The sequence below is a fragment of the Pituophis catenifer genome, unplaced genomic scaffold, assembly GCF_029215685.1.
Source record: "Pituophis catenifer annectens isolate HBS135680 unplaced genomic scaffold, rPitCat1.0.hap2 SCAF_8, whole genome shotgun sequence".
Lineage (NCBI taxonomy): Eukaryota > Metazoa > Chordata > Lepidosauria > Squamata > Colubridae > Pituophis > Pituophis catenifer.
In genome coordinates this window covers 53274269-53418447 of record NW_027256888.1, presented here as the reverse complement: position 1 = coordinate 53418447, position 144179 = coordinate 53274269, and the positions used below count along the sequence as shown (strand labels likewise).

At 37.1% G+C, this 144179-nt stretch overlaps 2 protein-coding genes across 4 annotated transcripts in view; one reads left to right on the top strand and one right to left on the bottom strand.

The window, feature by feature from the left end:
- The first annotated feature begins 58290 nt into the window (after positions 1 to 58290).
- Positions 58291 to 133735, top strand: FREM3 (FRAS1 related extracellular matrix 3). Its single transcript, XM_070948513.1, has 24 exons — positions 58291 to 63469; positions 64516 to 64605; positions 80892 to 81038; positions 86403 to 86633; positions 86779 to 86904; positions 95828 to 96079; positions 104007 to 104156; positions 104633 to 104842; positions 106448 to 106645; positions 107592 to 107756; positions 109122 to 109304; positions 109480 to 109610; positions 110499 to 110657; positions 114507 to 114810; positions 116236 to 116367; positions 120519 to 120850; positions 124962 to 125154; positions 125572 to 125676; positions 126392 to 126519; positions 128939 to 129073; positions 130547 to 130673; positions 132633 to 132820; positions 132912 to 133058; positions 133214 to 133735. Exons 1-24 carry the CDS (start codon positions 58291 to 58293, stop codon positions 133733 to 133735), a joined length of 9534 nt encoding a protein of 3177 aa, XP_070804614.1.
- A 6717-nt stretch (positions 133736 to 140452) lies between these two features.
- The window catches only part of SMARCA5 (SNF2 related chromatin remodeling ATPase 5), a 29377-nt gene continuing 25650 nt past the window's right edge, over positions 140453 to 144179 (bottom strand). For 2 of the 3 annotated variants that reach the window (XM_070949089.1, XM_070949090.1), the window contains 2 exons: positions 141140 to 141250; positions 140453 to 140741 (listed from right to left, as the gene is read on the bottom strand). In XM_070949089.1, coding sequence (XP_070805190.1) covers positions 140676 to 140741; positions 141140 to 141250 — 177 coding nt within the window. In that variant the 3' untranslated portion in view covers positions 140453 to 140675. Of the gene's footprint in view, positions 140742 to 141133; positions 141251 to 144179 lie in introns of all 3 variants that reach the window. The other variant, XM_070949088.1, reaches the window with a different exon arrangement.

The following is a 144179-nucleotide window of genomic DNA, read 5'->3' as shown; positions in this document are numbered from 1 at the left end:
TTGATTTTTGGAGAGATTAGAAATTAGCAACTGGACATCTGAAGGCCATGAGCCAGCTGACACTTCTAAATCTCATAATGGACATAGCTGCCTATTTACTATGGTTCCTTCTCCATTCTGATCCAAGAACTTTTTGTTCTGTTATTGCCTTTCCATATTTATGTCATGGTTCAACCATCAGAGAGGAATAGTAAATAATGCTTTGGAACTGTGCAGTCCAGATTCAAGTCTCCTATTAGGCATGAAGCTTTATGTATGGCTTGAAGTAGTCAGTGTCCCCTTCACTTTATAAACCACATAGTGTTGGAATGCCTTTGAAGAGGAGCACTGAACATAATATGGATAAATTGGCCTGTTCAAAGCAGTCTACCACGCTTGGTTGTTTCTTAATTCTAAAATATTGTTGTTACAAATTTATTTTATGGACCAAAGTTGGTGCTTATTTGGTAGACTCTGATTTAAGGATGAGAAATCCAAAAGTATCAGAGTCTGTTCTACAGATTGCTAAAGGCATCCTGCATTATAAGGATCAGGAGAGGTGGTGGAGGATGAACTGTAGAGCCGTGGTGGTGCAGTGGTTACAATGCAGTACTGCAGACTACTTCTGCTGACAGCCGGCTGCCTGCAATTTGGCAGATCGAATCTCACCAGGCTCAAGGTTGACTCAGCCTTCCATCCTTCCGAGGTTGGTAAACCAGATGGACCCAGATGGTTGGGGGCAATATGCCGGCTCTGTAAACTGCTTAGAGAGAGTTGTAAAATCACTGTGAAGCAATATATAAGTCTAAGTGCTATTGCTATTGCTGCAGGGAAAAGTCACAACCCATTTTTGCACTTATTTTAAATCTTAAACCCTAAATTTGGAATGCTGTTTTAGTCAGGCATGCACTCATAAAATAAACCTCCACTAAAGGCATTCAAATGCTGGGTGCATATTTCATGCAAAGCCATCACATAGCTTGTTAGATTTGATGACTGCATGACACATGAACCCAACCATTGTGGGCTATATAGCATGGAATGATTTGTGAGTCAGACCACTGTTAGGAAAACATGGTTCAATGTGATGTGTCAAACCTCTCAATGCCTGCTAAAAATAACACAGTGAAATTCAGAGCTGAATTTGTATTTGAATTCTTTCTTATCTCAACCCAAGACAAATTCTTGTCACTATCACCTAGCCCTGATAATTGCTTAGTTCTTATACTGTACTCTGTAGTGCTCTCTATATATCAGTGATGGCTAACCTTTTCCGGACCGAAGGCCCAAAGAGCGCACATGTCGCCCGAATGCACGTGCATGTGCCCAAATGCATGTGTGTGCTCCCAAACCCCCAAAATGCACATGCACCCCACAATGCACATGTGCACATGCTCTGCACATGTGCCCCACCCCTGCAATGTGACCCCCTCTCCCACATGCAACCCACCCCCTGCACATGCACGGCAGAGATCCAAAGACCAGCTGGCCAGCGGGAGGTGCGCGCACATGCATGGCGGAGCTGAACTGGAGCAACAGCTCGCATGCCATCAGAGAGGGCGCTGTGTGCCACCTCTGGCACATGTGCCATAGGTTCACCATCACAGCTATATATCAACAATTGAATGGCAAGATATATTAGCAAATATAACAAGTTTGTGGTGAAAACTTAACAATTCAAATCCTAACCAAGGATTTAAGAATGCTAAGGTGGCATCTAAGAATATAGGCATCTCCAAACAAGTTGGTTTTAGTAGAATATGGGTGTTCAGGTCTGTTGTATTACCATACAATTCAATATTTCCCAAGCCCCAGAATCATATGACGGTAGTGCCTCATTGGGAAGTTATTATGAATACAATACTATTCTGTTATGTCTATTCTATTCTATTCTTAAGAACAGACCAGGACAGAACAGAACAGAATACTTTATTGGCCAAGAGTGATTAGATACACAAGGAATTTGTCTCTGGTGCAGAAGCTCTCGGTGTATGAATTATATAAGATATCATACAAGATTTTCTCTAGATTTACTTCTAGAGAAGTCAGCATACAATTACAGCCTACTGTATAACAATTCTTCCCTTGTGGTATCCCTTAGATATGTTGGCATACTAAGACCCAGAATTCCCACCATATTGAGGAAGGCTGTCCTCTAATACTTATAACCCTTCCTTTCATTTTTAATTGACCAAATTTTTCAAACTCTCAGCATATCTTTTCCCTGCAGTCACACTACTCAATAGCTGGACCAGCTCAACTAGCCAGGTGTTGGCCTCTCCTGGCCTCATTCCTGTTCAGCATGCTTTCCCTCACTTAATGACTTTGGAGTTTTTGGCAATGTTTATGTGTTGCACACTGCAGCCTACAGCAGTGCATTTATTTACATCTTTCAGACGACTCATATAACAGATCCCTAAAGCCCGTTGCTTTCCATTTTTCTCATCATATGCCAGGGAAAACTGACAATCCTGCGTCATTGTGTATTTATAGCATCATAAATAATGCACTGATGTGAAGTGTTTTAAGTGTAGCAACACAACTCAGTGACTGTTCAGCAATGTGGTACTTTAAACAAAGTTGTGAAAATAAATATCACATCATCTGCAGTTATTTTTTCATATTCCAAGGATAATATTCCTTGCACACCACACACCAGCATTTTTTTTTATTTTTGCATAATCTTCTTTTTTAATTCCCTGGGCAATGTACCTCAAAGTGAAATGAAGTTCAAAGTCAAAGGGATACAGCTTTAATGAAAGCAAGCATGAATGCAAACTCTGTAAGATCATGTGCCTGAATGTCGCTTAAAGATTTAAAGGTTTTATGTTTAGTTCAATGGATTTATGTCACAAAGCAATTCTTAATAACAATTTTAGGAATAATTTTCACTTAATAGATTGAGTTTTTCTCTTTTATCTTATATTGCCTTTTCCTTTTCTAAAAAAAAAAAAGTATTTGAAGAAGAAACTATTTGCATTCATGCTAGTTTTTATTAAATCTGACTCTCTTGAGTTTGAGCTGTGGTGGTGCAGTGGTCAGAATGCAGTATTGCAGGCTAATTCTGCCGACTGCCAGCAGTGCGATTCTCACCACCTCAAGGTTGACTCAGCTTTCCATCCTTCCAAGGTCAGTAAAATGAGGACCCAGATTGTTGGGCGAAATATGCTGACTCTTTAAACCACTTAGAGAGAGCTGTAAAACGTATATAAGTCTAAGTGCTATTGCTATAGCACAGTAGTAGAACTCCAATATAAGAGATTTCTGGAAGACTACAGCTACTTCACTTTTCAGTCTGAAAACTAAAATTTTCAGGGAGATCATTTATGGTATTCGCATACTTATTCTTGTATTAGTAGATCACAATATATTACTTTCATCTATACAAATGTCTTTCTAGCTGTAATACTGATATCAGATGTATTTGTACACATTCTTAAACTTGGAAGGGAGGATGAGATCTTTTTTATTAGAGCTCTGCAAAGTATTGAGAAGAGGTACTCATCAAAGTGTGAGAATATAAATCATGTACATCTCTTGGACTTGTTAAATTCACTGTCTCTCTTACAAAGCTCATGCAGCAGCTTCAGAGGGTCCTTCCAGTTGTCTCCCCATAGGGTATATATGCACAGCCACTTTCCTACTGCTAGGAGCAGCTTTTGGGAACCAGCCCAAAGCTTTACAAAAGGCAAGGCTGCTTTAACAATTTGAAGATACTTCCTCCCTTTATGCTTTTTTGTTTTACTGTTCTGTATATACCTATTTATTGTGTTCTTTTTCCATCCACTATATTTTATAGAGATACATTGACACTATATAATAGTCTGTGGATAAGTTTCATTCAAAGCTTAGCAGTGAGATATTTCTAATCCTCTACTATTCTAACTCACACACCAGAGGTGGGTTTCAGCAGGTTCTGACCAGTTCTGGAGAACCGGTAGTGAAAATTTTGAGTAGTTCGGAGAACCGGTAGTAAAAATTCTGACTGGGTCCACCCCATCTATTCTCTGCCTCCCAAGTCCCAGCTGATTGAGAGAAATGGGGATTTTGCAGTAACTTTTCCCTGGATTGGGGAGGGAATGGACATTTTATAGTTTCCTTCCCCTGCCATGCCCATCAAGCCACACCTACCAAGCCATGTCACACCCACCAAGCCACACCCACAGAACCAGTAGTAAAAATTTTTAAAACCCACCACTATCACACACACACATACACATCTGCTCCAAGACACAGATTCAAAAAGGAAAATTCCCTCTGAAATTCTTGGATCGGGGTGCTGGAATTTGCACTAAAATGGACCTGTTTTGTGATTCCCACCCACCTACCCACAACATATTAGACTTGAAGGAGTTAAACTATTAAACCAACAATGGGTATGTAGCATAGTACATTACATTTTTTAAAAAATAAACATTGGAAATAGAGAACATAGGACACGATTAAGAATATATTAAACGACTGTTCCTGAACTCAGTGTGTGTGTGTTCCCTGTGCTGGTAGCCATTCCTTTAGCATTTCAAAATGTTTTTCACCTTACCCTGATGTAACAGTAATGGTAACCATTCTTATTCAAAGAACTACTCTACTTATGATCTAAAAGCCTCCAATAATGAAAAAAACAATAAAAACTTACTGACCTAGGGTAAAAATACAACTGAACGGTGTACTTTTTGGAAGAAAAATAGGAAATGCCAGAACCACAAATTCAAACTGATCTTTTATGGATTTCTATGAGAAAAACTACAAACTCATCTGTTTTTAAAATGTATCAAACCATGATTAACTTTGTGAAATGAAAATAAATTTACTTTTCCATTTACTGCTTAGTAGTAGTCTGCGTATTTGGATACAAAGAAAAGATTGATCCAGCACCTGTTTTTAACGTGAATTCTGAAATTAGACTTTAGTATCAGAAGGCATGTAAATAAAATTAACTTTTATACGAAATAAAAAGTAACTTAGAAATAAACAAGTTAAGGTGGATAGATTTCTAATATGAAGAGACTTTGAAATAAGAAGTAGAAGTTGCATATGATGGGTTCATTTAGATGCTTTCAAGGTATGTAACAAGAAAAAATTAGATTAAATTACAAACAAAGATGATCAAATTATGAAAATCAGGTTGAGTTGAAACATACTGAAGCATAAATCTGCTCTGTGTCTGTCAGGGATACAACTTATCTGTGCCTTACACAGACACACATATAAAACTGAAGTATGACATATAGTTTTACTCTACCTCTTTCCAATATTTCAGTGAATGTGGATGTTTGCTGCTCAATAGCAAAAAGGTACAGCAACAATGTATAACATTGCAATTTTTAGGACTGTGTAAACTAATACTAAAATATTAATAATAACTAATACTTGATTAACTGTTTTTACAAATGCAAAATCCATACTTGTTGAAAAATAAACAACCTTTGCCTGAATATTACAAAAAAGAAATTAGACATTATTTAAGTCTTGCTTTAAAGCAAAGGTTAGACTAAAAGACCAATAATCTTACATTACTGATTTTTCTGTTATTATCTCATTTTCCTTTTAAGTATCTTAAATCCATGAGGATATATTGATAAAGAAATGAACAAACGTGTTTTTAAAAACTGGCCTCGTTTCAAAGCATCACTAATGAAGATATCTCTCTGCATTTTCATTCAGAAGCAGTTGACTAGCCTTTTCATTTGAAATTATAAAATAGAAACAACCCATAACAACAATCCCCAGTTCAAGAATGTTAGGAAAGGAGACCAGGAATATCACATTCAAACAGCTATTGCTGTGGGAGAAAAGTTATTTCATGTTTCAACTGAATATTGGAATCTTGTTAACTTAGGAAAAACAAAAGAGTAACGAAATAACCAAGTCATATAAAGTATGTAGATGGTTTATATTGTATATTTGCATGTGTGTGTGCATGCAATAATATATAAGCATAAAACATATTCTTGATTGTGATGTATAGAACCATTTAGTCCTGACTGACTGAATGTCCATCTAGTTGCCCAACTGATGTAACTAAGAGTTTACTGTGGATTTGCATGAACCTCATCTGTATAAACACAAGCCCAGTTTGCTTTATACACAAAGGGATTGCTTATTGAATTAGGCTCTTCTGGTGGCACAGAATAAATGAATGTTTTCTTCAAGTGGATTTTCATCCTTTTTTATGATTAAAAGAAATCAGAATACGTAACTGGGAGATAACTTTTTTAATCCCATCATTATTTTTATAAATAACTCAAGGCAGCTAACATACCCAATACTTCTTCCACCTCGTATTTTCCACACAACAACTGTAAGATGACTTGAGCTGAGAGAAAATGACTGGCCCAAAGTCATTCAGCCAGATTTCATGGCTAAGGCAGGACTGGTTTCTACCCAGGTGCCTAAAAGATGGAATTGTTTCCAGTAATAACATTTTTAATAAGGTTACATGTTGTCATGTGCTCATTCAATTCATTTTCATCTTTTTGCACAGAGGACTTGAAGAAATCTCAATGTTCTTGTATGTTCTCTTTTCACACAAAATAGGAATTGATTAGTAGGGAGTCATTTCTGTATTTCAAATCCCATCACTTCCTTTAAAAGACTATGTGTTTCTGCTAAGTTGTCTGTCATAGCATTCAAAATGCAAAGGCATCTGAGATCAGCTAAATAGCTTTTGATAGTATGCTTGCATTCAATTTTTATCTCTTCACACATTTAACACTCGGAATAAATGACTTGGACTGTCGACTGTCTCCAATTCTGGAGTCTCAGAGACTTTCCAGTAACAGTGTGGATTGAAGTGACAGAGAAAAATGCTCTTGCCTCAACACATTTTTGTTTTCATTATTTAATAGTATCTGGAGTTTTGGCGACCTCTGGTGCTAAACAGAAAGAATTTTCACTTTAATTCTTCATGACTGACATTTTTAATCAGGTTTCCCGAACAACTGAGCTTTGAGCCTGGAAATCAGAGTCGTTAGGTCAGTGGTTAGTGGCCTGTGCTGTGGTGCCGAGAGATTTGGGTCTAGGACCTAAGTAAACCAGGTGGCCTGAGGCAAATCCCTGATGTGGTTATAAAAGTGATGGTCTGATACAAGTCACTTCAACTGTAATTCCTACATCTCTCACACAAATGTCAGTTAGTCACCTCTGAGGCTCACTCCCTGGAATAAAGAGCCTTTAGCCTGGAATATACATGTGACTTTTAGATATGGTTAAGAAAATTTTTGTGGTTGGCATTAGTAGACTATGAGGTGGTAATGAATGTGTGTCTGTGCAAGAAGAGAATGATTGATGTAGCCCTGAGAAAATATATTATTAGGGAAGGATACAAATTCAGATTTGAGGGCGAGAAGACGTTTCCTAGGAGGACATAAAAACTTTAATAAGAGCAAAGGTCATTTGGAATACATGTTTTAAGGAGAAGGGCAGGTTTATAAATATGCCATACAGTACTACCAAGGATCTGTTTAACAGATCCTTAGTGTTTTGATCCAGTGAATTAGTAAAAGAGATATAATTTGTGCTGAAGAATATTCACATATACCTAAAATTATTTTTTTCCCAAAGGAGAGAAAACTATGTGCTATCAAAACAAATCAGAGATGTTAAATATGAATATATTCTACATTCATAAAATACATTATTTGTTCCAGAAAGAGTACTTTAGTTCCACAAACTCAAATTAATTGGAAACTGTTGCAATATTTTCAGGATCAGACTCAATAAATTTAGCAAGAGTTAAAGATTTAAATATATCTTCTTTTATTTACATTAGGCATTCTATATTCACTGAATATTCACAGATAGAAGCAAGGAAGTGGGTGCATACAGCTCCTTATATATACAATGGGTGGAGCTAGATATGGGAGTGGTGAATTATGAATACATTAAGAAGTGAAGAATAAGTTAACCCCTGATACCCCGTTCATATACTATTTACACATTAGAGAATAAGGCATTTACATCTGACAGAAACAATTATTGAAAACTTCAGTGTAGTATTTTAGTTATCTAAGGATTGTTATTAAGAAATACGGCAAATATTTGGAGAAGCAAAATATTTATTTCCATACAAAGTGTTTTTCTTCCTTTCCACTCTGCACTATCCTGTTTCCAGGCTCTGCATTCTTGGATTAAAATGAAACACTTTGGATCCAGACCTAGCTATATTTCTATTCTCTGATGACGCTAACTGGCATTTAGTGAAATGAAATTTAGAGTAATTTCTTCATCATGTGAAAGACATTTTTAAAATTCTTTTTTTCCCTTTTTGTTTCAGAATAGTACATTTACAAATATGTCCTTGTCAAAGTTTCATGGCACTATTTAAGAAGGAAAGTGACAACCATTAAGTGTTTGTGAAAAGAATGTGAATTAATCACAAACATGTACCATTTGTAGATTTTAAAATGCTGCCCTGTGATATTCTTTTCCCCTTGAATTCTCTGCACCAAATATAATGTCATTTTTATTTGGCAATAGATATAGACACGTGTTCTGGTAAGAGTTAGCTATATAATTTCCCTTCAAACACACCAACCAGAACCTATCTCTAAGAGTCCTCAGAGAGTGGGCGGCATAGAAATATGACAAATAAATAAATAAATAAATAAATAAATAATTTGCTAATAGTTCTATATTTTTATTGCATTACCCTCTATGTCAGGGGTCAGCAACCTTAAACAGTCAAAGAGCTACAAAGGTCCTAACCAGAAGTCCCCATTCAGTTCTGGAGCCGACTGGAAGTCCGGTTCCCCCACCATTGAGTCTCCTCCTAGTACGGCATCCTTCTTCCTCTGCCAACTGAAAATCTGGTTCCCCCAGCATACAGTCTCTTCCTGTGCAGCATCCTTTTTCCTCTACCTGTCCTAACAGAAAGCCCTATCAATTGTGGAGCCGACTGGCAACAGGGAGCCGCAGCAGAGGAATGAAAGAGCCACATGTGGCTCCAAAGCTGTGGGTTGCTGACCCCTGCTCTATGTGAATCACAAGAGCAGGTGCAGAAAAACAGAAATATTGGTTATATGGCAAAATCATTTCTCCACCTCTTCAATAAGTAGTATTAACTTCAGTTAGGTGTCATTTTAGCTGTGTCAATCAATTTTACTTCAAAAGGAAATAAATTTGGGGGGGACACCCAGAGAGTATTTTTGACAAGATTTTTAATGTCTTTAATTTGACTTGGAACCCTGAAATCTTTTTAAAACTAGCTTCATGGTAAAACAGTGTGATAGGATTTCTGACAGGATTTTGGGCAAGGACTGGGGAGAACCAGATTCAAGTCCACTCTTAGGCATGGAAATTTACTACAATAAGTGAGTTTAGTTCTCTCATTCAGCCTTAGCTGACTTAATTCCAGGTTTGCTCTTGTGGGGACAAAATGAAGGGAAATTCCCATGCAACCTGCCTTGAGCTCTTGGTGGAAATTCATAATATGGATCTAAGCTATAAGGAGAACTTGTGTCCTTCAGTCAAACTATATGATTAAATGTTTTATACACGCATGCTTTAAAATATAATTCTTTATAGCATGTCTACTTAGAATAGAGATGAGTTGGTGTTGGCTGTTATCCAGAATATTCTGTTCCCCTTGCTTCTAATTATTCATCTTTTCATCAGCTTTGCCTTGCAGTCCTCCTTCTTGCTTGTCCTTCACCACCACCAGTACTCCAACAGAACTACTGCATCCAAAACCATGTAAATAGAGATTTCATTCTCTGATGACGCTAACTGGCATTAAACACATTCCCAAGTGTCAACAGGCATGATGGAGAGAAATGTCCACATTTAAAAAATAGTAATCACTGGTTGCAAAACAACTGGCAGACATTATCCTGACCTTTTTGCTACTTCATTTGTCATTCCTTTAGTTCAATGCCTGAACTTCCATGACTACTGCAGACAAAAGTACACCTAGAACCTTTCTTATTTGCTTCAGCATAGGACAATTATTAAATTTAGAAACCATCTGCAAAAGGTGAGTTAGAAATTTCTACCAAGCAACTTGATATTTAGAATGTTATCATTGCATTTCTATACAAATTGTCCTTTATACACTAAACCAGGGGTCTTCAAATTTGGCAGCTTTAAGACTTGTGGACTTCAACTCCTAGAATTCTCCAGCCAGCTATGCTGGTCCACAAGTCTTAAAGCTGCCAAGTTTGAAGACCTCTGCACTAAACATCTCTCTTTGGGTTTTGAATATTCTACTTCTGGGATTAATGCAATAGTAGTTCAAGTTTATGATTATTGTCAAGACAAGGCAAGGCATAAGGAGGAGTAGGGAACATCCTGATGCATTGTTGCTTTGGTGCAGTGGTGGGTTGCTCCCGGTTCGCACCAGTTCTGGAGAACCGGTAGTAAAAATCTCTCACCGTTTGGAGAACCGGTAGTAGTTGCTGGCTGGTCACGCCCCTGAACAGGTTCCCCGGCCACCATGTTCATCACCGCCATGTTCTTTGCACGTGCACATCCTATTGCCTTGCAAGTCCAATGGAATGTGCATGCGCAAAAAACATGGCGACAACAGCAGATCCTTTTTGGCAGCCTGCAAAGAAAGTGGTTGGCAAAAAAGCCTTTTCGGAGGCTTTCTGGTGGGCGAGTTGGCCACGCCCACTCAGTCACATGACCACCAAGCCATGCCCACCAAATAAGCCACGCCCACAAAACCGGTAGTAAAAAATGTTGCAACCGACCCCTGCTTTGGTGCCTTCCATTGCAGCCATTTTACGAAAGGGGAAGCCTTCACTAGACTGCAGACATTTTGTGATAAAGCCCACAACATGCTTTCAAACTTCCAATTTATTTCAAGTTATATCTGCAACCATTTAAGAATCAGGGAAGAACTCTCTAGAACAAAAATCTTTATTTAATTGAGGTTGCTTCTAATATTTCACTTAATTAGCCCATTCAGTTCTGTTCTGATTCTGTTGCACTGACTCACAGTCTAGAAGTTTTCCGATCTACCAGTGTGATTCATCAAGTTGCCCTTTCTGTCTCCTGACTCAACTCTTTCATATCAACCTATGGGCTGTATCTCCCAATTACCAAAAATGACAGGCTTTTGGTTTATTCTTCTAGAAGATAACAAGGTGACAGAAAAGGGATTCCTTGTCTTTTCCCATAACTTACAGCCCAGCCATTCAATTCTTGTCCTTCTGGAAGCAGAGTGCCTTACCACTTCATTCCAGTTTTAAATTCCAGTCAGGTCATTTCCTTTGATCTATTTTGAACAGCAGAAGCCTCCAAAAAGTCAAAGGGAAAGACCATATTTATTATTAGCAATTATGAGCAACTAAAGGAAAGTTATGTTGGAAAAGTTATTTTAAAATTCTTTTCTCTGCCCACTATTGTATGACATTTTATCATATAAAAATAACAGCCATATTGTGCAATTTTTATGAAATCCAAACATATCTAAGCTAGTAGTAGATTTTTCTTCGGTCATTCATTAAAATATTATGAGTCAATGACATTTTCAAATGTTTTCAGTATCTTGGGAGGACTAGTTGTATTCATGTTCCAGAATGCAAAATTCATATTTTCCATATGTAGTTTTTTTTTTTCGGGGGGGGGGGAGGGGTTGGGTGTTTTTTTTCCTTGAACCACTTTCAACTATGGCATTAAAATTATGTTAAAAGCAGTGGTGAAATCCAGCAGGTTCTGACAGGTTTTGGAGAACCAGTAGCGGAAATTTTGAGTAGTTCGGAGAACTGGCAAATACCACCTCTTGCTGGCCCCAGAGTGGGGTGGGAATGGAGATTTTGCAATTTCCTTCCCCTGCCATGCCCACCAAGCCATACCACGCCCACCAAGCCATGCCCACAGAACCAGTAGTAAAAAAAATTGGATTTCACCACTGGTTAAAAGGGTATATATTTTTCTCAGCATTGTATAATAAACTACCAATCCTGGTATAGAAAAGTTTCAAGTTTTATATCTAAGTAATTATTCAGAATAAGGCTAATTTGGTAACTATTTATTTCTATAGTGTGAAGCAAAATTCAGATGAAGCATGCAACATTGGTAGTATTTGACAAAAGCTCACTGTGCTCCACAAATTGACCATATTACAGTGATTTTTTAAAAATGGAAAATTCTAGACTGACTTTATTAAGTCAAACAGTATGTTGGATCCAGTTTAACAATATGTGTTAAATTCAATTCAAACAGTACAATCCTGTGTGACGGAAATACTGAAGTTGTCATTATACTTAGAATAAGTATATTCTATATACTTATATATAAGTGTGTGTGTGTGTGTTTGCGTGTGTATGTGTCAGGGGTGGATTCTACTTACCTTTACTACCAGTTTGCAATTGGGCTGCGTGTGTGCGCGTGTGCTGTGCATGCGCAGAAGCTTTCTGCTGACGTCAGAGTCAGTGGGCAGAGCCTCCCACCAGTTTTATTACCGGTTCTATAGAACCAGTGCAAACCGGGGGCAACCCACCACTGGTGGGTGGGTGTGTATAAAAATTATATAACCAGAGGTTGTGGGTGTTCCATCACGGGAGATTTTCAAGAAGAGGCTGGACAGCCATTTGTCCAGTATAGGGTCTCCTGCTTGAATGGCGGGTTGGAATAGAAGACCTCTAAGGTCCTTCCAACTGTATAATTATGTGTTCTATGTTTTAAGTATTAAAATTAAAACATATTTATGAATTCAGTAATTTAAAAAGATATACACTACATATAATTAAATCTGGATCTAATCCATTTAGTTCTGTTTTGATTCTGTTGCACCAAGTTAAAGTATGTACATGTGTCTATATTTCTTTCTATTGTGTCCTCTGAACTTGGTTGTTTATTTGCAGACATTTGCTTATCCAACTAAGTAATATCTTCAGTTTGAATGAGTATGAAGTTTGCTCACTGGTTATACAAAGGAGCTTGCCATGCAGTTTTGGTGAAGGTGTGGTTTTCCTGGTAGTTCTTTCATTAAGATATTATTTTCTGTTTGATAGATTTTCTGGTGTTAATCTCTTTATCTGGGTATTGGCTGCTGGAGAGAATATTTTCTGACATTTTTGACATTTTCGTTCCTTCTTAGCTTTCTTATTGTCTCTTTTGAATAGTGTGTAAATATGACTTGTCTCTATGTATCTGTTGGTGGCTGATTTGTCTAAATGCCAACTTACAAGAATTCTCTAACATTTTTGGGTTTAATTTGGTCAAATATGCTAACAGTTTCCTAGCAGAAGCTGTGCTTGGGTCAGTCCATGTATTATGAATTAAGAGTTTTCATCATGACTAATGACTATTGTTGGTTTTCATGGATACTAGTTGGTATTCATGATGCTAGTTGGTGTTCAGGAAGAAAAGCACAACTTCACCAAAACTGGCAGGATAAGCTAATGTATACCAACAGGCAGCAAACCCCATATTCACTTACACTGATGATGATACTTAGTGAGTAATAAAATATCTGCAAACAATCAAGGTCTGAGAACACCAAAGACTCCAAATTCAACCCTGATCTACATATATGCTCTTCTTTTGGAATATTTCTTTCTCTTTGTTCAGGCTAATATTTCACATTAATCCTTTATCTGCAAATGATATTACAGATTCATTCCAAATTTCTGGAGTGAGGATGGGATAAAGATAAAATTCCTCAACTCATCACTTATCCTAAAATATGCTTGATTTTTCTTTTTCTTTTCTTTTTTTTTTGCAAAAAGTTTTTTTTTATTTTTTTTCCAAACAAATTACATCTTTTTGGAAGAGAGCTTTGATCCAGTCATCAATTTGTTCAATTTTTTGTCATCTTCAACAAAATTTTATAGATTCTATTTTGACATAACATTTATTTCTTATTCTTAAATCACATATCTCAACTAATACCATCTTAGAAAAAGTTTACTCATATTTACTTAATCAAAACAGTTACCCTTCTATTAACCCACCTTAAATCTTAATTCAATTAATACCTAATAATACATTTCACAATTCTTACCCTAAATCCTCACTATTAACAATACAATTCAAACATGTTTATATTTCAAAAATTATTTTCATTTCTATAACTTCCTTACATTTATTTATTACTTCATGTAATGCTAATTAAATCTTTATTTCATTATTACTTTATCAAATTTAAATCTTATCTCTAATATTGAAAATATAGCAATTTAACATTTAAACATAGTTCTTAATTCAAATAATGCTACATAATGCAATTTCCCAATTATTTCCCTAAATTCTATCTATTTAACCATACCATTTATATAAACACCAATTAAATAATTCTTGTTTGTAAATCATAATCATATATTATTTCAATTTTCTTTTCTATTTTGCTTGGTTTTTCAATTGCGTTGATAGCAGCAGCATTTAAACCAAGGATAGGTAATCATTAACCTGAAAATAAAAATAAATACAATTCTTAAATATACTATATTATATACAGTAATTATACTATATATATATTTTCTGAGGTTTTTTCGTGGGTGTTTGTAGGTCTTTGGTTATTCGGGTTTTCTCCTGCGTAAAATTGGAAGTGTCTTGGCGACATTTCGACGAAGTCTATTCGTCATCTTCAGGCTGGTGTTTTCGGCTTCGTGCTTCTAGGAGCAATGTGTGATCGCAGCTGTTTCTTCCTTTTAACTCAAATAATTGTTACTATTTACTGGGAGCATTATAAAACAGCATCATTAGAACAAGAAACTCTTGAAAGAGAATTATAAAGCTGAAATCAATACAAAGATGGCCAACGGTGTAAATCAAGATTTAAGGATGATGTGAAGTGTCAAGTTGTTCAGTTAACCCCCAAAAGATCCAGGCATAGATGCCAGCCATCTATGTGCACAAGAAAGAAAGAGAAGGGACTTTTCCAAATGACTTCTTGACACCTGCCTGGCATGAAACCTGCAGGATAGTTAACATCAGGAAAACTGGAAACAATGGCAGATATCTGCAAGGGGCTCTGTACAAGGGCCAGTGAAGGAAAACGAATGACAACATTAAAAGAGGTATATGTTTTATTTTTAATTCTCAATAAACTTTATCCCAATAATTAAACGTATTTAAATTCCCACTGATAAGTCAAAACTGTCAGATAAAAGAGGAAAAGATACATGAAATATTTGTAATTTATGTAGTTTGTACTTTATAGTTCCCAAAACATATCAAAAGATGACACTTCCACATATAAGACTTGCCATTATTCACTAGGAATCATTGCATGTATAATTGGAGTTTTACTCAACCCTGCAAAGCAAATAAAGAATTTAAACTAAATTTAAAATTGTTGTTATGCAAGATGCAAAAGCATCAATATGGAACAAAATGTGACAAATTAAGTTCCTCCCAATGAAAAACATGGGCCAATTCTCCAAAGGAAAAACACCAGAGGGCACTGTTTACTAGTGATTGCCCCTTTTAGTAGGAACTTATATTATCAGCTTTTTTAAGGTAAAAAATGGATTTTGATTTCAGATATCTAACAACAAAACACTTGTTTATAACAAATTCTCAGTGAATCAAAAGCGTATTGCTTGACTTTCCTGTTAATATTCTATTAAAATATTAAAGTATTATAAGATGTTTCCTCTTGTATAATATTCTTTAAAACCAGAGTTGGGCTGAACGTAGGTAAAAGTCCACCTTGACCCTGTTAATTATTACTGAATCTATCTTACTCTGATCTTGCAAGTTGCTTCTTAATCAAGAATAGATACAAAAAAATATCTAAGAATATGGTTTTTTGTTCCTTAATTACTAGGGTTGCCAGGTGTCCACTATTTGAGCGGACAGTCCACTTTTTTCACATTATGTTCACTATTTTTTTTCACAAAATAGTGGACTTTTTTTTATTCAAAAGTTTTATGATGAAATGGTACGTAATCTAAAGCTGTACTGTCTAAGAGAATAAGGATAGGAGAATCGCGTTTTGTCTTTTTTTTCATAAGTTAGAAAGAGACAAAGATCGAATGCTCATTGCAATAATCACATTTTACACAACAGCGCAAAAAACGCATTAAAGCAGTTATCTTTTGATATCGAAAATGTAGTGCTGAAGGTTTTTGTCAAATTTTCGACTTCTGCAAAGAAACGAGAGGAGTTGAAATCATTTGTTGAGTTTTGCGAGTCAGAATTCCATGAAGTTTTGCGCCATTTTCCAACACGTTGGTTAAGTTTGTTTAAAGCGGTCGAAAGACTTCTTTTAAACTGGATACCTCTAAAATCGTATTTTATTTCTCTTGGATCTGATGAGTGCCATAAGGTTATCTGGAACCTTATTTCGGATCAGGAAAATGAACTCGCAAAGGACGATGAACCAACAATTTCAGAATTGTATTTATATTTCACGCACTTCTTCATGTCAATAATGCAAGACACCCTACTGAAGCTGGAAAGCAAGAAAATTCTTGCATGTGATCTTCACATTATCATGTGTAAGCTGCGTGATTCTTTGCAAAAAAAAATATGATGAGCAGTTTTTTGGAATGAAAGTTTTATTTGCCTTACGTAAAAAACATTTGCCTGAGAATGCCGTGCAAAAGTTCAAGAAAGAAGCCATCAACGTGTATCAAAGAGCCATTGCATACCTAGAAAAGTGGTATAATTTCACTGATTCAGTATATGAGACGCTAAGTTGTTTCAATCTAATTGATCGCAATAATCCTCCAACTTTAGAAGAAATGACGAACATCTGGTTATTATCACCATGGCGAGAAGAACTTCCACCCAACACTCTCTTCGATGAAATTTCTGCCTTAGAAGAAGTTTATGTTCATCTGCAGGGCGATTCATCCCTTGATAAGTGGACGTACTTTTTCAAGAAAGAGCCAGCTCCAAGTTTACTGAAACTGTTCCAGTATTGTGCATCAATTCTGGTATCAAATGCAAACGTTGAACGAATTTTCAGCATCATGGGAAATTTGTGGACTGACGAACGTAACCGACTGCTTGTACCATCAGTTCGAAGTGAACTTTGTATATTTTTTAATATTTCTCAATGTTGTACTGAAATTAAAGAATTATTCCTTAAACACAAAGAATTGATCAAAGCTGCGCAGTCAAATAAAAAATACACACGACAGCAAAGTAAAATGTAATTTAATATTTTACATATTATTATATTTGATGTTTTGAATTTTAAGTAAAGTTTTGAAGTGATTATTTTAATACGTGTTAAAATGTTTGTAAGAAAATATATAATTTAATTGTAAAAATTGTTTTTATTTTTTTACTACTTAACACACACACACCCCGCTTGTCCGCTATTTTTTGGAAGCAGACCTGGCAACCCTATTAATTACTAAAGGATTCAGTTGATTGAAATGACTCCTTTTCCACACTGCAACCTTCAGTGGCTTTCAATCAACTAGAAACAAAGCGTGCTTAAAATGACCTGTTCTGGATTTCTATCCCTTCATTTGCTTTGATTTGATGTCATGAGACATGTTTAGCATTATCCTGGACTGGTGAATTCCTCTAATATTCTCAGATAACGTTCCTTTATAAGTAATAGCAATTGCACTTAGATTTATACACCGCTCCATAAAGCTTTAAAACACTCTCTGAGCAGTTTACAGGGTCATCATATTACCCGCCAATAATCTGGGTCCTCATTTTACCAACCTGGGAAGGATGGAAGGCTGAGTCAATCTTGAGCCCATCAGGATCAAACTCCAGGCAGTGAGCAGAGTTTGCCTGTAATGCTGCATTTTAACAACTGCACCACCAGGGATCCTTCCTTCCTTCCTTCCTTCCTTCCTTCCTTCCTTCCTTCCTTCCTTCCTTCCTTCCTTCCTTCCTTCCACTGCCCCACTAGGGCTTATCTCCAATGAGGAAATTGGGGGGGGGGGAAGGTGCACTATCAATTTGTTTTCTCTGATATAGGATTTTAAAAATTGAAATATATTATCCTATTGATGTGGTGGACGTCAAAATTCATTCAGAGAGATTTCTGCATGTTTTTAGCATTTCAAGGTGGCTGAAATGAAGATGGAATCAGGGTCCACAAGGAAACCAGGGACATTCAGAGTGATAAAAACAGCCACCCCAGCATTGCAATCAAAGGCCCATCCTTTTTCTACATGCATTGTGACAATACACATATCCCCAAAGAAATGTGGTGTTTTTGTTGTTGTTGTTGTTGTTTTGCCCTTCTGCCAAAACCTGATTATTACTGGATACTGATTATCAATAGTCAGCTATGAATGGATTTGCAAACATTGAGGAATAGAAACAGTGGCGGTTCCCTTATAATCCCTTGATAGATGGTTTAGTATAAAACAAAAGTAATATAAAGATTGTAATACATTAAATAGTAGCTGTTCATTCATGTGAAACTAAAACAACTCCCATACTTTGGTCATTATACACATTTCTCCTTATACTATTTTGTTGTTGTTAGGGTTTCCTGCTTTTTATTGAAGTGGTAACATCTCTATTTCAAACAAACCATTTCAAACTTCAAGGTGGAGGGCCTGTAAAATTGTATGCAGTTCTATGCCAACACTTCCTTCTACGTGGACACCTGTAAATACCAGGTTATAACTCTTCTCTATAACTCAGAATAACATTTGATAACATGAACCATACCTGTAGTTTTAAAGTGGGAAGACTCCGGGCATACAATTTTAGTGAAAATGAGACCCAATATTTCAAGCAAGAAAGGTAAGTCAGTAAAGACTATATTGGAAGGGGGGGAAAGTGCTGTCAGTATTACTTACAAGTGCTTACCTTACTGAGCTATTAAGAGTTAACTTGGATAGGATGGTAGGACTAAAAAGAAGGGAGAAATTATGAATGTAGTTGGTGGATAAATTAATGAGTGTCCCTGGGCACTTCCTTCATCTATACTTTAGTTAGCATACCTATAATGAAAAAGAAAGGAAGTTGCATATCTAGAAATTGTTTAAAATTGAGACAAGGAAAAAATGGGAGGAGTGAGGAAACAAACTAAAGGATTTGAATCAACAAGGAAGACAAGCATGGCATTCACCTGCCAAATTTATTTGCATTTCCTTCCTTTGGCTACGTTTCTGTAGGTTTCTGTAGGTTTCTCCAATATTTTGTTGGAATCATAGTCCAGGAAGTATTCAGGAATGCCCATTACTGTTTATTATTATGCCTTTTGACTACAAAGAGCATTGATACAATTCTTAATCTCACCCTGAGCTTCCTGAACATCCGGCAAGAAAAAGAACTCTTCACACCTTCATGCCTCATATCCCCAAACAGTTCACGGAAAGTACTATTGCCTTCGTAGTGGAGGATGCAATTGATCAAAGCCCCACTCCTTTTTAATAAGCACTCATTAAAACTACATTGTAGCTATCAACAGAAAAGTCACCAGTGTTTCCAAGATGAAATAAGAAATTGCAACTCAGTGTTAGAGCCTTTGCTTCCCATGAAAATTTGTCTTGGCAATTTTAAGAGTGTGGATTTCAACTCCCAGAATTCCCCAGCCAGAGTGGTAAAGCCCATTCATCTTAAAGTTGCTGAGGTTGAAAAGCATTAAGCTGTGTACGGCCTGTTTCTACAGAAGGCAGTTTGTCATGTTGTTATTCTTGACAAATAAATAGTTAAAATGCTATGAAAACATTACAGGAATTGAATCATTCCAGCAGGTTTAAACATAAATATGTCTCAAAATATAAACCCTTGTTAATTCATTCATTCATTCTTCTATTTGTCTTTTTATTTAACTTTTAATCCATTATAATCAATGATATAAAACTATGTTTTATCGTACATTAAATAAGGACCCCAGACATTGTTGTACCAACGTAAGTTTTGCCAAGAATTGTTGGAAAATTATTGTGGATAATTTCCAGATTAATTTATATGTGGCATCCTCCCAGTGAGTTTCTATATTCAGATCATCAAAATGAGACAAAAACCTGGCAAAAATAGGAAGAAAGGAAGAAACATAAACAGCAGGAAAGAGTTTGGCAAGAAAACAGTCATTTGGTTGAGATGGGGAGATTATAGTAATTAAATAAATGAATGAATATTGTAAATCATATCTATCCTGTATCATCTTTCCAAAGCCACTGGAAACAGCACTGTGTGTAATTAGTGTGATTGTGCAATTTGTGTCACTGTTCATGTTCTGCCTTCCCATTCTTTTTTTAATCAATAAAAATTTGGGGTAAAGAACTGAGATGCATCAAAGGAATATTTGCATTGTAAATGAATGTAAATGCTTCCATATTTCACATGTCTCTTTCCAAAAGCATATTCTGGATTTTCTCAGTCTTCAGAGATGTTGGATGAATGTTACATTGTTTTCTATCACGTCACAAAGAATATTATTATTTTCCATTAATATAATTTTAAGATCTTTTACAGAACATGACAATAAATTGTCATATTGATACAGAAACCAGAGGGGGCTACAAGAGAAAGGAATGTTGATGCAGATCTAAGGATTCTCTAAAATGATAATAGACTTGTCCAGGAATGGAGCTTCCCTCTTTATCTTGCTTATTATCCTGCCTCTGCTTCTCCTTCTTATTTGTTTTGGATTCTCTGATAATGAATCTTGCTTTGCTTTCATCTACTCTTCCAAGGTGTATATAATAAATGATTTTGTGCCTTTTTAATGAGTAGTTTTATCTTGTTTACTAGAGCTATGAAAACTCATAAAAAGATTAGATTAGAAATCTGTCTTTCATAGGGAGGCTTTTTTAAAAAAAATCAAATATGTGTATTTGAAAAAAGATATAAAGAAAATCATCTATAAACTGTAATATTAAATTTGTAATATCAGTCACCAAGACTTCCATTCTAAACATATCATTGGAAATACATTTCTTTGGAGACATGTTTAAAAGTTAATATAATTGCTTATTCAATGCATCTCCAGATTAATGTTGCCGTCCCAGAAAGTCTAAAAATTGTTTATTCCCATTCTATGTTTTAAATACGACTTCAGTCAATTTAGTTAAACATACTACATTTCCTTCCAAATGATTACTTCTGAAGAATACAGTCAAGAAATTTTGCTGCTAATGGCAAAATAACAAGATGGCATACCTATTAGCCTTAAAAGAGCATTGAGAACATTAGCACTGTAGTCCTGTTTTAATTGTAGTTATTTTTAATTGTGACTGGTTTTTAAAGTATTGTATGTCACACAGAGTCACTTTCATGTGAGATACACAGCTATAGAAATATGATAAATAAATAAATTAGTGGAGCATTAAAAAACCTGGGGAAAGGACCCCCAAAAGATTTCCATCCTTATTCTAGTTTCAGGCAAACAAATTTCTCTTACTGCTATTTTCTCCTCTTATTCTTGTTCCAAAATTCCTTCCCTTTTTAAAATTGCAGCATATTTTAGCTCTACTTGCCTTCATATTCATATTGTAAATGGTTCTTTCTGAAGTATTGGAGTCAGTGCCGTAGACTCACATATTGAAGGCCCCACAGAAATTATGGTTCAGCACTTGAAACTGCATAGAAATTATCAGATAAAGTAATAGTTTGTCATTCAAAGTAGAAAATTAATCATTTAAAATACATGCTCCATAAATTATCTTAATGTATGTAGTCACTTACAAAAGCCACTTATGTAGCCATTGACAAAAACATGGTGACAAATTACATAGTCCTAATGTAGAACTTAGAAGAAGTGGGAAGTAGAACAGTGGTAAGGTGCTCAAACCAATAGTCTATCCTAGAACTTCTCCAAAGACACTGATTATATAAAGAAAGGGACCATATACAGTGGTGGGTTGCCCCCAGTTCACACCGGTTCTATAGAACTGATAGTAAAACGGGCAGGAGGCTCTGCCCACCAATCCTGATGTCATAAAAATGCTTCTGCGCGAGCGAAGCAAGCGCACGTGGCCCCATTGCGAACCGGTAGTAAAGGTAAGTAGAACCCACCTCTGACCATATATGATTTTCACACAGTTTTCTTAAAATTCAAAAAATCTTTCCTGGTTCCAATTAGCAATTTGGCTGACCAGATTTCAACTCAAATGCTAATACTTAGAACAACTGACACTTCGGAGAGACGCTTTTCATATATATGAAAATACATACGCATTCTTTTAGTTATACAAGGGGAACTTTTTTATCTAAGGAGCTTCTGGTAGAAAATTAAAATAATATTATCAGGCAGGGATGTCATGGAAGTACCTTGAAATAAACACCCATAATATCCTAAAGGGATATTCCTAGAGTGCAAGCAGTGACTTGTTTTTAGAAACAACAGCAGGCCTGGAAGAATTTCAGCAGTGGTTCTTGCTGCTGCAGCTCGCAGGATTACTTTAGAGATGAAGTCATAAATCCATTAACTTGTAAATGTCATCAGTTAAACTCACATGGAAACAGTGATTGGTGGATTCCCTTTTTCCACAAAGAAGCAATAAGGCAATTCTTGGCATGTGCTTCCATAAACTTTATCTATTTATGAACATTCTTTCTTAACTGTAATTCTGTCATAAGTATACTAATCACACATACTAATGTGCTTAGCATCTGCTGACTAGTGCTGAAAATTATCCTGAAAATTTCATTTTACCATTAAAGCCTAGGAATGTTGGGTTTCCTGGGGAAATAGCAATAGCATTTAGGTTTATATACTGCCTGCACTCTCTGTGTAATTTACAATGTAAGTATTATTTGCATATTGACCCCAACAATCTGGGTCTTTGTGCTCCTTTATTTATTTACAAATTATATCTGGCTTTGAGATGAACACGATGGTTAGCAAAATGCTACAAGTTGAGCAAAATTAAGTAAAAATAAAATCTATCTTGTCAAGAATTGTATTTATTTATTTATTAAATTTCTATAGCTGCCCATCTCACATGACTCTAGGCTATATACATTAAAACAAATAAACAATATAAAATATAATACATGTTTTAAAAATTAAACCAGTTAAAGCACAAATACAAATATGGCTGAGGGAAAATGAAGTTATAGCCCACACACAGTGTAACCACCTGGTAGGCTCACTATTTCCTAGGAAAATGCCGGCACCAAATGGTATTTCAGATGATGATCCTTTACTGTATTGTCTATGGAGATTCTCAGTCATTGAGGGCATGGTTGTCTCAAAGGTGCTTTTTCAAAATGCAACTGGACTGTATCACAACTGATGAAGTTTCTTGGATGAAAAGCTAAACATCTTCTTCCTCAAGGAAAAAAGAGTCGTTACCTTTTGAAAAAGCACCTTTGATACTTTTACTGTATTCTAGGTGACCACATCTAGAATATTGCATCCAGTTTTGGTCACCACACTATAAAAAAGATGTTGAGACTCTAGAAAAAGTGCAGAGAAGAGCAATCAGGATGATTGGGGGACTGGCGACTAAAACATATGAAGAACCGCTACAAGAATTGGGCATGGCTAGTCTAGTGAAGAAAAGGACCTGGGAAGACATGATAGCAGTGTTCCAATATTTGAGGGGCTGTCACAGAGAGAAGGGGGTCAACCTGTTTTCCAAAGCACCTGAAGGCCAGACAAGGAATAATGGATGGAAACTGATCAAGGAGAAATTCAACCTAGAAATAAGGAGGGATTTTCTGACAGTGAGAACAATCAATCAATGGAACAGCTTGCCTTCGGAAGTTGTGGGAGCTTCATTACTGGAGACCTTCAAGAAGAGACTAGCCTGCATTGGTCAGTAATGGTATAGGGTCTCCTGCTTGGGCAGGGGGTTGGACTAGATGACCTACAAGATCCCTTCCAACTCTGTTAATCTGTATCTGTATCTACTGTATTGTAATACAAATATTACTTCATAAAGACAAGTGAAATATTTGTAGATTGCCCTCAAAGATGCAGCAGAAGTTAAGAATGTAGTGAAGAATCATTGATATCACACAAGACTACGTGTCCTTTTTGAGTCAGTGGGCACATTTTGAATGTAGATGCTGTAGCATGCAGTGAATTCTCTTTCAGGGCGTGCTGCTCAGGAATGTGTTTGCAAATGTAAAAGACTGTTTTTAAATGCATGAACAAAAAAAAAAAGCATGCATTTGATAAATTAAAAGGAGAATAAGATGAACCCAAATTTATGCTTCTCTATCTCCAGGGAGTCAAGTTATTCTTAGCTGATGTTCATAAATAGTGCCGATTTTATTTTAGGAATTTAGCCCAACTTTCAAGAGCCACTATTTTTGAGCATAGAAATCTGACCCAAGACTTTACACATGAACTTTTCATGGAGCACATAAACCTTCCAGAATTAGCTTCTACACACTTTCAGTATTTTCTTTCTCTCTCTCTTTGTAAGAATTTTTCTGCTTGTGCTCCCTGGAACCCAAATGACAAGAAAGCATAGCAAACCAAGATCAGAAAGTGCAGCACATGTTTCAGGTAAGCCCTGAACCTCCCCAAAAGAGCCACAAATAGTGTCTGTTATTTATTTATCCAAGTATATTTTTATACTGACTGGGTGTAAGAAACATTGTTAGCAAAGAATCACAAATCCATCCATTGTTTCATTTCCTGAAGGACAGATATTTGCTTCGTCACAGAGTCAGCCAGATGTGCAGACTGGATTTGGCATTTTTATCTGCCTATCACATCCTTCTCAAGGACCTGCAATAGGCAGATGTGGATTTTCGTTGCAGAATGTAAGCTGTTACGAATCAAGCTGCCTTTTGGAATTGACAGGTGAATTTGTCAATTATTTCTTTGTTTTTTTCAAAGACAATCAAGCTATAAACCTAAAACCTGGCTACCTAGCAGCAAAGAGTGTATCTCCGTGATTTGCAAAACAGAAATCACCCAGATATAGCTGCTGCCTAACTGTAAAGGAAATAGAGTCCAAGGTGAGAATATGAATGAAGGAGAGGTATAAAAGATACGCTCAGCTATGAGGTGGTTTCATAGAATTGTTCCAAAATGACCTACTGACCACTAAGTGGCAGCAGAGAGTTAAGAGTTTTGTATTGTTACCTCATAGCATCTAGTAGTCATGCCATCTAGAGTAGTTATGCCATTTCATCAGTCAGAGAAAAAAAGATGTGACTATATGTTGAGGCCATATCTATGCCAGTTACATTCTATGACTGAGTAAACTTTTTAAACAATATTTCATGAGGAGGTTCCAATGTGGAGCTAGGACTACCTTGATAGCCTCAGCTCCTGGGAATAGAGTTCCCCACTACAGAAACTCAACAGCAAAGTTCTTTGAATTACATTTTCCATTTACATGAGTAAAATATTGGTCGTTTTGAAGGACCAGTGGACTAATCCATGGGGGGCTGGGAGAAGAAGGATCGTAGAAGTTAGGATTCTAGTTTCCTTTGCATTCAAAAGGGAATGGTCCTACAGCAGAACTGCTGGGCCAATAGCAGCTTTGCAAACTGCCCATCTCACCTGCCTCCACCTTCATGTGCCATAGATTGACTGGATGGAGGGGGGGGTCTTCCATTTTTTCCAGGAGAGAGATGCTACTGTCTTGCCAGGACATCTTGGACAAGCTTTAGTCTGCCTTAACAATAGGCTGCCTAAAAGACAAAGGCTCCAAATGATATGTGAAAAGTCTTCACACTGAAGACTCTTTGGATCATCCTTAAGATGTCCATCCAGTTTTGGTCATCACATTACAAAAAGATGTTGAGACTTTTGAAAAAGTGCAGAGAAGGGTAACTAAGATGATTAAAGGCCTAGAGACTAAAACATATAAAGAACAGTTGCATGAACTGGATATGGCTAGTCTAAAGAAAAGAAGGACTATGGGTGACATGATAGCACTATTCCAGTATTTGAGGAGCTCCCATAAAGAAGAAGGGTCAACTTATTTTTCAAAGAACTAAAAGGCAAGACAAGAAGCAATGGATGGAAACTAATCAAGGAGAGAAGCATCCTGGAATTAAGGACAAATGTCTTAACAGTGTAAACCAGTAAAACAGCTTGCCATTAGAAGTTGTGGGTGCTTCACCACTAGAAGCTTTAAAGAAGAGACTGGACAGCCACTTGTCTGAAATGGTATAGGGCAGTGATGGCTAACCTTTTTTCCTCGGGTGCCAAAAGCGCGTGCCCACACCTATAATGCAATGCCCCCCTATGCACGCTCCGCCCATTTCCAGACTTCAGGTAAGCCCATTTTTCGCCCTCCCAGAGCTTCCGCGCCAGCCCTGTACTTACCTGGCATCCAAAACAGGCCGTGTAGAGACTCCTGGGAGGGGAGGAATGGCATGGGCATGCACGCATGTCTCCTGCATGTGTGGCAGCAACCCGAAAAGCAGCTGGCTGACGGGAGACATGTGCACATGCACAGTGGAGCTGATCTAGGGCAACGGCTCGCGTGCCCGCAGAAATGGCTTCGCGTGCCACTTTGGGCGTACCATCACAGGTATAGGGTTTCCTGCTTCAAGAGGGGGTTGGACTAGATGACCTCCAAGGTCCCTCCAAGGTCCCTTCCAGCTCTGTTCTGATTGATGTTCTTCAAAATAAATACAGGCCGTCTGCTGTTTGAACTGGATAAGCACAGGGAGGCAATGGACATTTCTAAGCCATCAATGTTTAAATACGCACACACAATTTCTTACAAAGCAGTTTTTAATATATATATATAAAAGAAACCATTATCTATTTTTCAAAAATGTCTAAAGTTGTCAACTCTACCAGTTTTCAATCATTTTTTCCATTTTTCTCTTCCAGGACAGCTATAAGAGAATACAAATAATATTGTCCAAGCAGTGTCCTACCTCCTGAGCTACCCCAAGCCATGAAGTAACTCCACGTCCATCTGTCCGTCCCCCGACACAGGGATTAAAAGAGGAAAAAGTGACAGGTTTCATGCTACCATAGAGGACCAGTTCGAGAAACTGAAAAATTCTAGTATATTATATTAGTAATATTATAATATATATTCCTCCATTATATTGGAAATAAACTATAGGAAAAAACAAAATTAAGAACCAGACATTGAATCTTTGTAGAGCATGGAGAGAGAGAGAAATGGCTGGCTTCAGTTGATAGACCAGGAACTGATTTCTCACCAAGGCAGAGGTGGGCTTCAGCAGGTTCTGACCAGTTCTGGAGAACTGGTAGCGGAAATTTTGAGTAGTTTGGAGAACCGGTAGTAAAAATTCTGACTGGCCCCGCCCCATCTATTCTCTGCCTCCCAAGTCCCAGCTGATCAGGAGAAAATGGGGCTTTTGCAGTAACCTTCCCTGGATTGGGGAGGGAATGGAGATTTTACAGTATCCTTCCCCTGGAGTGGGGTGGGAATGGAGATTTTACAGTATCCTTCCCCTGCCATGCCCACCAAGCCACGCCCACCAAGCCACACCCACAGAACCGGCAGTAAAAAAAATTTGAAACCCACCACTGCACCAAGGGGAAAACCAACTTCTCACAAGGTCAGCAGGATCCCAACAATTCAAGAAAACACCCATCATGCTCTGCTTTCAAACAAATTGGAAAAGAATCAGCCATAAATGTGTTCAACTAAATCCAGAATGCAGCAAAACACTTGTGTGTTTTGCTAATCTATAAATATCCAAAGGCAGGCAATGTTTAGCTAAGTGAAACTATTTCATGATATAAATGTGAAAACTAAATTCTCAGTGATAATATGCATCATCTTTTATCCTTCAAACTTTCAAACTATGTTAATGACATGGGAGTTATAGGGTATGTATAATAAACACAGCTCATAAAAGAATTACTGGCTTTGGAGAAAACATAAAAGCAAAATTCCGGCATCATTAGCATGAATACTGGCTGCTTCTTTTAATCAGAGGCTAGATTTACATTCTTGCCAATTAAATGACAGTCCTTTGCTCTGCAACATAGTTGTTTCTGGCATATTGCATTTTTTACTTTAGAGAGGTAAAAGTAATAAATATTGATAAGCAATCATATTAACTGTATTTTATTTAGTTTATAAGCTAATTAAATGAAGTAAATTAATACTCTGTAATGTATAAATTAAAAAAGATATGGCAAAAGAGAGCAAGGAATAATTAAAAGAGGCAAGAACAACAAAGATATTGTGGTGGAAATTTTAAAAATGGGAATAGTAAACAAGTTAAAATAATGACATCCTGCACAGTGAATGTAATTAAGACTAACAGTGATGAAATTATTTGGAACTAATCTGAAAAGGGAGAAAATTCTGGAAGGAGTATTGTAGACACTGTGTATGAGAATAATAAAAATACCTAAAATGAATGCTCATGCTCAAAATGCTTTAAATGGTCTAAAAAAATTAATAATGATAAAAGGGAGTCATAACATCCTCATGATACAAGAAGGCTCTATTGACGAGTAGATTAGTGCAGTTGTATTTGATAGAGAAATTGGAGTATATTATACATAAATGGCAAAAACAAAACAAAACCAGAAAGTACAAGAACAAATTGGTGATAAATGATTGTAAAACCAATTACAAAAATGAATGATCAATATGAAAGTACATTGAGGTGCCTCAAATATATACAGGAAATAAAATCTAAATTGGAAAAGCAACATTTGGAAGAATTAATGGTTGAGAGAAAGAGGAGGACACAAAAATTTGTGGTTAGATGGAGTTGCTGATACCCTCAAAAACAGAGATGAAAATTTTTAAAAGCAAGAGGCAAGGTATGAACTGGCAATGGACATGGTATGAGCAAGAATGATGTGCAAGAATAGAAATCTGAGGAACAGAGCAGAATGATCTTGGTGTAAACAGAATCCTGTTACATTTCCTTTTCTTTAATCACTTATCTTTAATTACTTTTCCTTCCTTTTCTTACTCACTTCTCTGCTCTGCCTAATATTGTTTCATAGTAGTTAGCCTGATAGGTATATCTGACATTTGCATTGTTTTACAAAGCAATCCTTGTTTTTCAACCATTCATTTGGTGACTGTTTGAAGTTACAATGGCACTGAAAAAAATGGTTTACAACTGGTATTTGCACTTATGACCCGCATTTCCATAGTCAGGTGATCAAACTTCAGGTGCCTTGTAAATGCAGGCAAGTATTTGCACTGGTTGCAGTGATCTTCCTAGCCTGCTCCCGACAAATAAAATCAATGGAGCAAGCTCAGATTTGCTTAACAACGGCATAATTCACTTAACAACTGCAGTGAATGACAGAAAAAGTTGTAAAATTGGATGTAATTCCCTTTTATAGTATCCTTCCCCTGCCACACCCACCAAGCCACACCCACCATGCCACACCCACAGAATCAGTAGTAAAAAAATTTGAAATCCACCACTGAGGCGTACTGATTGGGTTCATACAATGCCCAATGGCTCAGCATGATGTGTGAAGCAGTGATGGACAACCTGGGATCCTTCAGATAGTTTGGACAACTGCTATTAGTCCCAGGCAATTCAGCAAATGGAGAGGATTTGTAGTTTCCAGTATCTGGAGACATAAGGTGGCCAAACTCTGGTATAAATACAGCCACTGATTGAATAAACTGAAGGAATCTGGAAATCCAAAAGTCCTGTCTTGGAAATAAGCTCAATTTAACAAAAAAGAACTAATTGCTAAGTAAACACAAAGAGGATTGTACTACGATAGTGTGATGGTAAACTTTTCTTACATTTATTTAAACTGAGCATGAAATGCTGGCATAATTAGAATATTCTAAGCTTCCTCTTTTTATTAAAAGCCAATTAAAAGATTGCCATTTCAGTTTGCTATTAAAAGGGCAAAAGCTAAAAAGATTAGTAATGCACTTCAATAAACTCCACCAATTAAATAGCTCTTTCCTGATTATTGCTAACAGGAAACTTCTCTTCTGAATACTTAGAGTGATGTTATCATATTATAGCACAATAAGGGCTAACAATGCATTTCACTCAGCTTCTTTGACCTTTGGAGACCTGAGGGAACTAACATACTGGGAGTTCATTAAGTCACGATTAAAGGGGAAAAGCTCACTTCACTAGACAATTCTTGAACTGAAGGCAGTTTGTTGAACAAACATTCTTGGTAAATAGCCCTTTTTTCCAAGTTTCTGTCATTAATGGAACAAATCGCCCTTGGTTTCTTTCCAGATTTGGGGAAAGAATAATGTTCCTTCATTCAAACACATTAATTATTTCTTCTATGTAAAACAAAATAAATTTTCTCTCTTTAAAAGAAAAATCTAACATGGACTCCAGCCTTCAAAGTTTATATACAGTAATAAATCTGTCAGCCCTTGACCTGGTTTATGTTTTTAAAATAGCTGGAATATTTTTTAAAAAGTTGTATCTATAGTTCTTACTCTATGTATAACCATTGAAAAGTAGAGTTGGTAGGGATAGAAAATAATATTTTTAAAATATTAAGGATATAACTGCAGTTTGAACTGAAATTGTGTTTCAAGAATTGGAAAAGTACACCTTTTCCATATTTATTTGGGTATTTGTTTAAAAAGTGATCTTCTAAGAGTTGTAGAAGGCATAGTATTAGAGGGAACAGGACTGATTTTTCAAATAATTTGTTTTATTTGTATATATGTGGGCCATGGATATTAAATGCAAAATCAGTACATTAAGCTTTCTATAGGATTACATGTCTGCTTTAATCCTTTTAAAGATTATAAATTATATAATATGTGATTTTTCTATATTATTAAACCCATAAAAAGCACTACTAAAAACAGATGTTTTTCTACCAAATTTTATCTGAAGAAACTTTCAAAGCTCCAGAGGCTGCAAAAATCGAGTGTGGCAATAAATGATATTGATTTGCAATCAATATCATTAGATTCCAGTATGACTGTCGAAGCAGATGGGGATGTATACACACATACATTTCTATTCCTTGTGTTTGTACACAAATCATACCTGTCAAGGAGACTTACAATTCAGTAACAAGATACGTAAATAAATCTCCAATTTTTTAAGGTTCCAAAAGCAGCTGTTATAATTCGTTACATTTTCTTCATTAAATAGATGCTAGAAGCTTCCTTCTTTTACTACCCCAAAAATAACTAAATATATCATTAATATAATTTCTATATTTAAGTTTGAAATGTTTATGTTATTTCCAAAATATTCAAAATGTCTTATAAAGTAGAACAAATACAATATATAGACATTTTAAATCCAATGCATAAGCATTCAATATATTTAAAAAATATTTTTTAAACAAAAAATAACTTTAAAGCAGAAATGTCAAATTCTATGTGCATAAAACTGTAAGAACAACTGTTCTTTTTCCCACCAGGTTTGTGAGTTCCAAGGTTTCTAATACTTTAGTCCGATTGTGACCCCTTAGTATAAATTAGTAACTGACCTCTGGTCCAGAGGCCTGAAGGCAAAAATGCTTTGCTTTAGTTCTTGTGAAAATGGTACCGATTTATACAGAGTGCTATTTAAAAGATGCACACATTATTCTCATCAATCCTTTTCTCCTCTTTAAATGCAATCAAAATAAAAGTATCATGAAATGAGTTAAATGACTTCAAAAATAAAACAGAAATAAAATACTCCCAATCTGATCTTAGGATAAACTTTAACTCACTTATTTGGTCTTTGTTTTCAAAAGTCATTTTATTCCTAATGTTATACATTTCCAGGGTCCGAAGAACCATGCTTTTAAAACAGAACATACGGCTGTTGATTGGAAGGTTAATCACTTTATCTTTACTGCACCTATTTTCTTTGAACAAGAAAAAGAAAGCCTGGCACTTTCTTAATGCTTCATAATTATATGTCTGGAGGCTTTGCAAGTTAATAATGTGGAGGAAAACGAAAAGGTGTATCCTGACTCTGAGTTCAGGATGCAACCGGGTCATGACACAGATAGCCATGGAATGAGGATGCAGAAGCACCCCATTCTTCCACATGCCCAAACGTGCTTATTTCTTTCAGCACAAAGCAAGGACAATTGCCAGACCAGCTGCTGCTTCACAGAATAGCCCCATAATGTATTTCCTGAAAACAATTGAACCTTGCATTTAGAAACCCTAATCTGAATATCAAAGCAGAGAATTGGATCAGAAGCATTGGATCAGAGAATTGGATCAGAGAATTGGATCAAATGCTGCCTAACATTTCTTAAGTATTTACTACATTTACTCTTGCAAAAATGCAGTATTGTGTATTAGTTTCATCAGAACAAACAGATAGCTAAAATGCAGGGAAATTTAAGGGCATGGTTGAATCTGAAAAAAAACCCACACAAAATAAACCTGAGATCAATGGAGAAGATATGAAACTATTCAATTATCAGCCATTATTTAAATATAATAAAGCACTGGTTTATTTTTACAAGATAGATACATACATATCAAAGCCTAAATAATTCAGATGCACAAAATATAAAGTTTAATCTTAAATTTACTCCTTATCCATTAATTTAAACAATTGATCATATTTACCTTACTATACTTTAGCTTGGATATCTAAAGGTAAAGGTTCCACTCGCACATATATGCTATTCGTTTTTCCTTATTTTTTTAAATTGCCTCAGACAAATTATTACAGCTACAAATATTTTGCATTTCAAGAAATTGAATTTAAATTATTACCATCAAATCTAGCCCAGTTTAATTAATTTATTGAATAAGCTGTTGAATTTCAACATAGGTTTGTTTCATACATTATAGTTGGAGAGAAATTATCTGGGCCACCCTCCTGGATATTCATACGGTCATCCAAGCCTTATCTTTACACCATCCCCCACTTCGTTCCTTGCATTTATCATCAGTTTATGGGAACACAGAGATAAGTGAAAGCAAGCATCTCTGGAGAAAATGTTGATTTGCCCTGAAGGAAAGTGATCTGTGATATCCTGGTCTAGCTAGCAAATCAAACATTACTTAGGAACTGTACTCATTTCCTAATACCCTGGTGGAATTATAAAGATGCAATCTGCTTTTTCTAAACAACATTTTTGTATGGATCGATTACATGAGCTAATTTCTGGAAAATAAAAGTTGAATTCTATCGATTTCTGTTCTGACACTTTAGTTTGTTGAAAAAACTTTGATCGTGTTCAGAATACAATTTTCAAGTCAGCTGTGAATCTACTTAATTGTAGAACCATTTAGTTTGCTAATCAGAATTTTACAGTATCCTTTGTCAAATTCTTCATATTTTATATACAATTTTCCCTAAATATAATAAATTATCTAATTAAAAATGAAATGATTTTGTTCTGTCAAAATTTGTTATGGACAAATCCATATGGATATCTGGTAACTGTTAAATTGTCCATTAGATGGTTAGCACTTCCTAGAAAATTTCTCTCCTTAATAATGACTACAAACTCTTTACATCTATTTAAGTCTTTAGAAAGACTTAAACAATTTTACAGGATTATATACATGAAAACCAAAGTGGTTTCTTACCTAAAAGAACATTATCTAAAAGATAATGTTAAGAGTAATTTTGAATATAATTGAATATTTACAATAATGTAGCGACAGACAGGTTGCATTAATCTTTCTGGATGAATGAAAAAGCGACTGACAACTTGAACTGGACCTTTATGTTTAAAGTAATGGAAAAGATGGATTTTGGATTGGGCTTTATACAGGGTCTGAAGTCCATCTATATACATTCCAGAAAACTTGTATCATGGTGAATGGAGATTTTACAAAATCATGTGTATATGGTGGAAGTATAAAAGAAGATTTTTGGCTGATAAAGTGCCACTTTGGTTATCATCTCATGAACCACTACATAGAACAGAGATAATATCGGAATGTAAATGGATGACATATCGAGACTTATTGATATTTGAAAAAGAAGGATTTAAGATAAAGATGAGAGAATAATCAATAAGTGAAGAATTTGCTTGTGATTGGTTTAATTATTATAGATTTTTTGAAAGATTTAAATCTGATTTTTTTTTCATAGGAATTAACTGAATATTAATTTATGTTCTGGACATGATCACTTGATTTCTACAATATATAAAATGTTGATCAAGATGAATCTAGAAGATGAATATGTTAAAGAATGTATGGTAAAATAGGGGAAAAAATAGGTATAATATAATGCTAGATAAATGGGAGAATGTATGGCTGAATGGACTAAAATTTACATTAAATTATAGTTTGAAAGAAAACTTTTATAAAATGATGCACTGTTGGTACTTGACCCCAGACAGAATAGCAAAAATATATAATTTCTTATAAGTGCTGGAAATGTTGTACAAATCCAGGTTCATTTTATCATATATGGTGCTCTTCCAAAAATGTGAAAACATACTGGATAAATATAACAATGACAATGCAAAAATATTTAACATACAAATATTAATGAAACCTGAAGCTTTTCTTTTAGGTATGATGAACAAGCCAATTTAAAAATAATCTGGGATGTTATTCATTCACATGGTGACGGCTGTGAGGACTGTACTTGCCAAACACTGGAAAGAAAAAGAGATGCTGACTGTTGAATTTTGAAATTGACTGAATTAGCAGAAATGGCGAAATTAGCTGCTTTGATTAGACTAATGCACTAGACAGTTTTATAGGAGACTGGAAACTGGATTTTCTATGCACTAAATATAATAACAGATGGTTGTTACATATATAAAAGAAGAAGAAAAAACAGTCAACAGATTAATTAGAGAGAGAGAGAGAGAGAGACTGTATATAAAAGGGGAGGAGAATTTACTGCTTTTTTCTCTCTCTCAGAATCCAGCCAGGATGGATCCTACATGTTAAATGTTTAATTTAATTGATCACTTTTTTCTCTTTTTTAGAATATACATTTTCTAAACAAAAAAACAAACAAATCTTATTTGCTGTTGACTTTCTTCCCTGTTACTTTCTTGTCTGTTTTCTTTCCTCAAATATGGCTTTGATTCAGCTTCATTTATTTTTCATTTACCATTCAAGTGATTGTCTGTAATCTGCTCTAACAGATAACATATCATTAGTATTAATTGCCACAGTATGCATAGATTTTATTTTTATTTTATTTTATTTATTTTATTTTGAATTTGTATACCGCCCTTCTCCCTGAGGACTCAGGGCGGTGAACAGCCAAGTAAAAACATCAAGTACAAATATTAAAATACAGTTAAAATATACATATATAAATTTGGCCCCATTAATTAAAAACAATAAACAAAACACTTAAAAACACTTAAAAAATTAGGCCAGCCCGGCTTGCTGGAAAAGGAAGGTTTTAAGGGCACGGCGGAAGGCACCGAGGTCTTGGATTCTCCTTATCTCTGGAGGCAATTGATTCCAGAGGGTAGGTGCCCCCACAGAGAAGGCCCTCCCCCTGGGGGTCACCAGCCTGCACTGTTTGGCTGATGGCACCCTGAGGAGGCCCTCTCTGTGGGAGCGCACGGGTCGATGGGAGATTGTCGGTGGCAGCAGGCGGTCTCGAAGATAGCTAGGCCCTATGCCATGGAGCGCTTTAAAGGTGATAACCAACACCTTGAAGCGCACCCGGAAGACCACTGGGAGCCAGTGCAGCTCGCACAGGAGCGGTGTTACATGGGAGCGCCAGGCTGCTCCCGTCACTACCCGCGCTGCTGCATTCTGGACCAGTTGGAGCCTCCGGGTGCTCCTCAAGGGGAGCCCCATGTAGAGAGCGTTGCAGTAGTTAAGGCGAGAGGTGACGAGGGCATGAGTGACTGTGCACAGGGAATCCCGATCAAGAAAGGGCCGCAACTGGCGGATCAGGCGAACCTGACAAAAGGTCCCCCTGGTTACAGCCGTCAGATGTTCCTCCAAGGACAGCTGCCTATCCAGGAGGACTCCCAGATTGCGAGCCCTCTCTGTGGGGGCCAACGACTCGCCCCCAATAGTCAGTGATGGAGTCAACTGACTATATCGGGATGCCGGGAGCCACAGCCACTCAGTCTTGGAAGGGTTGAGCCTGAGCCTGTTCCTCCCCATCCAGATCCGCACAGCCTCCAGGCACTGGGACATCACTTCAAGGGCATCGTTGGGGTGGCCTGGGGTGGAGATGTACAGCTGGGTGTCATCAGCGTACTGGTGGTATCTCACCCCAAAGCCACGGATGATCTCGCCCAGCGGCTTCACATAAATGTTGAACAGGAGGGGCGAGAGGACCGACCCCTGAGGCACTCCACATATAAGAGGCCTTGAGGTCGACCTCTGCCCACCTGCCAACACGAACTGCGACCGGTCGGAGAGAAAGGAGGAGAACCACCGTAATACGGTGCCCCCCATCCCCAACTCTTCCAGCCGGTGCAGCATGATACCATGGTCGATGGTATCAAAAGCCGCTGAGAGGTCTAACAGGACCAGAACAGAGGAACAACCCCTGTCCCGAGCCCTCCAGAGATCATCAACCAACGCGACCAATGCCGTTTCCGTGCTGTGTCCAGGCCTGAAACCCGACTGGAACGGATCTAGATAGGATGTTTCCTCCAAGAATTGTGGAAACTGTCGCGCGACCACACTCTCAACAACCTTCGCCAGGAAGCGAAGGTTGGAGACAGGACGATAGTTGGCCAATATTGCCGGATCCAGGGACGGCTTCTTGAGGAGAGGCCTCACCACCGCTTCTTTCAAGGCGGCGGGGAAGTAACCCTCACTCAACGAAGCGTTGACAACACCCTGGAGCCAGCCTCGTGTAACCTCCCGGGAGGCCAGTACCAACCAGGAGGGACACGGGTCCAGTAAACATGTGGCCGCACTAAGTCTCCCCAAAATCCTGTCCACATCATCCGGAGTCACAGCATCAAACTCCTCCCAGGTAACATTCTCAAGACTATTCCTCGTCACCCTGCCCTGATCTACCCAGTCAGAGTCCAAATCCCCCCGGATCTGAGCGATTTTGTCATACAGGTATTGTCCGAAATCTTCCGCCCTGCCTTCCAAGGGATCCTCCCGCGCTCCCGGATGGAGCAGGGAGCGGGTTACCCTGAACAGGGCGGCCGGACGATTCCCTGATGACGCAATAGAGGCGGAAAAGTAGTTAAACTTTGCCGTCTTTATCGCCACTAGGTAGGTCTTAATATGCGACCTTACCAGTGTTCGGTCAGATTCAGCGAGACTGGCCCTCCAACCACTCTCTAGGCGTCTTTTCCGGCGTTTCATCTCCCTCAGCTCCTTGGTGAACCAAGGAGCCGCGAGGGATCGACACCGGGTCAGAGGCCGCAAAGGCACGACTCGATCCAAGGCCCCACCAGCCGCCCGATCCCAGGCAGCTACCAGGTCCTCGGCCGAGTCGTGTGCCAGATCTTCAGGAATTGGCCCAAGCTCCGTCTGGAACCTATCAGGATCCATCAGGCGCCTGGGGCGGATCCATCTAATTGGGTCCGCCTCCCTGCGGCGGGGTGTAGCGGTTCGAAGGTCCAGACAAAGGAGTGAGTGATCTGACCATGACAAGGGTTTCATGTCTATATCCCCTATAATAAGACCACTCAACCACTGGCCAGAGACAAAAATCAGGTCCAGCGTGTGTCCCCCCCTGTGAGTGGGGCCATGAACTAACTGGGTCAGGTCCATGGCCGTCATGGAAGCCATGAACTCCCGAGCCATCTCTGACGTTTCACCAACGGACGGCAGATTGAAATCACCCATGACCATAAGCCTGGGTGTATCAACTGCCACCGTGGCTATCACGTCGAGTAGCTCGGGCAGGGCCGTTGCCACGCGGCAGGGAGCCAGGTACGTAAGCAGCAAGCCCATCTGAACCCCATGACCCCATCTCACAAAGAGGGACTCACACCCGGCAATCTGTGGCACAGTGGTCTCCCTCGGACCCAGACCTTCGTTAATAATAACCGCCACCCCCCCGCCCCTCCCCTGGGCCCTCGGCTGATGGAATGCTCTGAAGCCTGGTGGACACATCTCAACCAGAGGGACCCCTCCCTCCGGGCCCAACCAGGTCTCCGTAATACCCGCCAGGTCCGCTCCCCCCTCTTGAATAAGATCGTAAATGAGGGGGCCCTTATTTACCACGGACCTGGCGTTGCACAGCATCAGCCGGAGGCCCAGGTCCTGAGTATCTGAGCCACCTAGTATCCGAGGGGAGCCTTGAGGACCGGGGCGTGCAATCGCTCTCAAGTAGCGAGTGCGCACCCCCGGCACAAGATAAGGTCCTCTGCTCCCGCCATATCTGCCCCTCCCATCCACCGTGCTGATGACATCCCCAATCCCTCGTCCTGCGCCCTCCAGACCGTTACCCTGTGCCAGGCTGGGCCCTGACCTAGGTGGATTACCCCCCCCATCCCCTTTGGTCGCCCTCCCAGTTCCCCTTAAAAGATTATTAAAAACCCTAATTAAAAAACCCCTCAATCCCCGCTTTAAAACATGCCACCTCTCGGGGCTCCAAAGCCCGTCCTTAAGGTAGGCCTTCGATAGAGTGGAAGGCCATCGCCGCGAGAAGGGGGCATCTTGCAGCGCAAGCAAATCTGCCGAGGTATAAGCCATACAAGTATGATGAGATGGAAAAGGGGAACCTTGGATGTCAGCGAAATTTAAAGATAGTCATTGAGGTGAGAGATGGCAAAAGAGGCTGGCCAGGATGAAGCTGGGGCCCCTTCACTCTCTCACAGTGATGGGGCGACCAGATCAGATGGTTGCAGTGCAGGCGGATGGCCACAGCCGTTCTCTCACCGCGGCTGGATGTAAAAGGCCAACAATAGTCACTTTCTCCCTGCAGATGGAGCAGCAGTCCTTGACCTGGACTCTCAGCTTCTCCCTCCAGCCTGCAATCTCTCCTCCCCCGAGCCAAGGCCTAAAGGTGGAAATCGGGCGGCAGGAATAAACTAGCCAGCAGCAGAAGGAGATAGAGAACAAACATAAAAATCCAGGAGGGTGATAATAAAGTCCCAGAGTCAGTAGTGATGGAAAAATGGGCCGACCTAATAGAGAGTCCAGGTAGCAACGGGGGGGAGGCCATTTTCATAGGGGGGGGGGCGAATCCAAGGGGGAAACCAGATGGTAATTGGAATCCCCCTCTATCACTCTCTGAATATATTAATCTATATTCACAAAAATCTGAGTTTAACGAAACTGAACCGAAAACAAGATTTGTCTTTGATAATGCACTATATACGATTAACTGTATCTGTACAAATGCATTTAAACTTCATCGACCGTGTGATTAAATTCATACAATACGGTAAGTAAAAAAATCAAATATAACATTGTGCTCTAGAACATTTTCTCTTTTGCTGTTCTGCTGCTCAGTCCTTAGACTTAGTGTTACTGTATATGTCTTTTATTTCCTTATTTTGCCAATTACAAAAATTAAGAGATTTTTTAACTTTATTTATTTATTTATTTAATCTAATTTTTATGCCGCCCTTCTCCCGAAGAACTCAGGGCGGTGCACAGCCAAGATAAAACAAACACATATATAAAATTTAAAAGCCATTTTAAAACATATTAAATAATTTGGCCCCGACAACTTATTCTTTTCAGATTTTTTTTGAAAAAGTTAAAAATATATTTAAAATACATTTTATTTGGAGAATTTTTGGACAGGTGATCTCCTTTTTATGTATCTCCCCAGAAGATACACACTATTTATGTAATTATTTATGTAATTAATAAGTTTTATCCCTAATTCATAATAATCTAATCCTGTAAATTGACATTTTAGTAAAAAGTAGAATCTATTGTAAATGTTACTTTTGCTGTCCTTAAAAACCAAACAAGAATGGATACCTGGGAATTTTGGCACATATGGAAGACTTTTCACAAGCTAGGCAAAAGTCAACTTCAAATCCCAACTCAATATTTTTCCTATTTTGAAGAATTCAACTAAGAAGAATTAAAAATTGTCAGTTGTAACATAAAACAAAACAAAACTTAAAACTTGACTAAAACTTACCAGACCTATGGTTAACAGGAACTTTTATGTAGATAATTCCCAGATTCTTGGAGATAAAGCAAAGAATTGGGGGGATGAAAATTATTTCCAAGATGGGAAAGTCATTCTGACCAATCATAGTCTTGGATTACTTGATCATTGTATCTTTCAGTTGATTCCTACAGTAATTATTTAGCATAAAAGTAATCACAAAAATATCAGCCTAGTTCAGCGTTTCTCAATCTCAGCAACTTTAAAAGATGTGGACTTCAACTCCCAGCATTCTACTGAGACTTGAAGTTCACATGTCTGTTGAGGTGAGCAACATTGGCCAAATATATTGATTCAGGCACTGCTTGAACTCTGGATGTCTGGGCCTGGCTGCCCCCATTCCCTATTTAGAGGAATTCTCTTGCAAGTGAAAAAGAAAAATGGGATTTGTCACAATGCTGTTTTGCCAAGTTGTGATATTTCTTTGAGTATTCTTTCCAATACATGAATATTGGGCAAGCTACATTATGGCTACAATTTTTTTTATTTGATATCTAAATATAAAAAGAACAAATAATAAAATTAAGTGATGATATCTTCAATCAGTTTTATTTTGCGTATGAAGTAGCAAAATTTAGCCACTGTAATAAAGTCAAGAATGCCTAAAAGTAAAAAAATCCAAAAAACCTAGAAGTAAAATTGACCATAATGACTGGAAAATTTCCTTAAATTTGGGGCTATTAACTCCAGTGTAAATACTATTAATTTTCAACACAGCAATGTGTATTGTCCTAAGCTGCATTGCAAATGAGGCCTACTTTTTTCTAAGCACTAGTCCAGCTTAGCCTTTTCAATAAAGAATGGGAACCATTGTTGCTATGTTTGTATTAGCCACTGTTGCTCCTGTTGTTCATTGCTCCTCACTTTTCAAGAACTTGAATCACTGATAAGAATTGAGTTAAATTAGATGAAGCTTGGGATGCTGATGTTCACAAAGATGCTTTTGTTTAGAAACTCTACTTCTATTATGAATGAATGATCATTACCATCATAGGTTGATCAGGGCCACATTCCTGAAAGGATTAATTTAGTTTGTATCAGGATTTCATTCTTAGTATTATGGAAGTACCATTTTATATGTATATACACATGCTCACCAATTGTATCTTCAAACAATTTTCATCAAAGGGCATCCTTTGAAAGCTGAAATAGTGCATTTGCAATGATCACTTAAGTAATATGGGGTGAGTTTTTTTATTGGTACTACATTTTATTGGTACCTCTCTTAAGGAGGCGGTGGTTCGACCGCTCCTCAAAAAGCCTTCCCTGGATAACTATCGTCCTGTCTCCAACCTTCGCTTCATTGTGAAGGTTGTTGAGACTGTGGTGGCGCAACAGCTTCCACAGTTCCTGGAGGAAACGGAATACTTAGACCCATACCAATCGGGCTTCCGACATGGGCACAGCATGGAAACAGCATTGGTCGCTCTGGTGAATGATCTCTGGCGGGCTCGGGATGGTGGTTGTTCCTCCATCCTGGTCCTACTTGACCTCTCAGCGGCTTTTGATACCATCGACCATGGTATCCTACTGCAGGGAGTATCCTACTGTGGGGTTGGGAGTGGGAGGTACTGTTTTACAGTGGTTCTCCTCCTACCTCTCAGGTCACTTGCAGTTTGTATGGACGGGGGGGGCAGAGGTCCATCCCGAGGCCCCTAAATTGTCGGTTCTCTCACCCCTGCTCTTTAACATCTATATGAAGCCGCAGGGTGAGATCATTTGTGGCTTCGGGGTGAGATATCATCAATATACTGATGATACCCAGTTATACATCTCCACCCCAGACCACCCCAGAGATGCCCTTTCCGTGATGTCCCATTGCCTGGAGGCGGTGCGGGCCTGGATGGGTAGAAACAGACTCAGACTCAACCCCTCCAAGACTGAGTGGCTGTGGATGCCGGCATCTCGGGTTTCAGAGGCCGCATCACTTTTGATGGGTGGGGAAAAACCTGCCCCCGTTGATAGGGCTCACAACTTGGTTGTCCTCCTGGATGCTCGGCTGTCTCTAGAAGACCACCTGACAGCCGTGACTAGGGGGCCTTCGCACAGATTTGCCTGGTGCGCCAGTTGCGCCTTTTCCTAGACCAAGATGACCTTCGCACTGTCACTCATGCCCTGGTTACTTCCCACTTGGATTACTGCAATTCCCTCTACATGAGCCTGCCCCTGAGATGCACCCGGAGACTCCAGCTGATCCAGAATGCAGCCGCACAGGTTGTTACGGGAGCCCCTCATTACTCCCATATAACACCTCTCCTGCGTGAGCTGCACTGGTTACCAGTGGTTCTCTGGGTCTGCTTCACCTATGAGGTTCTCACCTATAAGGCCCTACATGACTTAGGTCCGGGATATTTGCAGGACCTTCTCCTGCCTGCCTCCCACCGTCCTGTTCGCTCACATAGGGCTGCTCTCCTCAGGGTTCCAACGGCGAGCCAATGTCATCTGGCAGCGCCCAGGGGTAGGGCGTTCTCTGTAGGTGCTCCCACCCTCTGGAATGAGTTGCCTACCAAGCTCCAGATGGCTCTTGATCTCCGCTCCTTCCGTCGGGACCCGAAGACTTGGCTGTTCAAACAAATAGGCTGACTCTGATTCTGGGTTTTATTATTTATTATTTATTAGTTATTTTGGTTTAAAATGGGATTTTGTTGTACATGTTTTTTTTGTTTTTTTTTTAATTTGATTTATATGCGCCCTTCTCCGGAGACTCAGGGCGGCTTACAATGCATTAAGCAATAGCCTTCATACTTTTGTATATTTATACAAAGTCAGCTTATTGCCCCCACAAACTGGGTCCTCAATTTACCTACCTTAGAAAGGATGGAAGGCTGAGTCAACCTTTTAACTTGTGTTCGCCGCCCTGAGTCTTTCTGGAGAAGGGTGGCATATAAATACATGAATTTATTGTTCCCAGCTTTTGTAGAAATTAATATATGTGGACCCTGGCATTATGGTGTGTGTGTGTGTGTGTGTGTGTGTGTGTGTGTGTGTGTGTATATATATATATATATATATATATATATATATATATATATATATATATACTTATTCAGTTCTAATTGTTACATTTGTCCCATATAACTTTGTTCAACAAAAAGTTTTCAGAGTGAAAAAGATTAACATTCCAAATAACAGTTACTTGACAAAAGAACTTATTTCAGTTAGACTGCTATAAACCACTTAGTATATAACATTTTATTTCAATAAATCTTTCAAATCTTTCCAAGTTTTATTCTACTGAATATGATAAATTATGCCACCTGCAAGATCATCAAGGCACTTGGAAAGATAAAAGGAATGCATGAAAACATCACCACTTTACTGCTTAACTTTTGAACCACCTGTTCTTTTTCATAAACTAATAAATTCTATAAAAATTTACCTCAATCTGATGGAGATCTTATTTGGATATTTTATTTATATCTTATATTGCCTTTCCATAAATATCACCATACTATTGTAAGTATAATTTTAATAACAATAAAATGAATAAAGTAAAAAAAAAACTAATTGAGAACTAAATTATTTCAAAGCAACTAAACCACCAAGGAACAATGTAACAACAGTGGAGATTTCAAATTATCTCTTAATATACGAATTCTGGGTTCTACCATGAAAATGGTAAATAAATAGGTTTAGTAAGCAGATAATCTCAGACTCTCTTACTGAATACATAACAGCTAACAGCACTTCCATTTGAAAAGAAGGAAAACAATTTCATGAAATAATTTTTTTTTTAAATAAAAGTGTTATTATTGCCTTATAATTTTTGTTTCATTTATGCTGGTCAACAGTGCCATGATCCATCTTTTTTCACTAGTACAACAGGTAAGGAAACCAAGCAAAATATGACTTCTGACTTCAAACTTCTGGTCTCAGCAATGTACTGCACCAACATCACTAGGGAATCTTTATGAATGGATGGTAAAAAAAATAAAAAATATTAATATTATAAATATTGCAATCTTGTCAGACTGTAAATACCATAGATAAAACATCACATGAAATACTGTTTAAGCAACTGTTTAGAACCTAGTTGAAGAGGGAGGGAGGGAGGGAGGGAGGGAGGGAGGGAGGGAGGAAGGAAGGAAGGAAGGAAGGAAGGAAGGAAGGAAGGAAGGAAGGAAGGAAGGAAGGAAGGAAGGACGGACGGACCTGTTAAGCATGGCAGACCACTAAAATTCACTGAAATTAATCTACTCCAGTCTGGAATAACAGGAAAGAAACATTTGAATTATATTGGGAAGTCACTTGAAAAAGGTTGCATACAGGGTCAAATGATTTCTACAGGACTCCAATAGAAGGGCTTCTAAAGATAATAATAAAATAAAATGAGAAGAACACCTTTCTTCTCTTTTTTTCTCCATACAGTGTCCTGTGTTTCTGCTCATGGACCCTCTGGATCCAAATGTATCTCTTATACAGTATTAACAGTATATCAGACTTGGTAGAGACTTTGGAGGTCTTCTAGTCCACCTCCCTGCTTAAACAGGAGAAACCTATACTATTCCAGACAAATGCTTGTCCTCTCTCTTCTTAAAAATCATCAGTGATGGAGCAGCCACAACTTCTGGAGGCATTTTTCTGATTGTTTTTTCTCACTGTCAAGAAATTTCTCCTTAGTTCTAGGTTGGTTCTCTTCTTGATTAGTTTCCATCCATTGCTTCTTGTCCCATATCCAGGTGTTTTGGAGAATAGGTCAGGCCCCTTCTCTCTGTGGCAGTCCCTCAAATATTGGAAGACTGCTCTCAAGTCACTACAGTCCTTCTCTTTGTTAGACTAGATACACCTGCACCCATCCTGTAACCATTCATCATGTTTTATTCTCAAATCCTCTAATCATCTTTGTGGCTTTTTCTAGAGTCTCGACATCTTTTTTGAATCATGGTAACCAAAACTGCATGCAAGTATTCCAACTAGCATAAAGAAAAACCAAGGATACAGGATCTATAAGGAATATTAATAGTTGTTTAAGTCTTTCCTGATACGATAAAGCAATGTGACATATTTTCTGGATAATTATTTTTTTCCTGTGTAGTGAGTTTTGGAGTAATATATCTTTGCATATCACAATGCCTTGACAAGATGGTGGAAGAGTTTATGAGGTTAATTATAAATCACTTTGACAAGAGGCACCACCGATGCCATTGAATCTAAATTCCTGGAAAAATAGCTCTGTATAAAATCTTTTTTTTCTTGTACTATATTATTGAAATATATTATTGAAAAAGCAGGTAAAGAATTCAACACAGAAAATCTTTGTATATGAAGCACACTGCCTAGAAATTCATGAAATATGAATCCAAGGCAGTGTATTCAGCTATACTGTATGACATTCATCCAGCAAAGTTGCCAAATATCTTTCCAATTAAAGAGTCCATATCAGGCATAATGGTGAGTAGGAAAACGATCACCATGTGTAATGTAAATTCCAATTATAAGCATACCCTATAATTAAGGCTTATCCAGCTGCTGCTATATCTAAATAGTTTCCAATGTGTGATTTGGAAGAGATAAATAGAGAAAGTGTGTTTGATCTCTACAGCAAAGCATGACAAGAGAAAGTGAGATTACAGAAGCCTGGAATAGGAAAAGCAAAATGTATATAATTACATTTTAGTCGCATTACCCTTCCAAGTTCAGATATCCAAGACAGAATTTCTGATGGAAACACTTGTTTACATCATTCTGAATATCATATAAAATACAAGTTATTTGCAAACTAAAACAAATTGACCATAACAATCCAGCAAAGGATAAGAGAGAAAGCAAAATGGAATCAGAAAATGACTTTTAAAGTATTATATGGTGGTTTGAATTTAGCACTTGAACACAGAATCCTTTTTGCAGGTTTTTTGGGGGAGGGATTTTCACAGTCTATTCATTTTACGAAAGAGAATATGTTATAAATAATCTCTTGTGATAAGACTAAAATGTAAACTTTTTCCAGATCTGGTTGCTTATATTCTTATCCTGGATTATTTTCAAATAATAGTACAAAATGTGTACTGATTTGATCAGAGTTATAAGAAGACACTAGTGTATAATACATAACACAGAAGACAAAGATGCTTTTGAAATGGTACAAAGTGCTGAGGTAAATCTGCTAAAAGGATAGGTTTACAGAAATTTTTGATATGTATTGACAAATTGGTTGCTAGTTTCCTGGAAGTGAGATCTGATAAGGAATCAAGAAACTTTAAACGTTGGGGTGCCTCTTGCTGATTAGTAAAGCAAACCTTGGTTTATGTAAATATAAGACTGGCAACAAGGAAAAAAAAAGGCGGGACTTTACAAATTTAACCAAAGAACGGTGGACTGCTGTTTTTGGATACTAGATTTTTGACCTTTTAGAATTTAATTCAATATACAGGTAAATACTACAGTTCAGTTGTATGCTGGGAATTAAATCACATTCAGTTTTCTTCTTCTGTTTTGGATATTGCTTCTATAGACACCTTGCTTTGAGAATGGCTTTTAGAAAGTAAATCAAATCTTTCATGTGTAAAAAATAGCCAGTATAAAGTTTTAATTCATTAAAAAAAATATGAATATTTTCTGATGCAGAATAAAAATAAAAAAGGGATTGCAGCAAAACTTAGTTGTTATTTAATCTGCCAATCTATTGAGCCAAATTTTGATAAAACAAAAGTTTGTAGAAAAGACACCTTTTTGATTGATATTAGCAAGGTGCCTTTGGAGCATTATGCTATCCAAATTATTGATTGATATCTTCAAAATATTGAAGTTCCTGGAATATTATTTTAAATACAATGCTACTTGATACGCCACTGGTTAATCCACATTAATTCAATGGGTTTTATATCCAAAGAAGTCTGCAAAGAAATGCAACTTTTGTTTTAAAAAGTAAATCCCAGCTTTTTCTAAATTTAAATGAAGATCAAAAGATAATTAACAAAAACATTTCCATATTTCAAGATTAAAGTTTTCATGAAAACAAACTAATAATCTTCCTCTGTATATTCTTTAAAATAAAAAGCCAGTGTTTTTAAAAATGTAAGTTTAATTATGTTTTAGTTATTTATCTTTTAAACTAATCTCAAAATCTATAATTCAATAGCTTTTTCATTCTAAACCAAATTTAGAGCTAGAGAAGTTGTCACAGAACAACAAATATAACTGGGATGGACAACCTGGTATATTATTTCGTGATCATTGTGTCATTGTTTTTAGTTGTTGGTCATCCAGAATCACATTCACTGAGATGGCCAGCCATATTAAATAAGTAAAGAAGCCATAGTTTACAAACCAGTGACTTCGTTTCGTTAATCCCAAAACAAACCATTCTGTGCCTCTGCAAAGTATATAAACACCCATACTGTATATTTATAATTTGTGTTTGGGGAAATGGTATGTGAAAACATTTTTGGCCTTTGTCCATTTCATAAGTAATGTATATCTTTTTATTATTATTTGAATTTAGTTAAATAAAAAAGAAATAATAGTCACCGAAAACCAAGTGTGCTTCATTCCAAGGACTCCTAAATCCATTCTCTGTGAATTCTGTTGTCTAGGCTGTCTCAGAACGTTCCACCTCATAGACTGCAAATTGAAATACTACAGGAATATTATTGGTGACTCCAGTTCAAAAATGGACAATTGTCTATGTCTGTCTATGTCTGGTAGAGAAGCCTGAATCCTAGAGAAATGCTGTATTATTATGTGTCAGTCATAATAGTAAATTCTGTTATTCAGTATACAACAGCTTCTCATCTTATATCTGTTGCATGTTTTATTAAGGTATTTTTTTTTCCTTTCAGTCAATAGGAAAACTGACATATGTTGGAAGGAAAATTCATTTGGTTTAGTTCCAAGCTGGGAGAAAGACGCTGGAAATAACATGGAGGATGATTGGAAAGATTCTGCTTATTGGGGGCTGCTTTCTGCCTCTAAAAACATGTTTCTCCATTTCTCCTTTGGGAAAAATAATATTCTGTCTTTTTAAATATTTCCCAAAATATTTCATTCTTCGGGGTGCAGGGCTTCCCACACATATCTAACATGCATGTTGCTTTATATATATTTTTATCAATGTTTGATATCTATGGCAAACTTAAGTATAGAACATTACAAATTTTATTTATTTATTTTTATCCCACTTTTATTATTTTTACAAATAAGGCCCCTGTGAGTTGGATTGGGCTGAGAGAGATTGATTGGTCCAAAGTCACCCAGCTGGCTGTCATGGCTAAACCAGGACTAGAAGTCTTTAACCAAATTGGCTCTCCATTCAGAAAGCCTTAGATTAAGATGGCACCACATATTAAGACAAACATAAGCACTTCCTTGGCAAAACTTTTACGCAGACTTTCTTAAATCATGCTAAGTAATGTGATCTATTTTGTTATGATAAAAAGGCAAGGAATATTATAGTAGATATGCACGCAATCAATATTTCGTGAGAGGAAACTTATGGCAAATCAGGCTAATATTAACTGCTTTTATTCTGCCATCATACATTAAGATAGCAAAATAGTTTGTGAGGATAAATCATATTCTCAAAAAGAGTATTTCTTTTTGAAAATATGATTTTAAAAATTTCTGTCTTAACCTTCTATTATAATGTACTTTAAATCATAGCCTCATTTTATCGATCTGCAAAACAGGAAAAAGGCAAGGAATATTATAGTAGATATGTACGCAATCAATATTTCGTGAGAAGAAATTTATGGCAAATCAGGCTGACATTAACTGCTTTTATTCTGCCATCATACATTAAGATGGCAAAATAGTTTGTGAGGATAAATCATATTCTCAAAGAGTATTTCTTTTTGAAAATATGATTTTAAAAATTTCTGTCTTAACCTTCTATTATTATGTACTTTAAATCATAGCCTCATTTTATTGATCTGCAAAACAGGAAAAGTTATTATCAACTAATGCATAAGGTTGTTTCTATATCATCCTTTCCTAATAAAATCTTAGGATCCCGTGCATTTTAATACATTTCTTATATCCTGGAGCCATAAAAATGAATGAAATAAATATGGTGCAACACACTCAGTTTATCAAAGGAAGCTTCCCTTTCCCTCCCCCCCAACACTTTATTTTAGCAACAAAGAAATTGGAGAGCTGAGAAAAATACACTCCATGTGCATCTAAAATTAGAGAGGGTGGGGCAGCAGGCAAGCATGATAGGGAGCCAACTAAATCCTCACTATATTTAACCTACAGTAGGTAGGAGCTATATTCTCAATTATCTGTGACAGAGCAAGGGCAAACAGAGTAAGACCAGCATCTGGTTTCATAGGACTTTAGCAAACATATCACTGAGATAATGTAATACAGTGCTTGGCAAGAATCTGTAGCATGCTGCTGAAGGCCAACAGGACCACGTGTAAAGCCCGATAAAAATAAAAGCACTGAGGCTGAGAGCTGCCAGAAGAGAATATGAAAAGGACAAGCTTTCATTTGCTGTGTTATCTTTCCAAGATTCTCCATCTCTCTTGCTTCCAGACAGGAAGAAATAGCACTGGGATTAAAAGGATGGTAACATATCAAACAGCTGCAAGCAAGCATCCTGGTGTATTGTTCAAAGCACACGGACATTACTTTTTATCATCTGTTGTATATAATTTTATTCTTTTCCATGATAGCTATTCTTTGCTTGTTGGGATAACAAAGTTTCCTATTATTTCTTGAAAAGCACCATGAACTAATTAGAATCATCTCCTTTAGAATCTGTCTGTGAACTGTTCTGCAATTTTCTTTTCCAATCTCACCCCCGCCAGAAATGGGCACTGGATTGGGTACAAGTGACCAAGCCTCTAAAATGGTAATTATCAGATTCTGGAACAGCTTGCTAAGAGAGCAATTTTACTTTTAATTATTCATTTTAGGGTGAGTTTCAAGAGCACTGTTACTGGCATTTTTTAAAAATTCTTCTCATAGTGTATTTTTAAATGACTGTTGTTTTTTAAAATATTTATTTTTGAACTATCGAGGTCATAGTGCCTCAAGAAAAGCCAATTTAAAATGAGGAGGGGGTGATGAGCAGGAGCTTTATATCCACCACCAAATGTTTGCTTTGAGGGGGAGGTATGCTTCTTCCTTCCAAAAGTAATTCACTTGCTTTTTCCCCTCACATGCACATAAACGCAATAAACAAATTGAAGATATTCTTAACAATAATAGAATGCTCCAAGCTCTCGTGAGAAGTTTCTTTTCTACTGTTAATCCATAAGGAATGGAATTGGAATTTTAGAGAGAATGTGAGATCCAATGGATACAAAAGAGTGTAAGAGGAAGGAAGCAAGGAACAAATTTCAAAGGAAAGGAACTTGCACAAAGTCTACACACTTGGCTCCAAAGAATGTTGTTTTAATGAATCAATCATTTATTGAGTTAATGTGAATTCAGTTAGCATTTATCTACCAATTAGCATTTCTCAACTCAGCACTGTCCATCTATAAACATTATTTTAGTGTAAGAGCTTTGATATACTCATTTTAAATATGTGTGCATATGTGTGTATACATATATGTGTGTATAAATTGTCATTATGAGCAATTCTGTATTTGTAGTTTTTCTTATCTTCTTTGGCCAAAGCATTTCTGCACCTTTTTTATCTTCCCATCATATTAATAGGTAACTAAGTTCCACGGTTGTTAAAAATAATCATTCATTTTGGGGAGGATCATTGCACTTAATATGGAATGTAGCTCCTATTGCAACTGTCTAGTCATCGTACTGTTTTAATCAGTTGTAAGGCAATTTACATGCCTGAAGCTTAAATGAAACTGATTAGATGAAGGAGGAGAACTGATGCTCTACTGATCAAAGGTGTGGAGATACTTGGACAAATCGGTACTGATTCTCCATAATGGAATGTAGAATTCCTTATGGACCAAACATTTATAAAGGGAGCATTCTCTCTTATACATTGTATTATACGTTCTTGCTTTGTGAGAAATCTTCAGTTTGTTTGGTTAAAAGCTTACAATCAAACAAAACGTGTGTTTTCATACAGCTAAATACTGGGTTGTACATCTCAGAACAAAGAATGCAGATATGCCTGGAAGAAAGACGACTCCCTTCTTGGAAAGCAGCCAGTGGAAAAAGGAGGTGGTTGAGGTCTTTTTTTTTTTTTTTTGATAATTAGCACTTTATGGAATCTCAGCGTATTATTCCAGTAAAGATGCTTATTTCAGTGTGATAATGTATAAAGCGAACTTTTCTTAGCAGAATTGCCCTTTCAAGCATCTTAGCAATAGAACTGAAGACCTCAGACCATTATGCTGTTGAAATACACTCAGACGATTTGTTTAGCTTATGCTAATAAAATATAAATGTATGAAGTGGACATTTCACTAATCAGAGAGCAACAGTAGTTTTAATTTATGACTCAGTATAAAATCTTCAATAATTCCCAATTTCCACCATCTCCCTTCCTCTTTTGGTTCCGCAACCCAACAAGACAGACATAGACTTCAGAGGATAATTAGAACTGCAGAAAAAACAATTGCTACCAACCTGTCTTCCATTGAGGACCTGTATACTGCACGAGTCAAAAAGAGGGCTGTGAAAATATTTACAGACCCCTCGCATCCTGGACATAAACTGTTTCAACTCCTACCCTCAAAAAAACGCTATAGAGCACTGCACACCAGAACAACTAGACACAAAAACAGTTTTTCCCCGAATGCCATCACTCTGCTAAACAAATAATTCCCTCAACATTGTCGAACTATTTACTAAGTCTGCACTACTATTAATCTTCTCATAGTTCCCATCACGCATCTCTTTCCACTGATGACTGTATAACTTTGCTGATTGTATCCTTACAATTTTTATTGATATTGTTTCCTGATTGCTTATTTGTACCCTATGACTATCATCAAGTGTTGTACCTTATGATTCTTGATGAATGTATCTTTTCTTTTATGTACACTGAGAGCATATGCACCAAGACAGAATCCTTGTGTGTCCAATCACACTTGGCCAATAAAAAATTCTATTCTATTCTATTCCATTTACAGTTGCAAAATAAGATTGGGAGCAGAAGTCCCTAAATTATTTTATTATGTGAAAATTTAAAAAGAATTTTGAGACGGCACAGTACGGTCATCATTGCCTTAAGATTTAAATAGTTGGATCATTTCTCCAAATCAGTTATATCCACACAATTCTGGTTAGCTTAAAACTTTTTTTTTTAATTAATCTTTATCAGTTAAGGTTACCTCTGCAGCGACCAGCTTATCAGTATTTGGGAAATTAAATCATAGTCCTAATCCTATATAATTCTATAGGACATCTTTGAATTTTAGGATTCCAGTCTGAAAGTAATTTTCTTATGTTGATTAAGATACAGTTTCTGTAAAATAAGACATAGGACCCTCTAGCCACATAGCATTTCATAAAACATCCTTAAATCTTTTCCACTGAGAACAACCAAGATTAAAAACTGTAAAATTAGCTTTTTTGCTGAGCTTCCTCTCATTAAATATTGATTGTATACATAATTACTATACTATTCCTTGCCTTTTTATCAATAACAGGGTAGATCACATTACTTAGTATGATTTAAGTAATACTCCATAAAAGTTTTGCCATATAAGGAAGTGGTTATGTTTAGAGATCTAGAGATAATTTATCCCACACACTAACAACAATTTGGCCTAAATGTGACTTTGAAATTCGGAGCTAACATGTCAGTACACCACCTTGGAATTAATTGGAAGCAGGCCAGCCAAAATTACCTTCTAAATACCAGGAGAATTGCATAATGTAAATATACTATATGCTAATCATATCATATCATTTTAAGTATCTGTTATACTGTATTAAAGAGTAGTTGTGTGTACTTCAACATGCTATAAACTGTTATATTTTAGTATCTCGTACTATATATTATAGTTGCATGAATGATTTTTTGTTGTTCTTACTCAGTGGGTTTAAGGTTTTAATCTGATCAATTTGCTAATATAGACTATAGTGAAGATTTCCCATTGCTAACACCACCAACAAACCAATGATCCATTTATCGTAGATCATCATGTAACGGGAAAGAACATAGGATTCCCTTGGTTTTGAAGATTACACTTTCTATAGCTACGACTTGCAGACAAAAAACAGGCTGTGAATTCTACTGCCATGTTCTAATTCTTTGCCACTTGCCATTGTGTATGTCTGGATTGACCTTTCATATCTGTGGTGTCTTTCAAATAATGCTTTCTTGTATGTAAATTGCAGGCATGGGAATGAGTCCAACCGTTTAATAGAACAGCTTAAAAAAGGGCTGCATTATCTTTATGTAAGATATACCATTGAATTTATGATCTGCCTCCCACAAATAAAGAGGCTCCTTCTATCCATGCACTGCTTCTAATCCTATCAGCATTTTACTGGAAAAACAGAAATTGATATAACTTTCCAATGCCCGTTTTACTGTTCTGTATTCTTGCCCCATTCCTCTGGAGAACTGTTAGACCTGCAGAACGCCACTGGAGTTGACAGTCAGAATTGCAGAAATAATTCAGTCAGTCAGATGCCAAGTAATCAAATGACATCTTTCCTACTTCTGGCAGTACTGTATCTCTAACTGAATTCCATTGGTGGAAGAAACACTCCCATTGTTGAAGGAAAACCAAGAATCAATCTTTTTTTTGTACAATTTTATTTTGTATTTATGATCGCTGCTTTAGTGCTGAATGTTTCAAAAAGCATTATATTTCAATTATAGGTAGCCCTTGACTTACAACATTCATTTAGTGACGATTCAAGTTATACCAGCATGGGAAAAAAGTGACATGACCATTTTTCACAGTTAAGATCATTGCAACATCCCCATGGTCATGTGATCATGCTTGGCAACTAACTCATATTTATGATGGTTGCAATGTCCTAGGGTCATATGTGATCACCTTTTGCAACATTCTGGCAAGCAAAGTCAATTGAGAAGCCAGATTCACTTAACAACCATGTTGCTAACTTGAGAGAGAAGACAAAAAGAAATAGAAACCCAGACGACATTTGTGTAAATAGAAAAGGGGAGAGGGGGGGGAAAAGGAAAAAATGTTACTATATAAATGTACAATCATGATGATATATGTATAATTGGTAAAATAGAAAAGAAATGGAAAAGAAAGCATATATTAATAGAAAATCGGGGCTGCTCAGATATCAATAGGGGAAATATTGGACAACAAAGGAGAAAGACTGGAGAGAGGAGCAGAGGGTAAGATAGGAGGAGGGAAGGAGAGAGAGGAACAGAAGAAAGGGAAAAGGAGAGAAAGAAAGGGAGGGGAAAAAGAGTAGGAGAGAAGGTTAGAAAGGGAGGGAAGAAGGGAGAAGGAGGGGAAAGAAGGGGAAGGAGAGAAGAGGAAGGAGAGGAGCAAAGAAGAAAGTAGAAAAGGATAGAAGAAGGCAGGGAAGGTAAAGAGAGAAGAAGAAGAAGAAGGATTGTTGTAAAATAAGGGAGAAGAACGGGTAGAAGAGCAACCCCGAATATAATTTTAAAAATCTTTTTTTTCTTTAGAAAATATATGTATATGTGTGAGTAATTATGAATAAGATAATGTACATTTACAATAAGTTTAGAAGAAATAAAATAAAAAACTTTTTTCAAAAAAAAACATGTTGCTAACTTAACAAATATAGTGATTTACATAAGAAATGTGGCAAGAAAGATCATAAAACTCACTTAACAGATGTCTCACTTATCAACAGAACTATTGGGCTCAATTATGCTGGTAAGTCAATGACTATCTGTAATTGCATGCATTTATTATCTATTCAAAGACAAGTATATGATTACAAATTACATGAAAAAAACCAATTTCATTATATAACCTGAATTTCCTTAAGATTAAATTAGCTTCAGTCTCATAAAAATCTTCCTGCAATTTGTCCAAGTTAAATAAAGATTTCAAATATCTGCTTATACAGTAAATATCTCAATACATTTATAGTCATTTCAATCGGTCATCTTGATGCCTGTTTTTGATGAGACTGTGAATAAAGGATCATAGTGTGACGGGATGGTGCATTACCATAAATCAGGTTTTGTGAAAGACCTTTCTGTTCACATGGCCCGCCGTTTGTAATTACCATGGTAATCTACTCTGAAATATCAGCTCTTAGATACATCAAAGGGACAACGCAAAAGACTACTCAACTTACTCACCACCTAAAGGTTAATTTGTGTACAACACAGTTTTCATAGTCAAAGTAATATTTACTAAGGTAATAGAAATCAATTTCACATTAACTGGAAATGGAAGGGAATAAACTCATTCATACATACATATATATTACATATATTATTCATGCTTGGCTAAAAATATAACCCACAATGTTTTTACTGTTGTTAGAAAACTTGGCTTGTCAGAGAAAACTATAATCATAATCTTGCTACTTTTTCAAGCATACTTTTAAAAATACAATCAAAATCCAACATACAATGCATTGCTAAAACTATAGTAATTCTCCAAAATTTCAGATCAAGGATAATTTTCAAATATACATCTTTCAGTATCTTGTTCAAATAATAGTGGTGATTTATTAAGAAACGTGCTTTGGAATGCTGAAGTTAATTCATGCTGATTGGCAATCCCTATAAATAAGTATTTATATAATAAGTAAGCCATTCTTTTGTTGTATTTTAAGTTAATAACCCTTCAAGAGATTGCCTGGATAAGCAACAAGAAAAACAATTATTGTAAGTATTTAAATGTTTTGAAAATTGTCTTCAGAAAAAAAATTAGCAATATGACAGAATAGTATAGTTGTAACAGGGATTTCACGGGATAATCAGTAAATAAAACTAACATAAATGAGCACTAGGTGAGAATTTTAATTTCTCTGCTGCTGAATTACTTAATGCAAAGTCATACAAATGAGAAATGGAAAGGACATTGAAATAAATACAAATGTGTTCAGTAATTTATTTGATACAGCTGACCAGCATCCTAGTTGGTTATGTTTCCTTCATCCCAGTTGATTAGATTTCATCACATGTCATTTAGGTGCAAAATCTCATAAGATTTTGGTAATTCTTATGAGATCTTTAATGGGCAAGGATGGCCTTTTTAGCCCACTTTAGGGGCTTTAGGAGAGGCTCAGTGCAAATCAGGTGCATTCCCTTGGCAAAGACTTAATGCACCCATTTTAATAAAGCAGCAAATATGCCATGAAAAATGAGTATTTTTTGAGCATTTGTGTTTTTCAGGAGGCAAAATTGTGGGCCAAATGCATTATGCCTTTGACTTCTATGAATGACATAGTATGCAGTGACCCTTTGGAGGTGTAGGGTTGTTATATTGGATTATCTGAGTAGTATATACAGTTCAAAATTATGAGACACAGGGGAACCTTATACAGCAACTGCAGGGCATATATTGCAGGGCTATCTTATTACACAAAGCATATAAAAACTCTGGACCTCCATTCAGAAATTTCATTTCTAACCTTTCAGTTGTTGCTTTATTAAACTGAGACATTAAGTTTGCAATTTCTCATTTTTTATTTGGTATTACTAGATGCAAAGAGCTTAGCAGACAACACAGACATGTCGTAAAAGTGTCTAGAAATCTTTGCAAAAGTATAAATTAAATGGGCAAGGATTGCCCATTCAAGTTTTTAAAATCTCTTAAGAGCAATGTTCAAGCTTAACATCTGAAGCTCTTAATTTCTCTCAGAATTTGAAAAGCATTATAATGGAAGATGGGAAGCAACTGCTAGAAGTGGTAAAAAGGGATAGTGAGGGCACAAAATATAAAAATACAGGGAAGCTGGAAGTACCATGGAAGCAAATTTCAAGGTTGGTTGGACTTTGGATGGTAGATGAGCCTGTTTTGTGATGAATATGTATGTTGTTGTCGCTGATATTATTGTTAAACATCAGTACTGGGTGGATCATGTGTTGCTTTGCATATTTTCTTTACTTTTCTGATTTTTATTATTGTTGTGCACTAAATGAATTGTAAGAGGTTTGTGTTAGTTCATGAATTTATAAATTAACTCTATGGCCTGAGGAATGTACTTTTATTCCCATATAGTCTTCTGGTTTGTAAAAAACTTTTGAGACTTTAAACATATGTTCTGACAAATGCAATAGTACAGGGCACCTAAATTTCTTTGTATAGAGTCTAACAGGGCTTATTCCCAAGTCAGTCTGCACATGATTGTAAAGTTAGATAATTTACATACTAGCAGTTCACAGACCATGCAAGATATATATAAATATCTGACTTACAGATTCTGCACCAGTGCAAAATGTATAATTAGCAAAATCTAAAGTTTGCAGGAGTCCTGAACTTCCTCTCTAAAGCTGTACTTCCCACCCTTGCTTTAGTCAGACCACTTTATTTGCTTCACAATCCAGAGGACCTGTATACAAGCTTGGGTCAGTAAAGTGCACCTGGCAGCCTGGCATATGTGATTCCTCTCAAAAGAGGAATCTGTCAGTTCCCAACATTAAAGCATAACATATGCCAGGCTGCCAGGTGCACTTTACTGACCCAAGCTTGTATACAGGTCCTTTTTTTTTTTTTTTTTTGCTTTAATTTATATGCTGCCCTTCTCCGGAGACTCAGGGCGGCTTACAATGTGTTAAGGTCCTCTGGATTGTGAAGCAAATAAAGTGGTCTGACTAAAGCAAGGATGTTTTTGTTTTTATCAGAATTGTCAGACTCTTATGAATTTGGCAAATATGTTGTTTTGGTATTCCCTCCCCCTCCCCCACCCCCTTTAACGTTGATCAGAATGAGTGGATTTGACAATCACCAGAGATTCTGATTGCTAAATCGGGTCTAGGAAAGAAACTGATTGATTATCCTGGCAGCCTAACACATATTCCCCAATCTATAACTGCACAATAATTACCAGGAATTCTGGTTTAAGAATTCCTGTCTGATATAACGGAAGAAAAAGTTGGGTCCACCAAACGCATCGGTTGTCTTCCCGGATGCCACACAACACACTCTGCCTGAATCAGAACCCAACCTAAGCTGAACACATCCCTAATAACTTCCAAGAGGAGAGAGAGCTGTGTTGCAGCAGCAGCAAAGCGTCTCGGGAGAAGGGCAAGATAACACTTTTACCGCCTTTGCTGGACCGGCTCATCGTTCCTCTCTCTCACCTGCGGGAGGAAAGGCAGCGATCTGCAAGCGACAGAAACCCAGCGGCACTAGCCCTGCTCTTTCGCGCCTTAATAAAAAATCGGTGCCCCGGAGGCAAAGATCGCTGGAAATGGAACCGTCGCCTTCGCTGCCGATGAGATCCTAAGCTTCGGAGTGAAAAACTCTGCTTTCCTTGCAAGCGAGGTCGGTGGAAGGTCGTTCCCCCCCCCCCCCCGGCGTCTTTCGGGGGCTGCTCGCTCAGCGAATGGAGGCTTCCCCGCCGCTTCGGGCGGCGGAGAAACTAAGCCTCGGTTCCTGGGTGGGCCGGGAAGGGGGAGGCAGTTCCTGGGCGGCGCGAGGGGCTGCCAGCTCCCACCCCCCTTCTCCTCCCCTTGAGTACCTGCAGCAGGCAGTGGCCGAGTCCCAGAGAGCCCCGCTCCGGAGCAGCACAGAAGCCCGGCTCCTGCACCTTGTCGTCCGCCCTGCCGTCCCCGGGTCCCAAAGTCCGTCGGAACTCGCGCTCACCGCCCGAGAAAGAGAGAGAGGCAGCACTAGAGGCGGCATGGCCGAACCGCCCAGGCACCTTCGCCGCCGTCGGGCGCCGTTCGGGGCGGCGCTGCTCCTGCTCTCTATTCTGGCTGCGCTCGGGACCACCCAGCCGGACTCAGCCGGGCAGCCGCTTCTCCTTCAGTCGGCGGAACCGGACGGGGGCGCCGCGGGGATCTTGGTGGCCAACCGCGGGGTGCGCGTGCCTTTCGGCCGCTCCGTCTCTCTGGACCCCGCCCGGGACCTGGTGATCCGCGTGCAGCCGGGCGACAAGTGCATCGTGACCGTCTTGGAGAGCGGGCCGCCGCCTGCGCCTCACCGCCCGGGGGCGCTCTCGCCGCAACGCTTCCCCTGCGATTTCGGTCCCGGAGAGGTGACTTACACCCACTACGGGTCTCGCAGCCCCGGCCGCGACCGCCTCAGCCTCCAGCTCCGCTACGACTCGCCCAGCCGCACGTTCGTGGTGCCTTTCGCGCTGGAGGCCGAGGTGCTGTCGCAGCAGCTGCGCCTCCTCAGCCGCAACCTGCCGCTCGCCGTGGAGAAGCTGCGGGGCCTCAGCCAGCCCCTGGACGCCAAAGTCCTGGCCTTCGCCGAGGAGGGAGAAGCCGGGCGTCGCCACTGCCGCCTCACCGCCCTCCCTCACCCGTCCAGCAGCGGCAACCACCTGCCTTCCTACGGGCGTTTGATCGACGCCCACGGGCGCCCCCTGTCGCCGGGCTACAGCAACGACTGCCGCCGCTTCCTCAGCGAAGGCATCCGCTACCAGCACACGGCTCCCACGCCCTCCCCCAACCGCGACCACATCCCCATGCGGGTGGAAGTACTAGAGGACAGCGGATCTCCCGAGAGCCTAAGCCAGCAGGAATACTTTCAGGTGGTGGTTCGGATCCGGGATGGGGTTGAGAACACTCCCCCCAAGCCCAGCTTTGTGGCTTTGCTCATGATGGAGGTGGACCAGTTTGTGCTTACCGCCATCACCCCTGACATGTTGGCAGCGGAAGACTTGGAGACCCCGTCAGATCTGCTGCTATTTAATCTCACCTCTCCCTGGCTCAGTGTTGGAGGGCAAGATGCAACCACTGGTTACTTGATAAGTACGGATGATCCTAGTCGCCCACTCACTTCTTTCACTCAGCGGGAGTTGAGGGAGCTGAAGATTGCCTACCAGCCTCCTACAGTGGACTCAGACCATGAGCATATCTTCCAGTTTGAGTTGGAGGTGTTGGACCCTGAGGGTGCCTCTTCAGACCCCTTTGCCTTCATGGTGGTGGTGAAACCTATGAACACTTTGGCTCCGGTGGCTGTCTTTAATCGCATTGCCGGCCCTCAGATGATGCTTTTTGAAGGCCAGTCAAGGCCGCTTTCTGACAATCTTGTAATCAGTGATGAGGACAACTTAGGGGAAGTGAAGATTTGGGTTACAAGAGGTCTAAAACATGGTGAACTGAGAGTTTTGAATGCATCTCCTGGTCGTCATTTTTTTACTGCAGCAGAGTTGGAAGCTGGACAGGTGATCTACCAGCATGATGGCAGTGAGCACAGTTTCAGTGATAACATTATCTTTCGCATGGAGGATGGACAACACCAGGTGGAGTTTTTTTATCCAATTACAATTGCCCCTGATGATGATCAACCACCACTCCTTAATGCCAACACTGGCTTGGTCCTAAGTGAGCACCAGGTAGTGCAGATCTCACCCTTTGTTCTCAGTGCTACTGATATAGACTCTGATGACTCCACTATTCGATTTCTGCTTAAGGAGGTTAAAAAGTCTTCAGGTGTACCTGTCTGGAAACATTTTGGTGAGTTTCTGTTGCGTCAGGAAGAGGTTCCATCATCCAATGAAAAAGAGGAAGATATGGAAGAAGATCATAGTGATCCATCCTCCTGGCACTTTATAGTGAGTGAGGGTATATATGAGAAGGTAGTGACTGAATGGCTGCAAGAGGATATCCTGGATGGAAAGTTGTTCTACAGGCATATTGGACCTCATAGCACCAATGTAGTGATGGACCAGTTTGTATTTTATCTCCAAGATGATAATGACCCTCCAAATCAATCTGAAGAAAAGGTGTTTATTATCAAGATACAGCCAGTAGATAACCTATCTCCAGAACTATGCCCAGGGACAACTTTACAAATGACTGTCCTCGAATACCAAGTGACACATTTCAAGAAGCATTATCTGTGTTATACTGATTTGGACACAGATGACAGAGAGCTGAAATATACAGTGCTTACATCACCAACTGATATTGACGAAAATCACCCTGTCTTGGCAGGTGAAATTGTATTGACTGACAGTCCTCTGGTGCCTATTACCCATTTCACTCAAGCACAGATAAATCATCATAAAGTGGCCTATAGACCACCAGACCAAGAACTTGGCATTACTCCAAGAGTAGTACAATTCACTTACAGTGTAGAAGATGCAGTTGGTAATTCTGTGCTAGGCATTTTCACTTTCTTCTTGCAGCCAGTGAATAATCAGCCTCCACAAATAACCAATGCTGGTTTCACAGTGTTTGAGGGGCACAGCTTCTTTCTCACCACCACGCAGCTAGATGCTACTGATAAAGATACAGACACTGACCGAATTGTCTTCACTTTAACTGAAATACCTCAGCATGGCCACCTGCGCTACCTTGAGGAAGGATTGATGGTACAGGGTGAATCTTTTTTGCTAGATGACATTACTAATGGTCGCATATCCTATCAACATAATGGTGATGAGTACAGAAGTGATTCCTTTCAGTTAGAAGTAAGTGATGAAGTTCATCAAGTACCAATCACGGTTAAAATTGCTGTTCAACCAGTTGATGATGAACGTCCCAGCATCATGGTCCCTAGTAGTAATGGACTTTTGGGGGCCTTTATTGATGTTCTGGAAAATAGTGTTACTGAAATAACCACTTCTCTTATCCAGGGAACAGATGAGGATACTGATGAACTGGCATTAACTTTTATTGTAGAGGACCCCCCTAAGCTGGGTAGTATTTTAGTGGATGGAGTACCCTCAAAAAGATTCACTCAAGAGGATCTCATAAGCGGAACAGTCGTTTATGCTCACAATAGTGGAGAAATTGGATTGAAGAAGCAGACTGATTCTTTCAATCTTACTATTTCAGATCGGGCCAGTGAGTGGGTGGTGAGAGGAAGCACAATAGAAGGAGTGCGTGTGACTGTAACTCTTTTGCCAGTGGACAACATTGCTCCTGAAGTTATGTTGGGAGAAGAACCATTCACTGTTCAAGAAGGAGGAAAGAATGTGCTAAGGCTAGAACTGCTGGATGTGGAAGACATTGATACTCCCAGAGATGATATTCTCTGTACCATTCTAACACAGTCAACTGCTGGTTACCTAGAGAATATCTCTCCAGCACCAGGATCTGAAAAATCCAGAGCTGGGATTCCCATCAGTGCATTTTCCATCAAAGATATTCGTGTTGGTCATGTCAACTATGTTCAGAGCATCCATAAGGGGATAGAACCTTTAGAAGACAGATTGTCATTCCAGTGCTCTGATGGTATCAACTTTTCACCACCTCAGTTCTTTCCAATTATCATTATCCCAACCAATGATGAAAAGCCTGAATTGTTTGTACGTGAGTTTGTGGTGTTGGAAGGAATGAGTTTGGTAATTGACACACCCATTCTTAATGGTGCTGATGCTGATATTCCCCCAGATGAATTGCGCTTCTTTATAACTGTTCCTCCAAAGAATGGACAGATTGTTAACCAGCTGGCTACAGGTACTGTGTCTGTTACCAATTTCACTCTGAGAGATATTCGGGAAGCATCTAGCATTGTGTATGAGCATGATGACTCAGAAACTAAAGAGGACTCTTTCAAAATCCAGCTCACTGATGGCCTACACACAGTGGAAGAAGAAGTATTAATAATGGTCATTCTGGTTGATGATGAAACACCCCGGATGTCCATCAATGATGGATTAGAAGTAGATGTTGGTGAATCTAAAGTTATCACCAATCAAGATCTCAAAGCCACTGACATAGACTCGGAAGACAGGATGCTTACATACATTATTCGTTTATCCCCCAGGCATGGCTTATTACAGCATATAAGTAAAGAAAAAGAGGTGCTATACAATATTACACTCGGCATGAATTTCACACAGGATGACATAGATCATAAATATATATGTTATACACATACAGGCCAACAGGGACTCCGTGACTTAATTAAGTTTGATGTCACTGATGGCATCAATCCCTTGATAGATAGATATTTTTACATTACCATCAGTGGCATTGATATGGTGTTTCCCGAGGTGATCAATAAAGGAGTCACTCTGAAAGAAGGTGGGAAAGTGACTCTTACTACAGATCTTCTCAGTACAAGTGATATCAACAGTCCTGATGAACTACTTAGGTTCAGTATCACCCGGGCACCAAGCAGAGGTCATTTAGAGAATTCTGACAACCCTGGAGTTCTAGTCACTACCTTCACTCAGCTTCAACTAGCTGGAAACAAGATTTATTACATCCACACTGCAGATGATGAGGTGAAGATGGATAGCTTTGAGTTTGAAGTGACTGATGGCTATAATCCAGTCTTCCGTACTTTTAGAGTTTCTATTACTGACGTGGACAATAAGAAGCCAGTTCTCACATTACATGACCTCACAGTTCAAGAAGGGGAAACCAAACTGATCACACCATTTGAGCTAAATGTGGATGATCGGGATACACCTGACCATCTACTCCATTTCATAATTACCCAAGTCCCTGTACATGGTCAAATTATTTATAACAACAGCTATTCTGTCACCAGTTTCACTAAACAAGACTTAAATGAAAATATGATCAGCTACAAACATGATGGCACTGAAACTAATCATGATAGCTTCTCTTTCACTGTAACGGATGGGACACATCCAGATTTTTATGTTTTTCCTGATACCATTCTTGGAACACGTAACCCACAGATGATGAAAATTCAGATCAATGCTTTAGACAATGGAATACCACAAATAGTAGTGAACAAGGGTGTCTCCACACTGAGAAATATAGCAACTGGACACCTGGGCTTCCTAATAACCAGCAAGTCTCTGAAAGCAGAAGACAGAGATAGTCCACACAAATTATTGAAATATAAGATCACAGATGGGCCAGAACATGGATTTCTCATTAATATTGGCCTAGGAAATGCAACTGTCAAATCCTTTTCCCAAGGTTAGTACTATGTAATCACTAGTTTATTTATTCATTTTTTTAGAAGGTCAATGTTTCTAAAACAATGAAGTCAGTTTGAATGTTGTTTTAAAATCATATTCACAGATCAACGTCTACAAGCAAGTTACTCTTTAATAGGGTCATTACACCTATCCAATCCATTATTTATTTAACTTGGTTTGTTGCCAGGTTCAAAATTAGCTGGATTCATAATCATGTAAGCCAAAGCATTTCCTGCCCCATAATGGCTTAAATCCAGCAGTAAAGAGCTCAGTCCATTGTAGATCAAGTGAATTTACACTATGGACACAAATATATTTTAAAATTGCCATAGATTTATATGATTTATTATATGAGCATTCTCAGATGTTTGGCAGTGTAAAATATTCTCAACATTCTAAAAATTTGTTATATATTAGCAAATATATAAAATGTAATATGTATTATCCAGTGGAATGAGAAAGCAATTTTACTGTGGTGTCATTCCATTGATTATTATAGTATTATTCAGTGATTACAGCCAGCACAATCTATCAGTTTTATATTTCATTCCAGGTACTCTGAGCATATAGTAATTAATAGCTTGGATTCACACATGAAGATTTAATATGACTTGTTTGTTCTTTCTATTGAGATTTGTAAATGTTTTATGGCTTAACATAATGTATGAACTATGGTTTGTTCTATAAACTCTTAACAGTACTATGTGTACACCTAGTTATGGGTTCTAAATGAAAACAAGTGACTCACAATCACTTAAACCAGTCTTCTCCAACCAGATGCTTTGCAGAGGAAGTTCCATAATCTCTTTCTGGACATTGAAGTCTGAGCACCTGAATAGTTCAGATTCATCTGAAAGGCATCAGGTTTGGTATACCAGATGACAAAGGGAGAAATATTAAACCTTTTCAGATGTTCACATATTGTGTAGGATACCTACACAAATATAAGCTGATTCTAAACAAATAAACAAACAAAACCAAAGTGGTAAGTTTAACCTGTATTGAAAAGATTTTGACTTGTGTAACGTTTCTCATTCCCATCAGCTGATATTGATGAAATGAAGATTTGTTATGCCTTGAAAGAACATGAAAATGCTACGAGCGATATCTTCTATTTTTCAGTTGAAGATAATGGTAAGATTTTCTATTTTTTTACAATGGTTCAGTAGGTTTAAAGTGGTGTGCACATGAATATTGGCATTAAATATTGTGAATTTGTTGTAATTCAGGCTGCACAAAATACATCGCATGTACTGAAACTATGCTTTTTAAAAACATAAGTCCTTTTGTGCTCAGAGATAGTGAAACTCATATCATATATACAAGATTACACAATAATTGGAAATTACAATTTGTTTTGACTTGGTATAGATACATTATTACTTGTGTTTCTTGCAACTCCGTCTCATCTCTATGGCAGGTTCAATATTTTTCTTGCTAAGAGACAGCTGGTGCTCTAAATGTTGTTCTTTAGAGCAGCTTTGCTGGCTGGAGAATTCTGGAAGTTGAAGTCCACAAGTTTTAAAGCTGCCAAGTTTGAAGACCTCTGTTCTAGTAGTTGCAATCTTAAAATTAGTCATGACAAAGAAAGGGGGAGCACAAGAAAGTTCATTTTAGGACTATGCAGTATTCCAGATTTGATTCCAAAAAGTGGTTCAGACTACACAGGGGTGCACATCTGTTTGCATGTCTTTAAAGCAGCCACTTCCTTTCTCAGCCAACTATAAAGGTAGATATATGATCCTGGAGGAATTGTATCTGCTTTAAAACTTGCAGACGGGCTACATTCATACTACCTGTGTATTCTGAAGAACCTCAAATACAAAAATGCTGCACTGTCATTACACAATCAATATAACTACTTCCAATATATTTAATCATTTCTACTGCTGTCCTATTAAAATCATGATTTGGTGAAAATTTTTGGAAGATGGGGAAAACTGTATCTAAGGCTTGGGGTAGGCAGAGACGGAAATGAAGATTCAGATCACAGTTTCCAACTTTTAAAAACATTGTTTCTAATTCTTTTAATAAATATATGATTGAGGAAAGAAAGCTATGGGACAATATCTGAAAATAATCGTGTATATTATAATCACTTGATGAGACTAAAATCGTGGCATATCTAATTGCTTAGCATTTTAATCTGTATTTGGCTATACCAGACAGTATAAGAGTAGTCATCCCACAACAACCCCAAACACACCTCCAAAACGACCACTGCCTTGCTAAAGAAACTGAGGGTAAAGGTGATGGACTGGCTAAGCATGTCTCCAGACCTAAACCCTATTGAGCATCTGTGGGGCATCCTGAAATGGAAGGTGAAGGTGCGCAAGCTCTCTTACTTCCACCAGCTCCGTGACGTTGTCATGGAAGAGTGGAAGAGGACTTCAGTGGCAACCTGTGAAGCTCTGGTGAACTCTATGCCCAAGAAGGCTAAGGCAGTGCTGGAAAATAATGATGACCACACAAAATATTGACGCTTTGGGCCCATTTGGACATTATCACTTAGGAGTGTTCTCACTTTTGTTGCCAGCAGTTTAGACATTAATGGTTGTATGTTGCGTTATTTTGAGAGGACAGCACATTTACACTGTTATACAAGCTGTATACTTTACATTGTAGCTAAGTGTCATTTCTTCAGTGTTGTCACATGAAAACATATACTTAAATATTTACAAAATGTGAGAGGGTGTACTCACTTCTGTGATATACTGTATAAGGATATAACATGGGAAGAGCTATATTAGAATAGCCCGAAGTCTATTTTGTCCTCCATTCTGTTCCCACTTTAGCCTTTAATATCCATTGGAGTAAGTGATAATTTGAGATGTATCACATTCACCATGCAAACCAGTCTCCAGTCCTCCAATCCACATCAGGATTGATTTTGTTTAGATCCAGTAGAATTTCCTTTCATTTAAACATGCATAAGGTTGTGATAAAAAATATATACAGTATTTTTTTAAAAAAGCTGTTATGAGCTACAGTTTTTCTGATTTATCAGTAAACTCTTTAATGATAACAATGATCACAGGCTTTATTAGTATTCCTCGATTTTAAAAGTAAAGTCACATGCTTTGATAATTTTGCTTTCAGGCAAAAATATTCTTATGATACAATGTACAATGTTAATTGTACTTGAAATTTCATATTTGGAGAATGTCTACATTACACTCAATATTTCAAAAAACAGCACAAAAATGTGGCACCTCGTTACATTCCAAAATATATTCTATATATATGTGTTTTCTGAAAACCATATGAGACAGTAGCTGTTTAAATTTAATGCTGGATTTCTGTTAAGCAAAAAATATTTACTAACTTGTTTGAAATTCATATGTACTAAAGATATATAAGATGAATATGGTCTCTTTTATGCACTTAGTATATTTCCCGAAAGATATCCTGTGTGGAGAATTAGTGCAGGGAAAGCACCTTAGAGGGAGACAACAGCTGTGATATAAGGATATTTGTAAGAGGGATCTAAAGGCCTTGGGAATGGACATTAATGATTGGGAAATCTTGACCTCTGATCGTTCAGCTTGGAGGCTAAAGACGCAGCATGGCCTTCTCCAATTCGAAGAGACGCTTGTTCAGCAGGCCGAGGCAAAGAGGCAGTCCCGGAACCAACGAAACCTTGGGGCTGGGCAGGGTACAGAATGTATCTGCTCTCAGTGTGGAAGGGATTGCCACTCTCGAATTGGCCTTTTTAGTCACACCAGATCCTGTTTTAGGACCTCTTTCCAGAGCACGATACCATAGTCTTTTGAGACTAAAGGTTGCCAATGAATGATATCAACTTACAAGGGATGCGGTGGCTCAGTGGCTAAGACGCTGAGCTTGTCGATCGAAAGGTTGGCAGCTCAGTGGTTTGAATCCCTAGTGCCGCATAATGGGGTGAGCTCCCATTACTTGTCCCAGCTTCTGCCAACCTAGCAGTTTGAAAGCACGTAAAAAATGCAAGTAGAAAAATAGGGACCACCTTTGGTGAGAAGGTAACAGTGTTCCCTGCGCCTTTGGCGTTTAGTCATGCCGGCCACATGGCCACGGAGACGTCTTCAGACAGCGCTGGCTCTTCGGCTTTGAAATGGAGATGAGCACCGCCCCCTAGAGTCGGGAACAATTAACACATATGTGCAAGGGGAACCTTTACCTTTACCTTTTTATATGAACTTAGTAAAAGTGGCACCATCTTTGGAGTAAACAGTGATTAATTTCATAAGGTACAATCATGTACCAAAGATGAAAAGCTAATGGCTGAGGTTAAATAGAATGAAGACACATACATTTATCAGAAGTTTCTTAATGATCTGAGTATTAATGAAGGTAATAGATAATGTGACACTGAAGCCGCTAATAGGTGATAATTGGTTTTAAGAGTTGTATGACTAAATGTAATATGATGTTCGGGTTTACTGGCAGAGCAGGAAGGGAATGCCCTCAAGTGCATTATTTCTAATTACAATAGATAATGCAACACTCTATTTGTGTATTGCATAATAATTAATGTGTAAACATAAATCTTGTGGGATAGAAATTGAGTAACCAGGAGGATACATTTAGCTTTCGAAAGAAGTCACAGGGAGACTTGAAATAATGAATTATGATGATAGCTTGCATAGTAATTCTTCTAATAATCCAAAATATGGAATAAATGAGGCAGAGATCTTCATTTATTTAGTTAATTAATACATTTATACAGTATGTATGTATGTATACAGTATGTATACAGTATACAGTACTGTATGGCCACTCATCTGATATACATGGCTCTGGATTAGTAAACTACATTAGTTCCAATAAATTCTACAGGGACTGCAGTGGTTACCAGAACTACAAGGAACTGGAACTGCAATAACTTTATACCCATGTGCTCTCTCGATCTTTTGTGTACACACACACACACACACACACACAGAGAGAGAGAGAGAGAGAGAGAGAGAATTGCTGGGAAGAAACTTTGGGAAATGAATAAACAGGAAGAAATAGTTTATCTATTGTTTTCATCTGCTCTCAGTAATAAACGGTGATTAGAAATAAATGAAAGAAACACATCTAAAGAACCTGCATGGAGTTTTCCTTAAAGTTTCAAAGTGCCTGATAATTGTATGGGATTTATTACATCAATGAGACAAACACCACCCTTCCGGAGAGTAAGGAGAGAGTGATATGGAGAAAAAGCATTTGAAGGTGTACTATTTGAGCACATATTCATTATTTGATAAACTAAGAGAAGTACAGTCCCCAAAGGCTGAGCTGCTGGGTATTCCTTTAAAGCAGTATCTATGTGTATTGTCCCTCCCTCACAAGAAACCCATTTCAGAGTATGAGGATATTTGGAGCAGAGATAAGAATGTAGCTGTGGCATTGGAGCTAGATGTACTGCTGTGGCTTCTATTTCATTAGATCATGGGTGTCAAAGGTGCAGCATCATATTACCATCATGTGACGTTTCGCGATATTTGCCCTATTCATGGAGCTGGGGTGGGTGTGGCCTGCATGTGATGCATCTGGCCTGCGGGCCGCCAGTTTGACACCCCTGCATTAAAGTGACCAATGATATGAGCAAATAGCTAAATAAGGCTGGGAGAGCAGGATAGCCAGGTGGTCGCTTATATCTGGGCGATCACACTTTGGCAAATTTACTTGTTCATTTTCTAAACCCAGATTTAACAGGAATTCTTATAAACAGAAGGTGAGTTTATATCATATTGATCTATGAAATCTACTTGTACTAGATGGCAATAAATAAGATTTTCTTTGATCAATCAAATAATTTCTATGGCCTACCCAGCAGGTGGCACCTTAAACCTTTTGATCATTTTACAGTTTGGAAGGATCCTCCTTTTAAAAATGTCTCTAGTACAGTCATCAATAATGTTGTGATAGTATTAATGGCTTGTAACATGCACTCCTACTAATAACAATGAAAGAAAAGTATTGAACACAAGCCAAGAGAAACAAAATAGATGGAAAGTATCGTTAAGCTTCTGCTGTAACAGGTGAAATAAAACACCAAACAGAATGATTTATTTCAATAAGGCAAAGAAACCGATAGCTGAATTTCTTTTCTGTTCTGACAACCATCTTTGCTCTGAAGGAAAAGAGTCAAATCTTTGTTAGAGGATAAACAAATTGCGGTGGAAAAAGCCTTGGTAGTACAGTGGTCTAAAGCACCCTGTTATTAAGACCAGCTGCCTGCAATTACTGCATGTTCGAATCTCGCCAGGCTCAAGGTTGATTCAGCCTTCCATCAATAATAACTATTACACAAACAAATGAGTTTTGGGTATTCCAGTGATATGAAAAGTATATACATGTGGTTTTCTGGGTCATGATTTTGTACCATGAAGAAACTAATATTTGGCAAGCTTAACTGTGTCCTAGAATTAACTTAAAATACTGCTAACTATATTTACAAATCAGAATAGGGAATCATGTTTAGCTCTTTATTGCTTCAATTTAGTGTCTTTTATAAGTTGATTCATATATTGTCTTAAACATTGATAAAGAACAAATAATTGTATAAAAATTTTCCAATGAATAGCAAAATACAGGTAGTCCAATAGTTTGTTTAATGACCGTTCAAAATTACAAGGGCAATTAAAAAAAGTGATTTATGACCATTTTTCACATTATGACCTTTGCAGCATCCCCATGATCATGTGATCAAATTTCAGGTACTTGGCACCTGGTTCCTACTTATGACTATTGCTGTGTCCCAAGGTCATGTGATCACCTTTTGCGACTTTCTGAAAAGCAAAGTCAATGGGGAAGCCAGATTCACTTAACAACCAGGTTACTAACTTATCTGCTGAAGTGATTCACTTAAGAACAGTGGCAAGAGAGATCGTAATAAAACTCACTTAACAAATGTCTCACTTAGCAACAGAAATTTTAGACTCAATTGTGGTTGTAAGTAGAGAACTAACTGTATTTATTGGCATAATAATTAGTGTTGCATTCTTCTATTAGGTAAATTAACAGAGTTTTGTAGGAACTGATACAGCTTTTCTATTATTCAACAAATCAGGAACATAAAACCATCTGTTTTGAAAGTATATTAAAATCACTTAAAATTTTAATGTATTTTTTATTTTGCTTACTTTAAAAAAGTTATAAAATATGTTGAAATAAATGCATTGTAAACAGTGAAAACAGTTTCCAAAATGTAAACCTTATAAGGAAAGTAGTTTTATAGGCTTACTTAACAGAACTATAAACAAAGATGAAATAATATCTTTTTTTATTACATATCTCCAGTCATGTTTAAGAAATAGAATACTTTGCTGTAATTCACATAATGGTTTTTCACAGAAAGATAGTTTACAATAATTACATTTATGTATGATTTTTCAAAACAATTTCAGCAACATTTTAGCTATTCGATAGCAGTTTTGCTCGCCATATTTATAAGAAACACTTCCTTATTAGGCAGAAAATTAGGCAGAAAATATGCCAATCCAGCAATACCTAAAAATTGGAGACATCCCAACAGATGTATTCAGATATTATTTTAAATCTGAATTGTTCAACTGCCCACTTTGTAGCCTGTCTGCAGGAGTAAATGGCCTTTCTTATGGCATAAGCCATGGTTTGTGTGCTGGGTGTAGAAATGGAGAAATAGGTTTTTTTTTTTTTTTTGACTACACATCAAATATGTGCACTTGGGCTGATGAGGTCCCTAATAATCAACCAGAAAGAGTTACAACAGCAAGTAAAAGTCATTCATTTAAAACTGAGTAGTACTGTTCTTGTTTTGTTAAATGCTGGACAGCTGTTCTGCTAGCATATTCTTGTTTATATCTGACTTTGATCTTTCAATATTCTGGTGAAGCAGAATTTTCTGACCACATTGGAGAGCTAGCAAGAATATGGTAGAGCTAGCAAGGAATTATATCTTTCCAATATTATCCCTATCAAAAAAAAGGTGGTGTTCTAAGCAATGTAAACCTAATGTATCGTTCAGTAAAAGTACAGTCATTTGGGGTTTTTTTAAGCAATTCAATTTTTTATTTAAGTAATTTTATTTTTACTTTTTATTTAAGTTTAAGCATTGTTGTAATATTGTTGATCTTCAGTATTCAGGTTCAGAACTCAGTTAAGAAATACCTTACTCTTCTAGGGAAATAGCAATCACTCTCATTCCTGTGGGAATCAACCCTGAAATCCTTATTTAACTGCATGGTTGCAGGATGATTTCAGGGAAGAATGTTCTATAATAAATTTACCCAAAATTGGTGGGAGGAGATTTTGTATCCTCACAAACATCTACTATAGTACAATCACTCTCATTAGTCAATATCTACCAGTACTATTTAATCTCATTTCATACAAGATAAAAAAGGCAGTGGATGGCATTGTTATTACGCAGCAGTAGCTATGGATGTGCATAGTTCTGATTTGCTGCATCTAGTGAGGTAGCTTCTAATAGTTATAACTCTGTCTTGATTGGAAACTGTGGTTCATGTTATTATTATTATTATTATTATTATTATTATTATTATTATTATTATTATTATTATTATTATCTCATAGCATGAGAACATGACAGAAGAGAAGTAAACATGTATACATAATACATGTAATTATAAATAAACATATTCTTTCACTTGATCAAATGTATTTCACTAGAGAAAACCAATCTGTGGCCAGTGAGTATTCAGGGACTAATTTAGTCCAGGAATAAATAAGATCACATTATTATAACATGGTAACATGAAGGAAATCTATAAAGAATGCCTAGTAGACAAGATATGTCCCCTTCTTAAATTAACAACAGGACAATTTTAAAATGTAGCGTTTGTGAGATAATTATATCAGTTATGTTTTAAGGATAAGTTTTGTCAGTATTGGAGTATATAATTGCTTGGGAAAAATAATGGCAGACATCACAGTAATATATTATGTTTTAATCCTGTATGAATATTTTAGGTCTAGTATAGTTTTAAAGTGATAATGAGAGTAATAATTTAGAAGGCACGATGATTCCAGAGTGTTTCTTAGAAGCAGAATATATGTTTATATATGTTAAGTGTATCATTAAAGTATGTTAGAGTTTGACTACTCATGTTAGAAATGTTGTAAATAAGGTCTTTATTTATGAAATGAAATTTGGACTGCCAACATTGGGTACATTGTGGAAAAACATAATGAAAAGCCAAAAAGTTTCCACATTTGGACAAGAGGTAGAATTGGAAGTGTGTAGGTGAAGAGGTTACAGATGGGAGTACTGAAGGCTTTTTCAGCAGACTGCTAGTGTCTGCATCTGAATTATCTAGGTTGCAAAACTTCCTGTGTTTCACTGCATTAGATTTAAATATAAATGAAATGTGGAACACTGCTTCATTTCTAAAATTATCTTAGTGTGCCAATGGTTTCAGAAACTTTGTTCATGTTAACGCCACGAGGAAAACACCATTCCTTAAATTGCTTGGGCAAAGGCTTTCAAAATGCCTGAGCTTGTTTCAAGTCTACCATGTCATCTGCTCATCCATTAGTATAAACCCAGGAAAAGAATCATATGGGTAGGCATACTTGTCCAGATAACTTGGGAAGGGCCTCAAAGAGGCAGTGCAAGAACACAATTGCCTCAACATGAAGCTGTGAGGCTTTGGTGCAATCAAAACTTTCCTTACTTAATATAACATGCTTACATATTATTTCCAAACAATTAGGTTTCACAGCATATTGCTGAAGGATAATTATAGTGCTATGGTCTCCTTATTCTTATTTATTTATGTAACCATTAATATTCTGCCATAATGTTTACATACACACTTGAGGACAATTATTAAGTCTCCTTAAGGTGTGAAATATTGCAATTGGCAAGCTGGCATAGCAATCACCTCCTCAATGCTGCAATTAATAGGAGTACACCCATTTTGGGAAAGACTATAGTTTAGATTTACATGATTTGCAAACCCCAGAGTTATTTATTAGCAACAGACAGATGGATATGAATGAGGAAAAAGACTTGTGCCCAAGGCTCACTGCCAATCAGAGTAATAATTTGGGGAAGGGGCCAAAAGAGTTAAATTCTGAGTTCTTGGCATCACCCTGTAGGGCTGGGAAAACTGCCAATTTGAAGCCCTTGAACTGTTGTTTCCAGTTAGTGATCTGCATCAATAGTTCTCAACTGGTGAAGTGTGTATCACAGATGAAAAACAGAAGTAGTATAGGGGAGGCAAAGGGTATATCATTGGAATGTTAATTATCTCTGTGTAAGACAGATGATCCGTGTTTCCTTGTGCCTGAGTTCTGAACTAAGGACTGTGGATCTGTAAAGGAGGTTCAAGGGTTGGGAACAAAACATCTATACAGCCATGAGGGTAATTGTTTCATCCACACATAATCTGACTGATGAAGGATTGCAACTTGGAGAAGAAGGTCATCCATAACTAGGAATGTCTGTAAATGGGAAGATTGCTTTACCTTATATAGATGGAGTGCTCAAGCTGCAGCCCCAGGTTTATATGTGGCCCCCCAAATCTTGGGTGTGACTCTCAATGCCCCTTTAACAGCTGTCACCAAACTGTATTTCTTCTTTTTTTTTTAAATTTGATTTATATGCCGCCCTTCTCCGGAGACTCAGAGCGGCTTACAATACGTTAAGCAATAGCCTTCATACTTTTGTATATTTTTACAAAGTCAGCTTATTGCCCCCACAAACTGGGTCCTCAATTTGACAGAATTTGACAGAAGACAAGAACTATTAAATAGGCAGGAAAATAATCATATTAATTGAGCTCAAATTAAATGCTCAATAGTAGTAACTGTGAGAGGGATCTTGGAGTCCTAGTGGACAACCATTTAGATATGAGCCAGCAGCATGCAGCAGCTGCCAAAAAAGCCAACACAGTTCTGGGCTGCATAAACAGGGGGATAGAATCAAGATCACGTGAAGTGTTAATACCACTTTATAATGCCTTGGTAATGCCACACTTGGAATATTGCATTCGGTTTTGGTCACCACGATGTAAAAAAGATGTTGAGACTCTAGAAAGAGTGCTGAGAAGAGCAACAAAGATGATTAGGGGACTGGAGGCTAAAACATATGAAGAATGGTTGCAGGAACTGGGTATGTCTAGTTTAATGAAAAGACGGACTAGAGGAGACATGATAGCAGTGTTTTAATATCTCAGGGGTTGCCACAAAGAAGAGGGAGTCAAACTATTCTCCAAAGCACCTGAGGGTAGAACAAGAAGCAATGGGTGGAAACTAATCAAGAAGCAACTAAGGAACTAAGGAGAAATTTCCTGACAGTTAGAACAATTAATAAGTGGAACAACTTGCCTCCAGAAGTTGTGAATGCGCCAACACTGGAAATTTTTAAGATGTTGGATAACCATTGTTTAAGAAGATGTTGGATAACCAAGGCTCTTCAACCATGTTGAAGAGCCTTGGTGGCTCTTCAACTAAAGTGCTGTTGAGTAGCACCAGCTGCCTGCAATTACTGCAAGTTCAAATCTCACCAGGCTCAAGGTTGACTCAGCCTTCCATCCTTTCGAGGTAGGTAAAATGAGGACCTGGTTTGTGGGGGCAATAAGCTGACTTTGTATAAAAAAGAACACCACAGGGGGGGGGGCAAAGCCCTACTAAGCAGGTATATACAAAAGTATGAAGGCTATTGCTTAACACATTGTAAGCCGCCCTAAGTCTCCGGAGAAGGGTGGCATATGAATCGAACCAATAAATGAATGAATGAATGAATGAATGAATGAATGAATGAATGAATGAATGAATAAATAAATAAATAAATAAATAAATAAATAAATAAATAAATAAATAAATAAATAAATAAATAAATAACCATTTGTCTGAAGTGGTGTAGGATTTCCTGCCTGGGCAGGGGGTTGGACTAGAAGACCTCCAAGGTCCCTTCCAACTCTGTTATTCTATTCTATTCTATTCTATTCTATTCTATTCTATTCTATTCTATTCTATTCTATTCTATTCTATTCTATTCTATTCTATTCTATTCCATTCCATTCCATTCCATTCCATTCCATTCTATTCTAAATGTACATTAAGTTAAATTGGAATTATTATTTTTTTACCTAGGCTATACCATTTATTTATCCTGGTCCTGTCAACAGTTTTGGAATGCAACCTTCCCCAACAAACCATTCAAAATCTATATGTGGCCCTTCCTTTAAAAAAGTTAGTCTTTTCTTAAATTATCAAAGTCACTTTGTCACAGTTTGTGAGCTGATCTTTCCTGGTCCCTTTTAGATGTTTTACCTCTGCGATTGATTGTGTCTGGTGAAGCACAAAGCTTGGACCTGTTCCAGGTTTTTTGTTCTTACCAGTGAACCAAAGAAGTAAATTTCTTACTTTGAAATATTTCATTTTAAATACAATTGTCCTTTCTGCCTTGACAAGTTTTATATATTTCTTCTGTTGAAAACAATAAAAAGTTATTACTGCATTGTGGTAGATTGTCAGATACAGTATATCTGAGACTAAGGCAAAGACCTGGCATTTCTGTTACTATTATTAGATGTTATTCTAATATTTTTAATCCATTAAGCAACTTGGTATACATCAAATGTTTGGACTACTATCATAACGTACTTTTATAGCCCACAGTTGGCTGTAGCACATGGGAATTTTAATCCAAATGCAATCAGTGTCAGTTTGCCATCTTACTTTTTTACTTATTGCATGTTTTCTCCTTATACTAAACAATAATTTATATACAAGACTCTCACTTGACACACCCACACCTGAAGTCTTTTTGAACAGAAGAACCCTGACACTGACATCCCCTAAACTCAGAGGAAGATGTTTCCTAGCCTGGTAACGAAACATTCAGAAACCAACCCGCAAGCCCAGAGAACAAACCTCACTCTCATCCTACACCTAAGCTCCAGATATTTGCCACTATTTCAATAATTTATTTCATTACCTTCCATCGAATGCACCAGAATCTGTTAAATCATCAACAAGTTTTATAATCTGCAATGGCTAGACTTGCACACCTTAAGTCTGAATCAATGTTATCTTTACCAACTGTCTATAAAATCATTAGGTGACTAATTTAATCTTCTTAATATTTTCACTGATATGATTACATGCCAGTTGCCTCCATTCTTGGACCAGGAGGTTCTTGCTCGTTGTTATACATACTTTAGGTACTTTCTGGATAAATTACTGCAGCATTCTCTAGGTGCAGCTGCCCTTTAACATCCCTAGAAGTTTTAACCGATACAGAATCTGACAGTGTATACAGTCTGGATGCTTCAAAGTTCATAAATTACGCCACTGCTGCTAAAACCTGGTTGCCAGTATGCTTCCAGGTGCATTCCAAGTGCTGGTTATTATCATTAAAACCTTACATGAAATAGGGACAGATTACTTGTGGGACCATCTATGTCTGAGGATGTCAGTTTTTTACACCTTATATGACAGAGTGGGCATGTTCCAGATCCCCTCTATCAAACAGAGGGGATTTTGTAGGACCAGGGATTGCTTGGCCTGTGGAAATATGGAACATCCTCATATTTGGATGGCTCAAAGCAACTTGGTCTTCCAGAAGGCAGATAAAACTTGGCTTATCATCCCAGTTCTAGGGTCAAGATGTTAAGAAAACCTAATATCCATTTGACTTATGGAATTGTTATGTAGAACTCCTTTCTTTGGACTGAAATGTTTTAATGGATTTGGGTTTTTATATTGTCTTTGTATGTATTGTTTTACCTCTCGATGTTATGTAGCTGAAGTAGGGACTGTATAAATTTTCTGCTACTAAAAGATTTCAGGAAGCTATCGGTTATCAATAAGAGATACATGTAACAAGATTTTGTTGAATGGTAATTTGGACAAATTTATATATTGGTATTCCAGACATCTGTCTAAGGTTCTTAGAGCATAATAACCAAGAACCAGGCTTTTTAAAAATTATATCTGAAAACAAACTGAATCATGTGCAATTGTTTCAAGACCAGAATCTCGTGATCTTTAAAATGCATAGAACAAATCCATACAATTTTGCATTTGATTATGTTTACGGACTTTTTTCAAGGGCAGCGCTAAGTAAGTATGTGCTACAGTAGTCTAAGCATAAGGTAATTGAATTGGATGTGTGGCAGTATCAAACACCATGTTGTACATTGTCGTTTGGTAGAAGGACTTTTAAACCTAAGTCTTTCATTTTAACTCCTGCTATTATTTATTATTTATCAGCAGTTTGAATCCCTAATGGGGATAATGGGGTGAGCTCCTGTTACTTGTCCCAGCTTCTGCTAACCTAGCAGTTCGAAAGCACGTAAAAAATGCAAGTAGAAAAATAGGGACCACCTTTGGTGGGAAGGTAACAGCGTTCCGTGCGCCTTTGGTGTTTAGTCATGCCAGCCACATGACTACAGAGACGTCTTCAGACAACACTGGCTCTTCAGCTTTGAAATGGAAATGAGCACTGCCCCCTAGAGTCAGGAATGACTAGCACATATGTGCGAGGGGAACCTTTACCTTTATTATTATTTATTATTTGTGCTGTATCAATAATAAGAAAAGGAATGGAACAAAAGACTTTAAAAAATAAGTTGCAAAACCATTGTTTGAAGAGATAGCATGTATGGAAATAGGAGACCAAAATTATAAAATAGGATATAGCTTGAAATTTATAAAATGAACAATTTAAATACATTTTTTTAAAACTCGGATATCTTTCTAACAAATTATTTCAGCTTCTCTTGAAAGGCACAAAGTACAATCCTGTGATTGAAGGGAGGGGATATTGGCTGAGCAGAAAAAATGGTGAAATGTGTACCTTGCAACTTGTTCAGTCAATTAATTTCTAAAAAAAAATAACCCTATGCCCTGTGTTTAAATCATGAAGGCATGATAGTATGAACTCTGTTATTTATATACTGTATGGTTACAGCCTATGGTAACTAAGTTTGCTATTGTTAATTATAAATAAACTCTCTAATCCATGTTTCACAATGCAGCTCTATATAAAGGAATGTGTTCAATCTCCAGTTGTAAAAAGTATGTTAAAATATTAATATTTTCTGGTGATTGTGAATTTAAACAATTTTAAGTAATGTGATGAATTAGGCTACAGAAATAGTCAAGCAAACCACTCATTATATACCAGAGCTATTTATAATTGCACATCTATTGTAATCTTAACTAAAGGCTGCATATTCTAGGAATATATCCTCATGATCTCATTCTTAATTGGCTAAAATTCAGTGTGACTAGTTTCTGAAGTATTCTTGGCAAGATTTGAGAAGTAGTTTGCCCCTGCCTCCTTCCTAGGACTGAGAGAAAATGTCTGGTCCAAACAGGGGTGAAATCTACTTACCTTCCTTACCAGTTCGGAAGTGCATTTGCTGCACGCATGCATCACGTGCGCGTGCAGACCTGCACATGCCCAAAACCTTCTGTGCATGCGCAGAAGGTAAAAAACACATTACTTCCTGGTTAAAACCAGGAAGTAATGACACCCGGATGGGTGGGCGGAGCTTTGCTACCGGATCACCGAACCACCGGCCAAGATCGCTACTGGACCGGTCTGATCCAGGAGCTTTTCACCCCTGGGTCCAAGGTCACCCAGCTGGCTTTGTGTTTAAGGCAAGACTGGAACACCTATTCTCCTGGGTTTTAGTCTAATGCCTTAACTGGCTATCTTTGAAGCACTGGCTTTTCCCTATTCTCTGCCATATATCTTAGCGAAGTTAATGAAGATTTATATTTTGAACTACTTGATCTTTACAGATTTCTTACAATTTATTAAAGCTTCTTTATTCATTTTATACGTAGTCCTTCAGGTTTGAAGAAAACTCTGTTTTGCAGTCTATTAATCTGTGGACACAGAGGTGACTCTGCACTCTCAATCTGATAGCAGAATCTAGCACAATGAGGGCACTGGAAGTCTGTTGTAGTGGCAGCTGTGGGTGTTATTCTGTGACACTGCTCACAGTTTTCTTTTGGCGGTGTCTTCAAAGCTGATGGAGGCTTCATAGCACAGGGACACAAGTGTGTTCTGTCAGCAGCTCAACTTCTAGTTCCCTTGGCTGGATGTCACAGTGTCATAGGGTATCTTTCACAGTGTCTTCATAGTGCTTTAATGGTTAGCTTCAAGATCTCTTCTCCAACTCAGTACACTGTAGAGGAATTGGCAAGGCATAAAGCAATCATCCATTGTGATGATGTGGCTGATACAACTTATCTGGACTGTGATAGCCAGTGACTAAATGCTGGTGGACTCAATATGATCCTAGATTAATGATAAATGTTATCTGTTTAGCTTACTAACAGTTTCATTCACATCATCATAAATAAAAGAGATTGTTCTCTATGGTGGCTCTCAATCATCCAGGTCCCACTTTTGGTTGTCTGAAAAGTGCTTTTTGAAGAAAACTGGACTTTCTTGGGTTTTTTTCCCTTGAACATATTTCTTCTCATCCAGAAAGCCTCTTTAATTTTGACAATGGTGGGAAATGGAAGGATTTATATTCTTTGCAGTCATCTGCTTGTTAGCACTCTGAAGGTTGATCATGACCTTTGACTCATTGAGGCCCCTGGGGTTTTATCCCTACCCTCAGGATTACCTGAATTAGAGTGCAAATGAATGTAGAACATTCTTGGGACTGCTGAAAGGTAGAAAGGAGATAGGTCCGTGATGACAAACCTATGACATGCATGCCAGAGGTGGCACGCAGCGCGGTCTCTGTGGGCATGCGAGCCGTCACCCCAGTTCAGCTCTACCCCACATGCATGTGCGCCTCCCGCCGGCCAGCTGGTCTTCGGTCTCTGCTGCACATGCACGGGGGGCAGGGAGCATTCGTGGGGCCCACATGTGCATGCACAGGTGTGGGGCACATGTACAGGGCCGAGCGCACATTGCATTTTGGGGGTTCACGCACATGTGCATTCATGCGCACACACACGTGCTTTGGGCACTCGGTCCAGAAAAGGTTAGGCATCACTGAGATAGGTGGTGTTATAGTCTTACCTGTTGTTCAATTTTTACATAGATGACCTCTTTGACCCCTTCTTCAAACCAGTGGTCCTCCCTATTCAGAATGTGGACTTTGCTGTCTTCTTTGGGGATACAAAACACCACATCACAAATCCATGGCACAACATAGGAGAACAAACCCACTAGGACAAAATTCAGCAGTTCTTCTGAATTTGAAAGACAAATGTCATTCCTTTGCAGACAGAAAGTCTTCAAAATATTTTCTTCTTTTTTAAATAATCATTGTATTTTTGTCTCATCAAAAAGATACAAAGTGAAACCTAATATATTACATAGTATTACAATGAAGAAATATTGTCTTACTCGTGCAGTTTTATTCATATTGTATATCATGTACATCCTGTATGTGGATACTGAAAGAATTCTGGATATCTTTCAGATTATATGTACTACATAATAATATATTTATTGAACTGAATTTTAGGAGGAAACAGATTGAAGAGCCAACCTTTTCGTTTGAACTGGGCTTGGATTTCACTGGAAAAAGAATATTATATGATAGATGAGGATTCCAAGGTTCTGGAGGTAACGCTGAAACGCAGAGGATATCTGGGGGAGACTTCATTTGTTAGTAAGTATGGCTTTTATATGTTGAAATATTAGAAATGTAACATGTAGCTTTATTATAGAGAACTTGTGATTTTTGTAGTTTTCTTGGTCAAAAGATTAAAGGCACTATAAAATTACTTAAAAGAAAATAGACTTTTATAGTGTAAAATATCATATCAACAAGTATACAGTAATGGAGATGTTAACAAATTTGTCAACCTGTTACTATGTACTTTGAATATTTGTTCATATTAGATCTCTTTCTGAATGAACCTTGCAGTGTATTAAACTAATCTATTCTAGCTATAGATTAATCAGCCTTACATATACCTTTATTGATTATCCTACATAGCACAATATTTTTATAAATGTATATTTTTATGGATGTCCTGCAGATTCATGGATTTTTTTAATATTGGGCTCTACCATTTACTTCTGAAATGGCTTCTTTTTATTTTAGATTCAAAAATGCATTTATTCCTGTTTGTATAAAAATATTTCTAACTTGGGAAGGAAGGCTGTTCTCTAGGGACATATTAGCAATTTGTTGCTGTTCTTTCTTGATTTGAGCTATGTGACCTCTTCAAACCTGTTACAACAAATACTGGCTGGTACATGAAACATAGTATGTTGCTGACATATTTGTAGTCAGCTAATTGTTAATGTTGAATCTTTTCAAAAATCCATCAGCTTTCCTACCTAGAATAAAATGTGTCTGATTACTTTTTGTTAACTGTGGTTCAGTGAATTCCTCTAAGAAACAGAAAAACAAAGTGTATGCAATACATTGAAGTTTCTTCAGCAGGGCTTTTTAGAAGTGCTAAGATAAACTGTAAAGCTCGGGAGGAGATGTCAGAGGTGATTTCAAACATTTTACTTATTAAGGCTCAAAGGAGCCTGGATAGCTCTGCAGACAAGGCACTGTAATTTAACACCAGCTGTCTGCAATTAAAGTAAGTTCGAATCTTGCCAGGCTCAAGGTTGACTCAGCCTTCCATCCTTTCTATGGTAAGTAAAATTGAGGACCCAGTTTGTGGGGGCAATAAGCTGACTTTGTATAAATATACAAAAGTATGAAGGCTATTGCTTAACGCACTGTAAGCCGCCCTGAGTCTCTGGAGAAGGGCGGCATATAAATCAAATTAAAAAAGTATAGAAGTGACCCTTAGGAACAAATGCTGCAACCTTCTTGGTGTCCTTTAGTTGATCCCCAAACATACAATTTCTACCCAAGAAGACAGAGGCAGCATTGACTTGGAAATCAGCAGCTGTGGAGAACTTTAGACACTGGAATATTGTTTTTGCATATGATTGTCTTTGGGAAAACCCACCCAGCCACTTTTCTGACTCCCATCCCCATGATAGGGTCATATAACTCTCACATTTGGCAGTCTAAAAAAATTAGCCTTTGCTGTGTACTCAACATGGGTCATTGTGGCTAAGGACTATATGCTATCGTATGTGGCCAGGCATGTCAAAATGGTGATCAAAGAACCTCCTTGCTTTGGTGGGAGTTTCTTTGTTTTGTTCTTTTGGATTCTTTTTGTTTTTATTGTTTTTTTTAATATATATTTTAAGAATCTGATAACGTTGGCTGAGTTGGTTTTCCAACAAATGTTTGGAGAGTTAGTTAAAAATTCCCATTACCACATCCTTGAAATTCTGTAATCTGATCCAGGAAGACACTATACAGAACTTTTGCCTGACTTGATCATCTATAGTTTACTTCCATAATAATATAGAGAGAAGCAATATTATACTGGCAATATTAAGGGTAGAAAAAATGAGAAAAAATCAATATGGAAGAAAAGGAGAAGAAATGAAGTAGCAGTATAATGAAGAATGACCATATAAAAAATAGAAGGTAGAATAGTCTCCCAAAAGAGTGAAAAAGTGGATATATTGTAAAAAAATACCATAAGCATGCCTGTGAAATACAGTAACAGAGAAACGTAAGAGAAAGAAAGGAGAGAAAGATATTATATCAGGGGTGAAATGCTCCCGGTTCAGACCGGCTCAGGCAAGTAGGTAGCGATGGTGGCGGGCAGTTTGGAGAACCGGTAGCAAAAATCCCTGCCCCCGCCCCCCATGCCCAGCTGAGCCGCGCAATCATCAGAGGCTTTTTTTCTTTTAAATGCCTCTGATGAGCCAAGCTCTGACGATCCCAGCTGAGTTGCCTGTCAATCAGGCAACTCAGCTGGGATCGTCAGAGCCATTTAAAAGAAAAAAATTTAAAAAAATTTTTTTAAAAAAAACCCTCTGACGATCAGGCAACTCAGCTGGGATCGTCAGAGCCTTTTGAAAGCATTTTTTTACATGGTTTTACATGTAAAAAATGGTTTTAAAAGTAAAAAAAAAATTGGCCACGCCCACCCAGTCACATTACCCCCCCCACACACACACACCAAGCCACTCCCACAGAACTGGTAGTAACAAATTTTAGATTTCACCACTGTATTATACAGTATATAATATGTATAATGACATATTGCCAAGCAGATCAAAAAATGGTTAATATTAAAAAGAGACAGACAAAATGTAGACAGGTTTTGATAGAAATATAATTATTTTGGAAGAGAGTGAAGAAGGTTAACCAAGAATCTCCACCAGAGTAAACGGAATTAAAAAATAAAAAAGATGAAATGGTTTGGGGTGAAATGGAAGTGAGGGGAAAATGGGAGAATTCTTTATTGGCCAAATGTGATTGGACACACAAGCAATTTGTCTTTAGTGTATATGCTCTCAATGTACATTAAAAGACAAGATACATTCAAGAATCATAAGGTACAACACTTAATGATAGTCATAGGGTACAAATAACCAATCAAATCATACTAGGAAACAATATAAATCATAAGAATACAAGCAACAAAGTTACACACATGCAGTCATAAGTGGGAGGAGATGGGTGATAGGAAATTTAGAATGATAGTGATATATATCAAAGAGTGGAACTGTTGCTATGTATGATAATTTTCAAGAAAAAATATTACAGAAAGGGACCTACAGTATATGCTTGCATATATCATTATGATTTGCTTCCAGAGTCCTTCTGCAGGAATTGCTCAATCTGTATGAATTATATATTTTTACTTATAATTGGAAGATTTATGTTTGCATATTTTGCTATACAAAATAGAAAAGTAACAAGAGTTACTACATAAACTATAGGCAGATTTATTTGTTGGCAATGCTTTGACAATATATTTGATGGAACTCTAATGGAAGAATGTAGGTAGTGATGCTGAAGTGACTAAAAGCTGGTAATGGCAGCTTTTGGTAATGGTAAGTGTTCTTCAGCATTGAGAAAGATAATTGAAAGTTTATTATAAAAGAAGTTTATAACACTCTGCTGATTTAGACAAAGTGAAGAGGCATGAATCATGGAATGTTTAGCACAAATATAGAAAGTTGAAGTTGGTTGCTGAATGTGATGAGTGATACGGTATATGACAGAAGTAAAGAATGTGTGAAAATAAATGAAATTCCTAGCCAGCAGTTCATTACTGAGCAAGAAGTACAACAAAGATGTGTGATATTTCCCTTGGGAGTTTAATGTAGTTAAGGATATATGTTTAAAGGATGTTTTGTTCTAGTATTGGCTAGGAATGTGACTTCATATGTACTTTTGTATACAGAAATTTATTATTATTAAAATTTTGCAACTGACAGTTTCAAATGCTAATTTAATTAAAAGAGTTACTTTTTAAAGCTGCAGCTGAGTAGAAACATTTATTTTATTTATTTATTTATTTTATTTTATTAAATTTCTATACCGCCCTTCTCCCGAAGGACTCAGGGCGGTGAACAGCCACAAGATAAAACACATAAATACATAAGAAACATAAGATATTGACAAATTCACGCTCAAATTCATGGTGTTAAAGTAAACTTAAATTGCAATAACTGAAATCACATTTTTGCACCGGGATGTCAAAATGGAAACAGTTCCCAAAAATGTCAGCAAAAGTTTTCCCACGTGCTGGCAGAAATTAGTATCGAATTTTCTCACTTCTCATTAATTAAATTCTCACTTTCAATTTTTTTCTTGCATTTTAAAGCATCATATTAATATTAGAACTGTGCAAGTCCTTCAGGAAAACATAAGGGCACACCCAGCTTATCTCTTAGAATCAATAAAGTAGTTGTATATCTTCCTAGGCTTACACAGCTGTATTTGCATGTATGTGGATACACTTAATCAGATGCAAGGGCATGCATTCAAAGGGTCAGGAAAGCCAGGAAAAAGGTGCAACTGCTTAAACATTCAAAGAAAGGTCCTTAAGATGTATTCTCATACATTTCAAAGCACATCCTTCAAAAAATTTGAACAATCTTAATATAAATTTTCAATTAAATAATGACATTTGGTCTTTACAATTATTCAAAATGGGCCTAATCTGAAAGGTCTCAGTATTGCATTAATACAATTGAGTGTCTCTGAAATCTCAAATTGTTTTCGAGTTATCAAAATTAATTAATATAAATTCACTGCTGGAATCAACCTTCACTTTTTGTATTGGATCAAAAGTTTGATTAACTTATATATCACTGTCTGCGCCTGTTTAAGTTACTTTGCAATTTTAGAAATGTATTGTGGAAACTCAAATAAAATGTCTAACACATGAAGCTCAATTTTTACTAAAATGGCTGCCATTTGGGTGATGAGAAAACATACCAGTGGTGAAATCCAATTTTTTTTACTACTGGTTCTGTGGGCGTGGCTTGATGGGCATGGTGTGGCTTGGTGAGCATGGCTTGGTGGGCATGGCAGGGGAAGGATACTGCAAAGTCCCCATTCCTTCCCCACTCCTGGGGGAAGGATATTGCAAAATCTCCATCCCCACCTCACTCTGGGGCCAGCCAGAGGTGGTATTTGCCGGTTCTCTGAACTACTCAAAATTTCCACTATCGGTTCTCCAGAATCTGTCAGAACCTGCTGGATTTCACCCCTGAACATACCATATCATTGAGAGGCATGGTGGCCTAGTGTGAAAATGCTCACCTCTCACTCAGAAGGTTGAGAGTTCAATCCTAGATAGCAGCAGATGTTTCTCTCTCAGGGTGCAAAGAGAAAATGTCTGTTGCAAACTCTATGTAGGCATCAGGAAGGGTATCCAGCCAGTAAACGCTCAGCTCCATTCAGTCACCCCAAATTAAATCTACCCCAAATTAAGGGATAACAGAGTCATAAAAAGAAAAAAACTTGTGTGTTTTGATATCATTTTAAATCTTAATTGTTTGACTGTAATTTTGCATTCTCATTTGTGTCTTATTATTAAATGCCTTAAAAATTTTATATAGAAAGGTAGTGTACATTTCATAAATAAGTATTTCAAGTATAAGGTTTCTTATATCCATTTTTTTCTTCCAAACATTTACGTAGGCATTGGGACTAAAGATGGAACAGCAGAAAAGGATAAAGATTTCAGAGGAAAAGCTCAGAAACAGGTTCAGTTTAACCCAGGACAGACTCTGGCTACTTGGCGAGTAAGAATAATTGCAGATAATAAATATGAAGAATCTGAGACCTTCCAGATTATTTTGTCAGATCCAGTTATGGCTGCCCTAGAGTTGCCAGAGAAGGCAGTGGTGGAGATTATTGATCCTGGTGATGGTATGTTACTTTTTTTCCTGCTTTTTTCCATCCTGTAGCTTTCATATTTTGGCTGCCATTTACTGGAATAGAATTTTAACAAACCTATTATATTTTGTCTTTGTCATAAATGATTAGTGTATATTGACCTTCTGCTCTTTTTCAGAATCTACTGTGTATATTCCTGGGTCAGAATATAGAGTAGCGGAAGATGTTGGTGAACTGTTAATCCCTATCAGGAGATCTGGAGATACTAGTCATGAACTAATGGTTGTTTGTTACACTCATCAAGGTATTTCTTACTAACTTATGCCAAATATAAATATTGTATTTGTCCCATAAAGCAGAATTTGATTTAATTTAGCACAATATATCCATTATAGAAAATTTGTAAGGCAAAACAGTTCCAAAAAGCTTACAAATTGCTAGTGAATAATTTTTTACATGCTATTCTTCACCTTAAAGTATTTTCTCTTTTCTTTCTAAATTGTTCTTTGTTTCATTTGATGGGGAAGAGGTTTAACAAACCATGGGAAAGCATGATCATTGAGATTAAAAAGGGCAAAATTAGGTGGGAAAAAGAATAAGATCATTTTTTTAATAAAAAGTAGCATGGAATAAACTATGTTTTTTTTTTCTCTTTCATTTGTCTTTTTCTTTTCTTTTTAGTTTTGCTTTGTATATTTTTGCTGTTTTGAAAAAGTCTTCTGATGCCATCCTGCAATCTTACCTTTCCAAATTACTAAACCCACACAAGATTCCAGGGATTGTGTTCTAAATCATATTCCCAAATAAGATTGTACAAGATTCAGTAATCTTGTACAAGATCTCATGTCATGTTATGGAAACACCAATATTTTGTGATATTTGTCTTTCTTCTAATGCCAGATCTAATAGCCATCTAATGGATGGTTATTCTTTGATGTAAGCATTCAGACAAGAAACACCGTTTTCTTTCCTGAGCAATAGCAAAAATTTTTAAAACTAGCTTTGCATTCATTAATTTCCACTAAATTTAGTGGAACTAATTTTTTTTTTATTAAAATGCACAACAGAAGGTTGCCAGTGTATTCATCAGATAATTTGTGAATTGATTTTAGAAGCAAACTGCCAAGTAACATGTAGAAATGATGAATAGATACTAAAAATATGTTGGATATGCTAATATAAATACAATACCTCTGTATTTTTCTTGTTCAGCTTAGTCACACCTTAATGGGAGAACTAGTGGAAAATATATGTAAGATCATTTTCCCCCAATACTTTATTTCCTTATTAGGCAGGATGAACTTCTGCCTGGTGCATATGCTGCAAGATTTATGACCCTATGGGCTAGACAGCTAGTCAAGTTGTGTTTGTGAAGCATGACAGCTGTTGGTCAGTCTCAGATGTTAGGTATGCCAGCACAGCTGCAAGATGTAATAGGGAGATGAAAGTATTAAAACAGGTTCATAGCCACTTTAAAAGGGATGATTAGATTCCTTTAGTTAGAGGCTTTCATATTGAGCCTTACTAGGTGGCCTAACTAGAAATAGAGCTGTGATAATGTGGTGTAAGCTCATTAATTAATTTCAGGGCTTGCAGTTTTATGCTCAATTCATTGAGAGTCTCATTTAATGCAATAAAACTATAGAATAAACACTTGGAGGACTGCATGTGTATAGAAAGAGTTTTAGCTTGAAAAATAATACCAGACTCCTAAACATTCAGAATAGTTTGGAGGCAAGAAAAATGAATGTTTTAATTTACATTTGACCAGCTTCTATGTAGGATAGAGTCTTCCCTCTTGCACTTACAGCATGTCAATGTCTTTTGATTCTATGAATGTGGAATGCTGTGGAAAAGGGAGGAAATAATTCAGCTCTTGTTCTGCGCTCTTTATGTTAAATATTTATTACAGGTAGTTTTCAACTTACGACACAATTTCTGTTGCTAAGCGAGACATTAGTTAAGGGAGTTTTGCCCCATTTTGCAATCTTTCTTGCCACATTTGTTAAGTGAATCATTGCAGTTGTTAATTTAGCAATACAGAATTGCTGGTTCTGTATTGGTTAAGTGAATCTGGCTTCCCCATTGACTTCGCATGTCAGAAGGTTGCAAAAGATGATCACATGACCTTGAGACCTTGAGACACTATAACCATTATAAATGTAAGTCAGTTGCCAAGCTTCTGAATTTTGATCACATGACCATGTGCTGCAATGGTGGTAAGTGTGAAAAACAGGCATAAGTCACTCTTTCCAATGCCGTTGTAACTTTGAACAGTCATTAAACAAACTGTTGTAAATCAAGGATTACCTGTACTTAAAGCTATAACTACAGGGCAGTAAAGATTGGAACTGAGACTGGGGAGGGATTCTGCTTATTTTGATTTTTTAATTTTTTTTTCACCTTGTTGGGACCAGACCTATTCATCTTAGTCATGTTACTTCTAGATAAAGTAACGGGAAGACAGCGGTTCTTCCAAACTACAAATGTTAGGGAGTAACACATATTACCTCTCAAAGAAGCAAAGTTTGAAGTAAACTCTTAGTATCTTTGTATTTTAGCCAATGTAATCTAAATTCTGTTTTAATTGAAAAGATAACCCACTGCTTCAAATAAATTCTTCCTTTGTATATTTGCCCTTTTTTGAGATAACAGCTCTTCTTTACATTCCTATCATTTCTTGCCAAACTTTGTGTACTCCCCAAATACAGCATACAAATTTTACCCTCACTTGTGATCTGAGAGTAGGCATAGTTGGGCTAGCAATATCTGGTTTTTAAATTAATTATAGGGAAAAGATAAGGGTTAAGTAATTACAATGTGCTTATAGTGCATTTTTATTTGTTTTTTCTTAAAAGCCATTTTTGGAGGACTTATTGTTGCTCTCTTGCAATAGAAAACCCTATTCCAATGCCTGAATAATCCTGAATGATTTCCTTTTCTTTCAACCATTTAGGGTATAGTAAAGCTTGGTTTAGAACACTCATTTATAGTCTTTATCTTTAGATAAAAATAATACTTAATACGTGGAACACTAAATATGGGGCTTAAAAGTCCAAACCAATAGAACAGCCCATACCACTTGGACCAAACATAGAATTGGTGGGGAATAAAGTGTACTGTATTTTTAAAGTTCATATACTTGTAAACTTTTACAATTTAATATACAAGCTTAGTTTAAAAGTATCGTTTTCTAAATGAAAGGAAAAAGTAAAAAAAAATCTATTGATAAATAGTATACCTCTAAATATTCAACTCTGCATCACAGCTGTTACCGATTTATGTGCATGCATGAATGGTGCTGTTACTTCTTGAAAGAAATGTCTTACACAACTAAGGGGATATAAACTGTTCCATTGGTTGATATATCCAATCTCTCTTTGTGCTAATTAAGAAACAATCAGACGTCTAATGAAATAACTACAACAAATGTTGAACCTCACACTACAAGAGAGTTAGATAAAAATATTCTGCTTTTACTCTTAATGTAGCTGCAGTTTGTCATTACATCTGAACTTGAAATGCTCATTCTGGTTAGTTTCAATTCTAGCTAGTATAAATATATTAGATTGGCAATATTGTTTGTTCACTTGAGTCTTCAGTTCATGTCCTACAGCCCAGGGATGGGTTCTAAATTTTTTTACTACTGGTTCTGTGGGCGTGGCTTATTTTGTGGGTGTGGCTTGGTCATATGATGGTGGGAGTGGCTTCATGGTCATGTGACTGGGTGGGCGTGGTCAACTCAATGTCACTCAGGTCAAGGGATCCTTCATCTGGCCCCTCCCCTCCCAGCTATTCCTTGTCATATCCAGCCTCAACGTATCTATAGTTCTGTAAAAATGTTCACCTTTTTTCAACTTTATTATCTGCATACTATAGATGTACTTTCATGGACCACTGAAAGGAGGAAATGGCTCACATGCTTTGCCCAAGAGTGTGATAGGCAACAGGCTTTTAAGGGGCTGCCAGAAAGAATGTATAGGCAATGTATTTTCCAAAGCACCAGAAGGCAAAACAAGAAGCAGTGGATGGAAACTGAACAAAGAGGGAAGTTAGTTTTTGTCCTAAAACTAAGGAGAAACTTCCTGACAGTGAGAACCAATATAGGTGCAGAAATATTTCAGTCATAATTTCACATATAAAATAGCCATTCGTGCATATTGTTCAAAACAGTAATTAGTATTATGGCTGATGTTTGACAGCAAGCATAAAAGTCAAAGATCACAAGAGTGCTTCTTTCTCTGTATGTATACAAAACATCACATACCAGGAATAGCATATTAAGATGGACTTATGCAACCTGATGTACAAAATAAACACACACATATTTATGCTCTGGACTATAGACATTGAATGCATGTAAATCCCTGAAAAATGTGTGGTAGCCCTGGGCAAAAGAAAGGCAGTAAAATCACTCTAGGTGTAGGGACAGTGTAAAATATTAACACATGATAAATAAGAGAACAATTAAAAATAATAACACAGAGTTTTCTGTCTCTCCCTCCCTCCCTCCCTCCCTCCCTCCCTCTTTTTCTTTTTCTTTCTCTCTTTCTTTGTCTCTTTCTTTCTTCTCTCTCTCTCTTTCTTTTTTTCTCCCTCTCTTTCTTCTTTTTCCCTTTCTGTGAAGAACCCCAGAAGGTCTTTGGTAGGAGGAAGAAAAGCCAGACGTTTTGAAACTCAGAACATGCCCATTGATCATCTGGCATTCTTAGAGCTCCACTATTGATTAGCTTAGCCTGAGCAAGGATAGCTAGCAACCACTTACAATAAGCTCTCAACTCAAGCTCAGTGCACGTGGGGATCTCCCTAAACAGTGAGGATTTCTTTGTTTCTTTCTCCCTTGGAGTTCCTTCCCCCCCGCAGCCCATTTTTGCTTCCAGGGGGCTGCAGGGAGTCTTGCTAGGCACCTCCCCCGCGCCCCATTTTGGGCTTAGCAAGCCTCCCTGCAGCCCCTGGGAGCCAAAATGGGCCGCGGGGGCTGGGAAGGTAAGGTCGTGAGCCTGGTGGAGATGGCGCAGCATGCTCGGGGGGGGGGGGCTAGCGCAACTTACTTGTAGACAGGAGGAGGCAGCTCAGTTGGGGCACAGGGCAGGCACCACATGGGAAGGCAGTTTAGGCAGGCAAGCCACCCGGGTGGTGAGGAGGAAAAGGAAGTGACTGGGCAGGGCGGTGACCAGGGGACCGATTCGGGGGCATGGCCAGCCATTAATACCGGTTCTGTGACCTTTGCCAATTTATTGCTACTGGTTCTCCAGAACTGGTGCGAACTGGTAGCAACCCACCACTGTTACAGCCTATTATAGCATATACCCAAAATAAAACTTTGATTCAATGGCCTTATAGTAAAAAGGGGCTGTCACTAGAGACAAATGTCCATTAAATGTCAAATTAAGGTTATACAAGCATAAGATGGGATTTTACACATGCATAAAATATCAAACAGATGTTACTGTTTAAAAATTCTCTTACAAAATCTATTATATGTGATTTAGTGGAATCGATCCACAAATGCCGTAATATAGAAATATTTTAAATCATTACCTTTTAAAAAGTCATAAATAAAGCCTGAGTATGGAAAATGATTCTGATGAAATAAGTTGTTAATAAAATACAATATGTAATTATTTTGTTAGCCTCATAGGATAAATTAGATAGTAATCAAAACCATGTGAGCTAATTCTACTTTATTGCAAGGCTGCAGTGACAGAATCTTGCAAGTCTGAAAATATATTCCTCCCTTCCCACCTCCTGTACAGACTGGGAAACTAGGGAGAGTCTTTCCTGAGCCTCTTGCTCCAGGAGCGGACTAGGCTGTCTCTTATCTGACAGTCCCATTAGCAACATCTCCTAGCCTAGTCTCCCAAGGTCTTTCCCACATTTCACATATTTAAACATGGATATAATTAACAGTGAAAACTTCCTAATTATAATTGTTCCTCATATAAAATGGGGAAGAAAAAGTGAAATACTTCTAATACTTTACATGTCAGGGCAGATCCACTGATTTGTAATTTTTAAAGCAGTTTTTGTAATAAATTAAATTTTGTAATAGGGAAATGATTGATAAAGGAGAAATTGTTACTTATAATATGTATTTATATGAAGACATTTTTAATATATATCAATATACCTTGTGTGTGTGTGTATATTATGTGTATATATATATATGTGTATGTGTGTGTGTGTGTGTGTGTATATATATGTATATGTATATATGTATATGTATTGTCTTAATGATAGAGTACCTAAACATTACCTAATTACCCAATTAATTGTGAGATAAACTTTAATTAGATCTGCACATTTGCTATTGTCTCTATTCATCTTAAGATATTAAGTCATATTATAAACAATGACAAGGAGAAAGAAATCATTTTAAGAGGCTATTAATATTTTATGCAGTTACTATTATTATTTTTTAATGATGGGCTTTATTACATTTTGCTGCATTTGCTTATTACTTATAGTTACTTATATTATGTATTTATATGAAGGCATTTTTAATATATATCAATATATCTTGTATATATATATATAGTATATATGTATATGTATTGTCTTAATGATAGAGGCTATTAATATTTTATGCAGTTACAATTATTATTTTTTAATGATGGGCATTATTACATTTTGCTGCATTGGCAGTGTTTTTAAGTAAGTAGTATGTGTATATGTATGTACCAATATGTATGTACCAATCGATCCGTACCAATCGGGTTTCAGGTCCGGATACAGCACGGAGACGGCATTAGTTGCACGAGTGGATGATCTCTGGAGGGCTCAGGACAGAGGTCATTCCTTCTGTTCAACATTTATATGAAACCGCTGGGGGAGATCATCCGTGGTTTCGGGTTGGGGTATCATCAGTACGCTGATGATACCCAGCTGTTTATATCCACCCCGAACCAGCCCAGTGATGCCCTCGACATGATGTCCCGGTGCCTGGAAGCGGTACGGATCTGGATGGGGAGGAACAGGCTTCGGCTCAACTCTGCCAAGACTGAGTGGCTGTGGATACTGGCATCTTGGTTTGAAGGAGAGATTCCTTCACTGGCTATAGGGGGTGAAATTTTGCCCCCTGTAGACAGGGCGCGCAACTTGGGTGTCCTTCTGGATTCATGGTTGAGCTTAGAAGATCATATAACAACCATGACAAGGGGGGCATATGCCCAGATTCGTCAGGACCGGCAGTTGCGCCCTATTTGGACTGAGATGCCCTACACAGTTACTCATGCGCTAGTTACCTCCCACGTTGACTACTGTAATGCTGTCTACATGGGGCTGCACTTGAGGACCACTCGGAGGCTTCAACTGGTACAGAATGCAGCCGCGTGGGTTGTGATGGGAAAATCCCGATACTCCCATGTTACACCCCTCCTGCGCGATTTGCATTGGTTGCCGATTGCCCTCCGAGTGAGATTCAAGGTGCTGGTGATGACCTATAAAGTCCTACATGGCTAAGGCCCAGGATATTTGGCGAACCATCTGCTGCCAGCAACAGCTGCCCATCACCCGGTGCGTTCTCACAGGGAGGGCCTGCTCCGGGTGCCATCAGCTAGACAGTGTTGGCTGGCGACTCCCAGGGGTAGAGCTTTCTCTGTGGGCGTGCCCACCCTTTGGAATCAACTCACCCTGAGGCTCCGGTTGGCTCCTGACCTTCGCACCTTCTGCCGCGAATTAAAAACATGGTTGTTCACATTGCCCAGCCTGGACTGAGAGGGTTTTTAAATTTTGGGGGTTTTAATATAAATTATATACGTACATTTATGTATTTTATATTTTTAACTGGTTGTTTTATTGTTGTGAGCCGCCCTGAGTCCTCGGAGATAGGGCAGCATATAAATTTTATTAAATAAATAAATAAAATAAAATGTGTTATTATCACATACTGCTAAAACATTTGCCATTACTTTTAACTGGGAAAACAGTACGTCATAGGCAACAATTTTTGAACCAAGGTACCTCAAAAGGGCTAACTTACAGAATGCCAGGATCCATTCCTCCTCAGGAAATGAAATTTGGGAAAGTTGTGGCTGCTTTAATTCCACTACTATACCACTTGGTCACATGTTCGTCATTATTGACTGACAATTTCCTGGCCATTCACATGATCCCTCGCTGTCTCCTCCACTGAGCAGCCACCACCTACCTACTGCTAGGAAAGGAAGGGGAGGGGAGGGAGGGAGGGAGATTTCTAATGCTCACTGCCAACTCGCCATAAGGAATTTCAATTTCTGACAAGAATTGGAAAGTTGCTCCTACTCCCACTGATGATGATGATGATGATGATGATGATGATGATTATTATTATTATTATTATTATTATTATTTTAATCTGATTTATATGCCGCCCTTCTCCGGAGACTCAGGGTGGCTTACAATGCGCTAAGCAATAGCCTTCATTCTTTTGTATATTTATACAAAGTCAGCTTATTGCCCCCACAAACTGGGTCCTCAATTTACCTACCTTAGAAAGGATGGAAGGCTGAGTCAACCTTGAGCCTTGGCGAGATTCGAACCTGCAGTAATTGCAGGCAGCTGTTCTTAATAACAGGGTGCTTTAGACCACTGTACTACCAAGGCTCTTTTGGCCTGTCCATGTTCGTGTTCTTCTATTCAGGTAAGAAATATCTCTGAAACAATCACCCAACAGGCCTTAGGATGTCTACTTTTCTTCTAAAACTAACCCGGAGAAAATTGGAAAAAAGGAGGACTTCAGAAATTGGACTTTGAGCATCACGCTATTGTTTTCAGCCTGGAAATTGAAAAAAAAAGAAATTATGTCATATGCTGCTTTCTGCTATCTGTAATTTATTACACATGCACACAGAGATAAAATGGTGGATACCTCTTTAAAGCAGTATGCCTCCTAATATTGGGAGTGTCCTAACCCTACTCCACCCTGTTGGGTTTCTGAAGACACATTTTTTTTCAGGAAAACATTTGGGGACAAAGAGAATTGACTTATACTTGTTAAGTGGCATAGAGATATTAGGTTGTTATGATTCTGGTTTTAATTCTGTATTTGCTTGATGTAAAACCACTGATAGAACCACAAGCATTTGAACATTGTATGCTACATGCTGTAGTTAAATGACTATAAATATAACAAAGTTTTATAATATAAAATATTATTATTTGAAATATAATGTGTACTATACAGACACAAAAATAAATATTGTAAATGTAATATATATTCACTGTTGTTTATTTTCTTTTTCTTTAAGGAACTGCCACTGGCACAATTCCTTCTACAGTCTTGTCATATTCTGACTACATATCTCGCCCTGATGACCATACCAGTTTAATTCGCTTTCATAAGGATGAGAAGGAGAAAATATGCCGGGTCATAATTATTGATGATTCACTTTATGAGGAAGATGAAAATTTTAATATCACTTTAAGTATGCCATTGGGTGGAAAAATTGGAGCTGAATTTCCCAGTACTAAGGTCATCATTTTAGATGATACAAATGATCGTGAGTAGAAAGAATAATGATAGACATCTTTTCAAAGTTTATAACATTTGGTGCATTTATTCAAGTTTTGGTTCCTGAATACTTACTCCCTCACTTCATGAGGTCATGAACACATTAGTCACTTTCTGTATTTATCTACATAGTCATTATCTCTCTATCTCTATCATCTCTATCTCTTATCATCTCTATTTGTCTCTCTATCTTTCTATCTCTAGATCTCTTTCTAGCTCAGTTTCTCTTTCTCTCTTTCTCTCTCTGTCTATCTGTCATTTATCCATACGTATGTATGTCTTAGATCCTCAAACTATGGCCCGCGGGCTGGATACGGCCCGCCAATACAAAGTATCCGACCCACGGAGTAATGTGATTAAGCCCTGCCCGTCACTGTGGGCCTTATCTTCCAGCGAGCCATCTGGAAGGCCAGCTGAGGGGTGATCTTGTCAGTGCAGCCTTGAAAAGCAGGTCTGGGCTTGTAAAGTACTGCTTTAAATTAAAAGTCTTTTTTACAGCCATGTGAACCAAGACCGGTGTTTCAATAGGAGAGGGGTTGGTGCTACCTTGAAAAGCAACTCTGGGCTTGTAAAGTACTGCTTTAAATTAAAAGTCTTTGAAAACAATTTAAACAGGAGCTTAGGAAGAAGAAAGGCAAAAAAAATGGACTGTTAAAATTGGCCACGCCCACCCAGTCACATGACCACCTAGCCATGCCCACTCAGTCACATGACCACTTAGCCACAGCCACCCAGCCAGTTTGGGCCCCCCAACAGTCTGACGGACTGCGAATCAGCCCCGTTTAAAAAGTTTGAGGACTCCTGCCTTAGATTATAGAATCATGTTTTCAATCATAAGTCATAGTTTAACTGGTATATATTATTTGTTCTATCTGGACATTTTGTTACACTTTTAGATGCAACAAGTTTCTATTTGGGGTCTAATATTTTTTTTTTCATTGTTTCAGCTTTTACTTTAGATTTTAAAAATCTATTTCTTGGAAAGTTGAACATTTGAGACATAACTCTCAGATTATTACTTAAAAGCAAACTTTGTTCGATCTGGACTATGGAAAACACACACTGTTGCACAAGAATATTTGACTCATAAATAATAAAACAGTTCTCTTCAACTGTGTGATTGAAACTTGATTTGGTTCCCAAATTCTTCAAAGCAGATTTTGATAGGAGATGTTTCTCAGCCAAAGTTGTCTGCACTACTGGCAGAGATGCTATATTAGATTCTCAGAGGCTTGTTATATTTAAATGTCTTTGAAGTAAAACTTCAGTCATCATTTGATCCATTAAATTTAAAAGGGGACTAACAACAACTGACTTTCACTACAATCATATAACTGTCTGCTCAGAACTGTATTCTACATCTATATTAGTGCTAGGCACTTATACTTGGAAATAAAACCCCTTGAAGTATTTAACTTACTTCAATTGCTTTGTTCTACAAATTCCATTTCTAACTTATTCCTTTTAATGTATGTATATTCTATATAAATCCAAAAGCAATACAGATTTGATATTTTAATTTTTTAGGAGATGTATTGCTTACATCAGCGGCCCCCAACGTTTTGAGCATCAGGGACTGGTTCTGTGGAGAGAGGTTTTTCTGCGAACTGGAAGGGATGTGTTTTCATGTGCTGCCTGCATCCTGCGGATGGGGCTTCGCTTGTTTGTGTGGCCTGGTTTCTGGCATGTCATGGCTCGGTGCCAGTCCACAGACTCGGGTTGAGGACCCTTGGCTCATGATTATGCAATGGAAAACAAATTATAGTAGTATGCAATATCTATCACTGGCCTATTACAAGCATCTGACTCTGCCCATAGATATATGTAAAATTGCATCTATACCCTTCAGATACTCAGCAACTCTCCTGTAAATGAAACATTTGGTTTAGTAGTAAATGAGGCTGAGTAGATGAGGCTGTCTGACCTAACAATACATGAGAAAGCTTTAATTGTTTTTACATGTTTATGATAAACTGTCTCCATTCTTTCTAGAAATGCAAGAATTCATGTCAGAAGTTGGGAGTTAGAGGGAAAGGAAAGCATAAATGAGTTTCTTCAGTAAAAAATGGTAAAGACTGGAAAAAGGAGACCCCAAGAGAATGGAGTTGGTCATGCCATAATAGCTTCCTTATTAAATAGAACGAGTATAAAGTGCATTACACTTTTCATTTGCATGGCATCCCTCTTACTTGTCCTGTTCTTGCTAACAAAAAAGGAGGATAAAGAGAGAATTAAGCAATTGTAAAAATCAGAGAGCTATTTTCTTTCCCAGATTTTAAAGGCCAGAAGAGGAAAATACTTCCTGGGGGGGAAAAAAACTTCTCCATTTGGCAACAAAAGATGAACCGTCTTCCATGCTGTGTACTTGTCTCAAGACTAATGGCATTAATGGGCCCAACAATCAGAGTTCCCAGTGTGCTTCTTATCTCAACTTGATTTGGCGTCAGGAAACCTGCCTGTCTCAGTGCTCACAGAACTGTATTTTGTTTTTAAGTAAAGGATTTCAGAGGATCAGCTGCTGATTGTAACATTCAGAGACGATTCTCATAAAAGTGAATACCATTGTGTTTTAGGAGCACATTTCCTAAGCTACTACCTACTTAAATATTTGAGGGAGGGTGGAAAATACTTGGAAATGCCTTAGCAGGTAGCAGTTTGGTTTCAGTTGTTAAGCAGAGTCAGGTCTGGTTAGCACTTCAGTGGGAAACCACTGAGGAATACTAGCAAGGCACAGTAAACTGAAAAGTTGAAAATATTCTAAAAAAAGGCAGCAGTCAACCATTTCTACATAATAGCTAAGAAAATTATAGACTGAACCCATTTAATTAGCAGAAGTGAAGCTCAATTTTAGAACGTTATGTTCAACATTTCTGGAGCTGGAATTCTTGAGTCAGACCACTATAGCGCTATTATAGACTTATATACTGCTTTTAGTGCTTTACAATCTATAAGTGGTTTATAGAGTCAGCATATTGCCCCCAACAATCTGGGTCCTCATTTTACCAACCTCAGAAGGATGGAAAGCTGAGTCAACTTTGAGCCAGTCAGGATCGAACTCCTGGCAGTGAGCAGAGTTAGCCTGCAATACTGAATTTGTGAAAGATCTACAAGACCAGTTCCACGAATGATTAAATTGCAGCTAAATATATATAAGTTAAGATCCAGCTAAATGGATACAGGGGGATGCTTGGGAATATGGTAGTGTTGCAGCTAGGCTTCATTTACTAATGTCGGAAAGGACAGTCTCATTTCTGCAACCCAAAGAAAGTGCTTAATTTCATTCTGTATAGTAAATGAGGTACCCCTGCCAGGCATCACCATATTTGCAGCTGAGCACATGTTAAGAATGTTGGCTATTCCATAGGGTGTTTATACAGTATGTGTCTTGATATGGACATTTGGAAGGGAAAATTTATTTGGGGTTGGGTAGATGGGATGCGGTGGCTCAACGGCTAAGACACTGAGCTTGTGGATCAAAAAGTCGGCAGTTCAGCGGTTCAAATCTCTAGTGGGGATTCGAGCCGCTCCCGTGTAACGGGATGAGCTCCCATTACTTGTCCCAGCTTTTGCCAACCTAGCAGTTCGAAAGCACGTAAAAAATGCAAGTAGAAAAATAGGGAGCACCTTTGATGGGAAGGTAACAGCGTTCCGTGTGCCTTTGGCGTTTAGTCATGCCGGCCATATGACCACGGAGACATCTTCGGACAGCGCTGGCTCTTTGGCTTTAAAACGAAGATGAGTAATGCCCCCTAGAGTCGGGAACGACTAGCACATATGTGCGAGGGGAACCTTTACCTTTACCTTTAGATGGGCAGGCAACACTTCTCAAGCTTCCCTGAAAAAGTTGCAAGCGCCTGTGAGTGGATCAAAATTCAGATGGGTTCCTATCACATTTCTTTAAGGGAGAAAATTTATTTATTCAGGAAAATTAATTTGGAACTTTTCTTAAACATAGGTCAGTTCTTTTCCTACTTATTTCTACTTCCAAATTGCCAGTATGATGTTGCAGCAGACATCTCTGATAACAAATAAAGAACAGATTTTTACATATCAGTACAAGACGTTAGGGTACCATCTCCTGTGCTACTGCAGAGACTGAATCAGCAAAGATACCTTCAGTCATAGAAAAGGGTACATTGTACAGAATACATTGTACTCCTTTAATGCTTTTAGTGCATATTGCATGAATTTGTCTAATGGTCTTCAAAAAATCTATTTCAATGAAGCGGGCATCTGATAGCAAAGATATCCATTTGTTAAATTTTAAACCCTTTTGCAACTTACTACAACTTGCAATAAGAGAAATAATAGCATGTCAGCATTTATTTCAAATGTATTGCATGTTGCTATTAGTTGCAATGGGAGAGAAAGGAAGCGACAACTGCAGACTATGCCAACAGATATGCATCAGGACTAGGATATTGGAGTATTATATGGAGAGGGAAAAGTGTTGTCTTGAGTCCAACAAGGAGTGTAAGGAAAATATTTCTGCCAGTGAGAAAATGGCTTGTCAACAATTCTGGTAAATTACCGCAATGGAAAGGGAAAAATCAGTGTGTCTTTTCACAGTAATAAATTGGCCAGAAGCACAAATAAGTTAACTCAGCTTCCCAAGTCAAATAATATTCTAAATTGTTGCAAAACCCTAGAGAAGAAGACATCTGAAAAGAGGTTTCATATGATTGAGAAACCTTTTCCAACCTGATGTCTTTCAAATGTGTTGAGTTTCAGTTCTATAGACTTCAGCCAGATATTAGTCATGCTGGTTGGAAGTAGTGGAAACTGAATTTAAGACAACTGAGGGAATCAAGGTGGGGATGAATGAGCCAGATGATATAGCAAAGGAACAGTTATTTAAATCCTACATCTTTTGTAAAAATTTTGAAAGACATTGCTTTGAGCACCATGTAGAACACTGGGCATTCCTTATTTAGAAGTATTGGGAGAGCTTGACTTTCTTGGACTAATTGGCTGCCATTCTATGAAGAATTGAATTCTGTTAGTGAACAGCAAGAAATGAATATGTAGAATTGTTTGAAAACTGACAACAGTACCCATGTACTGTTCTTAAAAACCTTAAAAAATAAAACCTGTCCAAAGTATAGGAGGTAGTAAAGATCACATAATCCCCCACTTGGTATTTTCCAATGAGGCTGTTGTTTTCAGGATTTCCAGCCAGAATTTTAAGTCTATAGTTTCTGATTTCTGACATATAAGAGAATCGTAAGCTGGGGTCTCGGGATTAAAGTTTGTTTGTTTAATCCAGAATCTATTTTGTAATCTGGTAAAAGAATCAGATTTTGATTCTGTTTAATACGATGTCAATACAACATATGTTACAAATACTGTTGTTTTGTATTGTGAAAATTGTATGTCTTTCATATTAAATAATGCATATAGAACTGATAGGAAGGTTTAGTTTTAACTAATTTTAGAAGGTAATCAGTGGTTTACTTGCTCTGTACAGTATCATGACAGCTAGTGACCTATAAGACCAGCAAACAGCTCATGTTTCCTATTAAAGAAAAAGCAGCATAATAAAGTACTCAAGACCAAAAAAAATCTAGTCCTTTGATCTTCCATCTAGGGGTAAACAATATGGGTTTTGTTACTGCCCCTTGATCATACTCTAGGAAGCTGTGGATTCTATATTATTTAACTGTTATGCAGAAACATGCTGCCTGATCATGTGTAACTCAACAAAGGATCCAGTTATACGATAATGAGCTTTGAAGATGGAGATGCAAACAACTTGTGATTTTACAAGGAAGTGGAAATCTTACCATGGTTTTTTCTACAGGAATGTTTAAGTGGCAGGGCAGGTAGAACAGGTTTCAGCACTGGCACACATGTTTCTCAATTGTGGAGGGACCACTGGGGAATAGCCAGCCTGAGCAAACACTCAGGGCCTCTTTGAGAAACCAGAAATAGCTTTTAAATGAGTAGTTTACACAGAACATTATACTGCTGTACAAAAGTGAGGAGGCTAGTATTTTTAATAATAAAAGTATTTTTATTTACTTATGAAACGGCTAATAGATAAGAAAATAAAAGGGTTTAATGCATAATTAGAAGTTGAGATTATAGCCATCCCTGCCTTTGGGAGGGGTGAATGAAAATCTTAAACATCAATGGTCACAGGAATCATAATTTAAGATATAATAAACAGTTAATGTTTTGCTTTGTCTTTAATTTGCAATTACGTTATCTGATTTAAATTATATGCTATTCAAAAAGTATTCCTTAGCTTCCCTTTGTGATTAAAGCTCATGAGTTAATATAGATTGTACAAACTGATTACTAATATGAGGAAATGTGGATTTATAGTTCTACCTTTGAGAAACACCTGGGTTGCTTCTAAGCTATTGCCTATATGTTTTATTAATAATTCATGAAATAGGCATTGATCAATATTTCTGCATTTTTAGAAGACATAATTACACGCTTTTGCAAAGCTGGAGATATACAGGTTCTTCCTTCCATTTTATCCCTTACAATAAAATGTAAGAGTATTATCATATATAAATTTTTATTTGGCATTGGCTTTCTTTTGTGTTGTTGTTATCAATATCCAATCTACAAAAGAGATCTTTACTATCCACAGTACACTGACCTTTTCAACTTCACAGGTTAAAGTTTTAGATGCGTTTTCACAGTTATACTACTCTAGAAAATGTTGTTAGGTTGCCATTGGCAAAATAATCTGAGAATGAATTCAAAGTCTGATTTATACCCCACATATTTACATCATTATATTTTTTGAAAATTGATTTTAATTGCAGAGAGCTATGCACATGAAAATATATATAATACAAATATCTGTTCAGATTAAGGATGATAGTTTGAAGGAGAGAGGAGAACACCATTAACAAAAAGATGACAAGGGAAAGATAGAGTAAGTCTGGGACATACAGAAAATTTGTATAAATGTCTCAGTCTGTTATCCTAACCGTAATCCTAACCTGCAAGGTAAACAAGACTGAGAAACCATAAAGGTCAGTGCTATTTTTACTGACAGTCCTTGTTTAGCAACCGCAAATGGGACAGGCAGCTCTATCACAAAGCGCTATGGTTGCTAAGTGGAAAAATCAAACGGCCCCGAAGGCCTTACAACATAACTTCTCATTCTGTTGTTAAGTGTGACATTATCTCACTTAACAATTTGTGGTTTTACTTCTGTGTTCAGCATTAAATCTGCTTTAGGAAGCCAGTTAGGAAGCATGAGTAGCAATAACATAACTGTGGGATGCTGCAGATATAAGGATTGGTTGCAAAGCTAGGTTTTGGTTTTTTTAGATAATAAAAAATAAAATTAGTCTATAATTAAGGACTACCTGTATTATAACAAAATCTTGCAAGTTTGAATGTGCTTCCCACACTTCCAATTTACCTTCATGTGAATTAGGGTTTGCCTGAGTCATTTTCTCACATAATTTATCGGGGATTACCTACCATTGCCTTGATAGCAATTCTTCTTCAAGGCAATCCCTTCCACCCTTTGCCAGATAGGTCTCCCTAATTCACAAGGAAATAAGGAGGAGGGGAAATAAGGGGGAGGGGATAAAATCCAGATTTTCAGGATTATAGTAAATATAAATAAATGTAGTTAATTAAATCTACTAAGAACATGAAGGTTACATATGTTAATGCATGTTCTCCACGACTTTCTCTGATCTTGACTCAGCACGATCTAGGAAATGTTGGGGACATTAAAAATAAAACCAAAAATATTGACAGATCCCCTATTTTATGTCAGCTGACAATTGTTAACTTTTTCACATCTCCAAAATTATTTATCTTTGTTTTCCTTTTTCTTAACTGCCCAGATGACTAAATACAAGAAGTCTGATCATTGATTTTTTTTAAAAAAAAAAAATGATTACCATTTTCTTTTTTATCTTTGTTTTATGTCCCAGAACCTGCTTTCTATTTTGGTGACACTGAATATTTTGTTGCGGAGAGCGCTGGTTATGTAGAAGTTCGTGTTTGGAGAACTGGAACAGACTTGTCCAAAGCAGCCACTGTTACTGTGCGCTCCAGGAAAACTGAACCAGTATCTGCAGAAGGTGAATTGTTTCATCTGTATTACTAATATATCTGCTCAATAATCAAATTATCTAATTAAATTATATGCTGTACCACTATCCTCAAAGAAAAAAAATGCATTTCAAACTTGAGAAAATAAAATTAAATTCCCTGTGCTTTGCTCATTCCAATTCCTGTATGTCAGTTAAGTTTAGAATTTTCTTGTCATAATCTCAAAGTAGAGATGAAAACAAGAAAAGCCAGTGATGGTTTTCCTGTGACAAAAAGAGCTTTAATTTGTCCAAATTGTAGTACTCAGATTTTGATTATTGTAGCCTTTTAATTGATCTCCTTTTGACATTCCGGAACAGTTCTCTAAAAGTGATGGAAAGTTTTAATTGTCCTATGTTTAGGTGTCCAAAGTACATGAAAAAAGCATTTAAAAATGTATATAAGCTGCTAACTGCATCATATGAACATTACTGCACACATAATTACATTTTGTCTCTTTTTGTAGCTGGAGTTGATTATGTTGGCATAAGCCAAAACATGGATTTTGCTCCTGGTGTAAACATGCAGACTTTTCGTGCAACTATTTTGGATGATCTAGGACAGCCGGTTCTTGAAGGCCCCGAAAAGTTTGAACTTGTTCTCCAGATGCCAGTGAATGCAGTGCTTGGAGAGCCAAGCAAAGCTACTATCATCATAAATGATACCATCACTGATTGTAAGCATTGCAGATGGTTTTCTATAAATTGACACAAAATATTTTCTGGTAAAATTAGAAGATAACATGCATAGGTGCATACAAGACAGTGCTAAAACTGAATTTGGAAAATAGAACCTGTATTTTAAATGGAAAGTATAGCTAGGAATTCTGAATTTTAAGGAAAGCATTCCTTCCTTCCTACCTAGTTACCTACCTAGCTACCAAGATAATATTAGGATACATACTATACTAGAGTTCATTATAAATATGGTGAAGCATCCTAAACTACACTTTACTTCCAGAAAAGGATGGAATGTCTAATGCAAATCTTACAGGTCTGGATTTTGGCTTTTCTTTTTTTAAAAAAAATGATATTAATTAGTGGAATCATTTTATCATTATTTTCCTTCATTTTAAATAATTTTGAAGGCATTTTTAATTTTGCCTTCTAACAGCATCCTTTGAGTACAATAGAAAATGGCATTGCTAAATATCTTGAAGCTTTCATTGGCAACTATTCAAACATGAAGAAAGTAATCTTCATGCCAATTAAAGACAAAATTAGAACAAAGTATCTTACTAATAGTATGTGACACAATTGTCTCCAATCTGATGCCTTAAAAACTTGAACTTATTCCCATCATCTTTAGCAAGCAGCATTAATATCAACTAATTATTTGGAGTTTGAAAGTTCAATATACCTGAAGGAAACAAGATAGAGAATGCCGCTCTAACAAAATGCACACTGAGAAATCAAATTTTAACTATAGGTAGTACTCGACTTATGACCGCAATTAACGCCAACATTTCTGTTGCTGAGCAAGAGAGTTGTTAAGGCCATTTTATGACCTTTCTGGCCAAAGTTGTTAAGTAAATCACTTCCAGGTATTAAGTTACCAACATGATTGTTAAGTGAATCTAGCTTTCCCATTGACTTTGCTTGTCAGAAGGTTGCAAAAGACAATCACATGACCCTGGGAATCTGCAACTCCCAGTCATAAATAAGAGTCAGTTGCCAAGTGTCTGAATTTTGATCACTTGACAATGGAATGCTGCAATAGTCATAAGTGTGGAAAACAATCAAAAGTCACTTTTTTCAGTGCCATTCTAACCCCTAAACAATCACTAAATGAACTGTTGCAACTCAAGGACTTACCATATTTTTATGGTTTTTGTTTTAATTCTTTATACAAAACAATTCCATCAACTAATTCATAAATATAATGCAGTGGTTTTTTTTATCTGTTAATTCATTAATCATAATCTATAAATGACATAGGTAGAACCTATGCCATACCATAGGTATTTATCATACTGTATAAACGTAACTAATTTATTGATAAGGTAATCAACTATATAAAAAACACAAAAATATAGTCTTGGCTGACAAATTAAAATAAAAGGGGTGCCTATGTACAGGGTATAGAGCAGTATATATTCAGATAAGTGAGTCACCTTTACAAGTTACCCCAATTGTTTTGATATAACAAGTTCTTAATTGAGCAGCCCTGATTATAAATTTGATAGTTCTGCTAATTATCTCTACATTAGTACAGAGGTGAACTTAAGTGAGGTGGATATGACAATGGAATGTAAATAGAATAATTCATATTTCTTTTGCAGTACCCAAAGTCCAATTTAAGGAACCTCTCTACATTGTGAATGAAAAAGATGGTCAGGTAGAAGCTATGATCTCACGAAGTGGAGATGTTAATCATAAGTCTACTGTCCGCTGCTACACTCGCCAAGGCTCTGCCCAGGTTATGATGGACTATGAGGAGAGACCAAACACAGATGACTCAATAATAACATTCCTACCAGGTAAGATCTCCTTTTAAATAAAAAAGCTTCCCAGCAAGCAACTTGTTGCAATGATAAAAGATATGACCATACTCATAATTTTAGGCACCATGTAGTCACTCCAAGCCCTATTTTAATCATTTTTCTAACGTGTGTATGTGTGTTGGGGTGTTTGCATTCAGATATACAGTACTATATTCTGTACATATACAAATTAGACATGAAAGTTTAGTGAATGTAAAGCTAGAAACATAGATTCTCATGTTACTGCATAATCCATTAATTTTGCTTCCATTATGAAGAAACTAGTTAAGCCTTTATTACTCAATGGTTATAGAAACATCACTATAAAAGATTTGTGAATCTCAAGTATTTTTTAAACTCTTTGTCTGAACAGAGCAGTTGTAGCAACTGCCTGATCAAGCAGATTTTATTAAGGATTCTTTTTGCTTTCCTGTTTTTATTATTGTTGTTTAAATTTATCATTTTTATTCCTATGAAGTTTAGAGGGGAAAAATTGGCATATAAATTTTGTTATGGATATTTTGGACAAAAATTCCTTGCATTGGAGACTTGGATGCATTGGAGACCTGGATCATTAAGGGGAACTGAAGCTTGAAACAAATCAATTTTTCAAGATTGATTATTTCCAGTATTCAGTGATTACATAAGATAATATGTAATGTTAGTGCCTTACTCTTTAATATGGATTCTGAACTTAAATGGTAGATTCTGCAGTCTTGGCTGAACTGGCTGGTCTTGAAAACTAAACAATTGGATTTGGCCAATATTTGGCTCAGGACCACCAGGAAATTCCAGGGAAGATTGAGAAACCATATTGGAATATGTTAATGAAAAACTGGTTTCATAGTGTTGTAAAACAAACAAACCTAAATGGACACATCCACCAAGTCACCAAGAGTCAAAATATACTGTAACAGCTACCCTGGCTTTTTGCTTCCTAAAGGAGAGATAGAGAAACCCTGTTTTGTGGTTTTGGAAGATGATGCTATCTATGAAGAGGAGGAAGAGTTCAGACTGGTGCTTGGGACTCCAAAAAGTACTTCTTCATTTGGTGCTTCCATTGGGGAGCTAAAAGAAGTGCTGGTGAAGATTAAGGATGAAGAAGACAGTAGGTTGATGAGCTATTTGCTATTCTTTCAATTAGAGGACCTTTAGATTATTATTTCAAGGGACATCAAACTGGACAGTTACTGTATTATATACGTAAGAAAATTAGGATTCATTTATATATTGCTAATCTCTGCATTCAAGGACAGCGCTTCTAAGATATAAAATAAAGCCATGAAAAAGAAGTCAAATGGTCAATAACTTTTTGTTAGATAATAGTAAAATGGCTGTTTTCCTTCAAAATTACCCTAAACCACATCCTCTAATAAAATAAATAGTTTAAAATAAAATACCCTTTGTTTTATTATCTTTTTCTGGATGAGCATTACATTTTAATGTGTATCAGATAAAGCATTAAATTGGAGTTTTTCAGAAATTAAATATAATTAAAAATATATTAAAAGTACTTAAAACATTAATCACATGTAATCAATAATTTCTCCCTTTTGTCACCTTAAAAATTACAATGCAGTGACATGTTTTGAGCAATTTCTGAAGGTAACATATTGTGAAATATGGGGTACAAGCTGTACACCTCTGTTTCAAAATGTAGAAATGTTTAGCCCTCCTCCTCCACTGAATAAAATAAAGTACTAAATGAAAAGACTGGAATGGAGAGAAAACTATAGCTGAATATAAATTGGTCATGTTTACAAATACTTTATGCCTGCTAGGAGGTTTTGTATTATAGCCCCTGCTTCCATCAAAAAAGTTTACCAACTTTCAATTGTTTAATAGCCTATTATGAAATTCTTCTTAATACTTACTTAAAATCTTTTTTTTTTTTCATGTGTACCCTCTGGTACAGACTTTCCCTATGTAGTTACAGAAAACAAACTGCTCAATGTTATAAATAATTTCTTCTAACATTACCTCTGTACCTCTGGACAGTCTAAGAAAGAGGCTCTTATAGTGCTTCAGAAAGTAACTATTCATAATCTAGCTCTACTATTCAGGGATTTAACTCACACCAGCACAGAGTGATGGGAATCAGTTTTGATTTATATTCATCCAACTCTAGTATTGCATATAGTGACAAAATAGAATGTATTGAAATAAAATTAAACCCTGAGTGTAAACAATGGACTTTTCTAGGTGTTTTATAAAGTTTAATCTTAGAAAATTCTGTATCATCTTCCTTTTATGATTTAAACTGATCAATTGATTTTCATAATGACATTTTTCTTGCCTTGTCATTAATTAAATTTAACACAAATCACATTGCTAAATAATAAATTGAGCGGATTAAGCAAAATGTTATTTTCTTGGTTAGGACTTCTTTTCTGTCTCAGACTATTCTTAAAAGCTATACTGAAGTTTAGCCTTGATTGAAAGGAGAAGTTGACATTTTCCAGTTGTCTTGCAGAACCAATGATTACATTCTCTGAGGTGAAATACAACATTCAAGAACCACAGGAGCCTGGAGAAATTGCAGTTTTAAAGATCCCAATCTTGCGACTTGGAGATACTTCCAAAGTTTCTATTGTAAGAATACATACTAAAGATGGTTCAGCTACTTCTGGAGAAGATTATAATCCAATGTCTGAGGGTAAGAATCTGATCCTAAATTGAACATTGCAGCAAATGTTAATGCATAAGATTTTTTTTGTAAATCTGAAATTATATATATTTTTAATGCTACAAAACATGAGCGCAAAAATCTGATGAACATTCATATTTCACAGATATGACCCAAATTGCTCATTTATTATTTTTCATTTTAGATATTGAATTTAAAGAAGGAGAAACAGAGCACTTTGTGGAGGTTGAAGTTTTGTATGATGGAGTGAGAGAAATGCGTGAAGCATTTACAGTGCATTTGAAACCTGATGAGAATATGGTGGCTGAGACACAGGTAAATACCCAAGTGGTTTCCCCTGTATTTTGCATTCAGCTGAGGATGATTCAGAAATGTCAAAAGCATTAACAACCTTAGCTTTTCAGAATTCATAGAAGTCTGCTGTTGGAGACCAAACTGGAAGCAAAGCCTTTGCTCAGACCTGCTTCTATTCTTTGGAAAGTTTAGAAGCATTAAATCCAACCATGCATTCAGCATTAAGAAAGATTTAATGCTTTGGCTTGATTTAAAATCTCTACCTTTAGACTGACCATTAGGCTGACAAAATAAGTGTTGGTGCCATCCAATAATATCCAATTGCCTCTCAGTGAAAAATAGTTCTAGCATGCTTGAATTCTAGATCTGAATCTATATCTTTCTAGCAAATATGGATTGATCCCTCTGAAGATGTATCAAGATGAATTAGCCATAGGTGTTTCTTTTATCAAATAAGATGGAAAGCAGTTTCCTTTTTGATATGTTTTTAGAGGCATGGAATGGTTCTATTGATTCTCTTTGTCCAGTGAATAATTTTTTCCTCTAACAAAAGTAAACCTTTAGATTCATCCTTCAGAATGAATAATAGTGGCATAAGACAAGCCTTATGACCCTACATCATAAATCAGGTTTAAGATATCGTGAAAAGGAATAAATTGATAATTGTTTCATATATTTTAGTTCTTGGTTATTATATTTTATTATGAGAAAGTCTTCATGATAGTTTGTACTTCAGTGTCAAAATTAATCGATTTTGAATGGTATGCTCCTTGAACTTATATCTTCATATTCTTCATTCTGTTATTTCTGGATAGATTAATTTTAACATTTAATATATTATGTATAATGTAGCTGGTTACAGAAGCTTTACATTTAGAGATAGAAACTGTTTATGTTTTTTCCATTCAGATGAATAAAGCCATTATATACATTGAAGAAATGGATAGCATGGCAGATGTGACTTTCCCAGCTGTGCCACAAATTGTATCACTTCTGTTGTATGATGACACTGCCAAAAGCAAAATAAATCCCCACCCTCCCAATGGATATCCTATTGTGTGTGTAACGGTACGATCCATCTTTTTTCAAGTTATAATGTCTTAATTTTTCTACTTCTAGATGGAAAAAATATCTGGGATTAATCTTTTAAGCTTCTGGAAGGTTCCATTTTATCAGTTCATACTGTCATTTACTTGATTATCAGTATCTATTTAAAGACATAGAAAGTTTAATGTGGAGGACATTAGTTATAGTTTTTGTTTCACGTCCTCTCAAAATTTTGCTTATGGAAAAAAATCATGTTAATACCAATTTCACAGAAAAGAGACTGATATGAAGGAATAAGAAGGTCTGCTTAATATTACATTTGCATTCTCCATAGAATTAAAACTTCATCTAAATCTTCTTGCAACTTCCTAGATAATCTACTGATACTTCATTTCTTACTTTCCCCTGATTTTCTAATAGATATGATATCAATATCTTTTTTTCATTCAAGCTTTAATAAACTGAAGTCTTTCCACAGCATTTGGCTTTTACATTTAAATGCCAGAGTCAGTAATACTTAATTCTCAACTAGGATGAACAGATTTATGAAGTGATAACAAGAATAAGGAATTTGCTAAATACTCTAGTGCAGGGGTGTCAAACTCTATTTCATTGAGGGCCGTATCATGGTTGTGTTTGACCTTGGCCAGGGTGTGTGTGGGTGGCCAGGGGTGTGACTATGGTGGGCATGGCCATGGGACTCGTGTTGGGGGGGGCACCTATTGTGTCAAGTGCTAAGGCAGGACTTCCCTGAGATCCTCCCTCACTCTCATAATCTCCTTCCTTCCTTCCTTCCTTCCTTCCTTCCTTCCTTCCTTCCTTCCTTCCTTCCTTCCTTCCTTCCTTCCTTCCCTTCTTTTTCCTTCCCTCTTCATTCTAATTTCTTCTTCCTTCCCCTCTTTCCTTATTTTTCCTTCCTTGCTCTCTTCTCATCTTTTCTTCTTTTTCTTTTTCTTTGTCTTTCCTCTTTCCCTTTCTCCTTTCCTGCCCCTTCTTGCATGCTCAAATGTTTTGCTTTGATAACCCTGTCAGCCAAAACTTTTCCTTCCACACTGGATCCTGCATTCAGCAAGTCAAACAGCAACCCATTTTTTGTCATGATATCAATAGAAGGGAGAGTCATTTATGGCACTTTATGGGCACTTGGCCTTTTTAGGAGGTTTGTTTTTGCTTTGAGAAGTTTGGATGGATTTTGAGGAGGTCTACATTGCACTGAATTTCAAGAAAGTAAAGTTGAATTGGCAGTGGAGGATGGGCAAAGAGGTGAATTGACAGCCTTCCAATGACACAGAGCCTAGAGGGATTTTGGTGGACTTTGAGGCATTTTCATTGGTATCAGGGAGTGGATCCCTGATCGTGTGATCTGTTGAAGGCTGGAATAGCATTGCTCTGGAACATCAGATTGCCATGAACCACAAGCCAGTGGTGGGTTGCCCCCGGTTCAGACCAGTTCTGTAGAATTGGTAGTAAAACAAGCAGGAGGCTCCACCCACCGACCCCGACGTCATCAGAATGCTTCTGTGCATGCGCAGAAGAGCACGCACGCGAGCGAAGCTAGCACATGTGCGCGGCCCCACTGAGAACCGGTAGTAAAGGTAAGTAGAACCCACTCCTGCCACAAGCCTTGTAGATTTTCTTTCTAAATGGGTTTTTCTCCAGATTTTGGGATAGAATTAGTGATGTGGCCACTTGGTATTTATTATTGGCTGTTACATAATGCCATTTTTTGTTTACAGTATTTGGTTTGTTTTTTTAAGTACTGTATTGTACTGTCTTACTTGAAGGTACCCCAAGGTCAATGTTGAGTTAGGGGAGCAACCTTATCAATGGAAATTATAAATACAGAGTCACAAATTCTACCTACTTTCTCCTCATCCTTCCTAGCCTTCCTTTCTTATAGCTCCTAGCTCTCCCTTTCATAAGGCAGCTTTTCTCCCTCACTTCAACCTGCAAGGTTGTGCTAAAAAACCTTTAAAAAGCTTCAGGACAGTAAAGGAGTTTAACTAAGGGCCATTTCCTCCACACACGGGGTGTTTTGTGCAACTTCCTTTCTAATAGCCATTTTTCTTTCCAGGGGCACACTACACAGCAAAATTCAAAGAAGTGTGATTTTCAAAGGACACCTGCATTTTAATTGGTTCAAAAATGCTCACAGATAAGAACTCAGTGCATTCCCCCGTCTCCTCCCCCAGCTCACCTAAACCTCTTCTGCTCTGCTTTCATCAGCCGTAGAGGACGGTGGGTTTGGTGGCAACCCTCTCCATTGCAGTTTGGACTCTTCCAAGAACCCTTAAATGGGGGGAAGGACATGTTGGCTGCCTCCCCTTGATGTGTGTCTCCCCCTCCTTGCCCCCTTTCCTCGGCCGCTCTTGGCCCAGAGCAGCCATTTAGCTTGGCACAGAAAGCTGGGGGCTACTGGCAAGGTCGGATGCATCTATTATTTTTAATGATGCTCAGCTGTGGCGCTGGAGGATGAGGACGGCCTCCTGCAGCACTCTGCCAGCCAAAATGGGGCATGGAGGAGGCTGCTTCCTGCCCCCTCCCACCCCAACAGCCCCAGCAATGGGAAGGGCAGGAAGAAGTCTCGCTGGAGGATGAGTTTTGAGGGAGGGGGCAGAGTGCGCAGGGGCTGCAGCATGGCGGTGATTGGCTGGGCTGTCTCAACACAACCCCACAATCTGTCTTTGTCCGTTGCCACCGCAACTGGGATTGAGCAGGCAGTTGCGCATCTGGCAGGCTGTGTGGCTGCCCGGGCATCTGGCAGGCCTGATCACATGCCTTCACATGCTGCTTGGACCATCAGCCCAGTGGTCACGGGGTTTGGACCTACCTGTGCTGCACAGGCTGCAGACTCCCAGCTGCCTCTTGGGCATGGGAGCTCCCTGCCTTTCCCGTTTGCCGGGGCCTTTGCAAGTGGGGCGGCAGGCATAAGACTCATCTCACATGTGCAGCGCAGTTAGAAGATTAAGTTGGATGGCTCCACTCCTGCCTTGCTACCTGCCTCCCTTTGCATCGTGGCAGCAGCACTGGCAGCAGGTGAAGGTAGATGCATGGGGTGGAGGCACGCAATCCAGCTAGCCAGATGCGCCAGATGACTGCCCAGTTGTGGTGGCCACGGGCAAGCAAAGACACTGTGAGACGGAGCATGCAATTGGGTGGGCAGCCGCCCAGCACTTTCTACGGGCCGGATAGCATGCCTCCTCCCCTGTGCCTCTGCCTGCTGCTTAGGGCCAGCCTGGCGGTCATAGCATGCCAAACACACCTGTGCTGCACATGCTGCAGAGTCTCGGCTGGCGGGCTGCTGCTGGACACCGTTGGCTCCCGCACACTCACAGTCTCCTGTGCGCTCTTCGGGGGATGTCCGGCAGGGATGGCCAGTCCCTTACTGTTTCCAGGGCAGCCTTGTGGGGCAAATCTCATTCCTACCCTCAAACAAAGCTGGTGCATGTGAGCAAGCAGCGAACCTGGGCCATGGACAGTTGTTTCCTGCATCCAGCCTTAGATCTGACCCACAGGGCTGCCCTACCATCTCGGCCCTGCCCCCTGTACTCACACCCCACAGCGGCCTCGCGAATCTAAGCCTGGCTGCTTTCCAGCCTGGATGGTTGCCAGCAGGTAAAAATGCACCCGGTTGGCCTGGGCCAGGCCAAGGCACCGCCGGCCAGTCCTTCCCTGCTTCCAGGGCAGCTCCACAGGCTGGATCGAACCACCTCATGGGCCAGATCCGGCCTGCAGGCCTTGAGTTTGACACCCCTGCACTAGTGAGACCAAAAGAGAGGAAAATCTTATTATGTCATCTTAATTAAGCATTTTCATGGCAAAGATTTAAACATAACTAAATGGATATATTGTATGCATCTTGCCATTTAGGCATGCAACCCCAAATACTCAGATTATGACAAGACTGGATCTATTTGTGCTGCTGAAAACATCAATGACACAGTGACCTTGTATCGTTGGCTTGTCAGTGCCCCAAGCGGCATGGATGGTGTGACCAGCCCGATGCGTGAAGTGGATGCCAATACTTTCTTCACTAACACCAAGTCAATTGCTTTAGACTCCATCTATTTCCAAGCTGGCTCCAGGGTTCAGTGTGCAGCACGTGCTGTCAAGGCCAATGGAGATGTGGGCTTAGAACTGTTGAGTCCCATCCATGTAATAAATAGACAAAAAGGTAAGTTTAATAAACCATTAAGTGATTCTGAACACTTTTATTCAGATATAACATTCTTTCCGAGAAATGTTTGTTTTAGTAATGAAAAAGATGGAACAATTAGAAGAGCAATTATTAACTTAATAGCAAAGGGAGTTAGATATGACATTCAACATTTGCACTTCAATACATTTATTGTAGTAAGTATAATTTTAAAAAAAGAAAAATAATTTATAATTAATACCTTTAAGAACCTGTGTAATTTAGCCAAGTGAAAAATAGAGATAGTAGCTTTATGACTAGGGTTGTTCCTCTGCATTTATGTCATTTGAAAACAAACTTACAACATTTTTGTTTCCATACATGTAAAGAAAACATAAAGTTGGCTTGCATAGTATCCAAAGGATCTGTGTTGCTTTAAGTCTGCATGTAATCTGATACTTCCTACAATTTGCCTGTGAGGGAAACAATTGTGAAAGGATTTCCAAATCTGTCATTTACATGTATTTGTGATATGTGTGTTGTAGATGTGAGCTGCCTGCTATTAGGGATATGTATCATGCCTTAAATTGGAAAATTGAGGATCAAACTATACATTTCTTAAATTTTAGTTCTGTCTGATTTTATATACTGTATATATATATATATATATATATATATATATATATATATATATATAATGTACACACATACAGAATAATACTGTATATAATGCAATATATACTATAAAAACTATATGTACACACACATATATATGCACACACACACATATATGCATTCACACACAAACAACAAGAGCTTCAATGATTATGTTAGTAACGTAATGACATTTGGAGAAAGCATTTAGACTTACAGAATTTCATATCAGGTATTTATCAGCATCAGCATTATCAGAATCAGCATTTATCAGCATCAAACCATGAGCATAAATAAAATTATATTAGGATACTACAGGTAGTCCTTGACTTACAACATTTCATTTAGTGACTGTTAGAAGTTGCAGCATCGCTGAAAAAAATGACTCATCGCTGAAAAAAGTGACATGATCATTAAAGCATTCCATGGTCATGTGATCAGAATTTGGGTACTTGGCAACTGGCTCATATTTATGACAATTGCAGTGTCCCAGGCTCATGTGATCAGCTTTTGTGACCTTCTGATGAGCAAAGTCAATTGGGAAGCCAGATTCACTTTACAACCGTATTACTGACTTAACAACTGCAATGATTCACTTAACAACTGTGGCGAGAAAGGTTGTAAAATGAGGCAAAATTCACTTAACAACTGCTTGCTTATCAGTGGAAATTTTGGGCTCAATTGTGGTCATAAGACAAAAACTTCCTGTACTTATTTTTCATAATTGTGTAAGTTACCCAGAGTCACATTAATGAGAGGCGTGGCTTGATTTAAATTGATCAATCAATAAATGGAGCTGTTTTCCTATAGGTCTGTGCCAACCACGTATTCTTGGTACAATTGGAGCAGAGCCTTTTTCAGCCAAAATTCATTACATAGGTCCTGATGATCCTGACTATCCAAACCTGATCAAGTTTTCGGTTACCATGCCTCATATAGATGGTAAGTACCAGACATATGTGCTACTAAAACCAGAACAACTGAAATAGTGCTGCACAATTGTCATCAGATTTTTGAAACAATGATTCAAAGACAATTTTTAATACTTATCCTCATCCTTGTTCATGCTTAACGTGCTTAACAAAGAAAGAATGTTATATTTATTCTTAAATATAAGAAACAGAAAATCTATTAGATTTAGTGGTGAAATGGAGAAAACTTGGAATAAGCAGAGTGGTTTTGGGAGTTGGACCATGAACTCCTAGAATCAATTCATGGACTTAAAAATTCTTTATTTTTTATTCTAGATAATGTTTCACCAAATGCTTAGATTTGAGGATTCAAATCTAATATGCATATATATGCATATGCACACAAACACAGACTTGTATATGCATGTTTAAATTAAAAAAAACAACAATATGGGTAGCCACCAGACGGTCTCTCGGGACCGCCAGCCCCTTCGCCTGTAAAGAGCCGCCTGTACAGCACAAAGGCGGCTCGAAAAACCCCATTTCCAGGAGGAAATGTGGGATAGAGCAGGTGAGTGTAGGTAGAGCTCTCCGTAGCCCCCAGGGGTTTTTTTTTTTTACTCTTGGGGGCGGGCGGAGGAAGCTCCCTATAGCACTCGCCGCCCGCTCCGGGCGTTGGGAGACTTCTGCCTTTTTGCAGAACAAGGCTACGAAGACAAGCTTCTTAAGATATTTAACAGATTAACTAAAGATGATGAGATTTGGATCTGGACCTGTGACCCTAAATTGCAAGTATTAATACTTATTTCGCAAAGGATATTCAACAAAGTAAAAAAGACCTTTTAAAATGGCGATTGCCGAAACTGGAGCAGGGAAGCTGAAAAGAGAAAGTCCTTCCGTTTCCTATTAAGTTACAAAGTAGCAGAATAAATGCTCCTGGTTACATTTGAAGGGATTTGAGCTGGACCTGTGACCCTGAATTGCAAGTATCTCACTTATTTTATAACAATTATTGAAGAAGGAAAAGGAAAAGGAAAAAAGAATCTTTAAAAAGGGCGATTGCCGAGGCTTGAGAAGGGGCTGAAAGGGAGAGTCCTTCCGTTTCTTATTGAGATACAAAGTAGCTGAATAAATATTTTTGGCTACACTTGAAAATAAAGCTCTACTTTTGTGTTTTTTCTCTTCCTGGAGATTTGATATTGATCTTGGTTGGAAAGAAGTTTTTTTTTTTCTCTGCTGCCTCTCTTTTCTTTTTTTTTTTAAAAAATAGTTTGTCTGTGTTGAAACATGGCATTAAAGCCGGACAAACAAGCAATGGGGGGGGATTCCCCCATTAACAAATTACGTGACCAAGTTTTAAAGCTCCAGTCTCAGAAAACTGATTTTAATATAATTGAATTTCTTTTGGAGGAGATTGTAAGAAGGGATGAGATTGTGAATCAGAACTTTGAAAAATTTAAGCAGGAAATTAAAGAATTAGTGCAATTAAAGTTTGATATTCTGGATCGAAAGATTATAAAAATGGCTAATGGTTTTGTAGGATTTATGACTAAGTTGGATGAAAATACTAACTTATTAGAGTCTAAAGTGGAAGAAATTGAGGACAATTTGGATAATAAAATACAAAAAATTGAAAATGATTTGACAAATATTCAAGACAATAGCTCAGAAGAAAAATCTAAAATGGAGGTTGAACAAAAGTCTTGCAATGCAGAAAATTTACAACAACGGATTGAAAGAGAGGTCCTAATGGTGCATTACAATTTTACAGAATATGCGATCAGACTCAGAGGTTTGCAGGAAAATCATAGAGATGATTTAAGGAAAATATCTTCTGAAATTCTGGCTGGGATTTTAAAGGTTCAACCTGAGGAAGTGTTTTGTAGGATTGACAGAGTGTACAGAATAAACTCCTGGATTGCAAAGCAAAGGCAATTGCCTAGAGATGTGGTGATTTATTTTACAGATAAGGAAATTAGGAATAATATTGTGCAAAATTCCTTCAACTCTACTTTGCAATTGTATGGAAGAAAGATATGGATCTACAAAGAGCTCCCCCCCAAGATGTTAATGGAAAGGAAGAAATTTGGTTTTCTGGTGACTGAGTTAAAATACAGAAATATTCCATTTAGGTGGGATGCCCCAGTTGGCATAATATTGAGATATCAAGGAGAAAGATACCAATTAGATACTGTTGAAAAAGCGGAAGAATTTTATCAAAAAATTTTGAAAATGAACTTAACATCTATAGGCACAATACAGGATAAGCAGAAGGAGTTGGAAATAAAGGGAAAACATCGAATTACAGAGGTTGCGGTAGACAAATTGTCTTTGGATTCTCTCGATACTCCAGCTGGATTATCTACAAATATGAGAGAAGCGGCATCTGATTTCAACGTGATGATTCACCAAGTTAAAGACAAGTATGGAAATCAATTAGCTGATATGCAATTGGCAAAAAAGAAATATGAGATACAAAAACAAAACCAACAAGATCAACTTATAAAGCAGAATGAAAACCGATCAGTTGATATACAACTTGTAGAAAGGAAAACAGGATGGAAATTAAACCCACAAAAAGAAAAGAAAAAAAGAAATAGGTCTCATAAAAACAGAAATTTCTAAATTAAGCAACGGTGAAGCCAGTGATTTTAAAAAAATGAATGAATATGTGAAAAGATAGTGGAGGCGAAGTATTGGTTAAAATCATCCTGAGGACAGTGACAGACCTCTGCAATGCCGTAATTTTGGGATGTGAAAAGAGCCTTAAACTGTCGGATTTGAATTATCTATTTTGGATTTTTTTTCTTGTATTGATAAATATATTATAACTATTCTGAGCTACAAGGCAAGAGAGCTACGTTGGGGCATGCAGAAGATCTGGTTGTTACCCATTACGATGATGGGAATTAATAATCCTGATGAAAGCCACAATTACAACTATATGGAATACAATCATAATGTCACTCGGGTGGTTGTTTTTACTTTTATATATATATGAGGATATTCATTACTGATGGGGGCAGATGATGACTGAAGACTTTGAACAAACTGTTGCACCAGGATGCTACGTTACCCAATTATGGATGAGGGACTCAACAATCCAGTGGAAAGACATCAAAGAAGATATTATATGGATTATAAATTTAAAGTTATTGTCTTTTTTTTTTAAATAACGGAATATATACATATATATATATATATATTAGCAGAGTGGGCAGTGGATTGAAGATATTAAGAATTGTTGTGCATGATAATTTTGTAGGAAAGTGGGTGGAAATATGTTAGTCTACTGATGGATTAGCTTAAGAAAAGGGATGTTTAAGTGATATATTTAGGGTAGTGGAGGAAATGGATAGAGTTGAATAAATGTTAAATTAAGATTTATGGGGAAGGCTGCTTTGAAATGTTATATTAATATACACAAAGAATAAATGTTAAAGTAGGATCTATTATACAGTCTTAAAGTGGAAGGTTGCTTTGAAATGTTGTAATAATATATAGATATAAGTTTTGGGGAGGACAAAAAGGGCAGATTATTGCTAAATTGGGAGTTATAATAATATTATGCTAAACTAGAAGTTATCATACAATGTTATAGCAGACTGCTTTTTTTTTGAAATGTATGGTAAAAGGGGAAAGTAACACTATTAATAATATTTTTAGTAAGTAAGGGTCAGTATATAGAGGAGGGAGTAAGGCGATGGTAAAATATTATGTAATCTGTTATGAATTAGGTTTTTGGTGTGAAGAAGTCACGGGGGGGATGGGTGGCGAGGGGGGGTTAGGGAGGAGGGGGGAAGGAAAAAAGGGGAAAAAATTTGTATTTGAAAACTTTTTCAATAAAAAAAAAAACAACAATATGAAGTTTCACAACCATACATTGGAATAATGCAGTAAAAATGTCAATAAAGGTTATCTTATCTTATATGGGAAATAACTATTACTTCAGTGTACTTTAGTTCCATAAAACATTATATTTCACCTACAAAAGATTTAGACGTCCTTTGGCAACTAACTACAAACATTTTTGTTAACCCTGCTTTGAAATTTGAATTACTGTTGTAAAACTTATCTGAATCTTACATATGCTCTGAATGTAACATTGTTAATGTAATGTAATCACCCAGCTACTTTTATTATTAGTGCATAAAATATCTAATAGGCAATTTCTGATTTCAGGAATGTTGCCAGTAATCTCAACCAGACCTTTGTCCAATTTTGAGTTGACACTGAGCCCGGATGGCACTCGTGTAGGCAATCACAAATGCTCCAATCTCTTGGATTATAATGAAATTGAAACAAAACATGGCTTCATCACAGATGATATCAAGAATCCAGAAGTGATTGGAGAAACTTCACCCTACCAATACAGCAGTAGCATACGATCAGCCAAGACTTTACGTTTCTACCGTAATCTCAATCTGGAGGCCTGCCTGTGGGAATTTATCAGTTATTATGATATGTCAGAACTGGTAACTGACTGCAGCGGCTCCATTGGGACAGATGGTCAGGTAAGCTCCATTGAAGAAAAGCAAATCTTTATTAATGCAAGGATTTTGCTTAATTGCATACACTGCAAGTCATAGTATGAAAAACCAGAACAGATTATTCCTTCATTTAAATCAATAATATACAGAATCAAAATATACAGTGTTACCTCAGTACTCAACTGCTTCAAAAGTCGTTGAATTTGGTACTCAATGCCAATATTTTGACATGAAAATATTGTCCTAGTACTCATCTTTTGTTTGGTACTTGATTTGCTGCAATAGGAAGAGGAGGCACCTGTGGAGAACAGATAGGAAGTCAGCCATGCCAAGAATGTCACTGCAAAAGGAAGTGGGGACAGCGTCACTTCCAGAGGAAGTGGAGGCCGTTCCCTCCAGAGAGGAAGTTGGCCATGCTGGGAAGGCTGCTGTCATAAGAAAGGGGGCAAACAGAAAGTTCTTCCAAGCCAAAACAAAGGGTCATGTGATAAATCACATGGTTTGTTTGGTACTCGTCATTTTTAATATTTGTTTTATCTCCCAGAATCAATTAACAAGTAATGAGGTTCCATTGTGTATTCTGATTCAATCTGTCTACAGCAAAGCTTTCATAGCACCCTTTTCCTAACCCTTTTGAGGGAAATTCCTATCCATTAGGAGTATTGCTGCTATTCAGGAAAGGAGATTTGGGGCAGATGGACCAATAATGTAGTTGAATACAAATAATTATTACGGTTTGTTGAAGACCCCCTTATTTTCTGTTTCACATATAAACAAAGTAATAAAGTTAGTTTATCCAACACAATGGCAGAATCTATGCATTGTGTAAAACAAAGCCAAGGAACAGTTTTGTGCTTAATGCCCATAACAGTTCAGTTCAATTAGAAAATAAACCTAGATGGCATAACAAAGGCTTTGCTGATAGCACATTAAAAAGGATGCTCTTACAAGCAAATTAGTTATTTGGAGTTTCAAACCAATTGCCACTTTTTAAGTGATATAATGAATATTGAATGAATACATAATGTATAATCAAAACAGAATGAATATAGAAAGGAGAAATGTGTCTATGTAGCTAAGATTGGAGGAAAAATTGGCAGACAGCTTAATGTCTAACAAGAGTATAACAGTATGAAAATAAAATGATGGAGACCAGACCTCCTAGACACCATTAATTTAAAAACCATAGAAATTCCATACATAGACAAAGAAAAAACTACCGTCATCCCCATGATTCTTTTATGTGCTAACTCTCAAAGACTGAACATACTCAGTGTGAGCATAAGTCAAATGATTGCATGAGTTTACTGACAAAGATAGTACAGGCATTAATTCATGAATTAGGGCAACTTAAAGGCAGCCAAATAAGATCTTATATATTTCAGAGTGTGCCTGATGAGGCAATAATATGTACTAATATGCACCAAATGGAGACACCATATAAAGGAGAAAAAAAATCTGTTTTAGTTAATTCATGGTGGCAGAACTCATTTGAGCTTAAAACCTGATAATATCAATTTATTACTGATGGGTGACATCCAACTTAGTGAGACGAAATAACATTGCCTCTTGCTTTAAAATAGAGCAGTGTTTTTCCAAATGTCTGGGTAGAGTTAATTGAAGGAAGGGCAAAATTCAGTGGTGATAAAAAGTAGAGGATTACGTTCACAGTACAATTAATTTTATTAAATAATCCAAAACATGGTGCTATAATTTAATACATAATGTTAAATATTTAGTGTGAAACTAAAAAGGAGGCATCCACAATCCCTGACTGTGCCAGGGATTTTTTTCCAATTATCACATCCTTTTCAAGGACCTGAAACAGGCATTTTTTTTCAGGCATTTTTTATTACTATTAAAGATATTGTCCCAGGATGTAAACTGTTCTAAGTAAAGCTGCCTTTTGCAGAAGGCAGGGAGCAGTGACTAAGACCATGCTTCAGAAAATGGATAGGACTAGGACAAAGAACTAACACTAATTTGCTGTACTTTCATTTACTTTTAAATTCATTTAATTAAACCCTATTCTGCCTTAATTTTAAAACCATAAATTCATGGTTTGGGACAAATCAAATAGTTTCAGTTAGCCCTAATTCAACTGTTATGGGAGAAACAGTGCCTTCATTAAGGATAGATGCTAGCTAGCATAGACATTTCTGCCAGCCCAGATATTCTATTCAATTCAAACAGAAAAGAACCAGCCATCCCCTTCATAGTTAGGATTGATATTTGAGATGAATTACCTGAAAATCCATTCAGTACTTCACATGTATATTTTAGATCTTGACATTGGCCATATAAAAATATATTTAAAATGTGTCTCTTCCAGTTGTCTTAAAGACAGTATGTGTATATTTTAAGGCAGCTAGGATTCTTGAAACCTGGCAGAGATGATGATGATGATGATGATGATGATGATGATGATGATGATGATGATGATGATAGCAATAGCACTTAGACATATATACCGCTTCACAGTGCTTTACAGTCCTCTCTAAGAGGTTTAGAGAGTCAGCATATTGCCCCCAACAATTTGTCTCCTCATTTTACTGACTTAAGAAGGATGAATAGTTGAGTCAACCTTGAGATGCTGAGAATAGAACTGCTGATCTGCTGGCAGCCGGCAGTCAGCAGAAGTAACCTGCAGTACTGCATTCTAACCACTGCGCCACCATGGCTCATGATGATGATGTCTATCCAGGTGCATGTGGGAAGGAAGTAAACTGGTATCTCATTAGTTAATGAGAGATCCTGTTTGTAGTTCTGACCTGAATTATAAAGCAACATAGAGCTATAGTCCTAGCTAGGGTAGAAAAAGAAAGAATGATGGTAAAGAGAGCCAGATTGGAGTTTAGCTAAATGAAAGCCAAAGGGAGCATGTCAAGGACAGAATGTAGGAAGCTGACATCTTCATATAATTTAAACCTGTAAAAATGAGATAGTGTTTATATGTATACATGCAGCTGTAAACATATATTGCATATCAGGCTTCCCAGAGAGGCCACAAAGACATTAAAGTTAGGAACATATACGTACATGCCTTCCACCTGTTATATGTAGCAAATGCTACAAGACATGAGTAGCAGATAAATATATACTTTGTGGTGAAATTTCTTATTAATTGCTAATATAGAAACTGACTGACTTACTTGACATGTAGTAAAATTTCAACCATACAGAATTAGTCATAGATCTTATTTATGGGAAAACTGGAAGCCACATTAGATGGGATGGGACTACATCAGAAAAGTAAATGGAACTATTTTGTAACATACACATTCAATTATGTACTATATGTTTAAATTATAGCCCTATAGTTTAAACAGGCAGGGAGAAAGCATGTTTGCATGCAAATAAAAGGGAGAATTTGACTTGTGTGTCGTCTCCTAATCAAAGTTATAGTATTATAAGCTATTACTGATGGGTGGTTACATTCAGTTTTGTTTTGGGTTTTAAAAATATTCTCAACTGCTTGAAATCCTGAAGATTATTTTGAGTGTTAGGTGCCAGTTATTCTTTTTATCTGGAGTTTTATTTACTTCTTAGATTACAGGCTTAGATTAGTTCACTTCTTATTCTTCATCTGATTTGCTATCAGTTTTAAAATCAGGAGAGGAAATTGGTGATGATGATGCTTATCTTTAATCATCAAAAGCTATACTTTTGAATATGAACAAGTTCACTTTTGAAAAGTTGGACTGCAATGCACCGGAGGTAAGAGATGAATGTGAGATTTTTAGTATCAACTTAATCCCATAATAGGACCTTGATTGTAATCTTAGATTGCCACACACTCTGGGATGACTGTCAAGTTGATTTTAGAGTGGGTTTTGTTCTTTGCCAGGGTTGCATTTCAGAAGCCAGGAAGAGGGCTGCCTGCTTAGGTTTTGGCCTACATTTCATTCTCTCGCACTTTACCATAAGCTGTAAATTCATTTTTAAAGCATCAAGATTTCTAGGTGCAACAAGAAATGTTTGTTCTGGAGCCAACACATATCAGAAAATAAATAAACAAGGGACCGAAAGGAAGTTATGATGATGCGATTTTATACTGTGTTCAGAAGAGCTGTGATTTTAACTCCTGAAGATCCAGTATGAACATAGGGTGATCTAATGCTGTGCTATTTTCCAGGTGTTGAATCTGGTTCAATCGTATGTCACTCTTCGAGTACCCCTCTATGTATCTTATGTCTTCCATTCACCTGCAGCAGTTGGGGGCTGGCAACATTTTGACCTGCAATCTGAGTTGAGGCTCACTTTTGTGTATGATACTGCCATTCTATGGAAAGATGGCATTGGAAGTCCACCAGAAGCAGAACTGCAAGGTAAATTATAAATATTTCCTTTTTTTTCTTTCTTTCCCAGAACCTTTTTAATTTAAGAGATTAGTCTGGAAATCTCAGCCTCTTAGACACAAATTAGCCATTTGTGGCTATGGAACTTCACAAGAAAAAAATAGCTGGTTTTTAGGCTAGATTGCGGTAAACAACTTTATCCAGCCATTTGCAGAGTGATGGTTGCTTCAAAGCCAAGCTATCTTTTAAAACAAAATTTGAATTATTTATGTTATTCTATTTTCATGTTTATTGCTTTATTTTATCATAGCAATGATTTCGGCTCCTTACTCCACATAATGCTGACTAAGTCTTGTGGTACTTGCAATCCAACACATTTGAATGATACCAAACAACTAGTCCTTGTATGAATATTTCTAAAATAATATAATGGCTGCTTACATCTAGGGTCTCTTTACCCAACCAGTATGCAAATAAATGATGAAGGGCGATTGGTGGTCCATTTCAGGACTGAAATTCGATTCAGGGGACAGTTCATAATATCCCATCCAGGTAAGGCCAGCATTTTGTATGTTTTCTGAGTATCTTTTCTGAACTAAAAATCGCTTTGTGGGTCTATGACAACAGACTTTGGGATTTAATGTGAATCTCATAAACAGTAAGAACAGAACAGAACAGAACAGAACAGAATAGAATAAAAAATTTTATTGGCCAAATGTGATTGGACACACAAGGAATTTGTCTTGGTGCATATGCTCTCAGTGTACATAAAAGAAAAGATACGTTCATCAAAAATCAAGAAGAATTTAGGAGAAACCCTTCCATACTTCCACCTCTCACAATACTAGACAACACAGTATCAAGAGTAGAGACCTTCAAATTTCTTGGTTCTACCGTATTGCAAGATCTAAAATGGACAGCTAACATCAAAAACGTCATCAAAAAAGCACAACAAAGAATGTACTTTCTGTGCCAACTCAGAACACTAAACTGCCCAAGGAATTTATGGTTTGAACTGGGTTTTATCATCTATTCATGAAAAGCTTTGGATTTCCTAATGAGAAGAGAGGGGCACATTTTTGTCAATTTCCTTCTGTCTTCAAAATACACAGCAAGGAATTCCTGATTCTACACTACCCACTAGTCCATCTCCCTCTATCCTGATTCTTTGGTTTCCTAGATTGGAATAGAAAAGATAGTTCCATTCCACAGTGTGTTGAATAACGTCAATAAACTTCATCATAAAACGGGTCTTTCACTTTTGCAGGTACTTCTCTGACTTCTATGGTGATGTCATCTGACCATCCTGGCCTTACATTCACATTGAACCTTTCTCAAAGTGAGCACACCTTCAATCAACCAATGCAGCAATGGAAGTTTCTTTCCGATTTTGCTGTGAGTTCTAACATTAGTATTTTGTGGTAGCTTTTATTGTTTTAAAAAAAAAGGCCAACATTAAACTCATTTACACTTCCAAGTATGTGATGCTGAGATCTAGATTAGGTTCATACTAACTTACTTTTTAAAATAAATTTTAGTGTGCTATAAATAATCACAGGTAAATGAACCATGGTTTAATGTATGGCTTGAAAATAGACTTTGTATGGCTTAGGAGCAGATATTTTTACATGCATATTCAGTAAATACAAGCATATGAGTCAGTTTTGTGTCTTAAGACTATATATGGTACACATGTACACACCTTTGCTATAGTGTTAGTTCTGTAGAGTGTTATACCATGTTTCCCCGAAAATAAGACCCTGTCTTATATTTTTTTGAACCCTGAAACAAGCACTTGGTCTTATTTTCGGGGACGTCTTATTATTTTTGGGCGCATGGAGCAAGATGGGGCTCCTCTTGCCATCTTACCTGATTTCCTAGGTCTGCGTTTAAATATTTTCGGGGTGGGCTTATTTTCGGGGAGAGGCTTATTTTAGCGCATGCGTTCAAAAGCCTGTTTGGGCTTATTATCAGGGGATGTCTTATTTTCAGGGAAACAGGGTATTAGGTTAAGGTTTGTCAGAAAAGAAAAGCATGTTATGGGTATATCAGAATCAGTTAGGCATCTAATCATACAGATTTTGTCCATGCCATGGATTCAGAATTCCAATGATTTTGTGTAAGTATAGTAAAAATAATTTTTAAAAAGCCATATGCCAAATATTCCAATGATAAACATAACCATTATTTGTTTTCTTGTTTATAAATAAAATTTATATGACCATTCATCTCATAGGAGGTGATTGGGTTGATATACAACAATTAAATTAATGAAATATATTAAAATAATATTTATTAAAAATATAAAACAGTCATAATAAAATATATAAATCACCAGGTACAAGAGAGAATAAATCAGTGATAATGATGGAGCCATCTTTGAATATCACCTGTCTCCTAGGACCCCTATGGTTGATGACATAGCCAGGTCTGCATGGATTTACAGAACATCAAGCTAACCTCAGTTGGGGAGAAGTAATGTTTCACAAGGTGGGCACCATGGCAGAAAAGGCCTGCCTTCAGCCACCTGCCAACTATAAGTCCTTAGATGGGACCCAAAGCAGGCTTCTCTGCCAGATCTAATGGCATGGGAGGATGTAATTCGGTGAGACAGTCCTCGGATAATCTGGTCTCATGCTATGAAGGGTTTTAAACGTAGCACCTTCAAATGGACCCAGAAGCAAACTGGCAAATAATGCAGTTGTTCTGCCCCAGCTACGGACCCAAAGAACGCAGCACACACAAAGTCTGTACAAACCTTAGTTTACTAAATTAAATCAGTCTTTTTCAAACAAAGGCTGTTAATTAATTTTCTTAACAGCCTACAAGAATCCAAAGAATAAATAATCGTAATCTTACTAGGATTGGCAGAAAGCCCAGAAGCAATTTGCAGGACACTGATAAAAGAACTAAGATCCAGACGCGAAGGAGAGTGAACTAATTTGTTCCCTGCAAATTGCCTCAGTTGTCGTCCATCCTTAAATAAGCTAAGGGAGTAGCCAATTAACCCCAAGCCTTACTCTCAAGGAGACCTCTCCTTAGGAGCCACTCCTGCCTTTTGGAAGCTCTGTGCGCCCGTGCATCGAGAAGAGGCTCCTCCTCTTCTTCCTCGTCACCCATGGAAGCTTCTGGAGGTTTTAAAGGCCCTGGCTGAATCCCCGCCTCTGGCACCACATCTTTTCCAGCCTCCTCATTGTCCGACTCCAGTGCCAGCTGCACAGGCTGCTGGCGCAGCACCATACCATTCTCCTCGCTGTCGGAATCAGCTACTAGCTGCACAGGCCGCTGACGGGCCACAACAGAAGTTCACAGATGTGAAGTACATATAATTGCCTGCGCTGCCGCATTCTGCACCAATTGAAATTTCAAAGGTTTCTTATTCTTAGTTGATTTGTATCAGTTAATACAGGTAGTCCTAGACTTACAACAGTTCATTTAGTGACCGTTCAAAATTACAACGGCACTGAAAAAAGTGACTTATGACCGTTTTTCACATCCCCATGGTCAGTTGATCAAAATTCAGATGCTTGGCAAGTGGTTCATCTTTATGACGGCTGGAACGTCCCGGGGGGTCATTCCAAATCAGCTTTTGTGACCTTCTGACCAGCAAAGTCAATGGGGAATCCGGATTCACTAACAACCATTTTACTAACTTAACAAATGCAATATTTCACTTAACAATGGTGGCAAAAAAAAGTCATAAAATGGGGCAAACTCACTTAACAAATGTTTCATTTAGTAACATAGATTTTGGGCTCAATTGTGGTTGAAACTCAAGGACTGCCTGTATTTTAGTTTCTGTGTCTTTTTCCAGGTACGTGACTATTCTGGCACTTACACTGTGAAACTTATCCCCTGTGTTGCCACACCCAGCCAAGAATATACCCAGCCTGTCATCTGCAGCCCACGGGAGCCAATCACTTTTGATCTGGATATCAGGTTCCAGCAGGTAAAGTATTTCAGGACTTTAATGTTCTCAGCTAATGAAGCATTTTGATACATTTCTCTGAAATATCACTTGATAATTACATTGGCTTAATTGCAGTATCAGGGCCAAAAATCTGAATTAGTTTTACATGTTTGTTGTTATAAACTGACTTAGAAAACTGGGCCCTAAATATTTAAAATTCTGACAACACATTTTCTCTTTTACACTCTCTCCAAATCAAAATCTGGTCATTTTTTATTGGTTTTTCTCAACTTGAGGTGGCATTAGGGCTAAACTTTTAGAATTCTGACAATTAGAATTGCAAAAAAATTGTCAAATTAGAGCAGTGTGCCCTAGAGCTTATGTTGCCTTTAAGGTAGAGATTATAGCACTAAACACTGAGTATATCTATAAATGTCTCTGATTTAGGACTCACAGTTGAACATAACAGCCATATATTAAACTTTTTCCTCTCTTCTAGTAACATTTCATCATGTAAATGTTGTCTCACAGTTGCATGTCTCTAGGATGTCATGCAATTTTTTCTGTATAATGGATTATAATGGATTCTGCCTTATAAGAGATTATTAGAAGTCACTTTAATGCAGGAGAATTATATTAGAACATCCTTCTATAACTATGCTGTAAAATAAAAGAATTGTACGTCCAACGGATCTGGATGCCATTACGTTAGGTAAAACTGCATTACAGGAATTGTTTTCAGCAGGATTGAATATTGCCAGACATCACTTTATTTTAAGTTGGGTTTGGGCTTTTTTGACTGGAGCACCTACTTAAGATTGCAATTTCTTTCTATGAAAAAATAATATTTATTTATTCATTCAAGCAATCAACTTGGATACTGCCCGATTCCAACCAACTCTACGATATTTCCTCTAGGTGGTTGTTTGATCAAGTCAGCCTACATTTACAGATTTTATTCTTGAAAGGCTGTGAGAAGGAATTCAAGGTTGCACATTTATGTAGAACAATGGCACTATACAAAGCACCTAGTTCTTGAAGCAGTGATGAAATCTAATTGTTTTTACTACCGGTTCTGTGGGCGTGGTGTGGCTTGGTGGGCATGGTGTGGCTTGGTGGGCGTGGCAGGATAAGGATACTGCAAAATCCCCATTCCCTCCCCACTCCTGGGGGAAGGATACTGCAAAATCTCCATTCCCACCCCACTCTAGGGCCAGACAGAGGTGGTATTTGCCGGTTCTCCGAACTACTCAAAATTTCCACTACCGGTTCTCCAAACTACTCAAAATTTTTGCTACTGGTTCTCCAGAACCTGCTGGATTTCACCCCTGTATTGAAGCAATTATTTATAAATACAAATCATGGACCACATTCAGCTCTTTAGTTTTACTCTCTTGAGCGCTCTTGAGTATTTCTAATAATCTTGAGAATAAACTGTAATTAAATTATCGCTAGATTTTTGTTAGAAAGACTATTGAAATTACTTCCCTAAATAGTCTTTGTTTTATACAGGTCAGTGACCCAGTAGCAGCTGAATTTAATCTCAATACTCAAATGTTTCTGCTATCCAAGAAGGATCTGTGGCTGTCTGATGGCTCTCTGGGATTTGGAGAAGAAACTGATGTCTCATTCACAGAGGGTAAAGTCTGCTTTAACATACAGCGGAGTAGACCAATGAACCATTCTGGCCACCCTTGTCAAATCCCTTTTGTTAACTGCAATGTGTTCATTGACATGGGATAATGCTCTGAGGAACCCAGTCCTCTTATATTACAATATTTGCTATTGAGAGAGAAGGGGATTTTTGTCCCCTTGCACTATGAATTAAAAAGCATATTTAAAATTACAGTGGTGCAGATGAACAATCATCTTTGTATGAAATGCTTCTTTCTAAAAATTAAAATGCATTGTTTAATGTGACTCTGCAAAAATTTTTTCCTTAGGAAGCAGAATTCCTGTTTTTATATTGACTAATACCTTACTCAAATTGTAAGTGGGATGACCAAAAGATATATTAAATCACTAGTGTAACGTCATATAAATTATCTTTACTTGTGTCCTGAATAAAGGCCGACCCCTGGTGAAGAAAAATAGAATTGCACGAATTTTCGCTAGAGCAAGTGAAATCTGAACTAAGCATCTAGGAGCAATATAAAGCATTTATCTTAATAGCTCAAAGTAAGGGCAGTATTTATATAGAATTATGAAATAATACTAGCCAACCATTGTTGAGGGATGAATAAACAGAATTCTTAAAACATGCCAGGATAAAAAATATTTTAAACATATATAAAATAAATCTAGTTTATCCAGAATGTCATACCTTTTCTTCTTTCAGTGCGGTGTAATGTGCGGTGATGCATGGAAAATAATTTCCTATGCTGGCTTCCTGGGCCTAGCATGTCTTCTCAAAGTGATGGCATGCTGTGTTGATGTTATGAATATATGCCAAACATATATTGTTCATGAATATTGTTATTCATAATGTCAGACCTTTGTAGTTTAAATGTAAATTGTGACTTACATTATTTCATGTGTACAGTTATACATTTATTTAATTTATATTGTAGGGTTTTTAAACTTAAATTTTAGCATTAGTAATGTTTAATTATTGTGTTATAGATTGTATTGATTAACAATTTGTTAGCTACTCAAACAACATGATTACATCAGGAAATACAGGATTTGGATTTACTGTATATACAGTAGTGGCCAAAATTGTGGAAACCTTTTGGGAAAAGTATTTTCTAAAACTAGCTAATAATTTTTTTTTGGAGTAGCACTATAAAATAATATATCAATGGAAAGGTAATTTAATCAAGAATGTAATGCAATAACGCTTATGAAGGATTTGCTATTAGAATAGCAGTTACAGTATAAAGAAGAAAAGTGAAACACATAGAAAAAACGAGATATACAAAAATCACCATAGAAAAAACAAGATATACAAAAATTATCATGTCAGTTAATACTTAGTTGAGTAACCTTTAGCATGAATTACGGCCTTACAACGTCTTCCCATGGAGTGAACCAAGTCTTTTAGTTCTGCAGCTGTTATAATGTGAAACCAAGATTGAATGATTGCTTCTATTAACTGGGTTTTATTGCTGGGTCACTTCTGACTAACAAGTTTCTTTAGTCGGCTCCATAGATTTTTCAACTGGGTTAAGGTCTGGGCTATTCCCAGGCCATTCCAGAAGTGTTATCTTGAAACACTTAAAAAAAAAGTGGTACTATTAGCCATCAAACCTAAAAAATACACTTTTCCCAAAAGGTTTCCACAATTTTGGCCACTACTGTATATCAGTCTGTAATATCTTGCAGGCTTGAGGATCATATTTCCTCCTTGAATGGCAGGCCAAGAGCCAAGTTTTCAAAATCGTAATCTGATCTGGAGTAAAAAAATAAATTTGATTTTTTAAATATTTAAAGTGGATTCAAATTACGGTTAATGTGATTATCTTACTCTGTTCATTTTACTTTTCTGTCACATGAAATATTATTACTTGGTTATTGAATTTGAGATCTTGGGGAATTACATCCAAGGACTTTTCGAGCCACAGTATTGGTTTTGATCTTCATGTTTCTTTAATTTTAGGTTCCGAAATCTACGGTCGTGTCATGGTGGATCCCGTTCAGAATTTAGGGGAACCTTTCATCTGTAACATTGAGAAGGTGTTCTTATGTACAGGGGCCGATGGGTATGTTCCCAAGTATAATCCAAGTAACAAAGAATATGGTTGCCTAGCTGACTCACCTTCCCTATTGTACAGATTCAAAATCCTGGTATGTATGCTAATACTGGACTATTAGATTCTTATAAACATCATTTTTAACTTTAAACTTAATCATATATCACTATTTCTTTATTCCCTAGGATAAAGCTCAACCAGATACACAAGCAAAAATGTTTGGAAGCATGGCGTTCCACGCCAAACTAGCAGTTGATCACATTGATGGCCATCCTTTGGTAAAACAGCCTGGTTCTGATGGATTCAGCCTGCTGTCAACTCCATTATTCCAGGTAAAATAAAGGTGGATCATACTGTTATTGCATGAAAACCACTACATGCCAATTAGGTGTGCAGCTATTGGAGGCTCACTGTCTTTTTCATTTTGCTTGGTTTTCTATTTTGTTTCATCTGTTTTTTTTTTGTTTTGTTTTTTTTAATCTAATAGGTAGCAGTGGGTCGAGAATGGTACATCCACACCATCTACATGGTTCGGTCACGTGAAAATGCTCATAAGGGCCTTGGAAAAAGAAGTATTGAGTATCACCATGTTTTATCTTTCAATAACAGCTCCTCACATCTTAGTCGTTCTCGGAGAGCTGTTTCTGATATTCCTGCTCTTGCCCAAGATATTGGTGCTGATAAGAATAGAGGAACAAATATCCAGCATATAGTTCTTGACCGATCTAATAAAATTACATTCAGGCAGAAAGAATGGTCTCCAGCAGGTAAACCTTATGAAAAGCCAGTCCTGCAAATTCCAGGAAGTAATGCAGAAGACAAGATAATTCCCATTATTGGAGGTGCAATTGGACTATTGCTTCTTCTCTGCACTGTTATAATTATTATATTACTTCTGAAGCGAAAGGGACATTCAGCTGATGGGAAAACAAGCTCATTTACCAATCATTCCAACAGTAATGAAACTATGACTACACAGCAGAGCAATAGTGATAGCTCTGAAGTTTAACAGCATTGATGACTCTTTGAAGATCCTACATAATGGAAACCACATGGGGCTGGGCTGGGGGTGGGGTAGATATGGAATTAGGCTGCTGCAGTTTTGGTGCTATGTTGTGTGAGATTCCAGTATTTGGAAGAAAAATATAGCAAAGATAATCTGTAAAGAAATGTGATTTATTTATAACTTCCCCCACAACCAACGTCCAGGAACACAGGATGATCTCCTGGACTACAATGTTAATTAAACTTAGCATTTCCCCCTTGAAATGGTGCTTTAAAAAAAAATTGTTAGCAGGTATAAAAGTGTGCCTTATCTATCAACATGAAAGCCTGGTGCTATTCAAAGGGATATTGATTTCCTTTTCATTAAATTGTATAGTGTTTAGATTTATACCATTTTTATAAGAAAGGGTGGGAGGGAGGTTAAGAAAAAAGGTAAAATTTTAACTAAACGGGATACAAGCAAATATCTGTAATTAAATCTCAATGGAATCTGTATTGATAAGCAAAACACTGTATTGGAAAAATACTGAGCTTATTTAAAGAGAATGTTTCTTGAATGTTTTAATATACAGGTATTACAAATAGTCTTTCATACAACATCCTGCAATGTTCTGTACTTATGTAACATAAATGTCATAAAACTAAATCATTATTAGATTACTATTCCAATTGTTTGCAGTTAGTTGTATTTTATTTATATTAGTTCAAATAGCTCTCTCCTAATGGAACTTGGAAAATATTGTAAAATATTGTGAATAACTTACATGCCCCTAACTGCCTGGAAATTTCTTTTCAGAGTGTCCTTTTAAAAAAAACAACTGCTACTTAGCTAAGCAATCATAGTAAATTTTGTGTCAACACATGCAACCGTTTAAAAAAATTATGTGACAATTATTACCGTGTTATTTTGAAAAAAAAATCATTCTGGGAAAGGGCTATTCAATATTGTTTTAGGAGAATCAAGATGGCACTTTGCCGAATAAAATAGTGCATATTTTCAAAGCTGGTAACCCCCTTTTTATTTCATCTTTAATTATGAACAAGATAGAATTGCCTTTAGTTTATAAAGCAACTTTCCATGCCAGATTGATAGAATCTATATAATTTCAAAATAAGTAAAAGTAAGTTATTGCCTCTATTTCTTGAGGTTCTGTGGTGTGGTTAATCAGCATATACTACAATGTTTCCCTGAAATATAAGACCCTGTCTTATATTTTTCTGAATCCCGAAAAAGCGCTTAGCCCTATTTTCAGGGAGGTATTATTTTAGGGTGCGTGGAGCAGGACAGGATTCCTCTTGTCGTCTTACCTGATTTCCAGCTCTGTCTCCCTAAGCCTAACCAGACCAACTGTGCATGCATTTAAATATTTTCGGGGAGGGCTTATTTTTGGGGAAACATCGTAAATTTGGTTATAGAATTTATATATTTCTCACATAATAGGGTTTTGCCCTAGACATCTGGAAAGTTTTAGATTCAAATGAGTTTTGTTATAGAAAACAAAGTACATTTATAATAAGATTGCACCAACTTATTCAAAAACTACAGCAATTTCAGTAGGATCTACTCATTTTAAATATCTATGTGAGATCAAAGCTTTAATTAATCAGGATGCTGTGGAAAGTATTTTGATATTCTAAAAACTATCCCTGGTTAATTGGATAGCCAGTTTTATTTTTTAACAGCAATTGTGTTGTTAAAACAAAGAGTTTCCTTTTTCTCATGCTTAGGAGAAAACGCCTGTTAATGGTTCTTGGACACTAATTTGTCTACAAGCAATTTAATTAAGATTCATCTTTTTAATTGATATAATCATTGTGCATTAGTTATCTATTTTTCTTGTCTAGAAATAAATTCTCAGAATACTACTGACCAATCTCTAAATTATAATAACTGTTTTAATACTGTATGCTAGTTTCCTTTAAATATTTTAATTCATAGTGTTTATTAGCTAATCAGTCAAAAAATAACTAGCATATAAGTCTCCTGCTTTATAGGAAAAATTTTTTAATAATGGATCTTCCAGTTGCTGCTGCTGCTGCTGCTTTTATTTCATGTAGGGCAATGCACATTTCAAAATTATTTGGAAATGTGAATTGTATAAGAAGAGCAGCTTTCTACTATTCATTAAAGCAAACTGACATTTTTGGCTTTCAAAGCTAGTGTGAATAGCCCTGATACCTTTCCAAATGACAATAGCAATATATTTTTTTCCACCTGCACCAGCTAAATTCAAGTTACTCACATCAGAGGACCATGCTGTATTTTCTTCTGTACCTTCTAGCTGCCTAGACATAGCAGCTAGTTTTGATTCCTCCTCTTCCTTTCTTTTTTGTTAAGCCAAAGTAGTTTAATGGTTCATTTATGAAGAAATGCATGAAGTTTGAAAAATTCTCAATGTAAAATTGACAATGATAGATTCTTTTGCTTAAAGGAAATAAAAATTTGCAAGGTTTACTTTAATTAGCTGCAGTAATAAGGTTTATATACTTGGCTGATTATGAACAAATTTATCATATGTTAATCATTGGTTATTTATTCTGTCAAAATCATGACCTTAATATTTTATTAACTGTAGACTTTCACATTTCCAGGATTACCACTGTTATATTACCAAGCAGTTGGAAGATTATTTCATTAATATGATACAAATACTATCTATGTTGAAGTGTTAAAGAAAGAAGCAAACTCTGATAGAAGGTGCTTTTTTCAAAAGGCAACTAGACTTTCTGGTTTTTCTTCAATTACGTTTCGCTTCTTATCCAAGAAGCTTCTTCAGCTCTGACTGGATGGTAGGTGACGAAGCTTCTTGGATGAGAAACGTCTTCAAAGGAAAACCAGAAAGTCCAGTTGCCTCTTGAAAAAAGCAACTTTAGGACAACCATGACCTAGATGACTGAGACTCTCTATAGACAAACTCTGATAGGAATATCTTGAAAAGAAACAGCCTTTGAAAAATGGTATGCATTGCTTGTACATTGCTCAATAAGAGAGCATCTATGCTCTGATAAGGCTAGTTTTATTTACACTACCTGAAATAAGACTCACTTCAGTGAAATCTCTCTTTCCAAAGTTTTACTCTGAATTATATGACAATTGGCATATGACAAAAATAGACAACCATCCAGTCTATTTTTCATTTAGCAACCAAAAGGTGGAAAGCCACTAAAGTATAAGCATTCTTTCATTAGTGTTCCTAATGTAGAATAAAATACTTCCCGAACAGTAGATTACTGCAATTTATATTACATTCAGATGTAAAATATATAAGTGATATATCTATATACTAACTCACTTATTTCAAAGGACAGGTAAAGCTAGGTTGTCAAGAACAGAAACATTATGTTTCAAATGTACTGTATTATGGTATATATGACTGTGAATTTACCAAAATACTCTTTCAGAGATCATTTTATAAAAATTGTTTTTTCATACAAGTATTGTCTTTTCCATTTGTTGTCATATTACATTATCTAAGGCATTAGGCCCAAACATAAGGCCGGATACTAAATGCCATGACCGCAGTGTAAAAGCTGAAGACCAAACTATCCTGTTATTAAAGTTGAAAGCCTGGAATCTGCAAAATCAGAGGTAATTTTACTACAGGTTTACTACAATAAACTATAATAAACCATCTTAAATTATATTTAATATTTTATTTTTTTGCTACTCTTGTAAGTTGTCTTTGATTAATATGAATTGTCACATATGCTTGCCACAAATTACACTACTGATTGCATTCTGATTAATAAAATATTCAGAAAGTGGTAAAGAACAGAAATAATATGAATTTAGTTGGTACAACTGGATGCCCATTATTTTTTGTAGAAAAAAACAGAAGAATTCATTGAACCAAAACCAGTTTTATTTTCAAGTAATTAGAAAATATAAAGTTACTATGTTAAAATTTATCCTTACATAGAAGCTTTTTCCTGTTTTATTCCTAACATTTCCTAATGTAAAATATATACCGTCATGTGAAAAAGAGTGTACACCCTCTTTGAGTTCTGTGGTTTTACATATCAGGACATAGTAAAAATCATCTGATCTTTAGCAATTCTTAAAAGTAGATAAATACCAGCTCAGATGAACAACACATATTTTCCAAAATGGAAAAGCCATGTTTGAAAAACTAAGTATACCTTATGATTCAATAGCCTGTAAAAACTTTAGCAGCAACAACTTGAAGTAATCGCTTTCTATATATGACTTTATCAGTCTCTCATACCATTGTGGAGAAATGTTGGCCCGCTCTTCTTTACATTGCTTCCATTCATTGAGGTTTGTGGACATTTGTTTATGTACAGCTCTCTTGAGGTCTCATCACAGCATCTCAGTTAGGTTGTGATCTGGACTTTGACTGGACCATTGCAACATCTTGATTTTTCTTTTTCAGCCATTCTGTTGCAGATTTTCTGGTGTGCTGTACTGTTGCATGACCTAAGGTCAGCTAAACTTTAACTGTCAGCAGATGGCCTCACATTTGATTCTGCAAAACTTTGATACTGGTGGTTGACTCATGACTGCAAGGTGCCCAGGTCCTGTGGCTGCAAAAATAAGCCAAATCATCAAGCCCTCTTTCATTGTGCTTGACACGTTGGCATGGGATGCTTGTGGGTTTTTTTTTTTTCCTGCCAAAAGTGCACTGTGCATTATGGCAAAACATCTCCACTTTGGTCTTGTCTGTCAAAGGAGTGTTCCAGAAGTCTTGCAATTTGTTCAGATGCAACTTCGCAAACCTAAGCCATGCTGCAATGTTTTTTAGAGAGAGACCTGGCAAACCTTCCAAACAAACCATACTTGTTCAGTCTTTTTCTAAATGTACTGTCATGAATTTAACATTTAACATGCTGAGGCCTGTAGAGTCCAAGATGCAATTCTTCAGTTTTTTTACAATTTCTTTGACCATTACAGTCAAACCTTGGGTTGAATTTGCTGGGACATCCAGTCCTGGGAAGATTAGCAACTGTCTTAAATGTTTTCCACTTCTGAATAATCTTCCTCACTAATGATGGACTTTAAATTATTTGGAAATAGCCTTATAACCCTTCCCAGTTTGATATGTGGCAACAATTTCTTCTCCAAGATTATTGCTGATGTCTTTCCTCTTTGACATTGTAACACACACCTCAACGCTGGAAACCAAAGAACTCCTATAACTTCCAACTGTTATTGAGGTAGTCACATTTGCTGATGATTAATTGATCAAGGACACTTGATTAGCAGCACCTGGTTGCTATTTAGGCTGTTCGTACCTATGGAAAGGGGGGTACTTAGCTTTTCACACATTTCTTCTCCGTTTTGGCTATTTTTAAGATAAATGAGGATATGGCATAATATGTAATGTGTTGTTATTTAAATTGAGGTATTTACCTACTGTGTTTCCCCGAAAATAAGACCCTATCTTATATTTTTTGAACCCCGAAATAAGCGCTTGGCCTTATTTCAGGGAGGTCTTTTTCTGGGGCGCGTGGAGCAAGACGGGGCTCCTCTTGCTGTCTTACCTGATTTCTTCCTAACCAGAGGAAATGTTGGGGACCAGATGCGCATGCACTTAAATATTTTCAGGGAGGGCTTATTTTAGCACATGCGCTCAAAAGCCTGATTGGGCTTATTATCAGGGGAGGTCTTATTTTTGGGTAAAAAGGGTATTTTTAAGAACTGTTAAGGACCAGATGATTTATGAAGTCCTGAAACATAAAACCATAGAACTCAAAGAGGGTATACTTTCTTTTTCAAATGACTGTATTAGCTAATTATACTTTATTATAACAATGTAAATTGATATGCTAAGTTTGAAGTTGGTGACTTCCACAATTTGGGTGAAATAAAAAGTTCAGTCCATGATCAGAATGTTTAATTTGTACATGCAGAAGCTTGATCCAATACCAGTGACTGCTAAGTGACCATTTTTTCAGGGATTGTATATGTGAAGGTTACACAGAAAGCAATCTCTCTGAACCTCTATTAGGTGGGTTAAAGAGTACAACCAAGAAAAAATACCAATTCTTGTTTTCTGTGAGAAATCTAGAAATAAAATTTGAGTGGAAAGATTTTCACTTACACATTATTCTACCCTTCTGGTTATTGTGCAGTAAACTAATTTAAGATGGTTTTCTTTGGCTTAACAGTTAAAAAGGCAGAACATGATGTACAAATGGGAATACAGTTTGATTTTGGCTTATTGGCTTATTACTATTATGATTGAGCAGAATACAATAATTGGCAAGTGAAAAGAAAAAGTAGTCCCAAAAAGGGGGAGGGGTGTAAATGACTGAGGTAGGGACAATCATAGTTTCATTGTAGATCAACAAGACTGACTCTATGCTATAATGCAAAGTACCAATTCCAATGTAATATTTCCAATGACACTTTTGTGTCCCACAGACATTTTCATAGAAAATAAAAATGTTGAGTGGCTGGATGTTTGATATCTTTACCTGCCTATTTGAAAAGACAAAAGTTAAGCTAAAGTACAGAGATCATCTTGGAAAACTAATGGATAATTCTAAATAGTTTGCCCAGTGATAAATGGCTATTTTATCACTGGATATATGTCCATAACAGCTAAGGACATACATTGAAAACTTTAAAGCCTGGGAAACATAAGCACAATAGCTATAAAACTACTAGTGGGTAGTATGATTTAGCATACTTGTGAAACAAAGAATTGAACAATATATACATATATTATATGCATATAAAAAAACATCAACTACTAGATGAAGCCTATTTTTTTTATTTCAAGTGTTAATGGTAAAAAAAAGTTCAGCACAGCTGTTTTATTTAAAAACGTGAAACTACGTTACTCTTCTAGTTCAGCAAGTAAACACATGAACCCAATGTCCTTTAATGACATAATAGTTGAGAATTGTAAAGTACATCTTATGAAGACCCGTAAAATTAAAGAACTAGCTTAAATTTAGTGATTACAAGAAATCAGTATTCACAGCTTTAGTTTCTTTTTTCTTCCTCTTCCATCAGGAGTACCATCCAATTTACGTTTCTGTGTCTGAATCAGAAAAGAGAAAAATTGAGTCTCAGCTCTGAGAATTTTGTTCATCATGATTTAAATTACTGTAAAGCTATAGTGAGGTTAAAAACATTTTATAGTTTGTTTTTCATTATATATCAAAAAATTTTTTTAAAAAAATTCATAATAATATGGGAAAAGGAGTCTAGAAAGAAATATTGCAAAGGCTATCTTAAAATCCTGCTCAATTCTATGCTATTTAGCATGAAGTAATATAAAAATGTGATTAATCCTGCAAATCTAGACAATGTGTGGTTTTTAAAAAATTAGAAGATTAAGAAATTATAACTAATATGGATTCATAATCTTTTTCCATACATATTATCATTTATATCATTTTCTTTCATCTGAATCTTCAGAGTTAAACATACTCTCACCAAAGATGGTTTAGGTCCACGTTTCTTCTTTTCTGCCTTCTCTTTTTCTTCTAATTCCATGTTTTCTCTTTCAATCAAAGTGATTAAGGTATTACATCTTCGCTGTAATTCCTGAATCAAGAGCAAACGGGAGATTCAATGGTATAATTGCCACTGCACAAAGAATTTTACACAATTACATTATGTTCTTTCTAATGATCTTCACTGTAGATCTATACGTAATGCAAAAATTCTACACTTTCTACACGCTTCTACACGTAATACAAAACTTTGGAAAACTCTGTAGAATAATCCCTCCAGCCTTCCAAATTAGCCATGTTATAAGGCTACTTGTCAATAACTTAACATCTACTATGTATCTGGAACTACAGCTCCATTTCTTGGGAATCACATTCAGCAATGAGATTTTTATGGTAATGTAGCACTAAACACGTGGAAGGTAAGCGATTATCTACCACTGTTCTAGAATCCTGATGTAGCACTAAACACCTGGAAGGTAAGCGATTATCTACCACTGTTCTAGAATCCTGTAATACTGAGCTATGGAGGTGAGCTTCGAAATAAAAAGAAACATGAACCATTTCTGACTAATAAGTACAAAATTCCTATATTTATGCTAGAAGCAGGACAACATAAGGAAGGAACTTCTCTTGGTGGGATGGAAATGAGGCAGAGAATAAAAGCAGAAAAAAATGCATAGTCAATAGTCATTATACTACTTGGATAAAAATGGCAGTGTCCCTTTTGGGTTACAATTACATGAAGAATAGACTCCACTATCTTTGAATGGAATTATGTCCCTAGTTAAGAATAAAGTAGACTGTTTGAAGCTCTCTGAGCTTCGTTGTTTGCTTACAGACATTTCATAACCCAACTAGATAACATCATCATCATTTGCACCATGAAGCTCATTCCTTTCAATACGCCTGCTTATTCTCTTGTAATGCTTCCTTTTCTAATGAATGAAAATACAAAAATTCACTTGCTAACTGAGCTAACCAGTGCCAAACTGAGCGTCCCAAAGGGAGGGGCAATGGAAAAAGCATAGACATGGTCATTTGATTTTCCACTTACTGACTGCTTTGTGTAACAACAGAGCTACCAAACCCAATTGTGGTTGGTAAATAAGGCCTACTTTGAAAAAGGGTTTTTTACACAATTACTATGCTGTTCCAAACGTACAATTGGATGGAGACTTTTAGACACTCCTGGTCAAATTTTATGTTTCAATGGAAGCTGACCTGTACCTCATCAACATTAAGCATGACCTATTTGTGCAAAGGTGAATGGATACTTAATAATATTTTTAATGTTCATGGATTCAAAGTGTGCAGCAGCAGCAGCCAAAAAAGCTAATACAATCCTGGGTTGTATAAACAGATGCATAGAATCAAGAGCACATGAAGTACTACTACCACTTTATAAAACCTTAGTAAGACCACACCTAGAATACAGCAACCAATTTTGGTCACCATGCTACAAAATTGAGACTTTGAAAAAAGTTCAGAGAAGAACAATTAAGATGATCAAAGGCCTGGAGATAGGAAGAACTGCTGCAGGATTTGATTTTGGCTAGTCTAAAGAAAAGAAGAATTAGGGATGACATGATAGCAGTATTCCAATATTTGAGGGGCTGCCACAAAGAAGAGGGAGTCAAATTATTCTCCAAAGCACCAGAGCTCAGGACAAGAAACAATGGCTGGAAACTAATTAAAGAGAGAGAAGCAACCTGGAATTAAAGAGAAACTTCCTAACAGTGACGACAATTAATCAGTGGAACAGTGCCTTCAGTGGTTGTAGGTGCTTTATCACTGGAAATTTTAAGAAGAGACTGGACAATCACTTATTTAAAATATAGGTTCTCCTGCTTGAGCAAGACACTGGCTTAGAAGACCTCCAAGGTCCCTTCCAGCTCATTCCATTCCATTCGTAAGAAAATGAAAAAACAAAACAAAAAAAACCCCAAAAGTACAGTCAGTCACATGAAAAAGAAGGTAAACCCTCTTAAAGTTCTATGGTTTTATGTATCAGGACGTAGTAAAAATCATCTGGTCCTTAGCAGTTCTTTAAAAAATGGGAAATACAACCTCAAATGAACACATGATATATTACACCATATCCACATCATAAAACCATGGAACTCAAAGAGAGTGTACTTTTTCATATGAGTGTATGAACATTTCCTACAGCCAATTAAAGACAGTTAAGAAATCCCTCCCCAAAATACAATAAAGTAAAAAAAAAATAACATAAAATACAAAAAAGCTGTACTATGATTGTCTACCAGGGAGATAAATCATATTAAAACCCAACTAAGAGAAGGAACGAGAGAACATTGCCATACCCTCCCTCCCATAACCTTTATAGGTTATAACCAGCATTAATAATTGTACTAGGAAACTTACAGATAATAAGTGGTGCAACCAAAGGAGAGATGCTATTCTGATAAATCAGGTTTCACTTGTTGCCCTCCAATTTAATGTTTTTCAATTTTTTACAGTTCTTGACTTATGATCATTTGTTTAAAACTAGTTTAAAGTTATGATGGCCTTAGTAGAAGTGCATTATGACCAATTCTCAAAGTTATTACCACTGCACCACTCCTGCAATCATGTGATCACAATTCAGGTGCTTAGCAACCAACAGCTGCAGTGTCTTGCGGTCACATGATCACATTTTTTGACCTCCCCTGCTAACTTCTGACAAGCAAAGTCAACTGGGGAACCCCGATTCATTAAATTTATTTATTTATTTATTTTATTGAATTTATATACTGCCCTACTCCCGAAGGACTCAGGGCAGTGAACAGCCATAGAATAAAACATATAAATACAAAATTTAAAATAAAATAAAACAAATTAAATAATTTGGCTGAACAAATTTAAAACCCCAATAATTTAAAACCAAATTTAAAATTTCCATTTAAAAAGGGGAAAGACTTAGGTCAGGCCAGTTTGATGAAATAAGAAAGTCTTGAGCGCGCGACAGAAGGTACGCAGATCCGGGATCCTCCATATCTCCGGGGGGAGCTCGTTCCAGA

Coding starts and splice junctions, on each gene's coding strand:
- FREM3 (XM_070948513.1), top strand. CDS start 58,291: ATGGCCGAACCGCCCAGGCACCTTCGCCGCCGTCGGGCGCCGTTCGGG. Junction 64,606..80,891: donor TTTTTCAGTTGAAGATAATG/GTAAGATTTTCT, acceptor ACTGAATTTTAG/GAGGAAACAGATTGAAGAGC. Junction 120,851..124,961: donor CCATTGGGACAGATGGTCAG/GTAAGCTCCATT, acceptor GCTATTTTCCAG/GTGTTGAATCTGGTTCAATC.